Here is a 144,179-nt window from a genome sequence, read left to right as displayed (position 1 = left end):
CTAGTCTTTCCTTTTTAAGCTAAAAAAATGGGAGTCAAGTTTAATGTCAAGACTTTTAGCTGATGCTAAGTACATAAATGAAATTAACAGAAGTACTATGTTTATCTGATAGATTCTTTCTTATTATGTTTTGCTGTCGGTGGTATCAGTTTTCCAGTATTAACAGTGGTAGGAATTTGATTGTTTATTTCTATATCAAAAGATCACCAAGTTTAAGGAGAAATTCAGAAGAACCAATGAAAGACTCAGACATGAAAACTATAATGCAGTTTGTATCAGCATTTGGGACACCTTCATCAGAAGTATACAGTTAAAAATAGACAGTGATTTGTGCCTGTAATCTCAGCATTTGGAAGGCCGAGACAGGTGGACTGCTGTGAGTTGAAGCTTGCCAGGGCTCATCCTCATATACAGAATACTTAATATTTACCATTTTATTTGGGGTGAGTGAAATCACAGTAGCTGATATATATATATATATATATTAATGAGAAGGTCTCAAGAGAGCTTTCTCTCACTCTACAGATGGGCTTCAGAGAGTCCTCATTATCTGAAATCACCTGCAAGTATCTGAATCTGATTTTTTCCCCTGGAAAGAGAGCAGTTGTTTGTGTCTTTGATTTTTTTATTTTATTTTTTGAAATTTTGCTTTTTGATTCTTAAGGATCATTGAGTAAAAGAGAAAAAGAAAGGTAGAATTGAATGGAGAAGATGGCTTAGAGACAATAGCCAATGAGGCATGGAAAAGCATCTCTTCAAGTGTAGAAAGTGGGTCAGGATGGTACCGTTTCAGCTGGAGAGGGAAGAGATGAATCTCAGAGCCCATGGGAGAAACCGCCAAGGGTTACCATTCTTAACCATCGTTAAGCAGTCCAAGGAGACAAGGTTTCGTGGGGTGGTGGGAGTGTAAGCCAGACGGTGGTGGGAAAGAAATTAATAGCGAGGAGATGGTGAGACAAGTGTGAATTAATTTCCCTCATCCAAAGCTGGCTGACAAAGAGAAGACTGGCTAGGATTGTAGCTGAAGGACTCAGTATCTTGGGAAGCTTCTCTGCTTGTCTGAGTGGTTTAAATGTGGGCTTAAATCCCATGTTAATAATACACTTACATGATGGAATCTCTTAATAATAAAGAGGCTAGATCCCATGTTGATAATACACTTACATGATGGGATCTCTTAATAATAAAGAGGTTAGATTCCATGTTACTGAATAGCAAAGAGGTTAACATTTGGGAGGGTGAAGCAAAGCTATTCTAGGACTCAGAACACAGAGGGAGGGGAGCTAGACCTTAGTCTTTAGGGGAAGGAGAATAGCTTAGCAGATGAACCGACAGGAGTTGGAAGTGGTGAGGGAGATGGATGCCTGAGGGCCTCTCAGTCTCCTAAATTCAGAGTACAGTAGAATCCTGCTGAGGGTGAAGGAGACCCGGGCAAAGCAGCTGCTTTCTCAGCCAACCAAATCTCTATGGAGCCCACAGGCCGCTGGCCAGCTGCTAAGCAGCACTGGGGAGAGCCAACCAAGGGTGAGAAAAACCTTGAGGAGAAGGGCTTAGGGAGGAACGACTTTAGAAGTGGAGACTTTGTGGAGCCTCGATCCCAGTAATTTATACAAATGACCCATGCAGCCGTGAGCTTGGGCATGTAGCATGCTGGCCCACGCACAGGTCCATGCCTGAAGGTTTCTAGAATGTGCCTTTCTCATTGTTCCTAGCCATGGTAGCTCCAATGCCCGAAATGCTACCCATACTACTTGCTAAAGGAATCTGCTCTCCAATTGTCTTTCTCATTATTTTTTTTTTGAAAGTCAATTTTTCTCCTGTTGTAGTTTAATTTTGGCATTAACGGCTCCCATTTTAAAAACCAAACCTCCATGGCTCCCTCCAGCTACCTTTAATCTTCCTTTTGAAAACGCCTCAAAGATTTGTGCTATATATAGTATTCACTTTTCACCACCACATCTTTTCTTTCCTCTTATTATTTTAAATGACATGCTTCAAAATTATGCATAAAATTTTATTTAGGGTTTTGAATAGGTAACCGTGTGCCTATAATTCAAAGGCATTAAGTGTTGCTTGGGGGCAGAATGGTTGCCTAGCAAGTACAAGACCCTGGACAGGTTCACTCCCCGGAACTGAAAATAAAACAAAACAGAAGAAAACAAAGGCCCCTTTTCCCAGAGTCTCATATTCATTATGCTGTATCCCGAACTTTCTCTCCCTACAAGCAACTGCTGCTGCCTCTTGATTTTTAGACAAGTTTTCACACATAACCTTATTTTTCTTTGTTAATCAGTAATAAGCCATCAAGCCTGATTCTTTTTTTGTTCATGTTGAATGTACTTGGAAGATCTTTTCCTTATAATACATGGAAAGCTGCCTTAATAATTTTAACGGTTGGAATATTTTTCACTGAATGGATATTCATAGCTTATTTTGCTTTTTAAATGTATAGATATTTATGTTTTTCAGTTGTTTGCTTAACTTTGAACATATATTCATTTACCTAAATATAACTGTGTGCCAAAGAAAAGTTCCAGGAATTAGAACCACTGGGTTTACAATTTTTTTGTTCACTGTTATGAATCAATATTTAATCATCATTATCATTTTGACTGAAATGACTCATATGAACATTGCTGTAAGGGCTGCAAGGGGAAGGGGGAGAGAGAGGGATGGAAATGATGTAAACACGGTATTCATATATGAAATTCTAAAATTTTAAGTAAAATAAAGAGTGCCAGAGTATGAGAATTTTTTCAAGCCTAGTCTCTCTATGGGTTAGGCTTGACCCCAAAGCAATCCTGTCTCAGCTGAGATACAGTTTTGATCTAGAATGTCCCCCGAGGCCTTATCTGTGTGTTGAGGGCTATTAAGAGGTGACATAACCTTGAGGAGGTGGGCAGAGTGGTAATTAGGTCATTAACTGTGTGCTCTTCCTTGAATGGGATACATCTTTCCCTCTCTACTCCTGTCCTCAGTGACACACTGAGCCATCACAGGCCCAAAGCAACAGGGCCCAGTTATCATGGGCGGAAACCTCTGACATTTGATGTTCTTAGGAATTTTGGTACAGTCATAGAAAGTTGACTAGCCTGCAGACCATTTAAACTCTAAAATACTTCTTTGTCCTCACATCACTGAAGGCTTCAGCAGCATGGACTTAGTTAATTAGACCTTCTTCTTACTTACAGCATTTTTTTTCTTTTGATGTCTCTGGTCTCACACATTTCTGCAAGTCTCCTGACTCCTCTGATTCCTACGCCTTAACTTCCTTTTCTTGCTCCTACCGTCTTCAATATTTGTGATCTGGACTGTTCTAGATTGTTTGATTCTCCGAATGTATTGACTTCTGTTTTTATTTTCTCCATAAAATCCTATTGTTTGGAATGTCATTTATGAACAGATGACTCACACTTTCACCTCCAACTCTCCTCCCCTGAGTTCTGACCCAACAACCCCAATGAAACCTCTGTGCAGATGTCTAATAAGCTGCATGGAACCTACTTGTCCCTGGCAGTCAGTCTCCCATGCTGCTCAGGGACAACTGAAGTCTCCCAGATGCTCCACTCATAAATCTAGGCATGAACTAACTGTGGCTCTTCTTCCTCCATCACCAACCACATCTACCCATCAAGTCTTGCCTCTCTTATCCCCAAATATATTCCACACCTCATGTCTCACCACTTTCTGTTGTCATCTTCTGTTGAAGATGATGATAAACAACTCTACTGCTTCTAACAACCTCCTCGCAGGTTCTATCTTCCAACAGATGAGCTTAGTGTCATGGCAAGGGTATCATGGTAAACCATTTCTTGATGTAAGAAATGTTATTTCTTCCCACATTCACTGAAACAAAAAGAAATTCCACACTGTGCATAAATAGGCCACAAATAAGAGCTGACAGAAGAAAAGATCATCAAGGAGCTGGGGGAGGTTGTTGGATTCATACAGTCTCCACTCTCAAATACTCAGGTGTACTTGTTGGTGTCATTTTGTCCTCTCTTGGCTCTGAAACATTTCTTGTTACGATTTCAAGTGGATGGATCATTTCTGTTAGAGCACAAGGACTAAGGTTCTATGTGGGTCTGTTGGATGACTACAGATACTTCCTTAGGGATCACAAGATCTGGTAGTATCACATTTTCTTTGCTCAAAAGGCACCCCTCCTACTTACAAAATTAGTGATGAATAAAAGAATACTGCCATGGATTTAAAAACAGTATATTCAGGGACTGGAGAGATGGCTCAGCAGTTAAGAGCACTAGCTGCTCTTCCAGAAGATTTAAGGTTCAATTCCGAACACCTACATGGCAGCTCACAATCGTGTGTCAATCCAGTCCCAGGGAATCCAATGCTCTCTTCTGGTTTCTGTGGGTACTGCATGCACATTATGAACTATAGATACCCATGTACATAAAATAAATGAAAAAAAAATCATGTCCACATTGTTTTACATTGCCTATTTAGTAATAATATACTAGAAAATGTCCTTCAAACATCCTTGAAACTGTTTCAGTAGTAGCTCATCATTTCAAAGGGGACCACCTTTACTAGAAGAGAACTTTGGATGTCTTCTTACTTTTAATGAAGATGTTATGATTTTAGAAGCCTATGAAAAACTACATGTGCCAAACTTCAAATGAAAGCAAAACATTTCCTTACAGAAATGTGCTGTTATAACCAGCAGTTCTGTAATAGTATTTATAAGAGCAATGCATTCAAGAACTTTAAGTAAAGCAGATGAGTGTTTTTATTTATTTGAACGAATTGAAAGAGCCTTTTCAATGTGCCCCACAGAGGCTGCCCCAGGAGGCAAGGGGCAAACACTGCATTGTTCCTTGCATCTTCAGCCTCATAAGCAAAGCCCTTGGTTTATTGTCGGAGTGGAACACTTTTTTAGTAGAACACAACCATTAGCTCTGCAATAAGCCCAAGTGGATGAAGCTTGAACAAATGTCACATATTGATCAAGGACTGCATGGGAAAATTTCCTAAAATTTCTTGGATAAAAATGAGGACGTTACTTTGTGCATATGGAAACTCCTGACTAATACCAAACAGATACAACATTTGTCCTGCAACATCTCAGTTCTTTGAGGAACACCTTACACAAAGATGGGTAGACCACTTTTGAGTGAACTCAGTGAATAGCAATTTTCCTTACAGAACTGACCTTGAACAGGTTTGACTGGGATGAACAGAGGTAACAGCGATTTCATCTTATGAGAAAACTGAAAGTGGTGATATTAGAATTTGCTTTTAAGTTTACAGAGTGCGGAGAGAGAAGAGGAGGAGTAATTGTGAGCCATAGATAAGGGCTATTTCCTCTGTCTCCTTCGGCTGTGTGGGACTGTCATTCCTTCAGTGGAAGACAGCCAAGTTCAGTCTGTCTCCTCATAAACAGACATATAGAGCAAATAAAATGTAAATATTCCTACATTGTTGATCAACAAGTCTAAGTTCACAGATGTATATGTAAATGGAATAGAAACAAAAATCATTTGAAGGAATATTATTATTGTTGTTGTTGTTGTTATTTTTGTTCTGGGGACTGGTAGCATCTATAATGCTGTTAAATGACAATTACATTGGTACTCCAGAAAAACAGAGTGCTGGGAAGGCTACCTGCTTAGGTCATCTTAAATGGTCACATGTCATTTTGTATTTCCATCAGTAAGGTGCTTAGGAGCTACTTAGCTACAGGGCAAAAAACGAAGTCTCTATCTCACTGTTTTCCTCAAGTGCGTGGCAGTACATGTCTGTCGTGTACCCAGTGAACAAACCAAATTCGGTACTGAAGGCAGCCCAAACGCCAACCTCTGTGCCCAGGCATGCTCCGCATCATCCCTCCATTTCGTTCCTTAACTTTTGGCACGCAGCTACGGTTCTTTCATCCCCTTTAGGGTGTGAGCACCCGAAACATGAGCATGGCCCTTCCTTCTGCCCCCCCCCCCCCCCTTTTCTTTGCCTATTGGTCTCTGTAAAGACGAAGAGGCCAAACAAGCCTTCCTTGGACAAGCCCCTACAGCAGCTGGGGACTCTGTGGAGGCGAGGTGAGAGGGTCTGTTTGGCACTTTACCTCATCGATCCCGACCCACGGAAAGTCAAGTTGGAAAACTACCCCTGATTTCTGGTCCATACCCTTCCGAACTCCTACACAGATCCTATCGTTTTCTGATTGTCTCCAGATACGACCAAGTGATGGATTCGATGACACCCCTGACCTCTAGTTGGATTTCAGTACACTCTAGCCTCTATCCTTGGCCGGCTCACCCGGTGCCCGCACCCTAAGGGGTGTTGGCATCACCCTTTGGAATCCACACCTCTCTCCAGGGTCTGGGACCAGATCCCTCCACGCACCGGAGGAGACCACCTGCTCCACCCAGGACCGTGCCTGCTCCTGAAAGTTAGCCCTAGGGAAGCAGAGGCTGAGGGGAGACGGGAAAGGGCGAGCTTCAGTTCCGCGCGGTTCCATCCAAGTAGCCCGGGGAAGGAATTGTCACCATCACCACCACCCCTGTCCCCCAGCTCCTACCCTAGAGCTTGCCAGGCTGGGGCCGCGTCACCCTTCCCACCCGCGTGCTGCCAGCAGTCCGCCGCCCGCTGCGCGCTCTCTGGTGCCCGGGGCAGCTCTTCGTACTCACCTTAGCGAAGCTCTGGGGGCTCTGGTCCCCAGCCCGCCGCGATCGTGCCCGGGGGGACAGCGGCGCGTCCCGGCTGCTCCTGGGCGGCGAGCTGACTGCGCGCTGCAGCTTGGGGCGCAGCTCCGGGGCGGGTTCCAGACGCCAGCTCGCCCGAGGGCCGACGCCCGGGGGCTCCCCTCAGCACCCGGCTCTTCCAGCTTCTTCCACTTTTCCACCTCCCAGTCTCTTCTTTTCGTCCCCTCCCCTTCCCTTGGACTGACGCTTGGGGAAGGGAAGGGGGAGGGATAAAGTCCCGTGCCTTTTAACTCCCCTGATACCTTGGAGATTATCTGTTCGTGGAATCTGGAAATGACGCGAACCACCTTTCTGTGAACAGCTTAAAGCAAACGATCTTGTTTCCCTTAACTTTTCATCGTTGGACGGACTCCTTAAAACCTCTTTGGAAGACTAGAAATAAAGTGAGGCTCAGGCGAGGGGGCTACATATAGGCGTTTGAGGTCACAGTCATGGAGAGTGCCTTTATAGTCCTTATAGTGGGTAGCTCCGGACATCTGTTTACCCACAATGTCACAAAGTAGGCATTTCTCGAGAAAGAACTGGAGTTGGGGGCAAAGGAAGGAGGAAGGGAGGAGAGGCACTGAATTCAAGGTTTATTCAGCTTCTTCCTACTCAGGTGGCTTATGCCAGAGGTGTCTTGGAATACGGCTCTACTGCTTTTGCTGGGATGCGACCTTGAGAGGATATTTGACCTTTGCTGTTGCTGTTCTGTTTGGTTTTTCCTTCCAGACCTGCGTTTCATGATGCCTGTAAACAGGGGCTTCATCAGCCTACCTGGAATTACCAAAATCTGTTTTGACTGACCTTGGAATGTGACTGTTTCCTGGAAGGCAGGCATTTTGTGAGATTTAAGCAGGTCTCCACTGATAGCAGAGGAGGGACGGACTTTTCCTGGGCAGAGATACACCTACTGTCTATTTGGTGGACCCAACCAGGACAGAGCTGCACCCTGAGGCTGACTGTAGATTTCCCTTTCTGGGAAAAGCCTGTCATGTAGATATCCTTTCTGCTCTCTCACATGCCAGTACCTCCTATGATCCATCCAAAGCGAAGTTTTAGAAATCTGCCTTATAATCCGAGCCTGTGTTTTCGAGCCCATGGTCCTCCTGTTGTGACGCCATCCTTGTTCTCTTGCATCCTATATTTAAACGAGATGCTGTCTTCAGACATAATGCCTGGCACTTGGTACTCAGTAAATGTTAGCTGAGTTGTGGTCACTGCAGATGGACGTCAGCATTTATTTCACATTCTTATTCCCTCATATATTTCTTAACTCACGTCCCTGTGTTGTGAATTTCACAGTTCTAGCCCCTGTTGCTTATAAATATGTGTCAGTGTAAATATATGGGGCTTATTTAGGAAATAAAGTGGAAAGAATTCCAGAGGAAGTCAAGATTTATAGGAGCAGAAAGCAGTTATTTCCCTCGCTATTGTATTGACCATTTTGGTTTTACCTCCAGCATACTGTACAACAAATCTCGTCAGTGACAGCTATAAAGTCCAAGGTTATGTACCACCTCCACAGGTCGATTAAGAACATCTCCAACTTCAGGCATTTCTGGAGTGACATTGCCCTCCAGAGATACAAAGATATTCTGAAAATGTAGAAATCAAATAGGTTTTGTCCTTCCATTTAAGAAGGACAATAGGAGCCAGCTTGAAATGGGAATCTGAAGACCTCAGGTTTTAGAATACTTTCGGATGGCACACTTGGACTTGCGCAACTGGAAACAGCAATTCGATAATGAATCGAGGGGAACAGAGTGTATTAAGTGCAGGTGTAGAAGAGATTACACTTGTAAAGCAAAAGGGATCTAAGTTTCCAGATGCCCGCTGCTGCTCCCGCAGGAAATGAATGTGCTTAGGCTGGGTGATGAAAAATACACCTTGCATGCTGCAGTAGGACCTTCTGCCCTAGAGGAGTTCCATTGTTATTCAGTGCACAGATACTTAAGCCAGCAGTCAGGACATCATCCCAGCCCTCAGCAACTTTTCTCTGGGTGACTGGAAGATAATGCAGAAGGAGCTCCTTACATCTCTTCCATAGACATTGAACTACACTGGAGAGTCCCAGGTTTTGGTGAAAATCTCATCAGAACCAGTTTTTAAGTTCCAGACTGATTAAAGCATTCCAAACAAGGTATTTTCTTTTTATTAGTCCTTTTTAAAATAAATGCGTTTATTAGTGTACTCTAATTGTACAAAAGAATGGGCTTTATTATACATTTCATGCACGTCTATAAAATGCTCTGATTGTACCCATATCTATTATTACCCTCTACCTTGTCCCTCTCATGAATCCTCATTCTTTTCCAAGTAGTATCCTTTCTACTTTCCAGACTTTTGTCTTTTTAATTCACAGAGCAAACATGTGATGTCTTTCTGAGTCTCCCGCATTTCACATAACACGATGACCTCCCAGCCACCACTTCTGGAAGGGAGTTCTATTTGAAAGTTTTTGTAAGAAATCAAAGACTAACAAGGCATCTCAGTGGCAGAATGCTTGCCGGGCACACCTGGGGACCTAGGTTCTTCATCTCCTACTAGAAGAAATCAAGGACTAAGTTCCCACAAGTACAACTTACCAGGCTATGTCGATCCATGCCTATAAGCCAAGCACTCCAGAGTTGAAGACAAGTAGTAGATGTGTTTGAGGCTAACCCAAGTGACATAGTAAGACTGTGTGTCAAAAATCAAACCAAATCATATTCCCACAGAAAGCATCACTACTCATTTATTTTTAATCGTAAACATTTGTAGCAAGGGATCTATCTATCTATCTATCTATCTATCTATCTATCTATCTATCTATCTATCTATAGATATCTATATCTATATCTATATCTATATCTATATCTATATCTATATCTATATCTATATCTATATCTATATCTATATCTATCTTACTGAGTAATACGCTATTTCTTGATCTTTTGCCAGAGGGTGATTTTCACCAAGGTCAAATTGCACCCTTTCAGTAATATTGATCTCAATTAAAAGCTAAGTTGAAGCGCTGTCATTCCTTTCAATTAAGCTGACTGCAACCGTGAGATAATTGTATAATCCAGGCACAATTAGAACAGACAGTGCAGGCATAGGTGACGGAACATTTTCAGAAATGGGTAATGTTTTCCTGAGTTATTTGCCTAAGCATAGAAGATTTACCCAACTTCTGTGCCTCCTAAGTAAGATAAATGGACTAATTTCACAATATCACAAGGCCGATTTATGGAGGATTACTTTAAATACCATTTTCTGTTTTGGAAAAAAAGCAGAGTGAAATGAAAACTCGTCATAAAAGGAAAAGCAATCAATACACATCTCTTCCCCAAGTTTATGAGAAAAACAATTTGTATAATGGTTTCATGCCATTAAATCTTTGGGTGGTCACTTCCTTCATTCTTGTAGAAGTAACTAAAAGAACAGATACAAACCAACAATTCTATAGCAAAGAGAAGTCTAGATTGAAAATAATCTTTATGATAAGATGTTTATTTTTGCAGAGATAAAAAATGTTTTGAAGCTTTTTTTTTTTTTTTTTTTTTTTTAGATATTATCTGTTAAGAACTGACTCAAACTTCAGGCTCATGAACTTGACTGGTTTTTTGGCATAAATCATTACAATTTCCATGGCAGATAAATGCATGCCATCTACTAGGCATGAACAATGTGATGTAAGGGAAAGATGTGTAAAGAAAATGCTTCGTATCTGCCATTGTGGTCAATTAAGCCACAGGTAGCTCACCTCTGATTCGAGAAGACCAGTAATGAACAAAATGAGTGGAGACATCAGCACAATTTCTTATTTATTGCCACAGTTACACCACAACATTCTTTAAAAACATAGTTTTTCTTTTTTCTTTTATCTATCTATTTATTTTATATCCCGGCCACAGCCCACCCCCATTTTCTCCTCCCAGTCCCTCTCTCCCATTTCCACTCTCCAATCCTCCCAAACCTTTCCCCTTTCATCTCCATCCAGGAAAGTGCAGGTCTCCTATGAGTATCGATAAAACATGGCATATCAAGTTGCAGTGAGACTAAGCACCTCCCCTTGTATTAAGGCTGGGCAATTATGAGAAGTAGGATTCGAAAAGCCAATAAAAGTCAGAGACAGCCCCTGTCCCCAGTGTTAGGAGTCTCATAAGAGGACCAAGCTACACAACTGTAACATATATGCAGAGGGGTCTAGGTCAGTCTCCCTGGTTATCGGTTCAATCTCTGTGAGCCCCTATAAGCCCAGATTAGTTGATTGTGTGAGCCTTCCCACGGTGTCCTTGACCCCTCTGGCTCCTACACTCCTTTCTCCTCCTCTGCAGGATTCCTATTGTTTGGCTGTGGGTCTCTGCATCTGCCTCCATCAGTTGCTAGATGATGCCTCTCTGATGACAATTGAGCCAGGCACCAATCTGGTCACAGGAGAGGGCCAGTTCAGGCTTCTTATCCACTGTTGCTAGTAGTCTAAGCTGGGGTCCTCCACATAGACTCCTGGGAGATTCCCCTGTACCAGGCTTCTGCCTGACCTGAAATGCGCCTCTCCAGAAGTCCGCCCCAGCACTCAAGTTGGAAGGGCCATACCCAGCCTCCCAACCTGATGCTCATGGTTCCGTCCTCACCTGCCCTCAGCCCACTCACAAAATCTGTTCTATTTCCTCTTCCCAGGGAGACCTAGGTGTCTCCCCAATGAACGCTTCTTGTTACCTAGTCTCTCTGGGTCTGTGGATTGTAGCATGGCTATCCTTTACTGTATAGCTAATATCCACTTGTGAGTAAGTACATATCATGTTTGTCTTTAGTGGTCTGGGTTACCTCACTTAGGTTGATGTTTTTCTAGTTCCATTTTCCTGTAAATTTCATGATGTCATTGTTTTTAGCAGCTGAGTAATATATTGTGTACATCTATCACATTTTCTTTATCCATTCTTCAGTAGAGGGACATCTAGGTTGTTTCCAGGTTTTAGCTATTACCAATAAAGCTGCTATGAACATAGTTGAGCATGTGTCCTTGTGGTATGACTAAGCATCCTTTGGGTATATGCCCAAGAGTGGTATAGCTGAGTCTTTTTTTATTTTTGTTTTTTTGAGACAGGATTTCTCTGTGTACCTTTGGTGCCTATCCTAGATCTGGCTCTGTAGACCAGGCTAGCCTCAAACTCACAGAGATCTCCTTGGCTTTGCCTCCTGAGTGCTGGGATTAAAGGCATGTACCACCACCACCCGGCAGATTTTTTTATTTTTTAAAATGTTTTTAGTTCTTTGAGAATTGTATGTAATGTGCTTTGGTTACACTCACTGTTCACTTCCCTGATCTACCCCCATCTTCTCTACCCACCTAACCTTTGTGTCCTCCTTCTTTCCTTCCTTCCTTCCTTCCTTCCTTCCTTCCTTCCTTCCTTCCTTCCTTCCTTCCTTCCTTCCTTCCTTCCTTCTCTCCCTCCCTCCCTCTTTCTTTCTTTCTTTCTTTCTTTCTTTCTTTCTTTCTTTCTTTCTTTCTTTCTTTCTTTCTCTCTCTCTCTCTCTCTCTCTCTCTCTCTCTCTCTTTCTTCTTTCTTGCTCGTTAAGACCAGTTTCTGACACCCACATAGTCTTAAAATTGTGATCGTCCTTTGGAGCACGGTTGGTTTACCAGAGGCCTCACTCTCAGAACTGATGTTCTCTCCCCTAGCAGCTAACAATCGCCAACAGCACCACGGCTAAGGGTAGGATTTCATGCTCCGATCCCACCTTCATGTTGGGATTGGGTCTGATGTGGGCTTGCACAGATTTCCTGTGTTTTGTCACAGCCACTGTGAGTTCATAGGCGCAACTGTATTGCTTTGTCCAGAATACATACTTTCATTTTAATCACCCACCGCCTCTGGCTCTTACATCTTTTCTGCCCCTTCTTCTGCAATGATCTCGGAGCCTCGAGAGGAAGAGCTGTGGTGCATATTTTCCATTGAGGGTTGAGAATTCTGCAATTTCTTATTCTCTGCACGTTGGCCAGGAATGGATCCCGTTATTAATCATCATGCACTGCAAACAAAAGCCTCTCAGGTGAGGGTTGAGGAATACATTGATTTATAGGTATAACAATAAGTCCCGAGGAGTTGGTTTAATACTATATATATTTAGCAAAAATAATAGCATTAGGGTTCTTCCTTTAGGGCCCATGGCCTGTATATTCCTTGGTCTGATAATGGTGTCAGGTATGGGTTTCATTGTACTTAAATCTAATCAGAAAGTGGTTGGTTATTCCCACTTTTGTGTTTTTTGTGTCGCTATAGCATCGGTGGATATGTCTTTCCAGGCCAGTGGCTACTGTAGCTTTCAAGGTTCACCGCTGGGTATGATTGATGATCACTTTTCTCTTTTGGTAGTGTGTGCAGCAGCTTCTAGCACTACAAAAAGTAGCCAGTAGGGATAAAGCTTCCAACTGAGTACCAGCTTCATATCTCCATGTTTTATGACTCCAGTGTGTGGTACCCTCAGCATGGGTCAGTTTTGGGGACGGGGGATCACCAAGAGCAATGGCAATAGCCATGTCTCTTTCTCTGTCCTGCCAGCCAGCTCCAAATAATGACATGGAGACTTATTATTAATTATGACAGCTTAGCCTTAGCTTAGGGTTGAGTTTAATGATCTCTTATAGCTTAAATTAACCCATTTTTATTAATCTATGTTCTGTCAAGAGCCATCTATCCTGCTTCTTCTGTGTTTCCTGGCATCTCTCTTTCTCTTCCAGATGCCCTCTGATGCTCTATGATTATTTTCTGTCAACTAGTTGCTAACTCAGCCTCCTGACCCAATGTTAATTTTATTTAATTAATGCAAATGAAAACTCGGAGTTCACAGTGTGATCGAATATTGCCCAACAGCCATTTTGGGGTCTATGAACCTCACTGAGTAACAATTTCAAAACAAGTAAGCCATTCCTGGCACTGGGCCTTTTCTTAGTTAGCATTGGTTGTCTAACAGGGGTGTTGTTGCCCTGTTATAGGGTAAATCTGTTTTAACTCTTTGTGTGTGAGTGCGTTTGTGTGTGTGTGTGTGTGTGTGTGTGTGTGTGTAATTTAGGGAGGCTTTTCACAGGTTTCCGTATGACTTTAAAAATATCTTTAAACTCCTCACACTTTCTCCTGTACTCCTTCTTTGTTGATAGTTTGTCATTTGCCTACAGGAAGGCCACTGACTATTGGATGTTAATTTTATATCCTGCTCCTATGCCAAACTTTGCTAAAAGTATTTATCATCTGTAGAGGGAATCTTTAGGGTCCTTTATATATAGTAAGTATCACATTATCTGCAAATAAAGATACTTGATTTTTCCTTCCAATTTGTATCTCCTTTATACTCATTATTTGTCTTATTGCTCTAGCTAAGTCCTTAAGTACTATGTTTAACAGGAGCTGAGAGGGCAGACATCCTTGTCTTACTCAGATTTTATTAGAAATGCATTGTATTTTTTCCATTTAGTTTGACGTGGTAGGTGGGCTCCCTGTAAACTGCCTTTATTATGTTGTATCTTAATTTTTTTTTTCTGAGACAGGCTTTCTCTGCGTAGCCTGGGCCATCCTGGAACTCACTCTGTAGACCAGGCTGACCTCAAACTCAGAGATCTGACTGCCTCTGCCTCCCAAGTGCTGGGATTAAAGGAGTACTCCTCTACCACCACCTGGCTTATCTTGATATTCTTAAGAAAGTTAAGCATAAAAACCTTGAAGGAACTTGCATTGAAATGGAATTAACTATTCATAACTAGCCAGATGTAGTGATGTATGCCTGCATTCTAAATATGTGTAAGATTGAGGCAGAGGATCAAGAATTTTAGGTTTGTCCTCGTTATATTTTAAATGCCAACCCAATGTAGGCAATTTACCCCAGACTTTGTGTCAAAAAGAAACAAACAAAAGAAATGGCAGAAAAAAAGACTTGATTTTGGCTCTTAATTTCATCTATTCACTAATCTGTGTGATAATTTAAAGAAGGAAATTAACATCTTCCAATTTCAATCACCAAAATTTAGCATCATAAGAAGTCAGGTATGTCTATCTCCAGAAATTACTTTGAGTATGGGGAATATAGTTTATAGAGTTATATACAGAATAAGGTAGTGCACTATATTAAATCAACTATTTTGTGAAAATAGAATAAAGTCAGAAGATTTTAACACTTAATGAAGTATTTTTTTTTAAATTAGTATCACCATAAAAAGCTAATTTGAAACTGAAAGTGTTTTGTCTGGTGCAACCAAAGGCAGGACTCTGCGTCTATCTGGATCTAATGCCTCTTTCTGTACCAGCAGGTACTTGACCAAGTAGAATATGATAAAAAAATCAAAATGATAAATAACAATAACGAAAAACAGTGTATGCATAGCATGAACAGATTTTTTTCTCCTTGTCTTCCTCATAAGCTTTTACTTACTATACAGATGTGGTAAGACGAGGCCAATGAAAACAAATGTGGTTTTAAAAGCCAAGGTAAAGGAGACACTAGGTGCTGGCTCACTGCCAACTCATGGCAACATCTGTAAAACAGGCTTGAGCGCTGTGGGTGTCTCGTCATGGAATTTTACTGGGATGAAAATAGTTTAAAATGAGGTTCTGAATATTTAATATGGCACACATTTGTCTAGAATATTTAATATTTAAGAGACTAATATATGTCCTTGATGGAAAATAACCTGTGATTATTTAAATAAAATAATGTTCATTATAGCTTCATACAGATGCTGAGTCTCATGAATGTGAAATGAGACAAATTAACAGCTTCCTAAAGCTGTTGATGTATTGCTATTGCTTAATTAAGTGCAATTCTTGTCTTTCTTTCTTTTTTTTTTTTTTTAAATTGAGACAGGGTTTCTCTGTGTAACAGCTCTGGCTGTCCTAGAACTCACTGTGTAGACGAGGCTGCTCTCAACTCACAGAGATCTACCTGCCTCTGCCTTCTGAGTGCTGGGATTAGAAACATGTGCCACCACTACCTGGCTTCTATGTTAACTCTTTAACCACTCCAAGTGCCTTCCTACTAACAGCCCCAGGTTGAGAACAGAATTCACCGTGGATGTAGGCCATGGAATACACTCCACTGGTACAAGTAGAGTCCTACTATGGATGCTTGATGGGTAGTATTTGAAACAGGGTTCACATATAAGTTTTTTTTTTTAAGAAAATTTCTCAATTGTTTTTAATTACAAAATTTCTCCTGTCTTACTTTAAAAAGTATACGTGTGCATGTGGAACTGTATTAGTGACTTTGTTTAAAAGATGTTGATACTGCTTTGGGAACTAGACATTTAACCTTTTCTTAAATAGTGCTCAGCTTTTATACAATTCATTACTTGGTGATTTATCATATCATTGTAATTAGGGTGTGTGTGGGGAGAGAGAACTGTGCATTCATTGCTTCTCCTATAGACTCTGAGCTGCTTTAGGGAGCCATTTTAGTTACCATTAGTAATTTGCCTAATTAGAAAATATGAAATAATTGTTGAGATGCATGCATAAGTAAAATATACATACATTTAAACTGCAAATGCAATGAAATCCATCATCTATAATTTTCCCAAAATTGACATTTATCTCATGGTAAAAGTTGCTCAATGTCTTTTGCTTCAATTTAATGGTCCTGAGTAAAATAGCCACCTCTTCTCCTCGCTTGCCACTGAGGTTTTCTGCTTTAATCCTTAAAGATGTCTTCCAACACCTGGTGTTCCTGGATGCCCATTAGTCTCCAGAAAGGGGGTGCAGAAGCCCTGTTTTTTAAGATCCTACAAGTGGTTTCTTCCTACAAGCTTTGCTAAAACACTGCTCCATGACTTGGGTATTCTATGGCAAGAAAGAATGTCCACTCTGGGGCTTTCAATTATGAACCAATTACAGTGATTTTTCAGTTCCTTTCATGGAAGCCTTTTGAAGATAGTCAGGAGTAAGAAAACTGCCTATGCTAGTCTTCTTCATTATGTAGATTAAAAAAAATACATAATCCTGTTATTTTGTGGCTGCTCCTGGAAGTTCTACTGGGGTAAGGGTAGGGAAGTTACTGCCTGCCTACGAGAAAGGTGAATGGACCCAGCCACCCTCTTCCATTACTCATAGAAGAATTACTGGTAACACACTTTTGATCATACATTGTATCTGACTGTTAACATGCCTTGTACCTCATGGGCCAAGCATCGCATGGGCACCAAGGGCCAGTCTACCACTCATTTATCTCCTTTCTTTCATTGCATACATTCCCCACGCTCCAGAAAATATAGGTATGTTATGTCTGCTACTAGTTTATTCCTTTTAGCTCAATGTCATTTTATTTCTTGACTGCCATTTTTGCAGGAATGTTCTGGACAAATGCACAGAAATGTAATATTTGATTAACCTGTCGAAGTCAAAGGAAGAACTCTCTGTAAAATAAGGAAATGTTTGGTCATAGTTACTATGTGTTATTGTGTACTATAATGTGCTATGATATGGTATTACCACATGCACATTTTATATGACAGTTTTGTGTTTTTAGTGTCCATCTTAAAAACGGACAGAACAAAAAATTAATTTCTCTCAAGTGCATATTTTCTTGATTTCCCCCCTCACCTTTTCTTCTATTAGCCTTGAATTTTCTATACATCTGGTTCTGGTTTTGGCTTTCCTTGCTCTGGAATTTTCTTTTCTTAATAGAGAAACTACCACTGTAACTGTCATCATTGTGAAACTTGATAGATTCACTTAAGATCAGATATTTATGTTCCTTTTTCTGTATTTTCATATACAACGAGAATTTTTTGCTGCTTGGTAAATATTTCATATAAAGCAGAAAGGGTGAGCACTTATGCTGGTTACATCTGATAGAGTTAGAAACAGTACTCTATTAAGTAGTCAAATTTGGATTATGTTACTGTAGAACTTTCAGTAGAAAACCGTGAACAGAAATCATCATAGTGAAAAACACTGATGCTCTTGTCTCTGCTTCTCCAGTGCTGGGATCGCAGCCTCCACCCCTGCCTGGCTTTTATGTGGATGGTGGGGATGGTGGAGATGGTGGGGATGCTAGAGATTCTGGGGATGCTGGAGATGCTGCGGGTGCTGGGGCTGCTGGGGGTGCTGGGGATACTGTGGATGTTCAGGATGCTGGGGATGCTAGGGATTCTGGGGATGCTGGGGGTGCTGGGGATTCTGGGGGATGTTAGGGATTCTGGGGATCCTGGAGATTCTGGGGCTGTTGGGGCTGCTGGGGTTGCTGGGGTTGCTGGGGTTGCTGGGGATACTGGGGATGTTCAGGGTTCTGCGGATCCAGCTCAGGTCCTTTTGCTTTCATGGCAAGTAGTTTTCCGGCTGCATCATCTCCCATGCCTCTGCTATTACTAAAAGTCTTGGAGACTAGTTACTCGGTACTGTGTTATAAGTACTTTTATTTTTTTGCCACTTTATTGCATTTTTTCAGTACCAGGAGTTGAACTCAGATCCTCATGAATGCCAGACAAGCATTCTACTGTTGAGCTACATCCTCACCCAGCATTAAAGTTTCTGTGTTAGTATTTATACAATTTCCAAAACAATCTTACTAGCTAAAATTCTGTGTTGCTCAGCCTCATCCCCAATTGTGCTGTTTTTCTTCATGAATTTCCTGTTGCTTTGCTGGTTGACTGATATAATACACTCATATCTCAGGTATAGTCTCTTTTGTTTAACAGATACATTGGGCCATAATTCATATACTATAAAACTTACCCATTTAAAATTTACAGCTTAATGGATTTTAGTATATTCAGAGTTATACAACCATCATCACAATCAGTCTTATAACATTTATCATTCCTGAAAGAAATCCCCTATCCATTAACAGTCACTGCCTGTCCTGCCTGCTTTATTCTGTTGTATCAGAGAACCATGAATCTATTTCTTATCTCTGTAGATTTGGCCATGATATTCAGTTTGTGTAGCTGGAACCAAATCATCTTCAGCATTTTGTTAATGGCTTCTTTGGTTTAGTGCATTTCAAGGTTTATCCACTTTGAGGCATGTCTCTGTTCCTTTTTATTGCATAATTTTGTTTATTCTACTCTGTGGTTATACCTAACATTACTCAGCCTTTTATCAAGTCGAGGACATAGAAACATTTCTAGCTTTTTACTTCTATTAAAAATTGTGTAATAAGGCCGGGCGGTGGTGGCACACGCCTTTAATCCCAGCACTCGGGAGGCAGAGCCAGGCGGATCTCTGTGAGTTCGAGGCCAGCCTGGGCTACCAAGTGAGTTCCAGGAAAGGCGCAAAGCTACACAGAGAAACCCTGTCTCGAAAAACCAAAAAAAAAAAAATTGTGTAATAAAAACTTGCATACAATTTTTGCATAATCAAGTCTTCTTGTTTATAACTGTACCTTGAAATTACTGTTCACATTGTAACTAGGCATTTATCCTGTTCAGGAACCATCAGAGGTTTGTTAAATCATTTGTACAATTTTGCATTTAATATAAAGGTTACCATTTCTATATATCCTTGTAAACCCTCTTATCTGTTTCTTTTTTCCTTTTCTTTTTTTTCCCTGAAACACAGTCTCTCTACATAGCCTTGGCTATCCCTGAACTCACTCTGTAGACCAGGCTGACCCCAAACTCACAGAGATTCTCCTGCCTCTGCCACCCAAATCCTGTGATTAAAGGTATGTGTCATCATAACTGGCTCTCTTGTCTGTATTTTGATTATCTATCTTAGTAGGTGCTTCATCAGTGTTTTAGTTTGTGTTTCTCTGATGACATGTGACTCTGAGTATATTTTGTTTCTTGGACATCCACATCTCAGACAAGAGCATATGTGCTTCTCGGACATCCATACCATTGGAAAAACGTCTGCTCAGATCCTTAGCTCATTTTCAATTGTGTTATTTCTTCTGTTGTTACTGAATTTCAACAGATTGTTTTTTTATAGTCTATATATAAGTTTTTCATTGACTATGTAATTTGCAAAGATTTTCTCCAATGCTATGGTCTGTCTTTTACAAAACATGTTTATTTTCAATTGAAGAATCATAATTGAGTATGTTTATGATAAAAAGTGATATTATAGTTCATGAATTTTGTGTAGTATTAAATCAAGGTAATTAACATATTCATCATGTTGAATGCTTTTCTTTTTGTGATGACAATTTTAGAAATTTACTTTTGGCAATTTGGAAATACATCATGCAATATTGCTAACTATATTCATCACACTGCAAACTTTGCAAGAGGCTTTTAAAAAACCCTTAAATCTTATTTCTTCTGTCAAATTGATGCTTTATACTGTTTAGCAATCATCTCCCCATCTCTGAGTTTGAGCCTCTCTAACTGATAATGTCTGTTCTCTCTCTGCCAAAACAAACAGTTCAATTTTGTTCAGTGCCACATACATGCAAGAACACTGATGCTTGTCTTTTGTGCAAGCTTATTTTACTTAGAAGAATATTCTCCAATTTCTTCCATGTTGTCCATGACAGGTGTTTTATTTATGTATTTACATATTTATTTATGCATTTTTTTAATTTTTACATATATGTGGGTGATGTGAAGGTATATGTATGACATGCTTGCATTTGTATGTGTGATTGTTAACACAACACATATGTGGAGGTCAGAAGACAATGTCAAATTTTTGTCCACCTTTTCTACCTTGTTTGAGACAATGTCTCTTTGTTGTTGGTTGCTATGTACAGTGATGCTCCTGTCTTCACTTCCCATGTCCTCAGAGACACGGGCTACAGACACTGTGCTACATGTCTGGCTGTTTACATGGGTTTTGGGGATTTGAACTCAGGGCATCATGCTTGCCTACAAACCACTTTATCCACTGAACTGTCTTCTTCACCCATAAAATATTGTCACTGCAAATAGTTTAAAAATACTATTGTATTTGTTGGTTTAAGGTATATTTTATCTGATATTGGTGTATCCACTCTGGCATTTGGTTTGTTGGTGTGCTATATCTGTTTTCATAATTTCACTTTCAAATTATTTTTGTTTGGGATCTAAAGCATAACTCCCATATGCAACATAAATTTAGATATTATTTTTATTAAATTGGTTAATTTTTGCCCTTGAGTAGATTTTAATTCTTGAATTACATGTGCTATGAATGAACATGATTTTTCAAATATCATGTAATGAGAAATATCAATATTTAACAGATAGGCATAGCCCAGTAAGCTGAGGTATTGCAAAGACGTGTTGAACAGTTTTTTGACAACTGGACACAAGCTACATCCATCTAGGAAGAGGTATTGCTTCCATAAGATTGGCCTGTCAGAGAGTCAGTAGGGAATTTTCTTGACTAATGACTGATGTATAAAGGACAAGCCCACTGTGTGCAGTGCCATCCATGGGCCAAAGTGATCAAAGTATGGAAAGCAAGCCAGTAAGCAACTTTCCTCCATGATTGGTGTCCCGGTTCCTGCTTGGGTTCCTGCACTGACTTACCTCAATGATGAGACATCTAAGGCAAACCCTTTCCTCCACAAGTTGCTTTTGGTCATGTTGTTTATCACAGGAACAGAAATCAGACTGGGGTAAAAGGTATATAAAGGTATGTGTGAATAAAATGTTCATTCAAAGTGTAAGGCAGGCTTGTACATTTTGATGCATTAGAGATTGTTAAGTTTATTGATGTGTTTTCTGGCTCAACAACTTATCTTTAAGAAACTATCTCATGTTGGATATTGAGATATTTATAAAGGCTATTTATAATGATCTCTAGAGCTATCAAACATTCTTCCTTTTCAACCACTCGCTTATGTAAGACGTTTCTCCATAGAGTTAAACCAAGAAAATATCACAATATACAGAATGAAGAAGCACATGTGAGAATTTACTTACAGGAAAAAAAAATCTCTCCTGAGCCTCTAGCCTGCTTTTATATGTTCACAAAACTAATTATATTTTTTCGAATTTTAAAAGAGCTGTAATTAAGACAAAGCAAGCCAATACCAACACTAAGAGAAGACAACATAAAAGAAAAGAAGACAGTAAAAGGCCATGGATGACTGCAATGTCTTCCACACCTATTATCTAAGATCTTTATAGAAAGGTTTGCCAACATCTTCAATTCTTTTCACAATATTTCTTCTATCAGCTTATTTTGTTTATAATTTTTGCTTCTATTGAACTTAATTTCTTAATATTTTTATTCTTTAAGTTCTTTGCTACTTTTAATAAAGAATATTCTGAATAAAATCCATTCTTTTCTTGGTTGTTGTTTTAAATTTGAGGTATTTTTGGCTTCTCCATTCTTGGGGAAAGGAGACAGGTACCACTAAGATGTAGCTGGGATTCTAGTGGCTCTGCTTTGCGCAGATCCGCCTCATGTTAAGACAAATGGTGCCATACTTTTGACTTTTTAAACCTCCTCCAGACATCTATTAATTTGAGCACGTATTTTAGTGAGCATGAAGTTAAGTTTACTTATTAAACAAACTTTTGTTTACAGACACTGTACACTGAATTACTTGGAAATGCGTTATTATATTCATGTGGATACTGTTCTCTTATTTATTATTTATTCAACCATTTAACATATTCATTGATTATAAATTATGAGTTGTTTGAAGTTCTGGAAATGCATGTATAGAGGCAAAGACAACTTGTCTTACTGGGGAAAATGTATAATCAGGAGCAGTATAGTTTCAATTATGCAGAGGTAATAAACAACACAATAAAAGCTTACTTCTTACCCGGGGACACAACACATAGTAATGGGTTTTAAAGTTGATGATTTTCACAAGTGACTCTAGTCAATAGAAACTCTTTCGGTCAATAATTATACCTCCCAGAATATGTAGCCTTTTTCTTGAGCATATTAGCAATGCCAGAGACTCTGCTAAAGTTTTATGATTTATAGTTTAGCCAGAATGTGGGACATGGAGTTTGACTAACAGGACAAATTACGTGTTTTGAAGACAGTGTAACCAAACTGGCCTCACCCAACTTCAAATTATATGAAAAACAAGGGGGCAGCACACAAATACATGTTGGGTAAAAATATCTCACTCATACAGAAAATAAGTTACACAGTCAGAAACATTTCACTTGCTATGGAGAAGACAACAAAAAGATGGGTTGACTAGGTAGTGCGATGGGAAGAGTTGGACTTTTATTTATTTATTTATTTATTTATTTATTTATTTATTTATTTATTTAAAAGATTTGTTTATATTATGTATACAGTATTCTGCCTGCATGTATCCCCGCAGGCCCAAAGAGGGAACCAGATCTCATTACAGATGGTTTTCAGCCACCATGTGGTTGCTGGGGATTGGACTCAGGACCTTTGGAAGAACAGCCCATGCTCTTAATCTCTGAGCCATCTCTCCAGCCCCGAGTTGGACTTTTAAATGTGAGGTAAGACCTCACTAGAAAGGTAACATCAGCAAAGCTTCGAATAAGGCAAGAGTAGGTGATGTGTCTACCTGGGGAAAGTGCAGTGCCGTTCAGGAGTGTATCATTCAACCTCTCATTGCCATGTATTTGTGTAATTTTTCTCACTATTGATTTCTAGCTCTCTTCCATTGTAATCTGACAACATAAAGAAATCATTTTCACTCACTTGGTATTTGTTCCTACTGGCCTTGGGACTAAAATAATTTATTTTATGCAACATCCCATGAGCTACAAAGAAGAGTGTGGGGTCTGCAGCTGCTGGATGGAATATTCTGTAGGAGTCTGATATGACCCTGTAATCTATGGTGATGTTTAAAGATTCTTTATTGATTTTTTTTGTCTAGATAATCTACCTGTTGAAGATAGAAGTCACTATTTATTTGATTTTAGCCTGCCTGACTCTTCATTTTTAGTATTTTTGAAAAATCTTATTGGGTACAACAATGTTCAGTACACATCTATTTACAGTTGTTTTTATCTTCATGATTATTTTTGTAGTAATATGTAGTAACCTTTCTCTTTTTTGACTACTTTTGGTCTGAAGTCTACTTTACCCAAAAACCTGCTTGGTTTTTGTTTCCATTTTCTTGATACATTGATTCCCCCGGCCCTCCCATCTGTGTGTGTCTTTGACATTGAGAATTTTTTTCTTTTTTTTGTAAACAGTCCAATCAGGCAGGGAGAATTAAGACTATTTACATACAGAATTTTTATTGAGAGGAGTTTTCTGGCTCCTGTCATTTTGTTATTTGTTTTCTGGCTTGCTGTAGTTTGAGTGATAAGTGTTTTCCTTTGGATCATGTGTTTGAATACTTGCTTCCCAGGTGATGATGTGCTTTGAGAGTGCTGTGGAACCTTTGGGAGGCAGCACCTTGCGGGGGAAGTTACTGGATGTTATTGGAAGCTGGCTTTGCAGTTTTATAGACTAGTCCCTACTTCTTTTCTGTCTCTGCTTCCTGTCTGTAGAGAACATGTGGTCAGTCTGCATCTTGACTGCCATGCTGGTCTCAGGTTCCTGCTTCCATGATTTCCTGCTATGATAGACAGTGTCTCCCATGGAAATGTCAATCAAAGTACCGCCCCCCCCTTTTTTTTGTCTAACTTGTCTTTTATCAGGGCATACTGTCTCAGCCAGCAGAAGAACAACCACTGTGATTTGTTTTATTGTTGTTTATTCCTGGTTAGACTAGGGATTTTCTGGCTTACAGACTCTATTGGGCTCTATTTATTGGGCTCTATTGATTCTTTCTTAGCACTGTTCCTGGCATGAAATTTATTCTTTCCCATGCTCTTATGATTGAAAATGCCTCTTTCTCTTCTTTATGTAGGATTTATTTATTTTCTGTAGTGCTGGCTTGATGGTCGTGAATTGCACTAGTCTGTGCCTATTTTGAAATGTGTTCTCCATTGATTTGAAAGATAACTTAGCTAGGTATAGTAAACTTGGTCAGCAGTTACTTATTTTCAGGGCTTGAGAACCTGGGTTTTAGAGTTTCTGCTAAGAGGCCTGAAGTTAGTTACTTTCATGAGTTACCATTATTAGTGAACTGATATCTTTCTCTCTGAGTTTTTAATATCATTTCTTTGTTTTGCGGTTTTGGCATAGTGAGTGTAATACTTCATGGAGAAGTTTTTCTCTGAAGATGTCTATTTGCGACTCTAAATATCTCTTGGACTTGGATGTCCATATATTTCCCTAGACTTGGGAAATTTTCTGCTGTAATTTCATTAAATAGATTTTCTATGACTTAAAAAAAAATCTCAGTTCCATCTTCTACACCATAGAATCTCAAGGTTTATACTTACAATATTGCCCCATGGTTCTTAGAATTGGAGTCTTTCTTGTTAATTTTTTTCTTTATTGATTTCTAAATGTAGTCTTTCCTCAATCTTAACTTCAATCTCCAGTATTTTGTTTCTACCTGTCTGTCTACCGGAGATACTTTCCAATATGTTTTTATTTGATTAGCTGAGCTTTGAGTCCTAACATTTCTCTTTGAATTTTTAAAAATCATAATCACTTTTCTTTTTCTGAATTTCTTAATCTTGTTCTTGAGTTTCTCCTCTGCATTTGCACTTTCTTCTCTATGTCCCAGGTTTATGTGTGTGTGTGTGTGTGTGTGTGTGTGTGTGTGTGTGTATGTGTGTTTTTAGTTCATTCATCTGCTTGTTTGCTTTCTCTTAAATCATTGCTTATTTTTAGAAGTAGACTTTGGATTTAGTAATTGAGCAAGATTTCTTGTAGATGTCATGTTGCCTTTAATTTCATCTTTCTTGTTTTCCTGTGTTATACTCTGTGCATCTGTTGTTTTGGATACCTTTTCCTATTTTATTTGGGGCTATTCCTAGTGTACATACTACTCTTGTTGGCTCATTCATGAAAGAAAAAGCACAAGTAGCCAAGAAAAAGATGAAGTGTAGGAGCAGCTTGTTTCTGGGTTATCTAAAATTGGAGTCTGCCAGGTGGAGGTGGGGGAAGGCAAGTTGAAACTGGTGGCCTGTGTTTCAATATAGGCTGTTGCTGGAGCAGGGCCAGTGAAGGGCCAGATGTTCCTTGGAGCTTTCTTGCTTCTAGAAGCTGTCTTCTTATTGTTTCAAGATACTTTGCTGGCTACACTTGAGCTTACAGTCTGTGGATTGGGTTGACTCTCTTATACACTCAAGACTTCTCAGCTTGTATACTCTGGGGTGGCTAATGTTGTAGTCTGGGGTCTCTCCTGAGTATATTTGGAATAGGAGAAGCAAGTGCAATATTGAGATTTATATAGGCTATCTCATGACCTAATTAACATAAAATGCTAATTGCTGTCGGAATGAGACTGTGGAAGACAATTCTACTGGAGAAGAATCCACTTTTCTGTTTTCCAGGATTTTTTCCCTTTAATTCTTCATAAGTAATCCTTTATGATTCTTATTTTAGATCGTCTTAGTACCTGGAAATGTGACTAGTCTGCACACAAGTGACTAATTTGATTTATTTATTTATTAGATTTAGAACAAGAGTCATTTTAGCCAAGGGACTGTAAAATACTACAATTACCTCAGCTCCTTTGTAAATTTGGATTTTAAAATAGTCTTCAGCATTCATCTTGTAACTTGATTTGGTCTATTTATTCAACTATTTTTGTGTCCTGATGCTTGAATCTGTTCAATTAAAGTAGCATTCTTTTCATTGCATGGACTTAATGAAGCTAAATAATTAATAAATGGTAAGTAAATTAATTCATATAAAGAACCGAGGACAGTGTATAGTATGTAGAAAACTCTCATTAGATATTATTATTATTATTATTACTGTTATTTTAAATACATTGGGTCCCCGAAAACTGCTTGTTCATTGTTTCATTAAAAACCACATTCCTTTTCTAATCAAAAGGATTATTTGTGCAATCAAATGTCATTTTCTAGGGTTCTTCACTTTTTCTTGTTGTTATAACCCTTACTAGAGGTCCACGTCAACAAATCGTGCAATGTAACGTTCAATCAACTCATAAATTGTCCTTTCAAAAGTTGTGGGAACATAAAATCTAGGCCAGTGTTTCTTAAACTTTAAAATACATAAGGATCATCTGAAAATCTTTTTAAAAGGTAGATCTCTTTTGTTAAGAAAGGAAAGACTTTGGCTTTCAGTTTGGAAATTTCAGTATACAATTCTCAATTCTGTTATTATTGGACTTGTCACGAGCCTGAGCATCATGAAGGAAGTGAGGGAGCCATGGAGGCAGAGAGAGAGCTGAGGAGGCTTCTCTTCCTGGTCACCTGCTACTTCCTCTTACTCAGGCCCTGCCACAATAATTTCGAAGTATTATGACTTTGTTTAAGGACTAACGCTTTGCTTAAGCCTTAGCCTTCAGAATCCAATGACTTCACGGAGGCCCACCAGCTTAGGTTTTAAGTCTTCAGGGAACATCTCAGGTTAAATCATAACAGCTGATTTAGAATGAAGCCTGGGAGTGAATTGCTAGCAAGCATCAAGATGGCCACAGCACTGCAGGTATTAGAACTCCATCCTGTGTAACATGGCTCTGGCCTTTCTCCCTGTGACTAATAAAAACTCACTCCTTTTCCCAAACATTCATACACAACGTATTTATGAAGAACAGCTCGTCACCAGCTATGGCTCCACTGGTGAGCAAAATCCAAGGAAAATGGTATTAATGAAATGATCATAAAAATGCGAAGACATTTTAGTTCTAAGATTTCAGGGTGCCTAGAGGACGTTCATCATATTCACTTCTCTACCCTTGCGTCCTTCCCTTCACACTGCTGAAATCTGTGTGCCTTTCTCAGGAGCTCACTTGCTCTGGGGAGGTTAGGTGGCATGCTCCTTTCTAAGGGTCTTTGCTGTTTTTCCTATGCTCTCACTTTCCTTCTTACGATGCAGTGTGTCTTCCTCCTGATGACAATGTCTAGACCTGCTCCGTGCTCCTCTAGGATGTGCCTTTGTGTCATCACACGGGACCACCTTGCCTGTCTTACTCTTTGTATAAAGGAGGCAACTGGATAGAGAATGTGTGTTTCTGTCTCCTCATTAAAATTAGTGTTTAAACTACTTTTTTTTTTTGAAGGAGAAAAAAGCTTTAAAAGAAGTAAATTATTGTTTTGATAGTATATAAGAAAATTTAGAATGGTATATATGATAATGTAAAAATATCTCATGCTGAATTTTTAAAAAAGTATGATGTGACTTCACAAATGTAGCAGCTCTGATTTCATAGCAATATCCTATCCCAGACTAGCTTTTGTGTGTCCAAAATGATAGCAGTCAGTTAATTTTGTAAATAAAACATTTAGAAACAAAGAATAATGGCAAAATAACTTCTACCTAATTTGTAGTAAATTGTCAATCACTAATTATATAGACACACGCTAGCTATCTCTATTGTGCCACTGTTTATATAATTTAGAGAAGGTTTGATGCACAATTATGGAAGTTGGCATGATGGAACAATGTTTGTAATTACCATATACCATTTCAGATGATTAGCACATAACATTTCAATGGGAATATTAACTTTTTAACCTAGTCGGTGGCAACCACGTAAGCCATTTGGACCAGTTTTGAATGGTGGTGAAACTATAGCAATCTTCGGTTTCAGATGAAAGTTATTTGCAATTAATGTGAAAGCAAAGCGGTGTGTCTTTGATAGTCACCAGCTGCAGCTTAACTTCAACAGACTTGACTGCGGGTTTAATGTCTACATTATGCATATTGTAATTTAGTAGGCAAGTATGTACATAAACTATCGTACATTAATTTTTTATGCAAACGGTAATTTATGCATAATAAACCCCACAAACTCTGGCTTAATGTGGGCATTTTTTTAAATTCATAAAACTGTTAGCCACTAGGCAAGTTAAGGTAATTGCAAATCAGTCAAACTTAAATTTTTTATATAAATATTTGTTCATATAACTAATGATCATTATGTTAAACTCAGCTAAGAGAGATATATATTTTCTAAAAATGTACAGCAAAAATAAAGTGCACCATCACATACCACTGGGTACCTTGGTTTATTCTGACTTTGCCACCTAGGGATATAGTTTTATTTATTGGCTTACTACTCATTCAAATGAGAAGTAGAGTTAGTGTTCTCTCAGATCCAGTCTTCCTTTAAATTTTTATAATTCTATTGAATTTCTTATTGCTTTAATGGTCTGTATTTGCAAAAAACACATGTTATTTATGAGACTATTTGTTGTCTCCTGTTTATCTTGTAATCACACTAGGAGGGCATAGACTCGTCAGTTTACCAAGTCTCTTCATGTATGCTTAAAATTAAGATAGGATGTGAGAAACTTTTTCAACTTGTTTTTCATGTAAAAATGAAAATCTCTAACAAAAAAAAAAAAAACTCCCCCAAAGTCTAACTCCTTATGTGCACAGTCTACAAGGTTGTGTAGGCAAATTGTTCTCTTGAAGAAAGCATTCTCATTAGCATGTCAGAAGCTCATACAGAGTCCCCAAATGGGGAAATCTTCCCCTATCGTTCCTGCTGAGAATCTTTTGTTTTGGTGCTTTGTAGTCTCAGAGCCTCTTCTCAGTCTAACCAGCAATTACCTTTTTAGGTTTTTAATTTTAACTTTTTTTTCAGAAGGTGAAGCAATGAGAGAGTTGGACAAAAAAAAAATAAAATAAAAAAAGAAAGAAAAGGATTAATAGGGAAAAGAGACTATTGGCCTGCTTCATGCGAGTTAATACCATTAAAAAGGTGTTCTCTAATTTAAGCGTTGTGCTTCTGTGTAATTAAGAGCCTCTCCTTAGACGTTGTTGTCTGAATACTTGCCAGCAGGTTCTGCTTGTAGATTATAGAACACACAGTTCAGCAAACCCATGTGGTTTTTTTTTTTCCCCTTTAGGAATTTCGATGATACTTATTCCTCTTTCAGGCTTTCATCTGACACCCCAAAGTTAGCAGTTCTTTGATAGTTTGCTTCTTGTTTTTGTCTTTTCTACCTTCCTCTTCTTTGTTTTATTGTTGTGATTCGTTTTTTGTTTGTTGGTTGGTTTTTTGCTTTTCTTTGTTTTGAGACAGTGTCTCATGTAGCTCAGGCTAGCCTTGAACTTACTGCGTAGTGTTGGGGATAAATCTGGACTCTTCCTCCTCCTTAGTCTGCCTCTCCAGTGCTGGGGTTATAGGTTTTCATCATTGTGCTCAATTTGTGTTTCGTTTTTATGAACTGTAAAATGTTAATCATTTTAGCTGGCATATTAAAACAACAGACTTCCTTATAATTATACTTTGCTCATATTTTCTCTCTCACTAACCTACCCCTATGCTGATCCTTTTCTTCAAGTATTTTTCATGTTGGCCACGTATGCACCATTTGTGTTCAGATCTGCATGGAGAGGAAACATGATTTATTTTGTTTTCTTAGTCCCCATTATCTTCTCATATTGGCTTTTTTTTAGACCATTTCCCCTCTGTCTTCTATTTTCCATATGTGTGTGTGCATTTTATATATATATATATATATATATATATATATATATATATATATATATATAAAACAATACAGAGTCTAGGAGAGAGTGTTGGATACACTGGTGACACTGGGGCTGGAGTTATGGGCAGCTGTGAGCTGCCTGATAGAGGTACTGGGATCTGAACTTGGGTCCTCTGCAAAAACAGTCCATGTTTTTCACACTGAGTCACCCTCTAGTCTTGCTCACTTTATGTAACGTGATGATCTCCTGTGGCATACATTTCTTTCAAGCACATAAATACTTCTTTATTACTAGATAAAACACCACTGTGTATATATACCACACACTCATTATCCATTCACTTGTTCATGGCATCTAGGCTGGTTCTGTATCTAGGCTGTTATGAAGAGCGCTAAAAATAAGCACGAATGTGTAAATAACTCCATGATACTCCTTTTGAGAGAAAAGCCTAACTTCTGATTTCATAGATTTTGCAAAGACTTAAAAGCACAGGAGGATCTCTGCTCCAGAGTGTATTATAAACTATCACCTGCTAGTCAATATGGTTAACAGTGGAGAATGCTATGGCACTCACATTTTTTAAAGTCAGTAACTTACACATAAATTCACTCAACTTTTCAGTTATTGAACTCTCAACCACTATTATCTGGTAGTGCTTACAGTTGAACAGTCATCTGTTTTAACAAAATATAAAAGAATCATAGTCCTTCATTTTGAGTTTATAGTAGCGCTTCTACTTCTTAAACTTTTTAACCAGAAAAGTAAACTTTTAGTCTCAAAAACATGATAGAGAATGCTTTGTTAACTATTGTGCCAATATTGTTGCTCACTCAAAAATCTATATCCTTTCTTTTCTTTTTATTCTTATTTTGTTTATAACAAAAATGGGCACAGATCCTGCCAATAATAATGTGTGGCTTAATCAGTACTAGATTTCTGTTCTTTATTCTCCTAGTCTTTCTTGTTGCTAATGATGACCAGTAAGATCTAAAGAGGATCACATATTCAGGAGTTTTATTTCTTAACTAGGGGCAAGTGGTGGCCAGTATCCTGTCTTCTCATCTAAAGCAGACAGAATACCTGCAGACAAATTGTTATCTTAACTTAGTATTTATATGGTAAATTAATAGGCTAAAGATGGCATTGTGAAAAGACAGGAAGCAATTTTATTTCAGCTGAGTGAACTACAGCTATTTCCCGGTGTACAGTTAGCATGTGAGAAAATAGGCCTTGCTTACTGTACATCATTACAAATTGGATTTCTGATTCTTATTGTGGAGTCTGCTTCTAATAGATACATGTACACTAGAAAACCAATGGAGGATACAGCACGACAGCATAAATTAAAAAGATTTCTAGAGTGCATTTTATATTCGTAACAACCACAAAGGCTAAGTGGGAGATTTACCATGAAAACTTCCGGTTGTAATTAGATCTGAAATGTCTTACAAAATATCAATAGTTTATTGGGAGTAGGGATAGGAGGGCAGGGTAGAGGAGGTTATATGGGAAGGGCTCAAAAACACTAAAGACTTTTCAAAAAGTCATATGGGAACCTGCTACTGTAGAAACTTCCATATATGTGCACATACACATATACATATGCACAAACAGACATGGGTATTAAAAGAGTTAAAATGGAGTTAACCTATAATGGGGCAACAATGAATGTCCACACTAGATACTACAGATCAACAAATAAAAAGCCCTTTTCAAGGTATGGGTCTCCTCCTTTGGAATTAGGTCCCCAAATCCCTAAATTTATAGGTTATTGACAATGTTCTTGGTCACCCTCCAGAACTGATAGTAAGATCCTATTACTGAGGACAACACCCACGTGAGACATAAAACATGGAGAAATTAAGCTGGTACTAACCTGGCTAGCTTTCAGTTTTGGAAGTTGCTTTGCATGCTACTGGAGGAGAAAAGCAAGCATCCATCTTATCACCATTTGTGAACCTCCGGAGCTACAGAAATGATTGGCTTGGCAAGCCATGCACATCAGTGCTACAGTGACATGAACGTCATGAGGGAGTAAACAATCACTTTTCTGAGTGGATTTAAGTTCCACTCCACAAGATGACACCCATACCTGGCACCATTATCTGCCTGAGCATAGTTTGTTTTCAATAGTGTAATCACTTCAGTGGTAGCTTTATTTATATTTCTCCTAAAAAAATAAATCATACCAATCAATTAAGAATGAGGAAAGTTGAGTAACTTGAACCTCGAAAGTATTCAAGGTCTCTCTGGCATAACATTTTATAAAATGAGGCATTTTATCACTCTTCATTGAATCATGAGCTGTGATTTTTTTGCATATATGATTATGGGACATTTTAGAAGAAAAAGACAAAGGGTGAGAATCGTGATTGCAACAATTTACTTATATAAAAGCAAAAGCAACTTATATTTCAATCCCATTTCTTTGTAAAACATTGATGAACTGAGTCACTTAAGAAGCTTTGCTTGACGGAAAGGTTGTTCTGATTTTATAAATAGATAGGAGTCCATGTGATTTCCAAATAGTTATTTATATTTTGAGGAGAATGAGATTGTACAGAATTTATCTGGTTGTGTTAATCATGAGGTCTTGTAGCATACTTTGTAAATTTAAAAGATTTAACTGTAAGTAAGTTTCTTCTTGGAGGACCTTTATTCAATGAGAGCAGATGGTGATTGTCAGTGCAAAGTGAAAACATACGGAGATGCCTAGATGTGTTATTTACAGCTATTATGGAAAGCGAAACCAATAGAGCTGCAAGGAACCTCATGATAGCTCAAAATGCTATATTTTATTTATGGCACAGAACTATTGGCACCTATGGAAATAAGCTGAGAACTAACTGAATTATTTGGGAGCCCTATATCTTTGAGAATGAGGTAAGGCAAGTCAGGAATGCTTGCTTCTGCGAGGAATTTTGTTATTAGTATGTAATTGTTAAATTAGGATATGCTGCAGGTATTTCTCTTACTATCTAAAAGAGCACAGGCTCTGTCCCATTACTAACTGTTTAGAGTTTACAAGTTTGCTTTGCTCATTCTTGTTTTCAAAGCTTCCTTTATTTTGCATTTTACAAAATTTAGTGTGAGGTGGAAGGGACACATGTATACATGTACCACAGCACACATGTGACAGTTAGGGGACAATGTACAAGAATCTGTTCTCCCTTCCTACCATGTGGTTTCTGGGGATTGAACTCAGGTCTGCAGGCTTGGGAATAAGCCACCTTACCCACCGAGCCATCTTGCAGGGCCATCATTCTTATCTTCAAAATATAAACATCTTGGGAAAGGCCTCTCTGGAACTACTTGCTCTTTGTTCAGTCTTGGGATTTTGAAATTCTTTCTATTCTTATAGCTTGGATAGCTTTCTAAAACTCAAAATTGATATTATCACATCTTTCCCTGAAACTTTCAAATGGCTTGTATGAGGCACGATGTCTTCTCAGGATTTGATGAGAATTGTTTCTGAATTGATCATATCATCTTACCAAAATATTTATTAATGGTTCTCCCTAATTTTTTAATATAATCCTTTCTGTTCCATCAACTTGGATGACAAAGGCCAACTCTGCTCAAGCTGTGATAACTTCTTTTATACAGGAGAAGCAGTTAGATCAATGAACATGTCACATTAAAAAAAAGAATAATAGCTTCATACTGACTGAAACTTCTTCAGACAAACCACCTTGGGTAGAGAACTGCAGCCTCTCAATTCATTGGCCAGAGAGGGTTACCATATCTCACTGAAGGAGGAAGCAGAATGGGAATTCATCAATGGTTGAGGCTCATTGTGGCTTGTGCCTGCTTGTCCAGTAGATTAAGTTCCACTTGAAATACAGGCTTGACCCATGGTGGAGGTGAGTGGATGGAGGAGGCTAGGAATGCGTGATGCCATGAGTTCTTCCGTGACGTAAATACTGCAGGCTAGCCACTCACCCTCCTTTAAATATGACACAAGGTCTTATGTCGCACAGGTTGGCTTTGAATTTGCTGTTAACCAAGAATGTCCTTGAATTCCTGTTTCTTCTGCCTCTACCATCTAAGTGCTGAGATTACAGGCATGCATTACAGACTGCACTGGCTTGCTCACCTGTTTTTATCATATGCAGGATATTTGTCTATACTGTTTTTGTTTTTGTTTTTTGGTTTTTCAAGACAAGGTTTCTCTGTGTAACAGCCCTGGCTGTCCTGGAACTTGCTTTGTAGATCAGGCTGGCCTTGAACTCACAGAGATCTGCCTGCCTCTGCCTCCTGAGTGCTGGGATTACAGACATGCATCACCACCACCCAGCCTATACTGTTGTTTGATTCACATTGATTTATTTGACATTTGCTGGGTATATAATCCATTTGCATTTTTAATAGGCTCACATGCAAACTTCTATGTCTTAATTAAAAGTAGGTAGTGCCTACACTAAATGGAGTCAGTGCCTCCTGTAGGTAGAATTTGCTAATTTAGCATGACTTATTGTCCCCCCTCCTCCTTTGGACTTGTACCTGTCATATTGGATACCATTTATTAATTTATACTGTGCATGTTTAAAATCTGAACCCCTTTGGGGGCAGGTATTTTTCTCAATTGCTTTAGTTGAGAAATAGCTAATTCATCAATTCCATATAACTGTGACAAAGTACCCACTTGACTTAAGGAGTAAAGAGAACTTTTGAAACAGGGATTTGGAAATTCAAATCTGAGGTTAGGTAGCACTATGGCTTGGTGTCTCTGGTTAAAGTGGTAACAATATAAGCTGGAGCAAGTGTGAAGACAGAGAGAGAGATAGAAAGGGGGGTGGTGGGTGGAGAGGGATAGGGAGAGAGAGGGAGAGGGACATGTAGAAGGTCAAAGAGTTGGAGAGGGAACATGAATAGGACCTTATGGTGATATTTTATTTGTATTAAAATGTTATTTGTATGTTAATAAATAAAGTTGCCAAGAGGTCAGAGCTAAGAGCTAAAACCTTACCCTTCCTCCTGCAGTGGTCCTACCTCTCTGAAAGAGAGCTACTTCCTGTGTTAAAGTCTTTATATAGACTTTCTGTTCTGCCTTCTCATTGGTTGTAAACCCAACCACATGGCTGCCTCATCACTGCCTGTCTGTATAGACTTCCAGGTCTTCTATGGTTGGTATTGAGATTGGTATCCAAAGCTGGCTGTATCCCTGAACACGCAGAGACTTACCTAGCTCTGCCTACCAAATGCTGGGATTACAAGCATACACCACCACCGCCCGGCTTTCCTATGGCTTGCTAATAGCTCTGACCCTGGGCAACTTTATTTATTAACATACAAATAACATTTTAATACAAATAAAATATCACCATATTTCCCCTTTTCTATTTTAATAAAAAGAAAAAAGGAAAAAGCTTATAACTAACATAAGAAAAACTATATACAAAAGTACAATAACTATATACAATATATACAAGTAATAAATACCTAAACAATGTCTAGTTCATTTGTATTTGACAAATTCAGAGAAAATATTTCCATTATCTATCCTATTGTATCTAATTCACTTTCTATCCTAATTAATCTTCAACTATAACTAACTAATCTTCAACTCCCTCAGAGACCCAAGAAGGAAATAATATTAGTTAACAAAAATAAAAACAGAAAGTATGTGCAAGCAACTTCCAAAAAATTGTGAGTTGACAGAAACAGCCAGCTGCTTGGACAATCATCTGAGGTTTCTCCACAGTGTTGGGGCATCATCTTCAGCCTATAGGCTTAGCATATCTGACAGACTCATTTGTGAAGTAGGATGTACACAAAGTCAACAGTTCAACCTCACATTGGGTGAGAACAGTCTATATACCAGAAATACCTGAATTCCACTAGTGTCCTGTCATGATTCAGGATTTTAAATTCTGGAAATTGTTGATGTTTTTTGAATTCAGCTGTCCATTCTTCTTGGCTATGTGTGTATGTTGCTTCATCTCATCATCCCGTTCTTCTCCACATCCCTCTATTAAATGCCATTATACTATTGAGAGGTATGAGCTTAATTACTCTTCAAGAATAACTGTTTCAGCTGCTGTTCCATTGCACATCAGAAGCCATCAGCCCACTGCCTGTTCAGCTGCTTTTGAAGAAGAGGGCACTGTACCTTTTCCGGATTGTGAAGGCCACTTCAGGGATGGTGTCATATTGTCCTGGCCGCAGAAGATGCCTTTTGATAAAGCCATAACCATACTTGTTTTGGCTAACTTTTGCCACAATGAAAGTTAACTCCAATTGCAGTTTTTTTCAATGCCCATATTTTCTCTGAAGTAGATTGGTACTGCCAGGAGCCGACATGTCTCATAGTCATAACAAAAAAGAAAAAATTTCTAAGTTATTAAAACATTTTAAATGCCATATTCTGTAGATCTCTGAAGGGTTTGAAGATGACCTGTCTATCTAAAATATATCTGCTCAATCTTGAAAACATACCTAATATGACTACAAGTTCTATTATAATGTCTAACTACTAACTTTCATTTCTTTATATCCTAATAGTTGGTAATAACAACATTCAAGGATCAGAAAATTGCACTACATTGTTAAATGAATGGTATAAGTACAATTAGAAATATACATATAGCATTTTCTAACAATATCAATTTCAATATATATAATTTGTACACAATATAAAACAATCCAATCCAATGTAAAGTATTTACATTTTTCTTTTCTTTTCTTTTTTTTTAAAACAAGATCTTTAAATCTAATCTCCTTTGCTTAGCCCTTTTTTTAACCCTTGACAACAACTTGTAACCAACCCCCCTAATCAATGAAAACTATCTGATACCCAAAACCCATTAAAAGACCAAAAAAAACCACCCACCCCACACCACCTCTTTGGGAATGTGGGCGTTGTATTCTTGAAATTGCTTCCTGCTGGGTATGGGCGAAGGTATCTTTATCCTGAAAAGAAAAATTTTAGGTTAATTGTCAAATTCTAGGAAAGGTAACTATATCCTTCGTTATCTAGTCTGTGTATAATGCCAAAGTTCAGGGTTTATCTCAAATCCTTATTCAAGTAGTCTTTGAGACTGGATCATCTCAGCTAGCCCTCTCAAAATTGCTCTGAGGCACTTTGTAGTTCAAAGCTGATCTGTAGATGATGTTTGTCATCTTAGTGATGTTATTATTGTCCACGTGGAATTGTTATTGTTGTGGGGCCCCATCTTCTTCCTGGAGACTTCAGTTGATGTTAGGCCTGGCCATGATTTCCTACAGAAAACTGATAAGAGACTCTAACACAAAGACATATATATGCAGCTAATTGAAGCCTTTTTTCTTTCTAGAATTAGTACTCTATATGACCATTCATATCTTAACAAAGTTTAAAATGTATATCTATCTATCTATATATATTAATCTTGTAAATTTTGATATAAAATTCATACTTTAAGAAAAGTTTAAAGAATCAGAATAGAATCAAAGAGATTAGTAATAGAATAGTCCCTTAATTAATTTGGCTTTTCTCCTGTCCCATAGCAGAAGATGGCTCTTTTCCTCTGGCATGATACAGGGAGTTTACATTTTCCTTTTAACAACATGCTTGAGTTTAAAGAAGGAGAGAGCCATTCTCCAACTCCAAAGTCAGCTTTAAATTTTAATTGAACTGGGACTATTAGAAGACCAATAGTGTTAAATCTTTATAGAAAAGCAGAAACAAACATTTAGTAAGACATAAAATTTTTTAGATGATATACCCATACGCCATTTCACTCTGTTTCCTGGGATAGATGAATTGTCCCTTTTCTTCAGTTGTCTCATTTGTCCAGTGTTCTTCAGATTTCTTAACCTTCATTCTCCTAAAAGACAAAAAACAAAAACCTTTCCCCAAGGTTTTTTGGGGATGTTCCTTTTTGGCAAGTTATTATCTGATTAAATGAAAAGGTATGTGTTACTGGTATAAGTTAGTTTAAATTGGATGTTCATGCTAGTTGATGAACTATCACCTCCTCTAATTAAGAGATCTCTCTTGTTCAAATTGAACCTTTATCAATTTTGATGGTACCCACAGTTTATCTTCTCCTGTAGAAACAAAAGCAAAACCTCGTCCCCAATGTAACACATATCCTGGTTTCCATTCTGAGATCAGCACATCCTTAAAGTATATAGGCTGATTTAATTCTGTAGTTTTTTTCTGTTATTCAGTGTCTCTCTGCAGCTGTTGTTCCTTTCTCATTGGCATTGAGAAAATTCAAAGTTAATAGAGCATTATGTAGTCTATTTCTGGGGGTTTTTGTTACCCCTTTCTGTTTATTTAGCATATCCTTAAGAGTTCTGTTTGATCTTTCTATAACTGCTTGACCTGTATGATTATGTGGTATAACTATAATATGTTTTATATTGTAATAAGCAAAAAACTGTTTCATTTTAACAGAGATATATGACGGAGCATTGTCAGTTTTAATTTGTGCAAGTATACTCATAATGGCCATAACTTCTAGCAAATGAGTGATTACAGAATCAGCTTTTTCAGAACTCAAAGCAGTTGCCCATTGAAATCCTGAATAAGTATCAATGGTGTGGTGTACATATTTCAATTTTCCAAATTCTGAAAAGTGAAACACGTCCATCTGCCAGATTTCATTCCTCTGAGTACCCTTTGGGTTACATCCTGCTGGTAATGACGTTTGATTGTAGAAGGAACAAGTAGGACATTTCTTTACTATTTCTTTGGCTTGTTGCCAGGTTATGGAAAAATCCTTTTTCAAACCTTTACTATTGACATGATGTTTTTTATGAAATTCTGAGACCTCCAGCACATTTCCTATCAATAATTTATCAATCTCATCATTGCCTTGTGCTAGAGGGCCTGGCAGACCAGTATGGGATCGGATGTGAGTTATATATAAAGGATGGCTCCTTTTCTTATTCTGTGTTTCTTATTTAATAAGATGGTTGGTTACATCTACAGGACCTGGGGTCTCTTTGGAGGCATATATCAGGGACTTTAACCCTTAGCATCTCATACTAGGTCTCACCTTTGAAAGATCTACAGCACCTTCCCATGTGCCACAACTATACGCACTATCCTTTGGAGGCCACTCATCCAACTGACGGTACTTAGCACCAGACTGGCATCAAACCAGACCAGGGATTATTAGAGTCAAGGGCAAGAATAAGTATTTTCTGTAATAGGTGTGTTTAAGCTTTTGACTTTGTGACACTGTATTGCCATTAGTATTGTTAACAGTATCTTATAGTTTTTGTTCGTTTGCTTTGTTTGTTGTTGTGTGTGTGTGTGTTTGTGTGTGTGTGTGTGTGTGTGTGTGTGTGTGTGTGTGTGTAGGCCAGAGGACTTATTCAGTTGTTCTATATTTCATTTCATTTATCTGTCTGTCTATCTGTCTATCTATCTGTCTGTGTATCTATCTATCTATCTATCTATCTGTCTGTCTGTCTGTGTATCTAACTATCATCTATCTATCAATCTATCAATCTATCAATCAATCAATCAATCTATCTCTGTCTGTCTATCTATCATCTATCTATCAATCAATCTATCATCTATCTATCTATCTATCTATGTATCTATATATCATCTATTTATCTATCTATCATCTATCTATCTATCTATCTATCTATCTATCTATCTATCTATCTGCAGGTTCACTTACTGGACTGGAACTCATCAAATAGGCAAGGCTGGGTGGCAAGTGAGATCCAGAATCCACCTGTCTCTGTTCCCCATTGCTGGGATTATAGGCACATATTGTGTTTGGCTTAAAAAAGTGGCGTCTGGGGATCAAAATGACATCCTCCTATTTACAAGGTAGGAAAGCACTGAGCTATCTCCCCAGCCCTCATAATGTTCAAGGTAACATTATGGTTTTGTTTTGGGCCCCATTCATAGCTACCCTGCAATGTATGTGACCCACAGGATGTAAGTTGGATCAGCATCACTTTAAGCATAGAAACAGAAAAATAATACGTTTTCCAGTGAAACTATTTCAATTCTAGTTTTAAATACATGATCAATATCTGGCAGAAAAGACCTTTTAGAATGAGGCAGAACAGAGATGAAAATCTAGACTATTTGGGCCAATAAAGTACAAAAAAAAACCCCAAAACAAACAAACAAACAAACAAACAAACAAACAAACAAAAAACACCTTTTAAACAAAGAGACAGTTTGAAAGGATGGTTTGGAAAATTCTGATTTAGCTCTTGCTGTTTCTCTGGTGTTTGGTGTAAGTGGGAGCAGACTGGATAAGTGTCCCGAAACCTAGGCTGTCAGCAAACCTGTCGATGAAGAAGCTGTGCCACAAATGACTCACACTAGCAAAAATGAAAACCCCACTGAGACTTCCACCAGTCAGCATGCCTTCAGATTCTAGCTTTCTACACACTCTCTTGCCTCAGGTATCAAAGATGTCATTGGGTTCTACTGACTCTTAGAGATGCCGCTCATGTTTATGTGCTTGACACACAAAATCCCGTGAAGGGATAGTGAGAGCAGCATGGAGTCTTTCTCAGGAAATGATGAAACGGCAGAAAGTCTAGGAATAGTTTAAGTGGAGTCAGGAGGCAGGATGTTAGGGTGGTCGATTTAAAGGAGGGAATGGAATAAATGATTTATTGGTAGTTTTGTCTTTTTACCAGAACTTCCTGCTACTATATTAAGAGGCTGACCCCTTACTTTTTTTTTTTTCCCCAGAGACAATACTAAAACTGTGTTCCAGGTGTTTGGAGATTGTGTTAGAAAGGCCTGAGCATTTTCTTCAAGTTCTTATCAATGGTTTCTTTGATTTTATGCAGATGAGCAAAATCATTACTCCAATGCAACTAACTGGTGTCTAGTCACAACTCAAAGGTTTAAAAAGATTTTTTTTTATTTTTCAATTAATAGGACCAAAACTATGACTGTAGTTGTTTGCTTTTTACTCTTATTCTTTTGGCTCTCTGAGGGGGGGGGGCTGCCACCCAGCTCCCAAGTAAATCACATGGAGGCTTATTCTTACTTATGAATGCCCAGCCTTAGCTTGGCTTCTTTCTAGCCAGCTTTCCTTAACTTAAATTAGCCCATCTATCTTTTGTCTCTGGGGTTTTACCTTTCTCTATTTCTGTATATCTTTTCTTTACTTCTTATTTCATGGCTGGCTGTGTAGCTGTGTAGCTGGCCCCTGGTGTCCTCTCTCCTTTTCTCTCATACCCTAAATCTTTTCTTTTCAGATTTCTCCTTCTATTTATTCTCTCTACTGCCAGTCCCATCTATCCTTTCTTCAGCCTTGCTATTGGCCATTCAGCTCTTTATTAGACCAATCAGGTGTTTAGACAGGCAAAGTAACACAGCTTCACAGAGTTAAACAAATGCAGCACATCATTGCATCATTAAAGAAACATTCTACAACGTAAACGAATGTAAGACATCTTCAACTAATATTCCACAACACATGACAGAAATGGATGGTTCTTTCACTAACTGTACCTACCTAATTCTGTGGAGACAGGCACAAAGGACACCTTGTATTCCATGAAAGGACACTCTGTAAATACAGATTAGTAAGTGCCTGTCTTACTTCACATGTTTATTAAAATACTATTTTTTACTACTATCAACACTGAAATTTTCTATCTGAAAATTTCTTTCTTGAGCTGATCAGACAAATCAAAGGACTGTGTCTCAGTATTTCCAAAGCTTTCCAATGATAAGCTGTCTTAGTGTTTCTATCTTTATGAATAGATGCCATGACCATGGCAACTCTTATAAGGATACATTTAATTTAGGGCTGGCTTACAGAGGTTTAATCTATTATCCATCATTTCTGGTGGTAGAAAGCATGGCAGCATGCAGGCAGACACGGTGCAAGAGAGGTAACTGAGATCTGGAACATCCAGATTCGCAGGCAGCAGGAAGGAACAGTGAACCATCAGGCCTAGCTTGAGCTTCTAAAATCCACCTCCAGTGGCACACTTCCTTTAACAAGGCCACATATCCAGCAAGGCCATATTTCCTAATAGCACCTCTCCCTATGGGACCATATAGGACATATTTATTAAAACTACCATGTTCCACTTCCTGGCAACTATAGGCTTGTAGCCATATCATAATGCAAAATATGTGTAGTCCAACTTCAAAAGTCCCCATAGTCTGTAACAGTCTCAAACTTGCTGAAAAGTCCAAAGTCTCTTCTGAGACTCTTGACAATCTCTTAACCGTAACCCCTGTAAAATCAAAATGAAAAATCAGATCACATACTCACAACACATAATGACACAGGATATACAATACTGTCCCAAAAGGGAGGAAAGGGAGGAAAACAAGGAAATACTGGACCAAAGCAAGACCAAAAACCAGCTGGTCAGACTCCAAACTCTGCATGTCCATGTCTGATGCAAAAACACTCTTCAGGTCTCCAACTTCTTTCAGCTTTGTTGACTGCAACACACTTCTTTCTCTGGGGCTGGTTCTACTTCCTGTTAGCAGCTTTCCTTAGCAAGTATCCCACTACTCAGGCATCTCCAACATTCTGAAGTCTCCAAGGCCATCCAGGCTTCGACTTCACAGCTTCCATCCCTGGAACACGCCTGGCCTCAGTGGCCTTCCTTAGTCACAGAGAGAGATTCCATAACCTCCTTCTTTCTATCCTTGATTCTAAAGCCAGATGTATATGGCTGAAGCTGCCAAGTTCTGCTGCTTGCCGGGGCTGGAGCACGGCTCCCTCATTCAATTACATCTTAACCAGCTTTCTGTTTTCAATGATTTCCTTCACTGCCTAAGCTTCGCTGTTCTGAAACTCTATTTGTAGATAAGTCTGGCCTCAAACTCAGAGACGCTTCAGCCTCTGTCTCTGGAGTACTGAATCACTATGCCTGGCCCTAGGATTTTCTTTAATTTCTTTTTGCCTTTCTTTATTTCCTTTTCACAAGTTGGAAGTGAGCTGGGTGGGGTCTTGCCTTGAGGTCACCACTCCCTTTATTCCATTTAGCATCAGCTTTTTCTTTAAACTTTTAATCTACATTTTGTATTTTTCCTTTCTTAGCTTGCTCCTTTTTATTATAGATCTGCATAAGACTGGCCACTATTAACGACACAACATAGTCAATGGTAGGTTGTTTGGGAATCTCTTCTGCCAAAGCTGTTAATCCATAACTCTTCAATTTAGCCTGAGGCAGATTTTTCTGGACAAGGGTAGAAAGCAACCACATTCTTTACCAAAACATAACAAGAATGATATCTAGGTCACATATTAATTAGTTTCCATTTTGTAGGTATTGAAAATAATTGTTTTTGGCAGTCCTAGGAATCAGATCAAAGGCCTTGCTTTTGGTAAGCAAGTGCTATAGGACTGAGCTACATCCAGGATCATTGCATAGCCTTGACTGTTCTGAAACTCACTGTGTGTATCCGGCTGACCTGAAAATCACAGAGGCCTGGCTGCCTCTCCCTCCTAAATGCTGGGATTAAAGGTGTGTACCACCATACCCAGATATTTCTTAAGAAGTTAAAATATTTTTTTTTCTGTGAACTAACTATAGAAAGAAAATTGTTTGTCTAGATCTGGAAGACTCTCCAAATAAGGCACCTTTTTAAAGTCTTTTATTAATTAGCTTTGTGGTATCAGTTAATGTGGGTGAATATAAATCTTTTTTAAAACAAATTTATTTAAAAAAGAAAGCAATATGCTATTATCAGATTCATGAATTATGGGTTGAAAGCATATACACATGCCTGTAAATTATTGTTATGCATGTCTAATAATGATTACTGTAGAATTCCATGTTTATTCCCTATGAAATGAACATTGACATCAATCAGAAGGATGCATTTCCTAATGCTATAGACCTTTCTCCAGTTCTGACTTGTTGGGCATTGTAATACCCAATATAAAGTTCAAAGTACCGTTAAAAAGCACTGTGGAAGCCTGTTTCCTTTTTCAAGGAGATATACTGGCAGCGTCTGTTTGTTCTCAGCTAAATCTTTAACATCTTAATTAGTTTAGGAAAGTGTGGGCTAGGTGGAATCTGGCTGCAAGTCCTTTTCTTCTATTTCTTTTCTTTTCTTTTCTTTTTTTTTTTTTTTTTTTTTGGTTTTTCGAGACAGGGTTTCTCTGTGTAGCTTTGCGCCTTTTCCTGGAACTCACTTGGTAGCCCAGGCTGGCCTCAAACTCACAGAGCTCTGCCTGGCTCTGCCTCCCGAGTGCTGGGATTAAAGGCGTGTGCCACCACCGCCCGGCCCCTTTTCCTCTATTTCTATGATGTGAAAACAAAGATTCTTTTATTTTTGCATATTCTGTATTTTCTTTTGATGCAGAGTAATTGTAAGTTTGAAACAGGCAATTACAGATTCTAAGTCTTCTTGTAAAATGTGGAGACTTTAAACTTTATGTTAGCTACTACTCAAAATAATTTATCAGGAATGTAAGAAAACTTGATTTGAAGGTATTTTGAAGAAGTGTTAAGGAAATTATGATTAAATAAATACTTTGCTAGATTTCATATATATTAACATCATCACACTATCTGATTTTTTTCTGAATAAGCAAACATAACAAAAAGGTTCAGCGAAAAGAAAGAAGCCAGTTGGGCTTGTCTTCTGAGGGTAAGCAAAGAGAATCTGACTCTCACATGAAAGGAGAAGGTTTTGCAATATCATCAAAGCTGCCTACCTCACCTGGGTAAGTTTCCTGGGGTGCTCATAAACTTGCTTGCTAAAAGATAACTATTTTCTCCTTCATATTTCAAGAGGGTGGAAACTTGAAATCAAGGTGTCAGTGGAGTTGGTTTGTCTGAAGGCTTTTCTGAGAAGAAGAAATTTCACTCACATCTCCCACCTAGCATTAGGTGGCTACAGACAATCTTTGTTTATTATGATTTAATTTTATTTTTTGGTTTATACATGATTTTAATGTATACTTCTTTGTTCATATGGAGTTCTCTCTTTTTGTGTCTCCACATCTAAACATCCCATTTCCTTTAATGAAAAAGAATTTGCTATGGGCTTAGGGCTCATCTTAAGAAAGTGTGACGTCATCTTAGCTTGATTACATCCACATAACTCTATTTCCAAGTAAGGCCATATTTGCTTGTTCTAAGTGCACATAAATCTGGGGTAGGGAAGACATTATTCATCCCAGTAAATTTCTAGTTTAGGCTGATTCAGCAAAGCTGTATAATTTGGATGACACACACAGAAATTTATTTCGTACTATTCTTTATTATGGGAATTCTAACATGAGGGTACTGGGAAATTCCATCTGGTTATGCACCCTTCCTAGCTCACATACGGTACATCTCACTGAGTTCTTACATGATGGAAGAGATGGGGCAACTGTTTTGAGCTGTTCTAAGAGGGCTGCAATATCAGTTATGAAGCTCTACTCTTACAATCTGTGTACCTTCCCAGGGGCCCCACATCTTAATGTGATAACTTTGATGTTAAAATCCAGCATATAAAATTTTGTGGAAAAATGTTAAAATCACAGGATCTGTTAAGTCATAAGTCAGCCCCAAAATGGCAATGCTGATAGCAATATTTTAGGGTAACAGCTCAACTGCCACCTGAGTTTGGCTTTTCCAGAAAACAGAAACCCAAAGCATTTCTCAGAAGTTCTTAAAGGCTGGATAAATGCTGCTAAATGCAACCTCACCCATTTAAAGTAGTCCTCTCTCTAACAACCTGGCTGTTCCAGCATTTGAGCAGCCTCCCTGTATATGTTTCCATATAGAACCTAACAAGCTTTGTAGCTGTTGCCATCTTCTACTGTCCTAGGGTTCCAGACAGTGTTGTGGAATATTATTTTAAGATGTGTTACATTTGTTTATGCTGTGGGACATGTGTTTTAATGATGCAAAGATGTGTTGTATTCTTTAATGTTGCATTTGTTTAACCCTGTGAAACTGTGTTACTTTGCCTGTCTAAAACAGCTGATTGGACTAGTAAAAAGCTGAGCGGCCAATAGCAAGGCAAGAGAAAGAATAGGCAGGGCTGGCAGGCAGAGAGAATAAATAGAAGAGAAAAGGAGAGAAAAGGGATCAAGGAATGAGAAAAGAAGGAGGAGGACACCAGGGGCTAGCCTCCTAGCTACACAGCAAGCCCTGGAGTAAGAAGTAATGAAAAGTATTCAGAAATAGAGAAAAGCGAAAGCCCAGAGGCAAAAGGTAGATAGGTTAATTTAAGTTAGGACTAGCTGGCTAGAAACAAGCCAACCTAAGGCCAGGCATTTATAAGAAAGAATAAGCTACCATGTGTGATTTATTTGGGAGCTGGGTGGTGGGTTCCCCAAAAGAGCAAAGAGTAAAACAACCAACAGATTTTCTAAAAATTTAATTGTTCTTCTTTCCAAAATGTGACTGTATTTGGGGCTTCTTACTGTGCCTAATACAGCAACTTCCCATTTTAATGGTAAGTGTAGCAATACAATACGTATAGTAATACAATTCTTTAGGAAAGCCACTGTTAAAGCAACAGCATGCTGTTGCATAGTTAATGACAGCTTTTGGGCTGTGCTTTGGTCTGTATTTTCTTCATTATCTCTTTATAGCACAAAAGCAAATCATTTCACATCCATTTCAGTAAGTAATGGAAGAAGTCAAATTAAATAGAAAACATGTTGTTTTCACGCACTCACTGTACTGATGGAGCATCTCTCTTAATCCAGATGCAAATTCCTCCAGTTTAGAAGGACATATTTCAATCTTCATTACTGCTTAAAACCTCACTGGGCAACTTTGTCAGTGCTAAGTTTATAAGTCTCAGGCTCCTAACTTGCTGGGATTGTCATGTTGAGAGACTCTACATGTGGCATTTACTCTAAATCACATGTTACTATATCTGCTTCAAGATACAATTTAAAACTATTTGAATACACTCACTACACTTGTGCATTGACTATTTTCCCCCTTTCCTGTTAGAAAAGGGAAGTGTTTCACTTTGAGGATGATTTGTACTTTTGAGAATATTCAAAGATAACATTCTTCCTTGAAAGTATCTTTTATCTATTACTCTTTGGGGGAAAACTCAATGTGAGAGGTGTTCATTATTAGTGATAAAATACCTTTGAGGAACTGTCATGGGAGGCTGGAGAGGTAGGTGGCTCAGCAGTTAAGAATGTTTACTGCTCTTCCATAGGACCTGAGTTCCCTTTGTAGCCCCTATGTCAGGCGACTCATAACTGCTTGTAACCCTAACTCTAAGGAATCTGACACCTTCTTCTGCACTCTGCAAGCACCCAAACACATGTGGCATACAATCACAGATACACACATTCATATAAACAAAAATAAATTTGGACAAAACCCAAGAATTATCATGGCCTTACCCAAACTGACTTGGTAATATAACTATAATATCCCAGGCCTGTCTAATTCCAATAAGAAATATCACTGTTGCATGAAATTATTTGCATAAAATTGTTCTGAAAGGGTAAAGCAATTAGAGAAATACTCTGAAACCAATAACAGAAAAGACTATGAAAAATGCACCAGAATTATGTACATTCTACACAAGCATCTCTGACTTCAATGAGCTAGAATTTTAAGACATTTAGAAAATTAAAAGCTAATAATGTTTAAGGCAATAGATATGTATATATACCACGTGTACATGTACATTTAGTACTGTGTTTTCCTCTGTACAGTACTGTACTTCATATACACACACACCATACACTTTCTTCCCTTGAAATATGTTTTGAGGCAAAACAAGTCCCATGTCTTTGGGAAAGGATAATTTTCCATTTTTATTATGGAAAATTAAATACTATTTTTTATTGAGATGGGTCTTAAAACCCAAACACATGTGTACCAGTCAAGTGTCATTGATATGGACTTATATAGTGGGACTAACACAACATGACCAAGAAGCAAAGCTTCTAATTGGAATGGATTCAGACAGGAATATAGGTGTCTTTAACTAAAATTAATAAAATATGAACTACCTCATCAGTCTATTTTTTTTTTGGTCTGAGGCAAATATTTAATATGAAAATTATGCAACCTATTAAAATTCCTAAATAAGGGGTAAAGTTCTAAAAATGGTTAGCTTCTCACTGAGAAAACTTACATAGTAGCTAGAAACCAGCAGCTACACTCCTAACAATTGCATCACTCATACCCTCTGTACCATCATACAGCTTTAACATCCTTTCCAATGTTATTGTTTAGTACTGTTTCAGAAGATGCATATTTTGTGATGGCGTTAGCAGATCCTGAGTCAACCCTGAACCTGTGATAACTCCAGGACGATTGCTCCTTCTTCTGAAGTTGCCTACCCTAGGAGATAACCTTGGACAAAGCCAATGATCTGGGTGTATAGTGCAGCTGTGTGAACCCTAGTACAATTCTTGTCCTTTCTGAGACTACTTTTCTACAAACCCAGAGCATAATAAGGCAGCTGTATAGTCTACCTGTTCCCAGCCTGACTCATCCTGTTCAGGGTCCTTGCAGCATGTGGTAAGGGCAAAGAAGCCAATGTGCAAGTGCTTGTCTAGAATTACATTATAGTGTTTCTTTACATTATAGTTATAATAAAAATTATAATTAAAATTTCTGATATATTTTGAAAAACTCCTTTCCCTTATTAACCAGCAATTTAACTTCTCAAATACCTGAAAATAAATTATTTCTGAGTCTCTGATAAAATATTTGTCCACACTAACTAGATACAAGTTATCTTCCCACTTCATTTGTAATTTTACTGTTGAGAGTTTATTCTTGGCCGTGACACTTGAGGACATAAAAAACACAACTTTTACTTTAAAGGGAGTAAGAGATAGTTTACTCTGGGGCAAAGCCTGAGTGACCAATGGTTGGGAACACAGATTTAGATTATCATGAATTTCATGTAGTTTTTATAGTAACAGAACAAAGAAAGTCATACATCGGGATACTTCAGATATGTCAGTGGGAAATCAGATATGCAAGTCACAGCAAAATGTAAAAAAACTGCTATTGGTTTCAGGTGTTGTCTGATGACATTCTTTGCTTTTGCGTTGGTGGAAGCTGGGTTCTGTCTAAATATTCCAAAAAGATTTATTTAATAGTAACAAGGACATTAGGACTCACAAGAGCAGACAATAAATGGTTATTGGGGCATTAAAATAGACAAAGATATTTTCCCCCGGAACCTACAATATTCCAAATCTCCACCATTATTACATTCTAATCTATTAATCAGCCTTGTAGAATGTTTAATGTTTGTGTGTGTTGTTTTTTATTTTTGTTGTTGTTGTTTTTTCCTTCTGGGAACTTAACTGACTCATTCTATGGACGTGGTGATTTGAATGATTATGACCCCCACAGACTTATATATTTGAATGCTTGGTCTGCAGTTGGAACTGTCTGGGAAGGATCAGGAGGTAGGTGTGGTCTTTTTTGAGGAGATGTGTCACTGGGGATAGGCTTTGAGGTTTCAAAAGCCCACACCCTTCCAAATTAGCTCTCATTCTCATGCCTGTGGCATGGGATGTAAACACTCAGCTACCTCTCCAGTGTCATGCCTACCAGTTTGTTGCCACACTCCCAGCCATGATGGTCATGGACCCCAATGTTCTGGAACTGTGAACCTTCAATTAAGTTATTCTTCTATAAGTTGCCTCGGTCATGGTGTCTCTTCACAGCAACAGAAAACAACTAATGATAAGTTTTAGGCCTCCTGAAGGCCTCTCTGCTGATGCAGCAAACCGAGTCATACTGAATTGGAAAGTCCAAGTTTAATGGGTAAAGCACTCCCGTGCCATTCCCTGGCCCTCAGAGAGGAAATGGGCACATGAGACTCCGGAAGAACCATGTATATAAGGTGCGGCTTATATACCCTGTGGAAGTGGTCTTGAACCTGTCTGGGGGAGGAGCTGTGTGGCAGTTTTTGAAGGGGCAGGTTTGTGGAGGAGCTGTGTTTGGCGGGCTTTGAAGGGGTGGGTTTTGGGGAGAGGGCTTTGAAGGGGTGGGTTTAGTGAAAGAGATGGGGAGGGGAGTTGAGGTGGGTCTTTCACCAGACTCCTTCCAAACAACTAAGACAGTGGATATTATGTATTAATACTGTTCTCTATTAACTAAGAGCTAAAATTTGAATTTTAGCTCATATTGAAGTTTTATTGGAGCCGTACCTTGTTTGGAGGTATCTAATTAGCATAAATGATGTAGGTATACCTGTAACATTGTGTTGTTGTTTGTTTTTTCTCTTTTTGGGGGGCCTGCCACCCAGCTCCCAAATAAATCATACACAGAGATTTATTCTTTTTTTAATTTATTTTATAATTTAATTTAATTTTACATGTCAGCCATGGATTCCCCTGTCCTCCCCCGACCCCCCTTCCTCCAAGCCCACCCCCCATTCTCATCTCCTCCAGGGCAAAGACTCCCCTGGGGATTCAGTTCAACCTGGTAGACTCAGTCCAGGCAGGTCCAGTCCCCTCCTCCCAGGCTGAGCCAAGCGTCCCTGCATAAGCCCCAGGTTCCAAACAGCCAGCTCATGCACTAAGGACGAGTCCCGGTCCCAGTGCCTGGATGCCTCCCAAACAGTTCAAACTAATCAACTGTCTCACTTATCCAGAGGGCCTGATCCAGTTGGGGGCTCCTCAGCTATTGGTTCATAGTTCATGTGTTTCCACTCGTTTGGCTATTTGTCCCTGTGCTTTTTCCATTCTTGGTCTCAACAACTCCTGGAGCTCCACCTGGGGCCTGGCCATGGATCTCTGCATCTGCTTCCCTCAGTCATTGGATGAGATTTCTAGCACGACAGTTAGGGTGTAAGAGACCATGATAAATGAAGACCACATGGGAATAGGAAGAAGCAAAGTGCTAGAGAGGTCCACAGAAATCCACAAAGATAGCCCCACAACAGACTACTGGCAATGGTCGAGAGAAAACTCAAACTGACCTACTCTGGTGATAGGATGGCCATAGATTTATTCTTAATTATAAACACCTGGCCTTAGTTTTGCTTATTTTTAGCCCGCTTTCCTTAACTTAAAAAACATCCATCTACTTTTTGCCTCTGGGCTTTTCCTTTTCTATTCCTGTATATCTTTCTTTGTTTCTTACTCTGTGGCTGGCTGTGTAGCTGGGTGGCTGGCCCCTGATGTCCTCCTCCTTCTCTGACTACTTCTTTTTCATTCCCCCCCCCCCAGATTTCTTCTGTTAGTTCTCTCAGCCTGCCAGCCCCGCCTATCCTTTCTCCTGCCTTGTTATTGGCCGTTCAGCTCTTTATTAGACCATCAGGTGTTTTAGATAGTCATGGCAACACAGCTTCATAGAGTTAAACAAATGCAACATAAACAAAAGTAACACCCCTTAAAATCATAGTCTACAATGATATTGCATATGTTTCTGATGTTTGATGCAAGTGTTTCAGTCCCTGTGAGGAAGGAGAATGTTCTTGTTTTCCTATCATTGAGTTATTCTTAATGTTCACTGGCTTGGAGTTGGATGAAAGTTATTTATGAATATTATAGTCTCCAGGAGGAAAATCAAAACATTCAAAAGGTAGATAGTAATTTTTGAACCTCATACTGTGCTTTTACTGAACATCTTCTTTATTTCTAAGTGTATTTATACAATATACACATCTTCAGTATTATTACTGCACATGGCAATGCTGTATTCATACTATTTATACACAGTATATGTTATCATTACAAATTTTTATCTGTATTTTTGATTCTGAAATATTTTTCTAGAAATGATATTTTTATTCATGGTAATACATTTTTTCTATTCTTATTAACATTTCTTGCATACACTATATTTTGATTAGGATTTTCCCCTCCCCTAACTTCTCTCAGATCCTCCCACTTCCCTACCTACCCAACTTCATAAGGAAAATCAGTTTTCTCCAACAGAGTGTCACTGGGTAGAGTATGATAATATTTACTTGTATTTTATTTATTTGTGTTCATTACTTTCATTTCCAACCTTTTGTTACTGTTTAATATAACTTGCTTATAAACAAGCATAAGTAAAGTTCACTTTTTTCTTTATTTTTTGAGATTATAATTTAATTACACATTTCTCCCTTCCCTTTACTCCTTTTAAACCCTCCCACACACCCCTCTCCACTCTCCTTTAAAATTTATGGCTCTTTTTTTTACATTAATTGTGATTGAATGCATATGTACTTACGTATACATATATGTTCTCAGATATAATCTGTTGAGTCCGCATAATATTATTTGTACATGGTTTCAGGGCTGACCGTTTGGCTGGCACTGGAGTTCACCTTTTTTCTTTCTTCCTTTTTTTTTTTTTAACTCAGTCTCTCTGTAGTCCTGGCTGTTCTCGGACTCATTGCGTAGAAGAGGCTGGCCTCAAACTCACAAAGATCCACCTGCCTTTGCCTCCTGAATGCTGAGATTAAAGGTGTGTACAACCACTCCTGGCTGGATTCACCTTTTAAACTCAACCCATAGTCTGATTTTTATAGCCTAACTCTGGGTCTTTGTTTTTGTTTTTGTTATTTCTTCATCGTAGATCTAACTGGTATGATTAATTTTTTTTAGTGATTGCTTTTATGCTTATAATTTTTTTCGATTATATTGTTTTAATTCAAATAGCTTAAAAGGTTTCTTTTGAGAATTTCATACATGAGTTTTGCACCATGTAATTTACATCACGGGCCACCCTTCACCTCCCTGCAACTCTTCCCACATCTCTCCAGGGCCCTCTCAAGCTCAAGACCTCTTCTTGAGTGATTGTTATGTGGATTCACATGGGTGAATACCCACATCCTGCTGTTATTTTCGCTTCCCTGCCTCCCTTGCTGCAGAGATATCCAATGCTGTGGGTCCCTAGGATGGGAGATTCTGCGGCAGAAATTAAACTGTATTCATTTTCTTAACTTGATAAGTAGATATTTTGTTCTCTCAGATAATCCATGCCCACAACCTGGTGTTGTTTGTTTGTTCATTGTTGTTCTTTGCTGTGTCCTTTGCTGTTCCCTGTGCTCATTAGGTTATGTCGTAAATCCTCTACTTGTAGATTCATTGAACTTCAGGGGAAAATGGCATTGTATGTGTATTTGGTACAGAAATTCAGAGTTTGATGTAAATGCCAGTGTCTTATCAAAGGAGATCTGGAGGAGATTTGTTGTCCCCCAGTCAGCTCAGCACAGGACTGCACATTCAGACTTGAATCAGCTCTGTGTTTCCTAAGAACACTCTCTCTTTGGTTTTTTTATCTCAGTGCCTTGCAGCCCCTGGTCACTGCCACGTACTTGTACTCAGCCCTTGCCTTGGCGTTAGGCAAGACTTTGTTCTACTCCCTGGAGGAAAGAGGTCCTCAGTTCATCTCTGCGGGAAGAGGAATTCATATTTTTTTTTGAGTCAGTATATGACTAACACCATTTTTCCTCTGTAAGCCTTTAAGATGAATTTTCTGACTACGTTAGTGTGTGATGTTCCTCATCAATCATTTCATGAGCAAAGTAATAATAGTTGTGAAACTTAGAACAGATGAATTGGAGCATTAGAACTCCAGGTTTGAGTGCTAGGAACAGTGAGATAAAGTTCATGTCAGTGTCTTTTAAATCAAGATAAGGCAGCTGACTTTTCATGAGAAGGCCTGCCTGTTTGCCCAGGTTTGCTGGTGTTAGATTTCCTTTCTGTGTGTATCAGTGGGTCCCATGGTCCCATTCTTCTTCCCTCCCTCTCTTCCTCTTCTCTTCCCTTCCCCCTTCTGCTTCTCTCTCCGTCTCTCTCTATCAAGAACATTGTATATATTTACATAAAACATGTCTGTTCAATTAGAAGTAGTAAAGAGAAGTATGGTAAGTTTAAACACACATCTGAGTAGATAATTAAACAGACACCGTGTCCGTGATTCGGGTTTGTCTTCTGACTTACATCCAGATGAGTCCGGCAATGAGTGGAGGAGATGCAACCAGCACTCTAAGGCTGCATGCCATAGCATTGGAGTTCTGAGATTATCACAGGGGATGGGAAAAGCAGGTAAAGAAGAGGTCTCGGGATCTGCCGCCACGTTTCCCGGCATACAAAGAGCCTCCACTCATGCATGGTGAGCCACACCAGACACAAGCGGGGTGTCCCTGCTGAAGCACACACTGATTGTGACAGATGTTCTGCTCACCACATTTACAAAATGAAGGCACGAAAGGAACAAATTTGGAGTCCAGGAAGCCTGTGTTTCTAATGTCATCTCTGGAACATGTTGTCTATAGAAATTTTGGTGCAATAACACGGATCAATTTTTTTTTTTAGTACAAAGAATTGGTTATATTTTCACTTTGCTAAGATACAGAGCACCTCATTTTTAAAATATATGTATCCACCACAGTGAAATTCTGTCTACTATTTGTCTGTGACCAATTTTTTCAAACGTATTTTCTCTTTTTGCACACTGCTAGATCCACCGGGTGTCCTCCAGCTTAGATTCTTGTGCCTTAGTTTATGATGACAAATCTCATCCTAAGAAATCCTTCCCTAAAAACTTCCAGGGATCTATAGTCTATCCACAGTTTTGTCTTTTGCCCAAACTTCACTTTAATCTTTATCTAGAAATATTGTCCCTGCACTGTGAATAGCTATAAGATTTATTCAGATACTGATTCTGTTCATTTTAGTTTTTGCTCTCTCTCTCTCTCTCTCTCTCTCTCTCTCTCTCTCTCTCTCTCTCTCTCTGTGTGTGTGTGTGTGTGTGTGTGTGTGTGTGTGTGTGTGTAGGTGCATGTGTGCATACGTGTGAGATCCAGAACTCAAATTCTGGCATTGTTCTTCAGAAGATGCCCTTCTTGTTTTTTGAGACACGATCTCACAGTGGCCTGGACCTCCCTGATTCAGCTAGACTGGCTGGCAAGTAAGCTGGAATGATCCAGCTGTCTCCAACTCCTTGAGACTGGGAGTGCTTGCCATCATGGATGATGATTTTTTACTTGTATGGAGTGCGTGCGTGCGTGCGTGCGTGTGTGCATGTGTGTGTGTGTGTGTGTGTGTGTGTGTGTGTGTGTGTTTCTGGTGGTTGAACTGACAATCTTCTGCCTACGTGAGCAAATATCTTCAGTGACTGAGCCATCTTCTCTGCCTTTGTAATTGTTTCTTGATCATTTATTATATTACAAATATTAGCATAATTATTGTAGCTGGCTATCAGTGTTTGAGTTTCTAAGGAAAAATAATATCATATCCACAGTTTTGATATTCTGAGCATCTAGTAATGTCCAACATCTTCAGAGCAGTAGTTCTGAAATGTACAAGCTGTGAACTAATAGCATCACCAAGTCTTGAGTACCTGTCAAAACATTCAGCATCAGGAGGTTTGAGAAATGGGGCCCAGCAGTCCTTAGCTCAATAAGCCCTTCAGTTACTTCTGACAGGAGCTAAAATTTAGGAAAAGCTCTTATAAGCATGTGGAAAATATCTGTTGAATGAATAAAGGCACAATAAAAAGATGAATACATTTGATTTTAAGTAAAACATGATGACGTAATTATCTTTGCTGCTGAAGCAATGGTGATGAGATTTGGACATTATGAAACACTCGAATTAGCATGAGAACAAATATGATATCCTCACTTCCGAGCTGTACTTCTAGACTGTTGCCTTTCAGAAACACTTAGAAGTGAATGATGAAACTCTTCATGCATTTTACAAATAAATAACATAGAGAGGAGAGAGTCACAGTGTTCATTTGTTCTTTATTTCCGGTTTAAAAGAAATCTGAATTGAACATACATGTAATTCGTGAATCATTTTAGAATGCTGAGTTGATTGACATGCCAATGAGTGTAACTGATGTTTTCTCCAGTCCTGCCCAGCCTCATGAACCCCACAACTGCTTATAAAATAATCACTCAGAAGCTTATATTAATTAAAATTGCTCAGCCATTAGCTCAGGCCTACCACTGACTAGCTCTTACATTTATACTCAGCCCATTTCTGTTAATCTATATGTTGCCATGTGTTCCGTGGCTTTACCTGTGTGCAGTTACATGGTGCTCCCTGGATGGCGAGATGGCGTCTACTGACTCAGCCTTCCACTTCCCAGAATTCTCCTTGTCGGTTTATCCCACCTATATTTCATGCCTGCCTACTGGCCAATCAGCGTTTTATTTACCAACCAACCAGAGCAACACATTCACAGCATATAGAACATCCCACAGCAAATAAGGGTGTTTGTATTCTGCATTTCTAAAAAGCTCTTGATGGATGTCACCATTGCTGGCACTGGGGTTACTTTACTAGGCAAAGGATTGTAACATAATGTGGGTTTGAATTTAACAGGTTCACTCAAACCACTATGCAAATGTGGACGGGACTTGGACATCTAGGGATTTATTTTCCTCCTGTGAGTTTTCCAACTTCTCCTGTGTACTATAAATGAGGTAGAAACATCTACATATGTGCCTGACAGTAAAATATTGCTTACTAGTCAAATAAAAATTAACGACACACATTAAAAGAAGTGCCTGAGTATTCATGTTCCTCCTGTCTCTACGGACTGGGATCCAAGTGGTTAACCCTTCTCTCATGTATTCACTTGGACTGTGAAAGCAATAAAATTGAGTTCTGCTGTCAACAGCTTCTGTAATTTTAGCTGCGGTGTCTGCCACTGACCTGCAGCAGCTGAAATCACAGGTGCAACTTTTTGAAAATTGAGCCCAATCTTCTGGCACCACCCTGATTATCAGTTACCCCTGACAGAAAGGAAGAAAGCTGCAACCCACGGGCTGGACACATTTTGTTTCCGATATTATATGTTAAGGAATCCTGGCCCACAGAGCCGTCTATCTTACTGCATTTGGATCTCAGCATCAAATAGTTAAATAACTCATTATTGTTCAGGGGTATGTTATGGGTATCATGCATTAGCTGAAGTGTTTGGTCTGCTTATCACATGCTACTTAACATCTATGGAAAATTAGACATCTAAATTACTTAACAAAACAGGACAGACTTTCTTTTCTATTCATCAGTCAGAAGCCACCCAATAAACTATTTTTTATTGTTTGCCAAATGAGAGTCAGTGCTCATAGAGATGCATTCTGAGTGGCAGTCAGATCACATTCTGAGGAGTTCTTTGGGAATTTCTCACATTTCAATATAACAACTAAATACTTAAATTAAAATATAATGATTCCCTTGAAAAATGTGTGCTTCAAATCCAAAGAATCACAGATTTATCCCTAGAGATTATTTTGAATGACAATAGATTAAACATAGGGGAAGATATGTGGGTAATATGAAATTGTATTTTTTTTATGAAATTGAGAAAGAACAGAGAAGTAAGTGCAATTTTCTAGATCTTAGGTGCTGACAGAGTTTGGGAACACAGAAAATACAAAGTATTTTAAAATGATTTTGTGTTTAAGATCCATAGTTGACAGTCGAATTATTCTTGAATGTGGTAAGTATATGCTAGAATGTTCCATAGCTTTTTATTATAAAAGTTTGAATTTGTTTTTTCTATTAAATATTATTAGAAATTAACTCCAAAAGCCAGGTTTAATTAAAGTTGGCTCTGATAATCGTTGGTCTATGTTAAGTAATGCTTATGTAAGAAGTCAATGTGCAATATCTATACTAGATAGCTATATTAATAATTAATTTATTATGCTTTTAGGGAGGAATGTATGAGAGTAGCTCAATATAAATATTCCTGTATATTTGTGGAGAATTAGCATTCATGTTATTTATATAATTAAATTTCAAATTTATATAATTTGAAAATAAGTAAAGCATAAGGTAGTCATGTTATTTTGTTTGAGTTTTTAAAATATATTAATTTCTTTCTTTTTTATTTTTTGAGATAAGCTCTTACTCTGAAGCCCAAGATGGCTTAAAACTCACTATGTAGCACTGGTTGGCCTTGACCTCATAGCAGCAGTTCTCCTGCCTCAGTCTTTGAGCAATGGATTGCCCATGTGAGCCACTTTGAAGGGATGTGAATGTATTGTTAATGTCCTTTAGAAGATGTTTTCTCCTATGAATGAATGTTTTATTGATATTGTATTCTTAAATATGTTGTTTACCATACTTTGATTTGTTATCCTGAAGTATACAAACAACATTATGTTTAGTTCCTTTCGTTTAATAAACATTTCCAAAGTTTTTCTCATTGTTACACCCAAACTGAATTAATGCCTTGTTCTCCAACTGTTTCCCAATAGCATAATTATGATTTCCTTATTTGTAGGTATTCCTTTTTTGGTCAAATTTGATTAGACTATTTTATATTTATTATCAGAAAGACTACTATTGATATTATGTTTGTATTTATTTTCTACTTACTGTTTTTATTTATTTCATCTTGAGACAAGGTCTTAGCCTTGGTTGCTTTCAAACTCTCCCTATAGCCCACAATGGCCTTTAACCCCCAATCTTCCTGTCTCCACTTTCCAAGTGTGTATCATCACACGTGGCTCTTTCTACTCTCTTAACTTGGACACATGTGATGTGACACTATGCTGTTGCTTATGTTTACATGTTATCCTTTCCTCTTGTATTATATTAATTGGATGTTTGCTTTGTACATTTTAAGTTATTGCCATGTTATTATTTGTCTCATTATACATCCTTAAATAGCAGCATATTTAAATTTAGAAATGTAATTTTCACACTCTAGCTTATAGACCTAATAAGTATTTTAGGGGGCTAAGTGACTGGCTATTTAAAATTAAATGAAAGAAACATTATATGTTCATGCTCTTGATGTAATTATTTTGTATTTTGTAAACTTAGTGTTCAAATTTTACATGGTGTGCTTTTTCTTTAGCTGTTAATTAATTGGGCATCATCACGTGTTTCCTTCTGTTGGTAAATGTTTGGCTAATAAAATCTATTTCCTCCAATAGCTGTTAACCTTTTTTGCAAAGAGAAACATGTTTGCTACTTCCTCTTCTTCTTTACATGCATAAAGTCTGGCATCTAGAGCATTAAAATGTCTTTTGAATCTAATTTTCATAGAAAATACATTTACTATATGAATAAGCCATATTGTATAGCCAGCTATTTCCAGTTACAGCTGTAAAAGACCTCACCGAGGTCTCTTCTATCAAGATTTGCTCCCCTAGGTTTTATTTTCACAAAGAGTGAGTCAGGAAGGAGGTAAAAAGCACTCAATCTGACTTCAAGGCCACTGTGTGGACACTCCAATGAGGCAGACAGTGAAACATGAGCTCCTAGAGTCTTTTCCCTGTATAGTCTGCCAACTTCTCTTTGTATAATAGTGACATGCTGAGAAATAGAAATGTTTCTCCGTGAGCAACATGGTCTATTTGCTGTGTGAAGAGGCTGCCACTTCTATGCCAGTGGTTGAATATTCTGTACCAGTGGTTTTCAACCTGTGGGTCATGACCCCTTTGGCAAACCTTTATCTCAAAAAATATTCACATTATAATTCATAACAGCAGCAAAATTACAGTTATGAAGTAGCAACAAAATAATATTATGGTTGGGGGAATCACCACAATGTGAGGTACTGTGTTCAAGGGTCACAGCATAGGAAGGTTGAGAACCACTGGGATAGGGAAGGAGAGAAAGATGTAATTATAGCATATCATCAAAAACTTAAACAAGATTAAACAGGACCTGTGCAGTCTGTTCCAATTCTGTCCAGGTTTCCCATGATAAAGAGGAATAGACCTTTCTCAATATGTACTATGAGAATGAAAACATCCTGAACTTTATATCACGAGTCATTTCAAAATAAAGAAGACCTCAGAATGTGAAATAACTATACAGATAGCTTTGTCCTCCAAACTGTTTACAGGACAGTGACCATTCTGTGGACATACATCCCTGTTGTGCTTGAAGTATTTTTATTGGAAGAAAGAGACAGTTGGAATTTCCAGTAGCTGCAGGGTACCGCAGGAGAGAATGTGTGCATTGTCATTTCCTGGGTTTAACTGATAACAACAGGGCTAAGGAATTCATTGGTATATTAACACAGCCATTTATAATCTAAGACATATAATAGGAACATAAGAATGTAAAAAATAAAAATATTAAAAGCTGACGTCCACAATAAGTGAATACAATTTTATTTCACCCAGCGTCTATTTAAGGCAGCATTTTTAAAGAATCCAGTGAAATCAGAGTTTTGTTACTTATTTTTATGAAACTGCCTAAAATTAGGTTACATAGACTATGAATCAAATATAACAGCAAAATGTATAGGAAAGTTTGTTGCAGAACAAGAGCTAAACACTAAATCCCAAGAAGGCAAATCCTGCTCATGGCCACAATTCAGAGCATAAACTTAGGGCAGGCTGTTGGCATATGCCTGTCACAACCGTCAGCTGTCCATTGCCCCAGTGTCTGTGGAAATACCACTATTAAGAATTATTATCCACCCAAAGAGATGGTAGCCCCATTAGCATGATGAGAGGGCATATTTTAGAATGTCTTACCATCCTGACTCTCCTTTTGCCTCAGTGATTGGCACTGCGGTGGGGACTGTGTCTAAACCCTTAAATGTGCGGCTCTTAATACCCTTTTTAGTCATTGCATAAATTTATTAATTATTTCTGAAAATATTAACATCAAGTCCAAAGGTGGAGTACTATTCTAAGGATTAAACAGAAAGCAATAATTACTGTAGAAGAGATATGATTTGATTATGCCTTTTTACATGTTTATGGTAAGAGTTAACATAAGTGACCACCACTATGTTTTAAAATTATAAATACATATAACTTATGACATCCTGAGTCTATTTATTGTTACATGATATTTGGATCTGTGTTCATGACGGACAGGATGCCAATAGGAAATAATTTCATGTCCCTATAAGATCAGTCTCATCTTAACAGTTGAAAAACAAGACACCTAATACCTTTTTTGTTACTTGCTCGGAGCCTATACGTAGGAATACAGCTTGCCATTTCCTATTATCATGTTCAATGTGAAACCCGAACATTGTTCCAGATACCCACACTCAAGTCTCAGCATTAGCCTCTGACTGCTTATCCCGTAATAAACTAACTTTGGGTGCCAACTAACAAAATAAATCTTGGAAAATTATAGGCAGAATTTGGAGAAGGAACAGAAAATTTCAGAATTACTTCCAAACTATGTCAGCCTATGTTAAAAACTCAAAGTATTTCTTTAACTTGGGGTTCTCTGCCCCAGGAATGAGGGTCCCACATATAAAACCAATCTCAGAACCATTCCAGCTCATTTCTAAGTAGTTATTGAAGTACATATTCTTGTGCAACTGTTATTTCTTATTTCTGGGACAATCAATCTATGCAGATCAAAAATAAATCTTACTCATTTTAGGTATATAATATAGAACTTTTAGTTCATGTGTGAAAAACATTAAGGTTTTATCAATTGATTTGAATTTTAGTGTTAGAACACTCTCTGTGCTAAAATTAAATGGTTCTTATACTTTAGTGCCAAAATTATTTTTATAAAGGAATTTAAAGTGATAGTAATGTTCAGTTGGTAAAAATACAATTGCATCATCCAATCATCCAATACTTTTAGCATTGGTTAAATTAGAATTATTCCTGAGACAAAAGGAATGTAGTAGCGAAGATGTTAGGCATTGATTTCTTCCTTCATGAAGTTTAATTATGAAGTTAGAAGCATTCATCAAATCATATCTCATTCATGCACGGACCGGGTCACACTATGCTAAATGACCGGGTCACACTATGCTAAATGCCATCAGGGGAAAAAAAAATTAGATTGTGCAATTACAGCATTTAGTGATGGCAGCCGTGTAGTCTGGACACTAATCAGGTGGTGTCTCAACAGAGCTGCCACTTTTGCTGAAAGTGAAATATTTAAACAAGATTTAGGGCGAATGTGTTAGAAATAAGAACATAAAAGAAGCAAGAAGGCCACTTTTGTGGGAAGGTCTCAATACACACGCAGAGCAAAACTGTAAGCAGGTAAAAAGGGGCTGTGTTTGGAGATGTTTTGGGAGGCAGCTGAAATGCCAGAGCATTCGGGGCCATGTTAAGTAAAGCTTTAAACAGAAGAGTCAAGTGACCCATTTGAATTCTCAGGAACAAAATATCAGGCTGTCGAGATGCTCAGTGGGTAAAAAATGTGCTGAGCAAGCCCAATGACCTGAATTCAATCCCCTGAACTCCCATAAAAAAGCCACATGCTGTGGCTTACATTTGAATTTCAGTACCCCTGCGGTGAGATGAGGGGCTGGGAAGAATCACCTAGAAGCCAAGGCCAACTGATCTGGAATATTCTGTGAAGAAACAAGGGATGTTCTATATTAACAACATGGAAAGAGAGAACTGACTCTCAGAAGTTGTCTTCTGACTTCCACCAGGGCACTATGGTATATGTATGTGCAGGAGCATGCACGCACGCGCGCGCTCGCGTGCGCGCGCGCACACACACACACACACACACATGCACACACACACACACACAAACACACACAACAATATGCAAAATTTAAAAAAGCAAACCAGAGACCATGCTGAGGTTCAGGGCACATGCTGTCAACAGAAATCTTGTGGAAGTACATGACCTATCCTCCTGCTGACTGTAATGGGCAATGAAACTACTCTTGCAGTGATAATGATTCACAGTTGAAAAAAAGGACACAGAAGGCCTCTGTGACAAACCCTAACCCCACCCAACTCCTCCACCCCATAGAGCATAAAAAGTAACAGCCTAGACAGGAAGCCATTGAAGTGAACTCTTAAAGATTGTGGTAACGATGCTGAAGTGTAGCTCTCCACAGTTGATGGCATCTGGTAGGGGTATGGGGTGGGGAAGGACTCAGGTTTCTTTAAGGGGCTGGCCACTGGGAGTTAACCATGAACATAAGTTGAATTTTTTTTTTTTTTTTTTTTTTTTTGGGAGGAGTCACAAAGGTGGGGGGCAACCCTAGAAGGATTGGGAAGTGAGTGTGATCAGGGTGCATAATGTGAAATTTCCAAATATTCAATATGTTGGGCAAAAAAAGAGCTTAACCCCCTCCCCCCCAAAAAAAAAATAAAAGCAAAAAAACCTCACAAAAAACATATCTTGGCAAAATGAAAAGTTGACAAATTCTATGCTTCATCTTCAGGTTTTCTAATGCTAGTAATTTTATTTCAAGTCTGTGCAGTATAAAGTCCTGGAAGTAAACACTTATGCCATAAGGAGATTGGAAGTTTTGATTCAGTTACCAAGAGTGGCCCATTTCTAACACCCTGTGGCATGTATACGTATTTAGTATGATAGAAATATCTTAATAGGGGTTTATTGTTCTCTATAAGCCACTGAGATCAGAAAGAGCAAGTGTTATTCTTATTCATCAATTATCATCTGGGTGGTCAAAGTGGTAGTGCTGTGCTTTACAGTGCATGCATGGTTCCTGGGTTATAAGCAATAAAGGATGGAGAGGATTTGTTTGACCTTGATGCTGGGCAAATGATTACCCATTAAGTGGCCAGTTCTGATCACTCTGGCAACTGGAGAACACCAGTGGGATAGAAATTGAATTAATATGAGGTAGACCAGAAGATGTTGCTAGCTGCCTTGAGTAGAAAAGAAGGATTCCTTTTTTGGGCCAGAGGAAGGCCATCAGTAGGTGTCATAGGATAATCTTTTTGTACAGTGAAAATGTGTCTCTGCCAAGGCACCTTCTGATTGGTTCAATAAAGAGCTGAATGGTCAATAGCTAAGCAGGAGAGGATAGTGACTTCAGGCAGAGATAGTAACTTTGGGTTAGAATCTGGCATTTGGGATTTACCAATGAGATGCAGAGTAAGTTGAACATATGGTACTGAGAAGAGATAACGAGCCACATGGCAGAACATAGATTAATATAAATGGGTTAATTTAAGTTATAAGAGTTAGTTGGGAATAAGTCTAAGCTAAGGCCAAGCTTTCATAATTACTAAGGAGTCTCCATGTCATTATTTGGGAGCTGACAGTTTTGACATTAAAACATCGGGCACATATATTCAAATATAGAGCAACTGGCATGCTACTGGGCACAAAACTAGGTATAAACTCCTGCCACAGTGTGGGCTCAACAACTTCCCAGAGCTGAGGTAGGTAAGCATGGATTGTAGCTGGTACCCATAGACATGAGGCTCAGCTCTAACAAAAAGTCAAACTGCAGCTGAAGCCCAGAACCAGTGGGGTAGCCTGCTGGACCAACCCTAGGGAGGGTGGAGCTAGTTTCCAGCATCATGTGTTAAGCAGAGCCAGGCAGTAGGTGGCCTGGCCATCTAAGGTTTGGCTCATGTGGTCAGAGAGGCTGCAGGCATGCAAAAAGCCAGGTCCAGACTGAGAAAACCTCTGAACAGGTACAGCATGCTTGAAAATGTGCTTAAGTGCTGAAGAAAGAAAAGAAAATGGGTATAGACAGTTATATAAAAAATAAATAGTTTAAAAATAATAAAATCTTTAAAGAAAAAATAAAGTAACACACACACACACACACACACACACACGCCATGTAAGGATGGGAAATATTATGACACAAGATATCTGGATTCTATATAGTGCTATATTAATTTTAATTTTTTTTCAGTGCTAATGAACAAAAAACCAACTGCTGAAAGACATTGGATTATGAAAACTACTAAATTAAAGCATCTTATATATTTTAAAGATGTCTTGACTTCAGAATGGAAGTCAGGAAATGTGTTACATTGGGGGAGAGGTTATGCTTTTGTTTCCACAGGAAATAAAAAGCTATGGATTTCTTCAAAATCAATAAAGATTAGATTTGAACAGGGGAGACCTCTTGAAAATCATGTTTATATATGTGAAGGAAGAAACGAAAAAAAACTACAATACAGGTGATGTATATGCTGATCCTTCTCTTATGGAAACAGCTCTGAGACTGGATGAGACATGATAAATCTTGTTGGTTACAGTGTCCTCATGACATTATTATATGCCATCCTTTCATATGGCATGGATGGAGATTTATACTACAGTGTGATTATACAGTCCAAACGGATTTATAAAGTTGACAGATGACTTTTTTCTGCTCAAACATAGAATACAAAATCATCTCTAGCTGATTTATGCATACCGCACATTTCATAGCTAAGTTAATGAAGGTATGTTACCTTTAAAAGTTTTTGCATTTTTCTGACATAGATTAATATAACCAGGTTAACTTAAGTTAGGAGAGCTAGTTGGAAATAAGCCTAAGCTAAGCCCAAGCTTCACAACTAATAAAAAGTCTCTGTGTAGATCTTCTGCAAGTAGGTCCTCTAGCACCTATGACCTGGTCTGCACGTAGGGCACAAGGGTCTTTTGAGCAAAAGTGTCCTCCTTTGTGTACCAAAATACAGTTCTTCCACAAAGAATGTCTCTATCTATTTTGCTCCAATTCCTCTTGTTATTTTTCTTTTGTCATTTTCTTTTCTTTCTCTCTTTATTTAAATTAGACATAATATTCTTCAACATAATTTTCTTCTCTCTCTTCCAAGTGAACTATGATAAAAAAAAACCCCACCTTTTCTTACCTGGTCATGATGTATAACAGAGGTGAGTGAGTTAAAATTTCTTGTATTTTAGTAATACTTTATAATTTATCTGAAATACTACTACCCCACAATACTTATGAATTATAAATGGTTCTACTTCGGCAAAATCTGTCTTCTAAGTAATTAGCTCTTGATACAAAAAAAGAAAAGTCCTTTTCCCCAAGAAGTATAAAATTTTGTTTAAATCTTTGTATCAGGAGAGAAAGCTTGATTAACAATCTTTCTTATTTAGAGGGAGTCCTTTAAATCCTCATGTAAAGAGTAGGTGAAATATACTATTAAATGATGAAACTTTGGAGGATAAAGTTGACAGAGGGTTGTTGGGAAATTTCAGTAAAGATGTTAAAAAATTTATGCTGTAAAAGGTTTAACATTTTCTATTGATTATCTTAATATGTATTATCAATGACCTCCTAAGGAAAGAACCAGTGTATTATAAATTCTCACATTATAAAATGGAAACTTTAAAAGTTCCAATCAAGCAAGATCATGGACAGATAAATGGAGGGCTAGGATTCAAAGTCAAGGGTCTTACTTTAGTTTAGGGCAAGAGCCAAACTTCTAGGTAACCCTGGCTCAACTCCTTCATCTTATTTCAACAATGCTGGACCAACACTGTAACGTACTGCACTGGAAACAAGTTAATGGCAGTTGAGGGCTACTGGAAGGGTGAAAGTCTTCTTTGTGTAGCTCCTTGCCACGAACTGGGTCTCAGTAGGGCCACCAGACCGAGGGAGAACGGGGTGAAGGTGCTCAGGATAATTGGGATTCGGTGATGACAGACAGACACAGACACCAGAGTATGCTGTGAAACTGCTGCAAATTTACTGAACATCAGGCTGAGATTTTGTACAATCTTAACAAGGAACTAAGTCCAGGGGCAAAAGGAAAACAATAGACGCAATCTTTTGTGATCACACAATGTGGTTTTTAGAATGATTAATCCTTTCAGGCACAGACATGCTGTGGCCTGAACCCTAAGAGCCAAATGACACACTCATTAACTAGTAATCCATTTCTAGTAATTTATTAAAGACAGTAACAAAGTCCTCTCCAAGAGCCTTAGCCCACCTCTTTAGCACAGGTGCTATACCCCTCAATATAGCTGACCTTGTCTGCCTATCATATGTACACCATACCTTTCTGCTTCTAATCAGCCTTTCCATTAAAAGGCAATTGATTCCACAACATTCTTTCCCCCCATGATTTAACCAACTGATTCCCTTCATAGTCATAAGCCCCTGTAAAAGGAGGTGGATCTAAGTAATTTCTACTTCTGAGATTTCAACGAGGGGGTGTCCACTATTTTCCATTAATACGGTATTGAATGTACTTTCCAACCATTCTTGTGGGAGTTGCCAGTTTCCTAAGTTCTCTTTCTTGTGAGTTTGCATGAGCTAAGTGAGGGTTACCTAACAATCTTTTTACTTTTACATTTTCTTCCTTAGAATCTGTGGGAACCTGAATCATTAGCTCTTTCTTTTCTAATCCATCCATGAGTGCCCCCACTGAAGTAGGTTTTTTTTGTGCTATCTGCCCAAGGGCTTGAATCACTGGGGGCAGTGCCGGTGTAACAGTTGAGGAGTTATCAGGTACATCAAGCGAGCGTCTACGGGAGTCCAGGCACAGGGAGGTTGTTATTGTCAGGAAAGAAGAAAGAAGCAGAAGTCTTGCCAACCATCCACGGAAGGCTGGTCTTTAGGGAACAATGTATCCAGGAACCATTGCTCGGGCTGATTGCCAGGGGACTACCGGGGACCTAGCCTCAGGAGACACGTGCCCCACTTCCTCGTGAGACCACCAGATCGGCATTTGTCACACGGGTGACACCGTCGCGGGTGTGACAGCCCCTAGTGATATTCTTGTGCTTTAAAACATAGCTTTCCGGCCGGGCGGTGGTGGCGCACGCCTTTAATCCCAGCACTCGGGAGGCAGAGCCAGGCGGATCTCTATGAGTTCGAGGCCAGCCTGGGCTACCAAGTGAGTCCCAGGAAAGGCGCAAAGCTACACAGAGAAACCCTGTCTCGAAAAACCAAAAAAAAAAAAAAAAAAAAAAAAAAAAAAAAAAAAAAAAAACAAAAAAAAAAACATAGCTTTCCAACCCATACCAATCCATGTGGAACTGGCTAACCTCAGTGGGTCACAAAGGAACCAATGCACATGAAAGTATTGTGGGGACTTGACGGGGTTGGTGAGGGTAGAAGAAGGATAGAGAGGATGGAGGGATGCATTGCTCAGAATATATTATATGTATGCATGAAATTGCCAAAGAATGAATTAATGAAGATAAAAATTCCTAACCTATGAATTATGTATTTTTTTGGATAATTATAAGATTAATTACTAAGTAATGTTTCTCTACTTAAGTTAATTTTAATTTTCTTATCAACAAATATCTTCGTACATGATCTAACACGTCTCAATTATTTATGTGGTCACTACTATTTTAATTAAAAATATTTAGGGGGGCTGGAGAGATGGCTCAGTGGTTAAGAGCACTGACTGCTCTTCCAGAGGTCCTGAGTTCAATTCCCAGCAACCACATGGTGGTTTACAACCACCTGTATTCCCAGCAACCACATGGTGGCTTACAACCACCTGTAATGAGACCTGGTGCCCTCTTCTGGCCTGCAAGGACACATGCAGACAGAACACTGTATGTATAACAAATAAATAAATCTTAAAAAAAATATTTAGGAATAAAAGCTGACAGCAAAGAATAATTCAAGATTTTTATATCTTCACATCTTTGAAAATTTCCAAAATATACACAGTGATTGTAAATGAGTTTTGCATGTATTTATAATAAGGATAACGTATTTGCAAAAAATAGAGCTTACCTTTGGCAGTATGCTTCCACGTTATGCTTTATTCTCTTGCATTTAGAATAAGGATGAGCTGTTATTTTGCATGGCAGATAATTTCTCAGGAATCACTCAGAACACTTGCAAATTCAATGACCTGGTAATCTCTAAAACCTTTCCAACTTTAAGTGTTGGATCCAGCCCAGTGTCCTGCAAAGGCTGAATCAGAGTAACCATTAGAGTTGAAAAGGAACATAGGGTTCCTTTTAGTACCTTTTAGTCTAAAAAAAGAAAGAAAGATAGCCAGGCAATGGTGGTACACGCCCCAGCATCGGGAGGCAGAGGCAGGTGGATCTCTGTGAGTTAGAGGCCAGCCTGGTCTACAGAGCGAGTTCCAGGACAGTTTCCAAAGCTACACAGGGAAATTCTGTCTCAAAAAAACAACAAAAAAAGAAAGATAAAGAAGAAAAAAATGGCAGTGATCTCTTGCTCCTATGTAGCAGGTAGGCTGACACAGGAGCACCCACCACTTTGGACAAAGGTCATCTTTCACTTGCTGATTCTGTTTTGAGTTCCTTCACCTGTCTATGTAATTCTTATTCTGTGAACTTCCACATACCCACCAGAATGTGAAAAATCATTTAACCAGAAGAAACAATATTTAGATTCTGTTCCACTTCAGGAGCTTACTAACATCAGTTAGCTAGTCCTATAATCACAAATTCTCAGTTGCACATCTGCGAAATAAGATTTGTAGGTAAGGCATGAGAAAAAAAAATGAAGAAAAACATGACATATTGTGAATTCTTCTCCTCTAAAATGCCAATGGATAGTTACCTGATTGAGATACAATGATTCCGTGAACAAATCATCAAAGAAAATATTTCGTAATGTACTGTTACACTTTAGATGCCAATTTGGGTGAGCTGAGTGACATGTGTGTAGCCGGCAAGGCATTATTTCTGGGTATGTCTCTGGAAGGGATCCCGGAGGAGATTGGCTTTGGAAGTGATAGAAAGAGTCAGTAAGAAACACTCTCCACATGGGCAGGTACCATCTAATTAGCTGAGGACCAAGACGGAACAAAAGATGGAGGAGATAGGAGGTTTTATTTTCTTTTGGAGCAGTGACATCCTATTTCTCCTGTCTTGGTGACAAGAATTTCAGGATCTCTAGCCGTTGGATTCCAGGACCTTTATCAGATATTCTCTAGGTTTTGAGGTCTTTTACTTTAGACTAAGGAAGAGCTAATCATGTGCTAAGAGCTTACAGAGGCTTACCGACTTGGCCTGATTTATTTCTCCAGCATTCCTACTCTCAAAGCTGCAGGTGGCGTATTCTGAGACATCTAGGTCTCCATATACATGCGATCCAGTAAGTCCTCTAACAAATTCCTTCTTTGTCTGTTTGCTTTATACTGCTTTTTTCTTGTTTGAGAACACTGATACATTCAAAGTTTGTCATTGGAAAGGGGGTGGGGTGGTTATGGAATTAAAAAAAAGAAATACATCACAAAGACACTCTTAGAAAGCTGTGCACTGTAGCAGGCAAGTGAGAGAAGTTTAAAGTAGATTATTTCCTATTATTATTAGAACAGTCAATATGATCTTGAAATAGAGAATTGGCCTTTGTCTAGCTTGAGAGCCCCTTCGGATATTGGTTGGTTACTCCCACAAGTTTTGTGCCACCATTGCCTTAACACATGCAGGCAGGTCGCCATTGTAGATCAAAGATTTTGTGATTGGGTTGGTGTTTATGTGTCTCATTTGGCAGCATGCGGAGTGCCTTCCTGTATCAGACCCTAGCACATAGGGGTGAGGGCTCTACGTAGGCACCAGATCAACTTATCCATGTACAATGAGTTGTGTAGGTGTTGTCTTCAGCAATGGGGACTTGTCATCAGTTTGTGGAGAGCAGCCTGTTGTTTTGGAAATAGGTCAGGTTGTTTGGGGGAGGGGGTCCTATGGGACCTCTTTGGCCAATAGGATACTCAATAATACTCAGATGTAACCACGTTTCTGGTAATGGAAGCTTCATTTGGTGACAAGGCATGGCCACTTGAGGCTCCACCTCCCTTGTTGATGGCCACTTGAGGCTCCGCCTCCCTTGTTGATGGCCACTTGAGGCTCTGCCTCCCCTCTTGTTTTCACTTCTATTTAAATCCCCTTCATACATGTACATATTTTATGATGCTTCTACTGTGTCAGGTTTTCATACTACTCTTCAAATGGCCTTTCATTTTAGCTGTCTTTCCCTGTATCTCTTCCTCTCCCTCTCTTCTTCCCCTACCCATTTGATCCTCCCATTACAGCTCCCCAGCCATCCATAATTATCTGTTCCATTTCCCTTTCCTAGGGATATCTCTCTGCCCTTGACCTTAATTTATACCTAACCTCTGTGGTTCTATAGATTATAGCTTGGTTATCACGGACTTAACAGCTAATATCCACATATAAGCCAATACATACCGTATTTGTCTTTCTGGATCTGGGTTACCTCACTCAGGATGATTTTTCCTAGTTCTATCTATACCACCTAGCTGCAAATTTCATGATTTCATTTTTTAGAGACTGATAATATTCCATTGTGTAAATGTAGCACATATACTTTACCCATTCATCAACAGTAGGTAGTTTTATAGTTCAGACTAGGCATAACATTTTCTGGATGTCTAGGTTTACTTTAACTTGATTTTCTTTATGTGAAGTAAAAGTGGATTTTTCATTCTGAATTTTCCTGTATGTATTTTTTCTAATACATACACAAGACTTTGATAGGGTAAGCCCGAAAGTTCAGGTTTATATTGCTGCCCCCAAAAAAACAATAAAATCTAAACAGTCTCCCGAAGGGCCTGCCACAGATAAAAGAATTATAGAAAACAAAAGTTTTTTAAGACCTTAGAGAGGTCCTCAAGACTGGTGTGATTTTTTAAAAAATGTTTTCTTTGTAATTGACTTTTCTTTATGCCAAGTGGGGCAGTCTTGAGTCAGAGATGTGGTTAGTGGAGGAGACAGGATACTGTCATTATGCTGAATAAATTCTCAGGTACTGTTTTTACAACTTTACCAAATCTAACAATAAATCTGTTATTGTCCTCATCTTAGAAATAAGGAATGTCGGGCAGTGGTGGCGCACACCTTTAATCCCAGCACTCAGGAGGCAGAGCCAGGCGGATCTCTGTGAGTTCGAGGCCAGCCTGGACTGCAGAGTGAGTTCCAGGAAAGGCACAAAGCTACACAGAGAAACCCTGCCTTGAAAAACCAAAAAAAAAAAAAAAAAAAAAAAAAAAAAGAGAGAGATAAGGAATGAGTGAAAGTCAAGGTGCCCACACTGAAAGAAATTCTGGGACTCAAGTGTGGCTAATCAGGTCACAGAGATGTTAAGTTGGACACTGGTCTCCTGCCCATGGGTATAAACCTAGAAAAAGAGAGAGACTGTGTTTTTGGTGATGTTTTATGAAAGTCTTCCAATTTTTATTCTAATTTTGGGATGCTTTACTGAATCAGTGCCCTGGTATGATGCAAATGGTTCCTAAATCCAGTGTCTCTGAGGCCCTGTTTTACCTTATTTTAGTAACTCATCTGGAGCCAAGTTCTAGGAACCTGTATATATCTTTTGTATTCCAGATATTACATCTTCACAGAATAAGGATGATTTCCATAATCAACTTTCCTTTGGAATCTGAGACATCACACTCATAAGTTCCCTGCTCTTTTCTGCCATGATGCTTTGTTCTAGTTTATATTCTTGCTACGAGACGCCCTTGAAGTATCACTGGCATTAGACTTTGGCTGAATTCTGTGGGCACTGCCATGCCTGTCTGCTTCTGCTTCTGCTGTCAGTGTGGAGCAAATGTGAGGAGGAATCGTCATGCACCGAATGTCTTGACTCTGTTCCTAACTTGAATAACTAATGCACTCAGAGGTATGATAGCCCCCTCTCTCATTGTTTTGGTTTCAGAAAACATAAAATGTTCTCAGTAAGCTGGATGACAGAGTGTGTGCTAAAAAGGAACCGATGTGTTCTTTAAAGAGATGAGATGCAGTACTGCGCAGTCAGATGTAACATTTGAAATCCAAGTTCACATTAGCACAGTTAGGAAAGCCACAAGCTACAGTTGATTCTCTGATGCCAGGTCCACTCACCGTTTAGAAAGACAAGGAGATGAAGAATTTCAGATGTTCTAGCAATACCTACATTTGCCGAATGCACTGTCTCAAAGATAATTTTTTAAAGTTTTTGCACCTAGAATTAAATTCAAGGTTGAGGAACTAACAGGTGACACTCACTTCCCAGGTTCCTTTTCTAGTTGATCTGAAAAGCAATAATTTTATAAAAAGATCTTCAAGCAATTGCCTATAAAGTAGAGCAGAGAACTTATAGAGAGCCCTAGGCAGAATGGTTGGAAAAGCCTGGCATGGTTTTTTTTTTTTTTTTTTTTTTTTTTTTTTTAATCACACATTTTCCCTTTAAGCGTTCTTCTTCAATTTCCTTTTGACAGTTATCCCTCTGGAGCCTAAGAGTTAAAGGTCCCTAGACCTCAGGACACTTTCTGCATAATGCCTATTTTCAACCTGGGATATGATGAACTTGACTCTCTACAAAAAATCGTAGACCTCTATGAAGTGAATTGGCAATTAGTAGTTAACATAATCACCAGTTTTATAGACTATTTCTCTCTCCATCCCAAATGAAAGTATTCATTTCCTGGAAATGAATAGATTTGGAGGAAAGAGTGATTATTTGTGAATCTGAATCAAGGCTGGCTTCTGTCTTTTCCAAAATTGACTCTAGGTGCTGGAAATAGATTGGATTATTCTCTCCAGAGGGCACAGTTACTTCTACTGCTATTAATATCTGTGGAAAGTTGGTTATATTGCCACTGCGGTGGAAGCTTCTGTGATTGCATTTATCAGGAACAAACATAAGCACAGCAGACGGGGCAATGAATCAATCTAACTGTGTTTTGGAAAAACACCGAACAGAAACACGCGGATCCTGCATGTAAATTCTTCCCTTTGTTAAAGAAAGCCGGAAAAATCTTTGCAACTTTTAGGGAATTTGATGGTTTCTTTGAAGTTTGTGCCTCCAAATGGAAGGCTTAACATTCTGAGACCTCATGGATTTATAATCTATGCATTTCTGGTGACCTATTAGGGCTATCTTGGTATTCATTCAGTAGAGGATCCATACTAAGAACCAGAACTGTCGAAACATCTATGGAAATATAAAATCTGAGGGAGTATTGATTCCTTGTTTGCTTTCAAGTAAATAAGCTTACTTTCAACAAAGCCGTGGTGGTCATGAGAGGGTCAGCCCTAGACGTGTGTGTGTGTGTGTGTGTGTGTGTGTGTGTGTGTGCGCGCGCGCGCGCGCGCGTGCGCACGTGTGAGCACATGCACGCGTATGTGTATGGTTGTATGAAAATATCTATTTTAAGGTATCACCTGTTCCTACATTTCTCTCAAGGATAAACTTAACAGCGAATTTTGAGAGAAAATATAAATAGGTATTTAATTTCAAAAGTTAAAATAACTACTAAGAATAGTTGCTGTATGAAAGAAATAGAAATACTTTGAAACTTGCTAGAAATACAAAGACTGAGAAACCTAAAGGTTTATCATGAGCTTGCTGTAAGACATTTAGCAGAATACTTCTCAGTAGTTTTTTTAAAGGCTTTGGGAGAAATCATCTGCTAGAAATGTTAAAGGTTCCTTAAGATGCTCAAACGTGTAAATGTTTTGAGGAATTATAAGAGATTCTTTTGAAACCAAGATCATAAGACTGAAAAACATATTATATTTAGAAAGATGTAGCATTTAATATAAGCAACAGTTTAGGATCATATGCCTTAATAACTTTTTATAATTTAACAAAACTAAAACATACACACATTATTTCTATTCAAGATTACAAAAAAATAGAAAAATAAAATAAATATAGACACAAGAAATTCATCTGAGGGGCTGGAGAGATGGCTCAGTAGTTAAGAAGATGTACTGCTTTCCCAGAGGATCTGAGTTCAGGTCCCAGGTCCCAGGAAAGGCAATTTATAACTAACTGCTTGGGACTCCAGTGGCAGGGGATCTGATACCCTCTTTAGGCCTCTGGGGGCAACTGCATTCATGTGCACATACTTCCACAGACACACATGCATGCAGAAGTTGGAAAAAAAATCTTATAAAAAGAAAATCTGAAAGCAGAACTGATGAACTATGATTATTAAGATCCCAAACATTAAGAAAAAGCTACTTTGCTGGTGAAAGGTATGAATTTATATAGTTTCTTTTAGGGGCATAAACAGAAAACCCTCTGAGAATATTGATAAAAGGAATTTTAAGAAAAATTGTGAAATGAAGGATTTTGTGTAAGGAGGAAAATAAAACCCGAAAAGCATGAAATGAAATAAACAGGTATCATGCAAGTAATAGCAGAACCAGCAAGGGCGACCCAAGGACTAGGAGGACTTACACCAAGCAGAAAACCAGTAATTCTGAGACCTGAGTCTAGCCTCATCCTGAAGCTAAGAGGAAACCAGCAATTTTAAGGATAAAGAAGATGGTGTATCATAGAAAATATATTAAATAATTGAACACACACACACACACACACACACACACACACACACACACACACCCATTCCATAAGTGGACTTAGACAATTTCTAGGATGATATATGATGTAAATGAGTGAAGACCATGATGAGAAAATAACTAAATTCAAGTAAAAGAACTGAAATTGTATTCTTCACGTTCCATTTCAACTAGGGTTAGGAGGACTCTATCTCATGAAAAGAATTACTAAAAGAGAAAACATAAACAAAATTAAACTGCAATTAGTTTCTCTCCTAGTTTTAGTATAATTAACCCTACATCTGATTTAGTGTGGGCAAATACCACACCATTAATCAATTTGCCTTTCTATATTATTAAGGCAATATCTTAAGTTCCATGCAGATCCTCACAGGAGCTACTGGAAGAAGTTTGGATCTCAGAATACCAAAAGTATCTTTAATATATCTCATAGGAATATTAAGAATATTTGTATTTGTTTATAATAGTGACCAAATATTTTCTTTAAACAAGCCTAATATCAAATATTGTTTACAATTTAAAAAAATCTAAATCTTTATTGCACACATTACATCAAGAAAAGCAAAGACTATCATTCAAAATTTAAGATGAAAGAAAACTGGAATTTTCAGTTCCAAAATTAAATAGTAGTAAAAAAGTAGACACTTTGCATTTTCCAATTTTTAATTTTTTTGAACTTATTCATTTTATTGTGTGTGAGGGTTTTGCCTACATGGATGCATGTGAACCCCATGTTTGCCTGGTAGAGGCACCAGGGGATCAGAAGAGGATCCTGGATCCTCTGGAACTGGAGTTATGATAGTTGTGGACCATTGTGTGAGTGGTGGGTCTGAACCCAGGTCCTCAGGAACATGGTCTCTGAACCATGGAGCCATCCCTCCAGACTCTTATTTTATGGCCTAAATGTGTATTTATAATTATTCAAAAATAATCTTCAGTATGTTCAAGTTAAAATAGTGATTTTCTTTGAAGAGACCAAGGAGACTTTTTTTTTTTTGAGACAGGATTTCTGTACATAGCCCTGGCTGTTCTGTAACTGATGATGTAGAACAGGCTAGCCTCGAACTCACAGCAATTCTCTTTCTTCTGTTTCCTGCCTCCTGGGGGATGAAAGGTGTGCAGGCCTGGCCTAAGGATGCTTCTTATGGGACTATAATGTTGTCCCATAATAACTGTCTTGATTGAGCCAAGGTGTGTTTTTGCAGTTTTCTAAATATGTCTTATTAGATTTTTTCTGGAAGAGATTAACATTTGGATCAGGAAACCAAGCAAACAGAATTCACTTGCAAGCATGGGTTGAGATCACCCAACCCACAGAGGTCCCATGTCAAAGGGAGTGCCTGGTCTATCTTCCTCAGCTGGAACATTCTTTTTAGGCCACAGATTCTGCTGGCTCAAAGGTCTGAAGACTAGGATTGGAAATCACACCATGGGCTCGTTGCCTTTGAAGATCTCCAGGCTTTAGGAAGTTATACTTCTTCCTTATCTGGATCTTCAGGTTTCAAACAGATGATTGAATAACTTCTCAAGCTACTTAATCATATGAGCTAGTCTTTCATAAGAAGTATCTGTATTTCGTCTCTCTCTACATCAACTCATTGGTTGTTTCCTTGTTTGTTTGTGTTTTGGATAAGCTGATTTTAGTCAATGTCACCTGTCACTGTGTCCAACCATTAAAAATTTTGGCAAGCCATCCAAAGAAACTGTCCTCAGTCACGGAGTAATACAGAGGACAGTTTCAATGATAAAATTATGTAAGAAAGTCAAGAAAACGATAGCAAAACATTTGAATGAGCATGGAGCTCTTTGGTGTCTGACATCCTATGCGAGCGCACAGGTATAGGAGAGGATGTTGGCCTGGAATATCAGTCACGAGATTAAACTTGTTTCAAAGGCTAATCCAGCCTGAATTTGAAATCACATAGAAATTAGTCTCAAATGAAGTAAGTGGTTCTGTACGTGACAAGCAAAGTGCAGCATTGTTTTTACTTTACTTTTTTGTAGGCTTACTATCAAGCTCTGGGCTTCAAGGGTACCAAGCAAGTACTTTTACTACATGATGTCACCAGCCCCGAACCCAACATTGTTTGGAGGGAATCAGTTAAAACACAAAATTAATAACAATCAACATACAAGAAATATATAGATGTGGGAAAAATAGGAAAACATAGCCAGTGACTGTGAAAAACATTAGTTAATAGAGTAAATAATAGTGGAAATAGTGAACAAGAATATGTGAAAAGTGTTCAACATTACAAATATGGTAAATTAGGAATCAGTAGGAACAGAAAAGAACTCCTAAGAAAATGTAACCTGGAGAATGACTGGAGAAGACCCCTGAGGCTGACATCTGGCCTTCATGTGCACACTCATACCTGTGCACATACATATACTTGAACAAGTACACAAAAAAAGAACATACACCTATGTATTTATTGAACAATTATCTTTTTGTAGCCATCTATCTGAGAGAAATAGGTACATGTGTCAATAAAAGAAGAGATGCTCAGGCATGTTCCTAGAAATTTCATACGCATACCTAAAGCCAATTACCCAAAATACCAGTCACCAAAGGAAAATTGATATATTCTCCTGAATATATGGAACAGGATAGTAGTCAGCAACAATATGGAAAAGACAAAAGACAAAAGACAAAAGAACAAATACTGAGTAATTCCATTTATTTGAAGTTCCCAAATGAATGATAATAACGTAGTTTGAAACACTTTTGTTTTCTTCCCAAGACAGAGTTTCTCTGTGTAACCCTGTCTGACTCGGAACCCGCTCTGTAGACCAGGCTGGCGTTGAAATCAGAAACCCGCCTCCCTCTGTCTTCTGAGCGCTGGGATTAAAGGCATGTGCCACCAATGCCCAGCTGTTTGAAAGAGTTTAAGAGTAGTTGTTTTTTACGATTTGATCACGTGTGAGTAACCTCAAGGGGACATTGTAGGAAGAAAGAAATGAGACAGAGTGGTCCTCCTGAAGGGACATCTGTTTATCAAATAATGCACATAAGATGTGTGCAGGCTGTGTGTATTTAAAGAGTCCTGCTGCCATCATGACCACCATTATCATCATTATTGCCCTGTTAAGGAATGGTGGTGAGATGAAAGAAAGTCAGATAAACATCATTTAAGCAATTAGTGGAAGGATGAACAGAAATTTGTGATTTTTAAAATTTATTGTAGATATGTTTTAAGTTTTTGCAATAAAATATAAAATGACAAACTAAACATTTTAATATCCTTAAAAGAGGGCAGGAGAGACTTGGAGTCAACCTCAACTGTGGAAGAAAGTATGCCTGCAGACGTAGTAGAGAAACACCAGTGCCAACATTGATCTGAGAAATCACTTGTGTGTCTTCTTTTAGCCTACTTCAATCTGTGAGATTGAATCAGTATGCTACCCCTGTAGCATATGATGTTTCTTAGTATCAGTGTTTATTTTAAAACAAGTTTTGTTTCCTAAGTATTGAGCAAAAAATGGTATTATCCATTGTTAAAAATATGGAGAAAGCTTGGAAGTTGAATCTTCCCCAAATACATATTCCTGTTTCACAGAAGAAAGTGTTGTTTGTACTAAACACAAATTCTCATATTTCTCTTGTTAGATAATATAAATTACAGCAGTAAGACAAACATACATATCTAATATTATTTGAAAAAAACACCCCATTTTGTATATTCTTTTGTTTGCCAGTGTCAAATTATGAAATCCAAAGGATCAAAGTTACAAAAATGTTCCGGACACAGTAGAAAACCACGAATGCTTTTTGAAGGAATGTTCTGGAACATCATCACAGTTTCATCTAGCTGGAATTAACGGTCACATTGAGAAGCTGAACTGTGCACATTTTATGACATCAGCTAGCAGTAGTTTCAATGTGAAAGCAATAAAATAAAATTAAATGCATCTCATGGCTTTTTTTTTTAAGACATTATCTCCAAATGGCCACGACAGTAAAATAATGTGTAACAGGGATGATGAGAAACATGGCTTGTTGCTCTGTGCAGTTTTTCTTTTTGAGGAGACAGAAGTATTGAACAAGGCTGGTAGATCTATATTTTTACAATAGAATTTACTGAAAATAATAGGACATTACTTTGAAGTTTGTCTAGCTATAGAAAAAAATGGAAAAATTGTGGGGTAGCTTTAGACTCCTGTTGCAATAAAAAAGAACTAATAGAAATCCTTATGTTATTCAGAAAACTTGAAGAAAAGGAATTTTTCCCCACCCACCTGTGAACAAACATTGCTGCTTTAAAAGCCAGACAGTTAGACAGAGTGAAGGAAACCATAAGCCTCATCACAATGGCTTAGAGTAAAACTACCTAAATTTATTAATTAAACTGATTTCCAATTAGTTAAATCTATAATGGGAAGTAAGATTGTCCTTATGAGACATATTTCTGTAGAGTCTCAAACACAGTCAATCATGGGTCAGGCATGGGCTCATAAGGCCCTACAACCTCTAGGCTGAACTACTGGCTATTAATGGATTATGAGCCAAGACCAAATGTTGGCTTTGGTTTTGTATGTAAAAGTGATCCCACAGTTTTTAATATGATGTTTTAATTTACTCTTTGAGAATATTATACATGTACACAATGTTCACTGTTTCTGTATTCACCGTATCTGGGAGATGGAAACTACCTAGATGTCCATCAATTGATAAAGAGATAGTGAAAATCCCCACACAGGAAAATTTTACTCAGTAGAAAGTAAAGCTGAAATCAAGAAATTTTCAGGTAAATTGATGAACGAGAAGAAATCAGCCTAGCCTGGAAGAAAGTGGGGTTCTCTATCATCTGTGGATCATAGCTTCTACTATTGACATCAGTGTATTTGCTTCAAAGTCCCTGGAGAAGCCAAAATGGGGGCCACTGCGAGGTGGGCCAGAGAAGAATGCAGATGACATGAAGGGGGAAGGGAAACAATGGGAATCATTACGTGGAGAAGGGCTGATGGAGGGAGGCTTGGGAGGAGAGATAGCTAGCAGGAAAGATGTTTGGAGAAGGCAATATGAAAACCTACCATTTTATAAGCATTCAAAAATATCCTTATGTAAATGCATTTCTACTGAAATAATTTCTCTTGATTTTATTCCAAGACATACCACTTATATTCCAATAATTACAGTTTTCACACATGTCAATTACATTCTGTTAACTTTAATACCAACTACCATAATTCTAGATAGTTCCCAGACAACTTCCTGAAGTACATGTATTATGTCAAAATTCCTCTTAAATTATTAGAGACAAAATGTCAACATTTTGTTAAAACATATTCTAAATAAAGGAAGTTCAAACATTATGAAAGAATCCTATATGATAGAATTGTTATTCTCACTGAAAGTATGGTAAATCCTTAGTTTATCTAAGTGACTATCACTTATAAATTCACTTGTCTTTTAAATAATCTCTAGTTCAATATGGAAGTATATAGAACATACTTCACACATACTATGTGTAGACATTTATATTACATTTAAAAATATTATTATTATTATTATTTTTACTTATTTTTGTGTGTGTGTCTCCATGTGTGTATGTACATGTGTGTTCTGTTGCCTGGGGAGGCCAGAGCAAGGTATGGGATTCCCTATAGTTTGGGACAGAGATGCTTGTGAGCAGCCTAATGTGGGTGCTAAGAGCTGAACTCCAATATTAAAGAGCAGCAAGTATTCTTAACCACCGAACCACCTCTCTAGCCTCATATTAAAGTATTTTTAAAGAAGAGTGTAAATTGCTTGGCATCAAAATTTGCTATTTATTTCTCTGTGTGAATACTTTGCTAAACCTTAAAAGTGACCAATGAAAAGGTGGAGACAATGAACTGGCATTTTGGAGCCCATTCCCTATGGTGGGATACCTTGCTTAGCCTTGATGCAGTGGGAAGGAGCTTGGGCCTGCCTCAACTTGATGTGCCAGACTTTCTTGACTCCCCATGAGAAACCTTACCTTCTTTGAGGAGTGGATAAGGCAGGAGAGGGGGAGAAGGAGGAGGTGAGGGAGGGGGAACTGTGGTTGGTATGTAAAATGAAGAAAAGATTTAAAATAAAATAAAAAAGAAAAGAAAAGGTGGAGACAAATTGGCATTGGCAAGTTGGAATGATGGGTAAGTAGTTTTTTAGAGAGAAAGGACATATTGCAATCCTGCTAAAGGGAAAGATTTGAAAAATCAGTTTATTGACTTTTTGTTAAACCGGGAGTCTTCTGTAGTTTAACACTGTACCTAGGTTCTGAAGTAGTGCCTCTCAGATGTTAACAGCAGCAAAACCTGAAAGCTACAATTGCACTGACTGCAGCCATATTTTGCTTAATGAGCTGGAGTCAAGAGATGCTGAGAACCATTTCTCTGATGAGCAGTGAGCCCATAAGAACATGTTCAAGACTATGATGAATTCTGGTCTAGCATGGAGACCAAAATTAAGATGTAGAGGGACTCACATGCTCTTTAATAATTTTTGGTGAATTTTGATATTTGATATTCCTAAAATATGACCCAAAGAACTTAGGCCTTTTTACCACTCCTAAGAGTTAGCCTCTTCAAAATATCTTGACATTCAATTAGCGATACCTAGGAAAGAGCTGGCCGAGCATATAGGTCAGTAACTCAGGAAAATTAGAAGTTGTTCATGTTCCAAGGTTACTGGGCAAAATAAATTCCCAAGCCAGCCAACTGTTTGAAATTCTCATTACCACACTCAGTGACCAGAGTCTCTTATAGAGAAGTGTAAGTTGATTGACTTTCAGAGTTTAACATGAAGGCTGTGTTTTGTTCCAGCTGACATGTTTTTCTCTGTCAGTACAAACATTACCATCTTGCAGAAGAAAGTATCGAATGTTAAAAGGGGAGGTAGTATAAAACAAAAAAAAAACTAATTTATTTTGGGATATTGGGAAAGCTCTTCTCAAAAAGTAGTGTAGAAACTGACACTTGAAGAATAGAAATTATCAAAGTAAAAGAAAAAAAGGCAGTAGATGTTATTGAAATGCCATGAAATTAGTTATTCAAGGAATTGGAAAATGGTGTAATGGCTAGAATAATATGTAGACATCAGATGGATTATTTTGTGAGGTATGATAGGATTTTGGAAATATTTTAGAACAATAAGAAGTCATTGAAACCTCTGAGGAAATAAAGTGACTGGGATTAAGCTAAAAGAAACATTACCCTGGCTTTTGCATTGAAGCAAAAATAAAAGTAGAAAACTCCCTGAATGCAATCAGATGGTACTAAAGTAGAGAGAATAATGAGGTTTGGTTGAAGATGGTGACAGGGAAAACAGAGAAATCATCTAGGAAGTAGAATTAAGAAGACATGATCTCATTGTTCAGTTGAGTTGTTGAGTTGTTGAGGTGGCATCTGGTTTGCTAACTCAAGCTAATGTGTGGGGAGTCATCATTCATTGAGGACAGTATCCTGCAGGAGAAGGAAGGTATTGGTTAGCACATGTTTGTGTGATTTGGATGACTTCTGTGATATCAAAGTGGAGGTGTTAGCCAGTAAGTGTATGTGCTCTTAAGGACAGAAGCAATGACAAAAGTTTTACATGTCCTTGCCAACTGAACATGATTTGGATGAGAGAGACATGCAGTATGACATCCAGCTAATAGTTAACACTCTATTATACAAATGGCCTGCTTCACTGTACAGTTGCCGAAGTGTTCAAATGCCTTCACAGTTCACCCCATTCTCACATCCCTAGGTATGGTCAACACACATACATTAAAAAAGATTTTATATATTTACTTCTATGTGTATGAATTTTTGCCTGCATGTATGTACGGGCATCACATGTGTGAAGTACCAATGGAGATTAGAAAAGTTCATAAGATCCTTTGGATCAGAAGTTACACACAGTTGTGAGCCCTCATGTGATGCTGGGAACCAAACTCAGGTCCTCTGCCAGAGCAGTAAATGCTCTTAACTGACAAGCTCTCTCTCCAGCCCCCAGCACAATGTCTTATTTTTCAGTAGTAGACATAAATAAATGTCATATTACAGTGATACCTAGACCCCTTTTACAAACACATTTAGTAGTCTAACCTATTCATTTGTCTCTACTTGGTTCCCACTTGCTCCTGATGAATACACTGTATATTAAAAAATAATAAAAATAAGCCTACTAGAATTAAAATTGCTTAATTTGAATTTTCTAGAAAATCAATGTGATTTAATATTTTATTGACTTGAAAAGTATGTTAAAATTATGCTTTACTTGAGTGAATAAGATAGAAGCACAATACAATATGCATGTAAAGCAATTAGAGGACAAATTTATCACTCAAAGTGAAATAATTTATTAAGTATCTTTTTTTCCCTAATATGATTATCTTGGAAAGTTCTTTTTGTTATTTTTCTCTATCAAAAGGCAATAATCTCACATCTAAAAAAGAGGGGAAAATTACATTGTTGTAAGACTCAATGCTGTTATTATCTATTTAAAATTTCTAGCCAAACCATCTGAAAGATATTAAAAATAAATTACCAGCATGTACTTATCATAGGTAGATATTGTGCTATCACCAAAAGATAATGGATGAAGGACAGATGAAACACACAGTTGATGAGGTGTTATTCTAGGTCCAGAGCATGCTTCCTGGTAAATCATAAACTAGCTAACACAACAGAAATACTCAGTGGCAGTAGGTTTGTCTCCCATCTGTCACCCAAGGTTGGGCATTATCTGGTTTATCAAGGTCTTACTAAGTAATTCAACTATTTCAGTTTTCAGTAGCCTCACCTTTAGATAAGGCAATGGAGTACTTGATGTGCTTCTGGATGCGAAGGCAGCTGTAGGGCTGTGTGCAGTAGGTGTTTCTTGAGACGTTAGGCTTTTACCAGCCCAATTGCTCTGAAATTCCCTACACCTCTTCTCTTACCTTCTTAGTCACATTCATCAGATCCTTTGTTAGACAGTAGTCATGCTTCTCTGGAGGAGTAGTCTTAGAATAAATTTTACTAACTCGAATTCTGATATTAAATTATATTAGATAAAGAAAAAGTTCAGTTTTTAGTAAGCATTTAAAACTTGTGGGTTTTTGTTCATTAGAAATTTGGTAATCAATAATATTCCTCTTTGTAAGGGTTTGCTGATAAGTGGTGAGTGTGTGTGAGAGAGATGGGGAGATAAGAGGGAGAGGAAGAGGGAGAGAGAGAATTAAAAATATTAATAAGGAGGGCAACAAAATGATGGGTGAGAAGTGAAAAGGGTTTATTTAGATGATCATAAGATGTGTGGTCATGATTTTAGGGAGAAAGCAGCCATCCCTGGGAAGCTTTACCAGAAGCATACTTCAAGCAAGGGAAATACAATGACCTGGGAGCACAAGACTGCAGTGAGGTGACGTTTGGGTAGTTCCATAGACTTTCTGGCTAGATGTGAGTATGTGGTGCCATGATGGAGCTGAAGATAGATCATAAAAGCATCATTATTAGTACCCATACTCTGAGTACACAGAATGCAAAAAACTCAACATTGCATGTGCTCTTTGAGCAATATGGAAAATAAGGGTTTTGAAGGAGATATTTAAGGGAGCTCTGATGAGGTGTTGTCTATACATAAAAACCAATAGATTTTTGGTTTTCCTTGTCAGCTTGTTTTTGTAAATGTCTATGGTAAAAAGTGTACAAGTACATGCAATTACTGAGGGTAGAAAATCTAAGGAAATGTCTGAGTGCATGCTCATGCAATTGGGGATTTTCACGATATATACTCATGCAATTGAGGATTTTCACTATACTGTGATATGGTTAACACAGCAGTCCTGATTTTATACCTAGGGAATACTGTAAATGGTTGTTTGTTTGTTTCCGTTTTTACTCTGCTAATCCTAACTCAACTCTGTAAATTTAAAAAGGCTATTATATCTTGCTTTATTGCTTAGGAAAGTAAGTCAGAGAAGTAAGTTACCCAGTGACCACAAGTAATAATATTCACGGGGTATACCGTGTCAATATATTTAACTAGTACCTTACTTACTTCCCCATGTAAAGGCCCACGAACCTTCATACTGAAGAATTCAAAATGATTATGAAAGACCTAGTTTTAGAACATTAGTTTGAGACATCACACTGTGAGACTTTTGTGAGCCGAAACAAGGGAATCTGAAAAGGGAGGAACCTGAGAGATGTGTAAGAAAAGGCAGGTACCATATGCAATAGCAGCCTGTCTAAAGATGAGTAACAGGAATTTTACAAAGAGAAAAGAGGATAGGAAATTATCAAAGTAGTAACTCAGGAGATTTCCGTGAGGGAGGAAACATTTTCTTTATAGAAAATATTTGTTTATATGTACATGTGTGTCTGTGTGCATATTTGTGCATGTGTGTTTCGGTGCCCACAGAAGCTGGAAGAAAGGTCAGATTTTTGGAGCTGGAGCTACACACAGTTGAGAACAGCTTGGCATGAGTTCTGGGAACCGAGTGTGGTTCCTCCGGAAGAACAGCAAGGGCTCTTAACTTCTGCATCATCTCTCCAGACCCAGATGAAAAGTTTTCTAATTAAATAGACCCAATAAACATTTACAACGTGGTGTATGGAGAAAGCTTGTAATGTGTAAGTCTATAAACTTCCTGGTTTCACTTTTCTCACAGATGCCAATTTGAGTTTGGTCTTTCTGTTTACAATTTTTATTTTTACGTTTCCTTTTTTTTTTCTCTCTCTCCCGTTCTTCTTCCCTCCCTCTCTTCTTTGTGAGGTGATTTTGCACACTATTACTCAGGGTGGCTTTCAATTCTGGAATTAAATGATTTCCCAGTAGTCTCGCAAAGTAGCTGGGACTGCAGGCAGATGCCACAGCACCCCGCTTCCTGTTCTTTCATCTAAGAAGTAACTCCAACAAATGCCCATGCCAAGTACTTGAATCCTAAAAACTTCCAAGCAAAAAAAAAAAAAAAAAAAAAAAAAAAAATACTTGACTACAAAGGAACCAGAACTTGATAGTTCATTGGCAAGTTTGGGCTCTAGGTTTTGACAAGATATACCTCAGAATCATCAGAGAATACACCTCAAATTTTGAATTCCATATTCAATCCATCATTTATTAGGGCGATCTGTGCCAATTGCCCACAGTGAGAACATTACTCAAATATCTGCTGTCGGCAGATGCTGCCGTAAACCAAGAAAAAAGGCGTGAGTTTCCAGAAACATCAGGACTAATATGGACGTGAGCAGCACCAGTGCATGTTGAGCGCAATCAGCACAGGCTTGATGGGAGGAAACAAAGTTCTGGAAATGGCATCTAAATGAGAAGTATCCAGGGTAAAGGAAACTTGGTAATATAACAAAGTGATGAAAAACTTAAAAAATACTGTAGTATTAGTTTGCTAAATAGACATTATAACTGCCCTCTAAATTAATTTCTCTATACCCAAAGATTACTGCATCTCTCAGACTTTATCAGAGGAGTTTCTGTGTCCAGTGAACTATAATTAACATAGAAACTCACACTTGTTACAGTTGCTAAGAGTAAGTGTCTGTGGAATGCTCAGTCACAAATAGGACTTCAATATTACACTCTCTCACGCCGAGTCTTAGGGAATATCACAAAAGAGATGGTTGGAGTGTAAGAGCCAGAGGTCAGGAAGAACTAGAGCAAAACAGTATCATCTAAACAAGACCGGAGTGACACACTCAGGAATTCACAGTAGCTATGGCTGCCTGCACAGGACTTGCACAAGGTCTAGCCAGTTAACATTCAAGCACCACTAGCTGAGAAGCAATGGATAGTTGATGGTTCTTGTGGAGACAGAGCCAGTTCTCTGTAAGCCTGTGGCCCTTTGTAGGTCAACCATGCTCCAGATCAACCACAATCCATATTCATGGCAATGAATATGATCAAAATACATTATATGCATATATAAAATTCTCAGTAAAAGTATTGGATTTTAAAAACATTAAATCATACAGTATAGACATTGCTTACTGACAATTGACTTTTAAAAACCAATCAATTGATTAGAATTATGTGATTCACATTTTGATTGTGAAAGTGTTTAGAGGTTGAAGGAAGGAATCCAAGAGCAAGGGATTCGCTCTGTTACATAAAATGGCCTGGTATCATGCTGATGTAAAATCATATAAAGGTAATGGAGAGCATATTATTTAGATAAAAACAGGATATTATAGATATCCGTATCTATAATAATGATAAAGCAGGTATTAATGTAAAAATTAATTCAGCAATAAGCAAGAAAGTAGATGGCCTAGAGAATAGATGTATTGATGAGCTCAAAAACAGAAACAAAATCATTAAACTGTTTCTCTATGTATTGTAAGATGGTAGGCTGGGAAGCTGAGGGATTTTCCAAGATTATAAATCCTTGTATTATTTGAGATGTGTGCTTTGAAAGTTAAACATATAAAATATACTTAGTAAAACCATGTATAGCTTATGCAAACAAAAACAAAATTTCTAGTCTTACTTAATACAAAAGTAAAAGGATTCCTTGGTGGTTTGAACATGATTGTAGTTCACTTTTTTTCCCTGTGTTTTTCTTATTAAGTCTTCTAAGCATAATATTGCTTAATAAAATAGTTTTCTTCTCTCTATTCGAAGCTGGGTCTCCATAAGCAATTACCATGTACTCCAGTCATACTAGTGTTTAGCCTGCAGGTCCCAGTGCCTTTTTTTGCTTTAATTGGAGTCACTGGTAGCATTTCTCAGTACACTTGCCCCAGAGTGTTGACTCAGTTGGAATTATTGTGCTCCAAGAACTCTTCCCTTTATACCTATTTCCTTCTGAACGTAAGCTGTTTTCAAGAAAAGGTTTGGCAATGGCATTGTTTTTTTTTTTTTTTATTTTATATTGTTGGCACACCGAAGGGTCCTGCACCGTGTGTCCATCTCCCTGCTACACTGTGGTCTTGTAGTTACACTCTTTGGTGATAGCAGGCCGTTCAGTTTTAGGATTTACAATGTCTATGCCTTTACTAGGTTGATGGTCCAAGTTAACGGAACAAAACAACTCTCGATCGTTAGTGTTTCCCTTTCTCAATTAATTAAGAGCCTTACGTTTTGTTCAAAGATCTGGTTTTTTCCTCTTAATTATAAAAATTTATTTTAAAGTGATATAATAGTTTATGGTAATTAAATGCACCCCTCCAAAACACACAAATATATGCACAAACATATCACAAAATACGGAAATCCAGTGAGGCCAACATATTTCATCTCAGTGAATGCACCTGATAAGTACTTTGTTCCGCGTTAATATGATGACCCTAAAATGACCTCAAAATCCTACAGGGCTATTATTAATAAGACTGTTTCATCTTCAGTCTTGAGTCATAACTGTTTAGGGTATAAACACCCATTTTAGATTTAATAAAACTGCTCTGTAATTTTCCAGTATTTATGTTCCCTCTACAAAGCTTAGAGTTGGCCCTTCGTTTGAACTCTAGCAAGAGTACCACTTACATATAATGTTAGAAAGTTTCCCGTTCATTTAATTGATTCATTCCATAGACATGATGTAATGTGCCTTCTGACTGTGAGCATCTTGCCAAGTCCTAGACATATGAAGAAATGAAAGTCCCAACTCTTGGAGTAAGGCAAGGTCTTGGGCACATAGAATATAGGATATTTGTGTATTACTTAGGAAATTAATATGATCTACGCAGGTGGTCATTGATTTCTCCATTTGGCATTTTTTGGTATTCTAAGAAATAAGATTACACGCCTATGAGTTACAGATTCAGATGCTTCGAAAGGCCCAGGTGATGACAGATAGTGGTTATTGTTATTCAGATTAAAACTTAGCTGGAGAAATCGTGCATTTTTACATGCTTAGTGCAATTTCCAGTTCAACTCCAAAGGGCACATCTCGCCAAGGAGAAGGCATTTTGTTGTTCCTGTGTAAGGCCACCAATGTAGTTCACTTTATTTTGATGACAAAGCAAGTGGGTTCCGACTACTGAAATGCTAAATTTGCCTCTGCCATTTTCACTCCCTCTGCAATTTGGAAATTATGAATAATAGCCAGAGCAAAGTTTCACTGGCCTTGGAAGGACCCAGATGTGCTCTTTGGTTAAAAAAAACACTGGAGATAAAGTTCCACTCTGGTTGAAGAACACATTGTAGTGATTTCTGATTTTAAATACTTTACTTTGGAGGAATAATACAAGTTACAACAAAGTACTCCCTTTTCCTCTATGATGATATATATTTATTAGAAACTCTCCAGGAACACACATGCATGTGCACACGCATGCACACACACATACACACAAACACACACATACACACACACACACACACACACACACACACACACACACTGTTATATAGATCCAAATAAACTATACTATTGACTGTACCTGCTCATACTGTGACTTGAATGAAAAAGTATTCAAGGTAGATGTTTCTTTCAGAGGCAAACTTGTCAGGTTCCTTGATCTTCCACACTTTTTACTTTTTAATGTTTTCTTCTTAGACCCATTTTTTGCTCTTTCTTTACTGTTAACGAGTAAGGCATCCCAGAAATCATGGGGCTGTAGTATCCCAGGCTGGCCTCAAACTCCTGAATATTCCCCTGCCTTTACCTCCTGAGTACTGGGGTTACAGGCACTAGTTCATGCTCAAACTGGAGTTATCAGTTTTGTAAGGATCAGGAATTTGTGCCTTGTAGACAAAGTAGAGATGGTTTCATAAATTCAGAAGTTGAGTCTCTTTAGGAAATGTTAATTGTATTAACCAACAGTAGTTTCAAAATTCAGCAGATAGTTATGTAAATATGTTCACAGAGCTATAGAAGCACGCATGCATGCACACACAATTTATAAACATTAAATATATAATTTGCCATTCTTTGTAGCCCCCAAATAATTTTCTTACATTTATAAATATATTAAATGTATGTTGTTTCTTTGAAATTGTGCAGGGTTTACAGAGAAAATCAGCTCTGACACTGAGCTCAAGCTGCTGTTTTTAGATTATATGAATATAGATAGCTTCTGTATTATTATTTTTTCATTTAGGTGACCACATAAATAAAAAGAGCAGTTGTATTTCTTTTAAATGAAAAACAGAAAAATAGAAGACTTCTAGGATCCCATACAATTTAGATTCCTTTGGCTTCTCACTTAAACTCAAAGTTAGAGAATGAAGTGTTTTCATGAAATGTTTCCAGCGGGAGAACTCAGTACACTTTGCAGTGTTTTCTCTGTGTGCAAACTGCTGGGCATTACTCAGCAGCTGTTCCCCTTTGTCTTCCAAAGGAAGCACGAACTTGGCCAGGGCTTTGAGAAAGGTAGAGGAAAACACTTGATATTGAAAATATTCTTCAACAAGACAATAATATCCACCAGCTAATTTTGTATAAAATGTAACATCAAAACTCACTTCTTTTCTGGTCCTTTGTTTGGGGAGACAGAGGATAAAGTTCATTTTAATCTCTCTGCATTCAGCCTTCAAACTCCTCTTGAATCTTTCTTGTCACATTCTCTTGTGCGGAATCCACAGGCATGCATTTTGGAAACAGGACTGTTTGCAAGTTCCACAGGAGAATATTTTCGTGTTGGATTATTTCTGGCAGACATAACTTGTTTGAAATGTAGGCTTAATACATTCTTTATATTAAGGTTTTTGAAGAACTGATAATAGAACAAGAGTCAATGCCACACACCCCGTGTGTGTGTGTGTGTGTGTGTGTGTGTGTGTGTGTGTGTGTGTGTGCAGAAATCTTTAAGGGAAGCCACTCAGCTGTTTTTGCATAACAAGAAAGCATGCACTTTTACATTCACCAATTTTTGTTTCTAAAATCAACACTCTTAATTTTTCTTGGTTAAAATAAAATAAAATAAAATACAACCTAGGGCTGGGAAAATAGCTCAACTAGTAAAAATGTTCGCCGTGCAAAATGAGCATCTACTTTTCCTTTCCAAAAGCCATGTGTAAACGCTGTGCATGGCAGTGCACTCTGTAATTCCACCGCAGGAGAAGTACCGGTGGGTGAGCAGATCCTGAGATCTGCTGGCCAGCCAGCTTTACCTCATCATCAAGTCCCAGGTCCTGTGGGAGATTCCCCCCCCCCCCGTGAAAAAAATGTAGTAAGACAGATGTCTCATGAGGAAGAGCACCAGGGTTCCCCCATGTATGCACATGCTTCGGCACACACATACACATGAGCACATACCCACAATGCATTCTAAGATAATATTAGAGCTAATTAGAAAACTTTAAATTTTGAAACTCTTTACATTTACTAAGGATTTTAACATACCACACTAAAGCAAATTCTACCATGCCATTCCTAAGACAAAATATCTTCAATGCTTCTCTGTTATTTTCTTACAAAGTGTAACATTTATACAATCCTTTAGAAGGATGAATACATTTATGTTTTGATTAGCTTTCCAAGTTTTTCAAATAAGTGAAAGATAGTATTTGTGGCTAAAAGAGAGGTGTAAACAAAGCTAAAGATAGCCTTGACTTCAGGAATTGCTTTATACCCTCACATCTTGATTATTTCTTACCAATGTGTATGGATCTATCCTATTTGTTTTAAAATCCCACAGGATGAATCTTACCTAACTCTTTAGCCACAGACATCGAACTACTTTTGTTTTCCCTATAGTTTTTAAAGCTATTCCAACAAATACCTTTCTGTGAATAAATACCCTCATGTTCATTTATCTAGTTCTCTTCATTTTGCACTATAATCTTTTTTTGGAGGGTTGGCCTGGTTTCTGAAAGTTTCATATATATATATATATATATAATTGTGATTATAGTGACTTCCTCTTTTGCTTTTTATTCTTCTTCATTCCCTCTGAATCTCCATTTCTCTCCAACTAGCTCTCTAGCAGGTACACAGTTGAAAAGTATGATACCCTTTCCCACAGTGGTTACTATCAATAGCTCCTCAGGAAGGGATGGATGGAACTTATAGGCAATTCCTCTCTCACTGACGGGATGTTGAAGGAGCAATCTTGTACAGGTACCTATTGCCCCATTGCCTGGATTGCAATGGTTATACTGTATCTAGGTAGCAGTGCTTTATGGTACTCCACCCCATACTCTGGCTCTCATATTCTTTACAGACAAAAAGGAACCAACTTGTAAATGAGCAGGAAACTCAACTCCTGTTGCTTAGCATTCACCATACTGGGAGGTGCTATTCAGGGAGCTGTGGGAGAAAAGTTATCAGTCTTACTCAGCTATCGACCATACTTGTTACAATTACAATTGAGATAGGCCCATTGCTACAGTAGTTTCATGACTATATTGGGAATAATAAACTACTTTGTGATTATATTGGAGATGTGCTTCACACAAAGGAAAACATACCTTGTACTATAAACGTAGTTCAAAACCCAGTATAACCTAAACTGATTAATTACTCATTAGTGATACACTGCATGAATTTTACTCAAATTTACTTGACTACTACCACAATTCATAGTCTATTATCTCAATTAATTGCTTGCACCAAATATTCAGTCATCTGGGATTTCACTTCCAGTTGTCTGGAATTGACTCTCGAATGTGAATTTTTAATCTTTATCCAAATCATGTATTTGTAAGGTTCTATTTCCTTTTGGCCCACAATGATTGCTCCTATTCTGTAAAAAAAAGAAAAAATTCATTGTTCAAAACATGGGTCATTACATAACACAAGATGTATTTGTTTATGTGCCTAAAGCTGTCAAGTTCCTTGCTAACTATATCTGATCATCCCGTGAGTTTCTGGACTAACATGACAGTTTCTGCTCATGGGAGTTACTCTACATCACAGAAACTAAAGTGAACGCCAACAGTCAGGTTTCTTCCAAGTCAGCGGTCCCCCAAATTCTCAAAGAGTGATATAATATACAGGCATTGGCAAATCAGAATTGATGCTGGCTTTAGTATTGGGACACATTTCCCAAGTCCCTACAGAATCAGATAATTCTCTTTTAATTGATTGGTTATAAGAAAATCCAAGGCTTTCTAGAAAGGGAGATTTAGGTTAACTTACATCAGGGAACTGATTGAGCAGACTTGTGTTTTGGAAAGTGAATGATAATCAAAGGCAGCCAAGGGCCCCCAAGAGAGCTAGGGACCGAATTATGGTTAGTGTTTGGAGAAACATGATAGGGCAAAGTAGGAAGGAAGATAATGTAGTGGAGCCCACAACGATTTAGAAGGTAAGAGCCACAGGATTTTGTAGGTGACTGGAGGTGGAAGAGATGAAAGAAGATAGTCTGGCAGATTTCCAGTTTACAGTGGATAACAATGTCAATAACAGAGATTGATACGAGAAAAGGAGATTCGAACCCTGAAAGAAATTTGTCATGATCTGACTATAGAAAAAGTTATTATTATACATCAAAGCAGAAAACTCACTGTGTTAGCCTTCACCTTTGGAGTCCTACATGGATTTTAGAGTTTCCCTATTTTAATTTTATCTGCTCATTACCTTTCTTCAGAAATTAATACTCAGATATAATGCAGAAAATACCATCATTTTACTTATTTATTTTTCATTTTGTTTAGCAGTAATTTGATTTATGCAAAGCTTCAACCATATATTTGATTGATAATGTCCATTTCTGACCACCTATGAATATGCTGTTATCTCTGGAACACATCTATAAAGAAGGGTCTTATATTTGAGTTAACAACCTAAGGCAATTTTAGACTGTCTACCTAGAACATAAATGCATATGAAAATGGTCTTTACAATGGATACCTAGAGGAGAAGGCAGGAATCAGAATATTGTACCCTCAAGTCAACGACTATGGACACGCACAGGAAGATGAAAGAAACATTGATTCCCACCACACCCTCCAAAGAAAGCCCAGCCCTCACAGTATCTTATTTTTTTAAACGATTTATTTATTTTTATGTGTATTAGTGTTTTGGTTATATATATGCTTGTGTGAAGGTGCCATGTAACTCCCCTGGAACTGGAGTTACAGACAGTTGTGATCTGTCATGTGGTGCTGGGAATTGAACCCTCGTCCTCTGGAAGAGCAGCCAATGTCCTCAACCACTGAGACATATCTCTAGCCAACAGTATTTCATTTAGAAACTTCTGGTCTCCACAGGATTGGGAAAATAAATTTTTGTTGTTTTAAGCAATCAAGTTGCAGCAACTTATTACAGCATCTATTAGGGAACTAATACACTAAGATTTTTGGGCACTAAATATGTTGTAACTCTAGGGCCAAGGTAAGAAGTCTTATCCCCTGGACAGTAGAAAAACTAGAGTGGCATTTGAATAAACTATTACCCATTTTCATATTACTAAAAGAATTAAGATTACAAATTTGAAATGGTTATTTATTTCACTTTGCTTATGCAGGCTCAAAATAAAATCCACTTCTATTACTTGGGGCTTTCATTTTGTATCCTTCAAAACACAATTCCTTTGATACTGCTGCATGAAGCTGATTGGTGGTGAGGGATTTTTATGACCAGGCATTCTCTAAGTACAAGAAAGCATCATGTTGAAATAGAGTGATTGGCATAACACAGCAAAGCATAATCAGTACACAAAAATAGATTTAAAATGCAAAGCAAATGGAAGCGCATCTTACATGTGGTTTTGTTTTTGTAACCCTGTCTTTGCTAAAGGCTGTGAAGAGGGAAGGGCCTTATGTACCGCATAAGCTGTTGCTGCCTTGTAATACTGATTTTTGAAATATTTTATTTTTCCTTCTGCCTTGTCTTTTGTCCTAGTTGGTTCACTCCAATCTGCAGTCCAGTTTTAGTCTCAGTCTGGGAAGAAAATATTTACTTTCTTCCATCTCTGTCATCATCACAGCTCCATCTGGTCTTCGTGTTAATTCAGGCAGTTCACCATACTGCTGTCCACCCCTACCACTTCTGTTGAGAATAAGTCATCTCTTAAACGTAAAACCATTCATTAAAATGATTGGTTATTGGGTGAAAAGAACGCATATATAGCTTATTTCCTCCAGAATTAACCAGGAAACAGGAAGTGAATAAATTAGCAGTGTAGTTTCAGATAGCAGGAAGAAAGGATGGTTAGAAGAACGTGACCCGAGGTGGGAGAAGAAGGACTGTGTTGAATTGGGATACATGGAAACACATTTCAGTTGAAAACATAAATGACAGGAAACAGCATAGATCAGAATGTTTGAGAGCTGAGCTTTTGGAAAAACAGGAAGCAATCATGAAGCCACAGTGGAGAACCAGCTGGAGAGATGTATGGGTAGAGATGGCTAGTGTATCTGGAACACCTTGGTATTGTGTAGAGGGGCCTTACTGAAGTCAGATGTGAAGGCCTTCAGACTTGCAGGGAAAGTTGGGATGTTCTTTTCTCCTTTTTGGAGGGTTCTCTTGAAAAGCTTAAAACAGAAGTAGGGTCATTAGTTACTTCTTAAATACATATGCCTTAAAAATCCCAGCCTTTTTATAGATATGGGATCAATGAGACAAGAGTAGACATGGGAAGTTAATTCACAGAATTTTCATAAACTCAGGAATGTGCAGATATGTTGAAATAGGGAAGGTGCAATAGAAATGCTTATTCATCATGTTAAAGTTATGCAAACTCAGAGGAAAGCGCTGCTCATATCCAGGAGCATAAAAGTGACTATCATTCCCACAGCAAACTCTCAAGAAACTGAATCACATGTCACTATAATCCTCCGTAGGTAAAAGGCTGAAAATATGCCGAATGTTAGAGGTGATCACTTACATATCAATGCGCCATAATTAAATGACATTTGCTAAATATTGGAGATACAGTTGTGACTAAATATACTTAAACCTATTTTTTAAGATAGGATAAAAAAAAACTTTGTAATAAATGTACACTGTATTAGAATGAATGGACTTTTAGTAATTGTTTTACTTTCCCAAGTAGTAATTTGAACAATATCCATTTAATCCCCAGGTTCAGCCTCAATATACTTAAAATTGCTCAGAATGTGAAGTGTTGATTAGTTTAGAAAAATTTGACCTTTTGAACTGATAGAATTGTGGGTTTCTGAGTAGAATATAAAATTATATGGAAGTTGTATAAGAATGCTTTTTTGATACACAAATATCGATTTCCCTGAAATTCTAGTAGAAGGAATAGTTCTGTGAAGCAACGGGGACACTTAGAGCTGCAACATGTCTAGAAGCCATTCACATGCAGTTTTTAGTTTAGCTGCTAATAAAGACTTTCAAGAAACAATAATTACAAAATGCCTTAATAAGATTCATAATCCATCTCAGTAAAGATATTATAGTTACTTTAAAATAAATTATCATTTGTGTTTCAATTATTGTGATAGCCATTCACTCTAAAATTGAGCGTCTTAAACAATCTCTATGGTCCTCATCCATTCACTCTAAAATTGAGCATCTTAAACAATCTCTATGGTCCTCATCCATTCACTGCTCAGGAAATTGAAGAGGGTACAGCAAGGTGTTTTGTTTTACTGGGACTCGGGAGACTCAAAGTCTGGAAATGAATTCATGGTTTTCTCACTCAGGATTGACACCAGGGTTGGAAGCCCAGCACTGCTCACTAGTCTGCCTATCATTTTCCTATGGCCTGGCTTCATCGTAGCCTGTTCTTGGTACACGTGATTTCCACACAGGGCAAAAACTGATGTAAACCAGCTTTGGAAACCATACAGTCTTCCTTCTACCCAGCTCTGTAGAAGCAATCCAAATCTTTTCATATTCAAGGGGAAGGATATTAGATACTGATCCTTGGTCAGTGGTCAGGAAACAATGCATTGTAGAAGACGTGTGGAAAAGGACACCATAATCACCTGGTAAGTGCAATCTGGTACAGTTTGTAGAGTATCTAGCATGATGTCTATCACATAATAAGGACTTCATTATGTTAACTGAGGATGATGCTAACAGATAATGGTAAGCGGGGCATTTGAGCACATATGTAATATTTTTTTTTTTTTTTTTTTTTTGCAGAGTGATAGTCACATGGTGGTTAAGTTCGGTTGTTGAGCTGCATCCCCAGCCCTGTATACATTTTTATGTTCTGAAAAATCAGAATTCAGAAAGAAACTTGCCCTGTATTATAACACCTAAAGTTTCATTAGAAGCATATTTATGTCTACGGCTGACATTTTTATGGATGTTACAGTATAGTGAAAATAAATTTTATAAACATTTATTAAAATGAACTTTGTGACTGTACAGTAGAAGTATGTTCTTGAGAGCAATGGATTCTAAAGCCTTTACAAAATTAAGAATTTAGTTTATTCATTATATTGTGTTTCTTCAATACAACTAGGAAAGGTCTGAGTGAAGTACTCTGTGACCTTCAATAAAAACCAACAATTTTACTTGAATATGGTGGTGGACAGTCTTGGTGTTCCATCCAGATGCCACTTGGAGGACTCAAGCACCCATCTGCCCACTCTGTGTTGGTCACTAATAACTCACAGCTGCCACCTTCTAGAGAAGATTGCTCTTGACAGTATGGGAGCTTCCTTGTTCAGGACACTGTGTACTCTTCTTGAGAAATCAATGACAGACATGGAGGTACATAAGGCAAGCTCCTAGCTTTAAAGTTGGCCCGATTCTGTGTCAATATTTCTTGAATCGGAGGCCCTATGGAATCAAACTGGCTCCAGTCTGCAGAAGAAAGCCCACCCATGCTCAGCTCTTCCCCTTTCCTTCTCCCCTTGTGCTCTTCCTTCTGGAAACTCTGTCACCATAAATCAGAAGTGTCCCAATTCCTGTCCCCCATTCTGCTTCTAAGAAAGATACCTAGGAGAACTGATTGATACACTCTTTGAAAGAGAAGTCATCAGGAACTGTATATTGACTCAGAAGTAGATTGAGTTGCACCGAGTTCAACGGCTAAGTTTGAAGTATTAGCTTCGGGAATTCATTTGACTTTCACAGATAAAGGAGAGAAAGTAGAAAGCAGTCTTAGGCATGCAGCACTGTAGGTAGAAAAAGACTGACATGAATAGCACTGAGAGTTCTAGGAGAGAGGTTTGGAGAGACGACAGAACCAGCCACAAGGAAAGGAGTGCTAAAGAGGTAAAAATGTGCAATAACTCTAAGAACAAAGATCCTGATGACAGTAGAGGACAAATGACCATGCCTTTTGAAATAGACAGTTAATGTTTTATTAAAGTCATTCTTGTGAAATCCATATCTGTCCTTTAGACTTTGAGCCTTATGTAACTGATCTATGGAGTTGAAAGCCCAGGTACTTACATAAAGACGACTTTGTGAAATAAAATGGAATTTTATCTTTAACATCTAGCAACATGCTGTGGCTTGGCCTTGAACTACTCACGGGACCTTGAAGATATCAGATATCCAGCGTTTTTATTTTAAAACCTTTATGATAAGTTGTTCAATTTGGTTTTTTTTTCTCCCTCTCTCAAATATAGCATCTCTTTGGAGGCTTCACTGAAGTGAGATGTAAGAGTAATACGATGCGGGCTGGTGCCCAGGTATCGTCCACTTACTGAATATGTTCACAGCATGGCCCCTCCACAAGGCAGAGCTCTGACTGCATAGCTCCACCCAGCAAGTGTTCTGTTAGTTCATCAAGGCCTGTCTCAATGTTTCCACAACACTACTTTATAAAAAGAACCCTCTCCCCCTAAAAACCTACTCAGTATATTTTCTTTATGTCTCTTATTACTGAAAATCTTGCTCTTATATTTGTCACTTATTTAACATTATTTAATATTTGTAGTTACATTCAATAATTTGCGTCTCAGACAGCAATAATAGTGCTTGTAGAATATGGCAGGCTAGACTCAATAAGTATAGTTCGCTAGCAAGGAAGGGTCATACCTTGGAGGAAATGATTACTGAATTTCATGTTACTTAATTCAACACAGAGTTCAGTATAATCTGTTCCTTGTTAAGTTATCAGGTAGCATGTAATGGTAAGTCCAAAAGCCTCAGTGTCAGAATCCTGTTACCTTTCTCTGCATTGCTTACCAGAATTTCAATAAATACATGCATCAATGAATAATTAGTCATTATAGTTAAGAGTTGAGACGAACATTTTGAGTTATGGAAGATTTGAAAATCCACAGCCTTTTATGTTTTCTATATACTTTGTTGATTCTTATGGTTTATTAAACAGGCACACAAAGCAAGCTTCTTACCAAAGCCCTTAGATAATCAGTTTACATGAACTTCTGTTTTCCCTATAGCGTGGCACAGAAACTGGGGCACAGTGGGTAGAGGAGCAAGTAGACTGGGAAATATGTAATAAAGTCATGGAGGTGGAGCCAAAAGGAAATGTGGTATAATGGAATGTATAAATTTTAGTTTTTTATTAATATATTATTTCAGTTTACACGAACCAGCAAAATGGCAAGCAAAACTTGTCAGCTTGGGACGAAATATATTCTAAACGCATAGCCTATGTGCCTTCATAAATCTCATCTGCTCTGGCAGAAACAGGACTGGACAGAGGAAAAAAAAATGCTCAGTGCAGTTCCTGCAAGCTCACTTGGCCATTGGCTTATTTGCCCAAGCTCAGTGGGTAAATATATCAACATGTTGGCCCTGCCAACTCTTTTCCATTGAGAGATATTTGCCTTTTATTGTGCAGCTCTGATTTCTCTGACCAAAGAGAATTTGCAGTACACAAGTAAAGGCTTTTACAAAGGAAGATTTATGTGCATAAAGGAATATTTTCTTCTCCATTAATGTTAACACACATGCCATTTGCTGAAGCAGAGAACACAAGCAAACATTTGATTGGGTTGTGAATGCAACACATCTGCTGTTATGCAGTATTTATGAGTATATAAAATTTTTACTTATTTATTATCTGAAACATGGAGGTCATTAATTTGTTTAAGCAGTGTCAACAGCATACCTCCTGAAATAATTATAATTTTCTGCCCAGCACATTTTGAACTCAAGTGAAGAGCATGTAGGTGAACTCAGACATACACTCCAGTTTTCTAATATGCATATATTAAGCACTGTTTAGTAAAATTTCCTTTGAGGAACACATAATTTGTATTTATTTGTGTTTTGATGTTCAAAGTTTGACTCATACAAATGAAAAACATTACACAAATGTGGCATACAGTCAAATCATTCTGCAACGAATTTTGCATTAATGGCAAATTATGCAATCTAAAAGCCACATTTTTGAGATGGCTGTGTGTATTACAGTAATGACAAGGCAGGGGTAAATGTTTGAACAGTCTTTTTCTTGGTAAACCTGGCAACATAAATAGAACAGAAACCAGAGATTTTCTACATTGTAGAAACAGTTATAAAGTTTTAAACATAGTGTTTTTTTCTAGTTTTGTAATTAAACAAAACAAACAGTAACATCAATATTATTGGATAATAGGAAGATTTCTTTCTCTCTTTAAAAGATATAAGAATAGATATAAGAAAACTGATATCTACTCTTAAATGTAACTGTCTTGTCCTTAGGCAACTCACAATATTTCTGAATTGTAGCTTTAATATTCATAAAATAGAGATGAGCTAGCTCAGATCTGGATATTTTCAGCTTTAAAATTGAGTGAGTTTACCTTGTAGACAAGCAGTTTCTGGTAAGATAATTTTTTTTCTGACTTAATTTTTTTCGATCATAAGATCTATGACAGGCATTTGATGAGCATGTATGCATCTGTTGAAGTTAAGAGAAGCATAGTCTGCAATCTCTAACATTGAAAAGATAATTGAATCAGTTTTTAATTCCTTCTAGAAACTGGCTCTCATAAGTGATTGGTGCTTCAACATTATTTATTGAATAACATTTAATTATATTTATTACTTACAGGATAAGAACTTGTATGCCATTATTGCCAGGGAGTAAGGCACTGTTTTATTGAATATCTGTGCCTATTATTTTCAACATATGACTTTGAGTGGGACTTTTTCACTCTAAGTACTACTTTATTTGAATAAGAATTGTATCCAAAAGAAATATTCTATATATAACAAAATCAAATCTTTTTGGTTTCTGCTTATAAGTAGAATGTGTTTCTGAACTTGAACACTGAGGAATTGTCTGATATTTCTTGTAATATTATAATTCTAGTTTTCAATTCTAAGGAAGGAAAGGATAAAAAAGTTGTTGACATGACAGTATTTTTATTAGATAGCACCTTTAATATGTTAAAATATTTTATTAAATATGACACCTAGCCACTGAGTCTTGAAGTGACACCAGATGACAGCAACAGACTAAAGACTAAAGCTTAACTGAAGTTGTAGTTGGGAATGGCAGACTTTTTACTCAGGAAAACCTAAGAGTAATTTAGGAAAAGAGACATATGTGAGGAAGGAGAAGCCACTTCTTCTGATTCTCAGCTTAGTCCTTAAAAGCTTGCCTGGTTTGGTGAACCAAACCAAACCAAACCAAACCAAATCAAAAACCAAACCAGCAACAACAAAAATCTCTTTCAGGATGGAGCTTTTAATAACATCTCATTCCTTCAAGACTGATTGGCCCATCTGGAGGCCACAGCTAAGGCTTCTTCTGTGCCGTGCAATGAGGTCAAGACCAGTAAGGCCTGCTCTTTCAAGAATTGCAGGCATCAAGAAAGAACTTTTTACCATGTGTATTTATGGCTTTGATACAAATGGAAGTTCGTCAGTGACCATAAAATCAACATGAATTGTTTTTGTCTGCTTAGAAAATGTGGTTTACTAAAAGAACTGTAAAAAATGGCTTTGCTCACTACAGATGGCTGAAAGCTGTTTGTGTTGTCTCGGGTGGGATGACCTAGAGTTAGGACTTCACTAATTAGACCAGGAAGTGGAATCTAAGCAAAATGGAGTTAAATGACTCATTGAAGTTTTTCAAAGACAAAATTACAAGTTAAGTAAATTCAATGCATTTGTGGTGTTTTTTTTTTTTTGTTTTTTGTTTTATCTTTGATTAGATAAAATACCCACAATTCCTAAATTTAAGAAAACTTGTCAATTGATAGTACTTTTATAGGAAACAAAGCTTAACTTTGATGTAGCAAAATTTCAAGTCAAATTTTACTGACAAGCCTTTTCTATGCTAATATGAGGTATTACTCAAGTTCAACAAATGTAGCTGGAGAATTTTTCTCCAGCTCCCACCGCCAAGTCCCGCCAGTCCCAGAGCCCACTTATAAAATAAACACACAGACTCTTACATTATTTAAACTGCTTGGCCATTAGCTCAGGCCTATCATTGTCTAGCTCTCACTCTTATATTCAGCCCATTTCTATTAAACTTTACTTTGCCACGTGGCTCGTGGCTTACCGGTACTTTACATCTTCCTTGTCTTGGCGGTGGCTCCAGCCGGCCTCCCTTTCCTTCCTCCTTCCTCAATTCTCCTCTCTCCTTTTCCCACCTATACTTCCTGCCTGGTCCCTGGCCAATCAGTGCTTTATTTATATAGAGCAATATCCACAGCAAACAAATGAGAATGTGAAAGCTTTTTCTTCAAAATGAAAGGCAATTGTGTACACCAGTAAGAGAGACTTACTGTGATAATTTATTTTGATACACCATGCTAAACACATACTTGATAAGACACTGTGTGATTGCACCTTCAGTTTCAAAACTTCCAAGGGACAACTACACACCTGGGCCTGGGAAATAAATGCCCTTCACCTGAAATTTTGTATTTAATTAGAAAATTATATTTAAAAGAAAAATACTAGAATGCTTTGGCTGGTTCGTAGGACTCTATTCCTCGTGCTGGATTGCCTTGCCCAGCCTAAATACCAGGGGAGGTATTTAGTCTTACCACAACTTGATATGCCATGCTTTGTCAACCCATGGGAGACCTGCTCCTTTCTGAAGAGAAGCAGAGGAGGAGTGGATTAAGGGAGGGCAGAGGAGAGGGATGGACGGGGAGGAAGTGGGAGGGGAAACTTCTGTCAGGATGTAAAATAAATAAATAAAATAAAAAAAGAAGAAAGAAAAAGACTGGAGTTTTTTTCTGATACTTTTAAAGATAAATATGTACCACATATAAAATAGAATTTATTATGGATAAAATATAAGGGGAATGATAGATGATCTTAGGCAGGAGAAGCTCTTGAAATTTCTAAACTCAAAAAGAGTAAAAAGCACACAGGTTTTACAAGAACACAGTTATGTACCTCAGTTAGTCATGGTGTCCTAACTTACATATTTTCTCATGAAAGTGAATGCAATGACGTTATCAGGGAACCAGTGATTCTCTTAGTCATTTCCCTGCTTCCTAGTGATTTTGTGATTCTTTGTATTTTTTCAAGTTACTGTCACTGGGGCTCCAGTATTTTTGTTGGGAATTGCTCCATTTTACTGGAGAACAAGAGCGTGTTTTACAATTATTTGTTCTCAAGGGATCTAGTGAGAAAAATCTTACTCCCTTCAGCACTCTCTTCCTTTCAATGTAGATGAATAACACACAGGAAACAACTGTTAAAGAATGCTGAAGGACAGTGGGTTGAAGGCCTGTCCTTTGGCCTTTCTTTTCCTTTGAATCCTTTCCCAGCCTCTATCTAGTTCTTACAGTAAAAGGGAGCTCCCAGCAGTTCCTGCAGATTCTAGTTAGTCTGAACCTGGGCTGTTCCAGTTCTGGGTTTGTAATTTACCAATGCATTCTTTTATGGAACTAAAGAAATTAACAGTTTAATATTTTCTCCTTTGTGAGGTAATGTTTCCAAAGTTATTGGTTGCTTAGATTACTATGACTATTTGTATTTTCCCGTTACAATGAACAACTATACAGATCCTGTAATTTGCAAAGTTTGTAGCAAAAAATTAAAATGAACAATTAGGATAATATTAATGAGAATATTTTTGAAGCAATTCTTACCATTCTTACCACTGTGTATGTAGGTGCATGCACAAGCAGTGTGATGTAGTTTGGGAGGTATGTATGCACTTTGCTCTGGTAAATTCTGTCTCCATCTTTATCTAATCTGAGTATATACAACAGGTTGGAGAGCTTTCTTCCTACTGTCATAGCATCTTGAATTCCATTCACTGCACCCATCAATTTGGACTGAGATTGTTGTCTTCTACTTTGGACCATGAGACTTGTAAGAATCACTGCTTATTCATCTTAAATCCCTGGTGGTCTGTACCACACAGGAGGCAGAGTAGAAGGTTCTGTAGAGTTGGATGGAACAGAAGATTCCATTCATGCTAACTGCACATGCCTATTGTCCAGTTCTACAGCTTTCCAATAGGAACTACAATTCCAATGCCTCCTCAGGAAAACTCTCATGCCAAGTCACTGTGTACCGCCCAGACAAAATTCACTCTTGTAACTTAGAAATAATTCATATTGTACAATCAACATGGAATTTTATCCTTGTGTTTCTCAGAGAATATAAATATGTATGCCATTACCCACAAATACATATTTTATAAGCTATTAGTGATAGTTAAAGTTTACTTAGGCTAGATGTTCCTTTGAATGCCATGGTTTAAATATACCTCTTTATTATATTAAGAATCAAAGCTTAAGTGAATAATTGGGATTATTAAATAAATTAAATACATAAATGAACAATTTATGCTTTATAATAAGAAAAAACTGATGCAGTGAAATCAAAATGGCTTTATATTACTTACTGCTAGTTTTAAATAGAAAGATCAGTATAATTTTCCAGGACTTACATTTTCCTCTAGAAAGAGCCTCTATTAGTTTTATAATTCTATATTAAGCAGAGAGGATAAAATATGTCTTATTTACATAGCCTGTGATATGAAAGCAAGGAACATTTGCTTAGTAAACAAAACCAATTTTCCAAGCATGAAAGCTTGATTCAAAGGAACTTTTCAATTTCCTTTTTAAAGAGCTCTGTCAACCTCCAATCCAGACAAAGAATTATATGCTGACTATGACCAAGGGATTAGAATATAGAAACATAAACTAATTAGTTATTGGTAGAAGGGGTCAGAGTAAGCAAACATTTGAAGTAAAAAGAAATGTCCATAGTTCCCTCTATTTTCATATATCTTTTTCTCCTATGAAGCTTGTATTTTTTTTATGTTGATACCTACCTCTTCTCAAGATTTATGTATATTTATGTTTATCTTGAGGGCATTAATGTTTTTTCCCTTGTTTTGAGGTATTTCACCAGCAAAGGTGTACCTGAATAAACTTCTGAGAGTGAAGGCATGAGACGTCTCACTCTATGGAAATAATGGGGTGATTCATGCCAAGAGAAAAGAAGAGAGGCCTGAAATTAACAAGTTTTCACAGGAAAGGAAAAGAAGTTGAAGGGAGAAGCCAAACCACCTTGTCCTCAGTACTGCCATTTTGACTTCAGACTCCATTTTACCTGTAGGGTGAAGCGAAACCCTAGAGGAGATGAGAGCATTGCAATAGCTGACCAACCTCCTCCTCAGACAATAGAAATAGTCTCCTGTGCCCCTTGGTTCTCTGAAATATTATGGCTGTTCCTAACAAGAGAAAGAACAAATAAATCCATTTGGTTAAACAATCTGTACTGGTTGACAATGATGGAACACACAGGGAAAGCCCTTAACCCTGAATCCTGATTGGTGAAAAAGGTAACTGTAACTTGGCACAGGTATGTTTATGGTTTTGTGCCTATAAAGCCCGCTTCTGCCTCTGCTCAGGGCTGTCAGGTAAAGCAAGGCTCCTGAGTCCTTGTCCTGATCATGGACTCCACTTACATGGTGATTTATCAGTCTTTGGAACCCATCAGTGTTGTCTTTCTCCTTCCCCATAGCACACAACAGAGTGTCACTTAAGGAGGTGCTTAACGAGATCCCTAGGGATGCAGCAAGACCACAGAAGACAGTGGAGGAGACAAACCTGTACATGACCCATAACGTATTTTCAAATTTGATGGGGAGTCAGCAAGATTTGATTGATACTTGAATTGTTTCTTTTCCTTCAAAAATACAATGATGAAGAGATGGTTATATATTCTCACCCGTCTCTTTGAAGTGTTGCCCATATTTCTGCAAAGCAATTTGGGCAAATATTTAGGTTTTTTGGAATTTCATTTTGTCCATCAATAGAATGGCATCATTATGTAGCTATATTTTGAGGAGGAACTGAGAGAATTTATGTACAATTGATCATGTAGTATGTATTATGTGACAGTGAGTCCCTAAGATTTTATTTATAGCTATAAAGTTTCTATGAGGATCTTCTTTTGTTGAGTCTTAGCAGAGATCTAGCCCTGATGACCAAGTCTTCTTAAGGCATCACATTATGTAATGCTACTGAATTAGTCTTCGTATTTACTGTGCTCAGAGACCAAAGCTTATACAGGATTCAGCTAAAACATTCTTCTCCAGATTCCCAGCTTGGGCTCAAGGCATCTTCACACATGATTTCTATTGTCTTATACCTGCTATTACCAAAATTAAAAAACAAAGCAAAACAAACAAACAAAACTCTCCACACAGTTTTGTTAGGATTTGTATTTTTTGTTAAAAATCAATTAACTTCAATATTATAATGATTGCTTACATGAAAGTTTAAATCTAACATGCTATTTTATTCCCTAGCTCTGTGACATAAATAGCAACCTTAGAAAATGCTGTGGAATAATCTTCCTGTACACTATTTGAATATATGTTGCTGTGATTGCTTTAATAAACAAGCTGACTAGCCAATAACAGAACAGGATAAAATTAGGCAGGAAAGTCAAACTAAGAATGATGGATGAGGAAGGGTGGAGTCAGAGAGACACCAGCCAGCTTCCAATGAAGCAAAACATGTAGAAAATGAGGTAACAAGCTATAATCCATGTGGCAGAGTGTAAATCAGAAAAGTGGGTTAATTTAAGTGGAGGAGTTATCTAGTAACAAGCCTGAGCTATTGGCCAAGAATTTATAATTAATATTAAGCCTCAGTGTGTTTATTTGGGAGCTGCTGGCAGGACAGAGATTTCTGCCTTCAAGAAAGACAAAGTATTTACACCATTAAATTAATTATAATAATGTGGATATATAAAAGCTTTTGTATATGTATGGGTAAAGTACAAAAAAATAATTTTAGAAGTCATTGAAGTATGATGTTTAGAGATATATGCACACAAAAAACCAATACAGAAGCAAATTACACGAAGTTTAAGTTCCTTATGATCATAAATAGTGTAACATGAATGTTAAAACATTTTGTAATAAAAAACCCAGAGCCACATATTAGGGTGAAAGCTGAAAGAAGCAGAACAAGACAGCCATAAGTTCTTACCTCTACCAAATCCAGAGTCTAAAGAGAGTGAGGTCCTGTTTCCTCACTCTTTATATACATTCCTGTATATAGTCTTATATATCAGAAGTGTCCTGCCATATTACTTCCTGGGATTAAAGGTGTGTGTCACCACTGCCTGGCTCTGTTTCTCTCATGTAGCCCTGTGTGGCCTTGAACTCACAGAGATCCAGACAGATCTCTGCCTCCCAAGTGATAGGATTAAATGTGTGTGCCACAACTGCCTAACTTCTATGTCTAATTTAGTGGCTGGCTTTTTCCTCTGATCCCCAGGTAAGCTTTATTGAGGTATGCAGTATATCACCACAAAATAGTGTTCACATTATTGAAGAAAGAATTTCACTGACAAGTGAACCACTGGACATATACTCTAGAGAGGGTTTTTACTTCCTTTTAGATAAACTTTCATCTGTTGTAAACAAATAATTCAAAGAAGAAACACAATATCTCTAAAATGATGTAAAAAGGGTTTTCATATGACACACGCACTCACAAACACTCACAAACACACATGTGCACACAACACTAAGACTGTGAAGACAACTAACACTAACATGTGCACACTAACACTCTAAGACTGTGAAGACAACCTCAGATCTAAAAACTGGTTCCCAAAATTTTGGAAGAAGGCAAAAATCCAGGTTTATACAACAAATAAACACAATTAACATTTAATGCCATAATTGTATAGGATAATATCAGGCAAGCAGTCAAAATAAACACTTCCATTCAAACAGGAAAGTGGATATTCCACAGATTCGGGGTATAAGGAGGCCTGGATAAACAGCTCAGTGGGTACGTGCACAAGGACTGAACTCAAACCCTCAGAAACTCACATAAAAATCTGGACAGAATTGCTGTTGCTGTCTTTGCACTGCAATGGAGGGAGGAGAAAGATGGACCCCAAGAGCTCAGATTCTGTGACAGACCCTGCTTCAAGGCAATACATGGAGAGCAATAGAGGGAGACACTGGTTGTCGTCCTCTGGCCTTCACATGTAGGTCACACACGCATCCGCCTCTCCTCTCACATGCACCTCAGGAAAAATAGTGTGAGGACAGCCTGATGTGGTGGATTTTCTCTGATTAGCTCAGTCTTCTCCCTGAGAATAACTACCCTTCTCTTCCCTTATCTCCCACACTTTTTAGGTCTACTCTGAGGAGGACTCTTTTCCCCTCCTCTCTCCTGATTCCAGATGATGCAGATTTTGGAGAAGAAAACATTCTTGGGAAGAGTAATCAGATTTCCCAGCACTATGTCTGCCTTAGACAGCTGGGAACCCAAAGATCATCTCAGAGTCTAACAATAAGTACTTTTGCCTCAGGGATGATGGCACCTTAGACAACGCAAATCTCTTAAAATTAAAATATCATTTCCATCCTTTCCTCCCTCTAATCCTTTCCACGTACCTCCTAACTCCCTGCTCCCTCTTGAAATTATAGCCTTTATACATAAAACACACACACACACACACACACACACACACACACACACACACGCATGCACATGTGTATGCACTTACATGCACCCTTAAACATATACAAACAACTTACTCAGTTCATCTAGTGTTTCTTGTATCAATATAATTTCAGGGCTGACTACTTCGTATTGGATAACCAACTAAGGGCTGATATTCAGGAAAGACTATTTCTTCCACTCAGCATTTCTTAGTTGCCTGTAGACTTTTATCTATGGGAGGGTCCTAGTGAGAGGTCCATGTTAGCTTATCTGTTGATGTTCAAGACTTTGTTTAAGTCTTGTTTAGGGTGCCATATTGTTACCATATCATTGCTTAAGCTTTCCTGTCATATCTAGAACACAAAATCTCACAGTAGATTTCCTGGCTCTTATAGTCTGCTATTGGGAGCCATGCAGCCTAGTCTCCGATCAGCATGACTGCCTGTCCAACCGGTTTCCTTAGGGCAAGACACTTGTGGAAATGGACTCTCACTTGGAAAGTCTATGGAAAAGCATGGGAATTTGCAAAATTAGTGTGGCTTGCAGACTATTTCCTCTCTCATATTGTTTATTCTTTTGGTGGTTTTAGTTTTACTTTGTCAGTCACACATGCAATAGCTATAATTTTCCCTGAGTTTTCTGCTCTTTCTTGAATATAATCCCCTAAGATTCAACAGAGGGTGAAATCTTCTCAAACCTCTTATCTGATTATTAACTACATCTCCAAATCCTGGGAACTTTTCTGACTCAGTAGAGACAGGTGCATATGAGAAAACAACGCTTGGAATATTAACAATGTCTAACAGTTCTGGAAAGGAGAGCAAGGTATGCATACACAGAATAGGGGAAAAGCCTCAGGAATACACATAGTGCCATCTGTTGAGAATAAGTTCCCTGGACACTAAGCATAGAATCATTGGTAAGATCTGATATGCTCCAAGAGGAAAAAATACAATGCAAAATGTGGGATGGATAGATCCATCTTTACCATAAATAGGAGCTTATATTAGTGGAAGAAGTATGGTACAGTGAAATGAGAAAAGAGTGCTTTGTCAAGGTCTTCCTTTTACAGAGAGATTGAAACATGAGACCCTCTTGTAAAAAAAAGGAATTGTATAAAAGCATATCTTGCAGACATGAAAGAATTGTCTGGGTTTGAAAATTGTTGTCTTTAGAGCATTGTGCTCATGTTTATTATTTTTTAACTTTGTAACCACAAGTAGCTGCCAGCTGACATAAGTGCTGTGAGAGCAGGATGTTTCTGGCTCAATATTTAGTTTAGCCTACAAAAATGCTGAACTCTATTCTAGAATAAGGTCATGCAGGGGGGTAGAAAGGTGTATTTGGGGAAGCATAAAGGGGAACAATGGGGGTTTTCATAATGATCACAATGTATTCCTTAAACTGTGATGTATTTCATAAAGTAAAAAAATAGAAGCCAATAATAAAGCTGTTCATGTAACCCTGGTAAGAAAACCTCTGTTTAAGTATAAATAAACACTGCTCAAGCTATTTGGGGTCACTTTGGTGCAATCCACTTGGTGGTCAGAAGTCTTGCTTGCACAGACACCCCTTCCCTGCTGTGGGATGGTTTGTATGTCAAGTGTGTTGCTGATTGGTCAGTAAATAAATCACTGATTGGCCATTGGCTAGGCAGGAAGTGTAGGCGGGACAAGGAGAAGAATTCTGGGAAGTGGAAGGCTGAGAGAGAGACACTGCCAGCCGCCACCATGACAAGCCGCATGGGAAGATCCCGGTAAGCCATGAGCCATGTGGCAAGGTATAGATTAATGGAAATGGATTAATTTAAGATATAAGAACAGTTAGCAAGAAGCCTGCCACGGCCATATAGTTTGTAACCAATATAAGTCTCTGTGTTTACTTGGTTGGGTCTGAGCGGCTGTGGGACTGGCGGGTGACAGAGATTTGTCCTGAGGTGGGCCAGGCAGGAAAACTCTAGCTACACTTCCCCATCTCAGGACCTGAACCCGAGCCAAGGCTGGACCCCAGCATTCTTCCCCCCTCTTCTGTGTTGTTTCCTGAGCCTTAGGTGCTAGAATTGAGCTCTAGATGTATTCACTGGGACTGACCACCTCATAGTCACTTGTTCTCCGCATTTTGATTGATTGTGATTTCTACAAGTGTCTCCATCTGTTGCAAATAGAAGTTTCTTTGATGGGGAATGAGAGCTACCTTAATTTGTGGTTACAAGGATAAATATTTTGAATGCAGTTAGTAATATACTAGTTTATGAAAGTGGCAGTACACTTTCAAAACCTCAAGGAGGTGGGAGGTAGGTCCCTATTGTTGAAGATACCATGCACTTCAGACACAAGACCCACAGGACACAATTGGATATGACATGAAACATTCCTTCTTGAAGGATAACTTTCATGGTGCCAGAAGCTGCTGTGCAAGTTTCCAAGGGAGGAAAGCAACCAACAATCCTACCTAGTTATGGACAATGATGACCAGCATGAGGCTGCATTTATGGGTGCGATAGTGATGCTCATATCTTAGAGGTAACCAATAGCTCTCTAATGGGACATGAGGTCTACTCAACAAGAGGGAAATCACATCTGGTACTAGAAATCTAGCCAACTCCCTAGGGCTAGTGGAGTTATGAATCTCAGAGGACAATGCAAATCTTTTGAACAAAGGTGTCAAAGAATGCTCTGATTTCACCAAGGACCATGGATCAATAACCATACTCATATCTCCACTTTAAATATATACATACATGCATCTTAAAATAATCAGAGGATTCTGTAAGAGAGATTTTTCCTGAACATTGGTCTTATCTAGCATGAGTCCCAATCAGCTATAGTCACATAAAGCATTTCTCTTTTTATATATTTTTTATTCGTGGTAGATGAAAAGCCCTTCTATTTTCAAACTCTACTATTCTCAGAGTGTCTGTGATTTTTTTATGTCTACTTTCAAATGGAGTGATTCTAAGTTTATCCAATGAAGAAAATAAATCAAGCCATGTCATGATATTCATCTTCAAAGTCTCAAGTTCATTACATGTATTCTCTGTGTTCCAGGTCACCATAGTGTGTGGATTATTGACATTTTTAGGCTCTAAATATAGCTTTTGGTCCAGTACCAGTTTGTTGAACAGCAAAATTCCAGTGTTAGGCATCACTTTATTCTGTTAGTTTTGCTGTGATAGCAAGCCAACTTCCAAATCCAAATGGCTTACAAGAACAAACATGTATTTGTTCTGTCCCAATGTCTTCTTTATATTTTGCTGACTGCAGTCAGCTCCACTTCTATCCTTACTCAACAACCTAAGCTGAAGCAACAACTCCTATTTGGGGTGAGTTGCTTCCATAGAAGAAGGAAGAGATAATAAAGAGGCTGAGTTGAATCATGGAGTTATATTTAAAACTTCTCTTTGGAAAGATGTAGCATACTCTGCTTACATTTCATTCACTTATTCGTCAGTGCATTTGTAGTCAAGACAAGATGTAAATATTTTCAAATTATAATATAATCTTATAATCTCGCTCTGTTATGTTAACATCCTTTATCATAGGAAATCTTTGGTATCATAAGAAATGTTTTGCAGAATTCTAGAAAGGCTATGAAAGTGGGACAATCAGACCTATAAGGTCTAACTTGGAATATTTTATATGTCAGTATCTACTGCTAACTGCTCTGTATGGTTAGTGCCTTCCACATGCTCATTTGCTCGTCTATCATGTTGCTAAGATTGAGCAGAAAAAAAGTCATTGTGGTTGCCTTCCAAACCTTGGTCCATGAAAGATGGAGGTCTATAAAATTTATTTATTTATTATTCCTTATGAGTTGAAAGTATTCAGAACAGGAAAAGGATGGGGAAAAAATCTCAGCTATCCTAGTGCAATGTTTTTACACACAAAGTCGAGAGAATAAGAGACTAGACCATTGCAGTAATTTCAAGGTGTTTGTGAATACACTAAAGTAATTCCTTACATTGTACCAATAGCCACATGCGTGTCATGAGGCACAACGCTAACTTTACAACAAGAAACGAAAACAAAAAATAAAACAAAACAAAACAAAAATCGTGACTTTTCTTTTAAGGGAAGTGAAGAAATTCACAGATTGCTTCCCTGGGATTAGATGCGGGGTTGGAGAGGACTGAAACTCTCACTTCTGCCCCCATTTCCAAGTAGGTGGAGTGCCCATTCTATGAGAAGAATGGTATTCTCTCTGATTTTAGGTGATTATTTAATGCTCAACATTTTAAATGTAAGTATCATTTCTATTCTGAAGGGAAATTAAGAAGTGAGTAAATAAAATCAACAAATTAAATGATATTAAATTCATTTTTGTTGGAAAAATGAATTGTTACCCATTTAATGACTTGATAAAAAAAAACCATTCTGCTCCCCAATACTTCTTTTGGACTAGATTAACTGACCTATTTTGTTTGTCGTCAAGCTCCTTTGTATATTACTTATCCTTACTCTGCCTTTTTCCCTCTTCGTCTTAGCAGTCATTTTTTAAGGAGTTGTTTACTCCACTAGAGAAAACTACAAGAATGAATGGAAATATTTCATGAACTCATTTTGACTAAGCTTTCATTTTAAATTCTTCTTGTTTCTTTTTCTCTTCTTTACCTCGTCTTCAAATTAAGAAAACAAGAATTGATATGGTTCCACAGTTCATGACTTCCCATAGGCAAGACAGTTGTCTAGCTTGAACTGTTTAAGGGTTGCCCTGGCAGTGGGATTAGGATCCATCCCTGGTGCATGAGTGGGCTTTTTGAAGCCCAGTGCCTATGGTGGGAATTTACACAGCCTTGGTGTAGGGGGAGGGGCTTAGATCTGCCTCAAAGGGATGTACCAGGCTCCCTATGGGAGGTCTTGCCTTAGAGGATGTGGGAATGGGGGTGGGAGGGTTGGGAGGGTTGGGAGGCAAGACTGGAGGGCAGGAGGAGGACCTACGGATGGTATGTAAAATGAATAGAAAATATCTCAATAATAAAAAAAAGAAAGAATTGATATGCTTTGAAATTGTGTGTTCTTCTTTCTTCTTTTTTTTTTTCTTTTTTAGATAGGCTGAAAGCTATAACATCATGATTCTACCTGGATCTTCTTTCAAAGCTAATTGCTTTGTTGGCTTTGGAATGTATGGATAAAGGTCACACTGTAATTCATTCAGTCCTAAGGAAAACTGACCTGACCACTGTAAGTCAGGGACTGAATCACCGACTCCAATAATGTTTGAATAACCTTTAGTTTTCTTAAATAATAAAGTATAAATGAAGTATGAACTTAAATATAATAAACTTTAAAATACTATCATTAAAATACATATTATTTCTAGTATATGTATAATTTATTTCTGAAGATAAAGTTGTTTCTTAGGGGCAAATGAAAGTTATGACATGACAGTTATGATGAGAGTTTCACAGCCAGTAAGGATGGAAGATTTCTAAAATAAAGGGCAAGAAGATATTAAGCCAAATGCAACTATGAGTTTAGATCTCAAATTAGATCTCAGGAAATACAATCATTCTTTAATTAGCCAGACTGTCAAACCATGGTGCTCCATAAATAGGGGACTTATTAGTCAACTGCCACAATTCTTTCAAGCTTCTGAGGGCTCATTTTGAAACTCCTGAGTTGGATTCAATTTAGAAAACAACAGCATTAAGAATCTGGGGCACCTGTTATGCAGTGTGAGAATGCCCTTTTCAGTTTCGCCTCTTAGAATGCCAGAGGGAACTCTAAATGTAATTCTGTCTCCATGACTGACCAACTCCATAATTTATGTGGAACCAAGCTAGAGTTCTATATTTAACTTACACCGACTTTATAGAAAAGTGCTTTGAAAACACTGTCTTCAGAATGTCACAATAATAGTCTTCTGACATCAATTGCATGACACATATATAATATATAATGCATATAATTATCCCACGCTAATTGTATTTCCATGTATGTAACTCTGCACGAGGAGCCACGTGAACAGAAGGAACTGTTTATTGTCATTAGGGCTTATGTATATAAGCATTGCCTTTTACCAACCCTGTTTCAGATTTTCAGAAAACTACAAGGCAGAAGCCCAGCTGAAATGTCTTGGATGAGAGTAGGAGGAGGGGTCTACCCAGAGCAGCTAAGACTTCAGCATCGTCAGACTTGATCTGATTAGAACTCAGATTTTCAAGTGGAGTACCTTGTCACCTCATACAATTGATTATAATTTTTATGACTTTGCTGTTTAAGTTATGGTCCCTACCTAAACAATGCTGATGAAACAGCTCTAAGCAAGTTGAGTGCTTCCAAACACTTCTTACCTAGCAGATGTTGGGACAGAGGTTCAGGGAGGTCAGTGTTCAAGATCCCACAAATGGTCAGTCTGGTAATGTGGTTGGGAATTGGCATCTCCATTTATGATTTGTCATTTGATTTGGCCAGATTTGCCCAATTTGGGATCCTGATGTATTATTGCTCATGATTTTCAAAATCACATGCTTGTCAAATCACTAACTCTACCCATGCCATTCTGCTTCTGTCCTCTAACCACTTCTGATCTACTTACCACCTTGCCTTTTCCTGTAGGGAAAATGCCCCTGCTATCCATCTTGAAGCATTTATTATTTTGAGGCAACTCTAGAATCAGAGTACAAAGAATAATTTGACAAATCTCTCACCTGGTAGCCATAGACCGCCAGGAACATTAGTAGCTTGCTCTCTGACTCAGTTTTGAAAAGGAACTTGTCAATAATTTTCCTATGCTAACTATGTGAAGATAATTGGAACAATAAAAGTAAAACATTTATAGAGCACTTAAGATAAAATATAAACTTGTAGTAATCTGAGGACGTATTATTATTACAATACACCACTGAATCTTGGCTTTAGTGCCTTTCTATTAGGAAGCATCTGATGAACATCATTAGTTTCCCCAGCTGTTACTCCAGCATGCATCTTCACAGTGTTTTAATGTCTATAACTAGTTTCACTCATTTATTGGTGCCTAAATTTCAATATATCCATCATACAATTAGACATAGTCTTAAAATTAAGTTGGATTATGTGTTTCTTGTAATATCTAGTCTTAAAAGTATAATATACTGTTATAGCCTCTATATATTTATCCTAAGGAAATTCATTATTCATTTTAAATATTCAAGATTTTTTGTTAACTCTAAACTAGTAATATGGGGAATACATTATTCATTTTAAGTATTCAAGGGTTTTTATCAACTCTGAGCTAGTGGTATTTATGATTCTAAAATAGGAATTAACATCTTATAATATTAAAGTAAACAATTTGTAGAATCTCTCAGTTAATTTATTATCTATCTTTTAGTAGTAATATTGAGTTTCTAGTTATTTTTATGATGCAAACAATAAATGACTAATAATATTCTTCTTGTAAATGTAGAATAAGATTTCTTTAATACTCTCAGAATTTTACCTGGAAATTGTTAAAATGTAGATTCTGATTCAATATTTCTTTGATGAGTAGATTAAGAAACTGATTTCTAAAAAATCCTAGGTGATCCTCATGCTTCTAGCCCAAAGAATACATGGCAAATAACAAGTCCTTAAATTTACCCTAGTGAAACATTTTCTTAAGTGATCCATATTGCACATTGCCTTTTCTTTTCTCTTCTTGGAATAGAGTAGAGCTTGGCTTGAGTTTATTTGTCTCTCCAGTAAAGAGTAAATGAATAATTCAGTATGCTCCTGTCTTAGATGAGTTCCTTTTGCTGTGATAAAACACCATGACCAAAACCAACATTGGGAGGACATACTGGATTTCATCTTACACTCCTAGGTAACAATCCACCACTGAGGGAAGTGAGGAACCCAGAGGCAGAAATGGAAGTGAAAGCCTTGGAGGAATGCTGCTTACTGGCTTGATCCCCATGGTTTGCTCAGTCTGCTTTCTGATAGCACCCAAAACAACCTTCCCAGGGGTGGCCACACCCTTTTAGGATGGGCCTTTCCACGTCAATCAAATCATAGACTTGTTCACAGGCCAATCTTATGGGGGCATTTCCTCAAATATAAGTTCTCAATTCTCCAAAAACTCTAGCTTGTGTCAAATTGATACAAACTAGCCATGACAGCTACTGTAGCCAAATGAGCTGTGCAGAAATGAGACCTCTAGGATTGCTGAAATTAATAACAGGCATATAACAGCAGTTCACAACCTTCTTAACACTGCAACCCAACCTCTTAATACAATTTGTCATGTGGTGACCCCCAACCATAACATTATTTTTGTTGCTATTTCATAACTGTAATTTTGCTACTGTTATGAATCATAATATAAATATCTGATATGCAGATGGTCTTAGGCAGCCCCATGAAAGGATTGCTTGACCCCAAAGGGGTCGTGATCTACAGGTTACGAACTGCTGGCATGCAGTCTCCTATAAAAAGTCTCTCTGCTGTAAACTTTATGTTATCAATAATGCTCACACTAAGGACTTCAATGAGGACGGCTTATTTGGAGAGTCCCACAATGTTCATCTCCTTCCTTGGGATCTTGTAGCTCAGCTTCCCAGAATTTATAACATTCTGATTGTACAAGAATTCCTACTTTACAGTCACATAAGCTAGTGATATTTCAGTACCTGGGATCGGGCAGGGTACAGATCATTATACTGCACAGTTCTATCTCTGTTTTTGATTTATCTTGACATTTAAGAAGCATAAGAATACGAGTAAGACATAGAATTACATGACATGATCATACCAGATTTTATGAGTCAACTTACATCTCATATATTTTGGCTGCAGGAGTTCAGTAATTTTATTTAATAATTTATATAAGTGTAGGTAGAACAATATATAACAAATACAAAGATGTGTCAAACTTACGAGAAAAGTCAGTTTGTTCTCACAGTTATATTTTGATATGTTTCACTGTCACAATCCTACTCCATTAATTCTTTCCCAGTTTTCCCCATTCCTTACCAATGTTATTAGATGCATCAGATTTTGTCCTCTCCTTCTCACATAAAGGCTCACCAAAGACTTTCTACATAATCCCTGATTATATTGGTAAATATCTTTTTTTTATGTCCTTCTTTGCCTTTGAGAAGTGACTGATTCCTCTGCATATGCCAGTTTTAGAGCATCTTCCATTTCATAATTAAGTAAAAAAAAATTATACTGTTGTCAGTTTTGAGTTGCTTTTGGCAACTACCTCCTGTGACTCATGCTAAGTAAGAAGCATCATGACCATGAAATATGCATGGTTCCATCATTAAAATGCAGAATAAGAAACTTAAAACGCTGTGTGGGGATGCATAGGAATGATGATGATAGGAGTGATAGTCTGAGTTACCATGGTGGGTCTCCTTGTAGGGTCATGTCATTTACTATTTCAGGAGATAGAGGAATATAGATGATCTACCTTGTATTGTAGATACATGAGTAGATAAAATAGAAAGTTCACTATTTATTTATTCCTTCCTCTTTTCTTTCTAAGTTCCTACAAAGTTCAGTTACTTTTTGTTTTCTCTTTAACAATTTTCCTTCTGGGGACTTTCATAAAACCTCATCTTTTAAAATCATCATGAACTTTTAGGCATAAGAGCACATCACTGTTTTATAGTCTCTCATATTTTTCTAATGTCCTTAGAAAAGTTGGATTTAGTCATAGTAAAGCAACATTTATTATAATTTACCTAAAGGCTTTTAAAAGGCGTTTAAGTCAAGCCTGCAAATGAACATAAACAAGAATATACCTCTGTGCTCAAGCACGTCATTAAGGTGGGAAATGTTTATTATATTAGGAGGGCACCAGTAGAGGAATGGGGTATCATGGGAAATTTCTGGAGCCAGGGCTTACTTGCCATATACTATCAGGAGAAAATTTTTTCTCTACCAGTTTGTTTTACAGGAAAAAGCATTTTCCTAAATGTTCCATTTTTTTGCTTATTCAACAGAGAGGAAAGAGAGGTTTCCAGGACAGCAAGCCGTCAGCCATCTATGCTTTTCAGTGTGTGGTTGTCACTAAAGTCTGTGAACATGGGATGCCTTGTCATTTCACTTTGCTTCCATATATGCAGCAGTATTGTGTAAGCATCTTACTATGCGGAGACAAAAATTCTTTTAATATCGCTGTTTGATCAGTTTTTGGTAGCATACCATATAAAATGGTATCTTAATTTCTTCTCTTTTGTCTCTATGGATGCTCAACTCAAGGTAGACATTAGGGTTTACTTACTATAACCCTTCAAACATCAACATATAGTATACTTTGATGATTTTCCAGTATAACTACATCTTTGAGGCTATATTATATATTAGTCTCATTTTACATGTTTTTGAACATAGAAAATTATGCTCAAATATATGTGCATATATATGTATATACACACAGAGTGCATTCAGTGTATATATAATATGTTCTTACTGGAAAGGCTAAATTTGAAGTTCCTATGTGACAAACAGTTTCTGAGATTGAGTAGGGGTTGAACTCTAGGTGTGAGTACTATGTAATAGCATACTTAGAGACATGGTAGACTTGGGCATTAGTAACTATACACTAAGCAACTAATGTATGTTGATTTTGATTGGGAATGTATGATGGGAATATGAGTTGAAATTCCTTGTTAATTGTATTATGGCAAGTTTATTCAACTGGCATCTCATTAGGTTCTTTGCTTCTCCTGGAGTATGGATTCCCTATTTATCATTTTATATGCCTCTGTTCTCACAGCATCACCAAAAGACTGTTAATTACCTCACTGTGATAGTTAATTTTGTGAATCAGTTGGAATTGGCTAAGGCATACCTACAGAGTTATTATAATATTCTTTCTAGGTGACTCTGTGACAACCATCCAGGAAAGGATGCTATACATCAAGTTACTATACATCCTCATGTAAATAAGAAAGTTTTCTACCATTTCAAACTCTCTAAAAAGTATTTAGAAGGCATCAATATTTCTGTTAATTAGAGACATGTTAAAACTGATAAAACTATATATTTCCTTACTTGATTAGTAGCTACTGTAGTGGGTAGCTGTCCCACCTTTGACCTTGAAACACTGTCTCTAGAGTGACAGCAGGTAACTGCCACACCTGCCTATGACCTGCCCCTGGGGTGACCTGCCCTTGGGGCGTGGCTGAGAGGGAGCCCCTTAAGACTCGAGGTGCGGACGTGTTTGGACCTTCTGGATACCTCATGGTCCTGAAACCTGGATGGGAGACCAAGCCAGAGTTCTCTGCTGGATGGTACCTCATCTCTCCTGGATCCTGTAACCATCCCCTATTGGCTGTAAGTTATCCCAAAAATAAACCTCTCTTGATTACCAGATAAATTACCTGAAATTGCCTCATTAATTACAGTAATAGGTTACATTCGTTTCATAGTTCTTGAGTTTTTTACATTCTCCATAATTTTCTGAACCTATTCTGCTGATTTTTGTCTTGAGGGAAAAATTATCATTGGATCAAGATTTTAAATCCCATTGTGCATCATTTACCTACATATACTCAAGTATTCTCTTTCCTTCCTAGGTCTCCTGGTTGGTCAGATGCTGCAAATACTGTGTGTCTTACACACATTTTAAAAGATACAAATTCGTGTGTGTGTGTGTGTGTGTGTGTGTGTGTGTGTGTGAAGGAGGGCTGTAAGTGTATGTATTTGAGTGGATATGTACACATGTGAGTGAGAAGTGTAAACACTCATATATACATAAACATGTGGAGATCAGAGGTAAAAAAATAAGGTGTCTTTATCTATTAGTATTCACCCAATTGTTTGAGACAGGGTCTCTCACTGGACCTGGAATCATCCATTCAGCTAAGCTGCCAACTAATGAGCTCTGAGAATCCACCTGTCATCCATTACCATCTACCCCTAGTGCTGGGGTATGGTGTGCCTGCTGAGGTTTTTCACATGGCTTCTGGGAATTTCAACTCAGGTCCTCATACTTGCAGACAGGCCCATTGATCCTTGAACTGCCAGCTCAATACCCAGATACTTTAAAATCACTATTACATTAAATTCTTTTGCTTCTCTTTAATTCTTTTTTTTTTTTTTTTTTTTTTTTTTTTTTTTTTTGAGACAAAGTTTCTCTGTGTAACCCTAGCTGTCCTGGAATTTACTCTGTAGATCAAGAGGCTAGGCTTGAACTCAGAGATCTACCTGCCTCTGCCTCCCAAGTGCTGAGATTAAAGGTGTGCACCACCACCACCACCCAGCTTATTTCTCTTTAATCCTTTCATGCTATTTTCACGTATTTCTTTGACGGCTTTCTTTAACATAGTGAAATCTTGTTTTTTCATAATGTCTGAAATAAATGTATTAATTTAAAAAATCCTTATTCTCATGTAAATGCACTTTGCACAACCATTCTTCTTCTCCTGTTTTTTTTTTTTTTTTGCAACATCCTCTTACAATATATCTTATGGTTGGCTGATTTATAGACATTATATTATCACTGATTTATAGACAGTAGCTGTAGTCATTTGTTTGGCTGGCATAATCAATTACCATACACCAGGTGATATAAAACCTGGGAATCATCTTGTATATCTAGAGCACCAGTTCTCAACCTTCCTAATGCTGTGACCCTTTAATACAGTTAGTCATGTTGTGGTAACCCCTAACCATGAAATTATTTTTGCTGCCACTTCATGATTGTAATTTTGCTCCTCCTATGAATCATAATGTAAATTTTCATGTTTTCTGATGGTCTTAGGTGACTCTTGTGAAAGAGTAGTTCGACACCAAAGGATTCTCTACCCCACAGGTTGGGAACCACTGTTCTAGAGGCTGAACATTCACACTTCAAGTAATCTGAGGACTACAGGGGAAAGTCTATCAGGCTCCTCACAGCCTTCAGATGGCTATTGAGATAACTATTTCTTCATCGGTTATAATAATTTTACATTCTAATCAGTTATTTCAAGGTATCAATGTACAAGTTTTGGGGGCACAACTCAACTTACAACAAATGTTATTCACAAGACTATTTAGGAGAACATTCTTCAACTTCCAGCAGGAAAGAAAAATTTACATCTTTGATTAATTCAGCTTTTTGGTCAAGAAGTGGATACTTTCGTGCTTTTGTAACTATGGACAGAAAGCCCGGAGAGTTGGTATAAATATCAACTGGAAACTAAGGATGCTTGAGCACAGCTGTATTATCAATGGAGAGATGTACAGACAGATCTTTGAGGAATTTATAGTTCAATGGGATCTAGTTCTCTGATCCCTGGACACAACATTCATGTTCCCGAGGCTTAAAGACCTCTGGAAAAGAAGCACACTTTCCCCTCTTTCAGGGAGTGAGGGGGCAGCATGTGTGTGAATCCTCAATTCATGATTTCAGTTCAAGAGAGTCACTTCTGAATGTTTGCGGGTCCTGTTTGGCCTCCAGTCCTTTCAGTCCAGAAAATGGGAGGATGAATGCATGAGAATTTGGATTCAAGTTGTTGTTGGTGTCATAAGTAAGTAGGCAATTTACCTTGATCCCTGAACTTCACACTGGTGTTCAGGATGCTGTGATTAAATCATTGTTTTCAAAATTTATCAGTGATAGACAAAAAGTAGTATTTTATAAATTCACATGTATCAAGAGGCTTCTTGGAAAAATATAATAGACTTTTGGATATTCAAAAGTCAAAATGGTGTTTTCTAGGTAGAATTCTAGACGTCCCAAATGTCTCTCTTAATAGTTGCATATACTCTCCTAGCGAGAAGTTCTCTGCTGATATATTTTATTGAATTTCATTTTTTCCATTTCAGCCCTCTGCTCCCAATCCACATCTATTTTGTGCCAACTGTCAAAAGCAAGCATATAAATATTGACTGCTTTAGATTCTAGTTTGACAGAGAGATCTAAATCTTTTTTTCTCATGTGATTTTCTTTTATATTCAAAAGGCTGTAGTACTACAGAAGAGGAACAGGTATTTCAACAAATCCTTTCCATAACAGTCCAGGGTTGCAAACTGTTTTAGAGTGCAAACAATTATGAGAGTTTAGCATGGCTCTTAGGAAAAAAAGAGGTATGAAGAAGAAAGAAAAAAAAAAACAACAACAGACACAAAACCAAAAAACCTCCAAGAGCCTGGACTTAATGTGATGCACTTGGAGGGTATGAGATGATCCCTTTCTTCTTGGGTATTTGAAAAAATAAAAATCACCTGTGAAAAAAAGATTGAAGACATTTGGAATGTTGTACTTTTGCTACAACAAAGTGGCTCACTGGAGGCTTGCGATCCCGTTGTCTATAATAGCAGTTGAAAGCATCAAATCGAAGTGCTAGCCATACATTGTGTCATGTGACAAACACTGAGGAGGTGTGCTTGGAGGCCCAGATCCTGTGAACTCCAAGCACTACTGATGAAACATTTCCTCCACAATGTGAAACTGAGAGCAGGGAGTCATAGAGACTAAAATGCTGAGTTGGACGCCAGGAAGATTTATAATTTATAATATATATAAAATATAAATGCTTCCCTATTGTGTACCCTAATAAACTTATCTGGGGTCAGAGAACAGAAAAGCCACTAGATACTTAGGCTAGAAAATGTTGGCACTCACGCCTTTAATCCTAGCATTCCAGAGGCAGAAATCCATCTGGGATCTCTGTGAGTTCAAGGCTGCACTGGAAACAGCCAGGCATGGTGACACACGCCTTTAATCCCAGGGAGTGATGGTAGAAGGCAGAAAGACATATAAGGCGCGAGGACCAGGAACTAGAAGCATTTGGCCTGGTTAAGCATTTGGCCTGGCTATGAGGACTCAGAGGCCTCCAGTCTGAGGAAACAAGACCAGCTGAGGATCCAACGAGGTGAGGTAGCTGTAGCTTGTTCTGGTTCTCTGATCTTCCAGGTTACCCCAATACCTGCCTCAGGTTTGATTTTATTAATAAGAACTTTTAAGATTCCTGCTACACCTCCCTTTAAGGCATTTGCTACGCTTAAATAAGGGAATACATTCAAATTATTTAGCCTAGTGTCTGACGTCAAGTAAGCATGCACTTCGTCAGTGATTACGATTACTGATCCTACACTGAAGAAAAGAAACACCCTAAAAATGGTGGAACCCTTTCTGAGCCTGTAAGTGATCACTAGCGGCCAGAGGCTTCTCTGTCTTCAAAGTGTTCCGTCTTAGGCGATGTGGAGATATGGCATATGGGGAAAGAAACAGCAAAAATATAAGCCACCGTGAAACAAAGGACAATGATTTGCATTATGAAAAGCCCACTAGTGTGTAAAGAAGCAGGGAGGAAGTAGGTGAGTTGAAGATGACAAGGAGAAAGAAGGGTGGAGACGGAGTGGGAAATAAAAAGCACTCGTTATCTCCAAGAAACAGAAAGAAGAATGTAGCCTGCCTCTCAGTTCTGCTCAAAGTGTGTGTATACGTTCAGGGAAGTGTGCCCGTGAAAGGTAGATAGTAACAGTTCCGCAGAAATATAAAGAATTTCGGAGACTGCAGTAAGGAATCTGGTCTTGCTTTGCAACAGGAAATCTCTGCTTGCAGGTTTTGAGCAAAGATGTTCTAAGATCTGGTTAGCATTTGGGAAAGCTCCTGGAGGACACTCTGCAGGGAATGGCTTTAGGGAAAGAAGGCTTAAAATTGGCAAAGCAATCAGAAAGTTATTGATGCCATCATGGTGGGTGGTGATACTGACGTGAACGAGGATGAGCGTATTGGAAACTCCTGGATCTGGAATTTATTTTCAGTTAGAAGCCATCGGGTGAATCAGAGGAGAGGTGTGATCATATGAGAAACAGCAATGACCCTCGAGCTATGCTGGGCCTGTTCAAGCAAACTAAGTGATAGACCGTTGTTTTCTTTCTTCGTTTTTGATTTTTTGAGACAGGGTTTCTCTCCGTGTAGTTTTGGTGCCTGTCCTGGATCTCCCTCTCTAGACCAGGCTGGCCTCAAGCTCACAGAGATCCTCCTGGCTCTGGCTCCCGAGTGCTGGGATTAAGGGCGTGCGCCACGGCTGGCCAGCTGTTTTTTTTTTTTTTTTTCTTAAGTGAATAGGCTACGCTTCAGATTAAAGCTATAGTAATAAGCAGACAAAAACAAATCCACCAAATAAAACCCTCTCAAACAAAACAAGAAGGAATCAGGTTATCAAATTAACACTGTAGCAAAAATTTTGCAATCTAAAAACTGCCTAAAATGAGTTATTTTCTTCTTATTTCAATAGTTTCCTCAAGAAATCATCTCTGTTTATTGACATTACAGCATCATGGTCACTCCTTGAAAAATGAGTAAGATTAAAGAGATTTTTTTGATTGATCCACAGTTCTCAAGAAATGTTTGACTTAGTTATATGTGCTACATGAGTTAAATATTCCTTAAAAGATAGCATAAGGTTCTGAATATACATTAAAGCAAAATTATAACTAAATGTTCATTATTTTAAATTTCAGAATATTATTATGAAATCTGTTATCCAATGATAATGTTTTATTATCTTAGCATAATTATTAAAAAGGATCTCTCTTCCCACTTAAAGCAAAGTAAGAGAATAGTAGGAAAATCTTCTAGGTATGAAAATAAAACAAATCAAGGATGAAGCAGAAACTATAGGTGTGAAATTTACTTTGGTAGCTGGAGAAAAGGTATTTTAACATGTATATGGAACACGCTATGTTTTCCAAGATGCTCATGTCCCAACACTGGTATAAGTGATTATGTTGTTTCATTTAGAAAAAAAGACTTTGAAGGTGTAATTAAATTATTGATTACAAAATTGAAACATGACTCTAGTCTACCTTCATGGCCTGAATCTAACCACATGACCCTTTAAAAGCAGAACTCCTTATCTGCTGGAGACACGGACCTTCCGGAGTAAAATTCAAAGATATGAATTACTACAGAGATTTCAAGAGCTGTGACTACATGGAACACACATGAAATGTAGGCAAATTCTAGGAACAAAGAATGTCCTCTCGTTTACTCTGTCAGCCACTCGACCATATAAAGCAGAACCTAGACAAAACCTGATGGATCTTGGAGGATGACATATCCCTAGACTGAATCCTCCAGCAAGAAAAACAGATTTGCTGTTACCTTGGTCTTGGCACTGTGAGACTCTAAACAGAGCTGCAGAGGAATTATGCTGTCTGGATTTCTAACTATTAATTGCTATTCATTTAAACTGCTAAATATGTGGGTCATTTGTTATGGTAGCAAGAGGGAATTAATGTAACTGATGAGCAGAGAAAGTAATCAATAAAAATCAATAAGGGTAAAAACCAAGAAGAATAATAATCCTTTCCTAAATATTTTTATATAAAGTTAATATCAATAATGCACATTACTGACTATGTGAGATACTTTTAGGGAGAAGTTTGAGATGAAACAACAAAAAGGTTATTTGTGGGAGAAGATATTGCTGTACTTCAAGATAGATTAGTTTTTGTCTTGAGTAATTTTTCACTTAGAAGATTTAATTATTTTTGTCTATGTATTAAATAAATTACACTGAATACCCATACAACTAAAAGATTTACTCATTAATAAGAAGCCACAAAACATTATAATTTGTTTTATTTAACTTTAAAGTTTATGTGATTTTTTTAACCTGAATATGTAGAAGAGACTTGTGTAATATTTAAACATTAATTTTTATATGCCCTAGGCAAGTTGGTTAGTATCTCTGAAAGGCATATTTCTCGCCTTGAGCAGGAATATTAATAGAACCTACCTCCAAAGTTTTTGATGAGTGTAAAATGAGGAGAAGAGTTAGAATTATGTGCTCAAAGGATCAACATTTCATGATGTATTGCATGTTTTGTTTTGTTTTGTTTGTATGTATTAGACAGCAAACAATAGGTACATAAGAATGTGCCCAAATTCTACGTGGCTTGATGGTACTCCCATGTTTGGTTGTATGTTTCTTTCTGTCTTGCCTATCTTACTTAATGATATCATAATTCAGTATATTTTAGACAATCTTGTTGTCTTTTTTTCTTATTGCTGGTACCTTAAAGTTCATAATCAAAGCTAGTGCATTTCAATACAATCAACAGAGTACCGTAAATAAAATCGTTATATGCCATTGTGTTGTAGGGAAGATGTCTCATAGAAATAAATTGTCTTGCAAACTGAGGTATAACCTTGGTGTTGTACTTGCCTTGATGTTAATAGCAGTTCCTGGTATGTACAAGGAATGTAAGAAATGCTCAATAAACAAATAATGATGGGCCTCTTGAGTTCAAAACCCACTGCTATCCACAACATTTAACAACCTTTTCTCCTACTTTCAGATTTTTTTCCACTTCTCCTTCATAAATGTAACTCTAGGTATTGCTTATTGGCTAATCTTTTTTCTTCTCTCATTGTCCATTAAATCCCATTGGTTTGTTTTGTAAGAAGTTACTCATGCTTTCCTTGCACTTTTTAAAGCATTGCCTTTAACCCCGAAATACTGAACATTTTTGTCTTTGATCTTTTCATCCTTCATTCTCTCTCTATTTCCTCAGGTAGTTCATAATTTGCTTAGACTTCAACTCTCTGCTGTGAAGCTATCAGATCTGTTTGCCTTGTATGGACCTTCCACCTAGTAGTGAAGAAAAAATCTGACTAATTCCTTCTCTTGTTCCATAAGTGAATTTACTGGAAGAGAGAATGCGAAGTCAAGAAAGCTGTTGTAAGCATCACTGTCTAGTTGAAGCAAAGACGTAGCAAAATGTCTCCTAATATGGGATTCAAAGGCCAAGAGCTAGTTAGGAAGTTCTTTATAACTCTAAGTGCGTATTAAGTGCTAACTGACAAATGGGTAATAGCAACACTTGACTTCAGTACACCAGACAACTACCATTCCTGCCTCTTCTTCAGTGTTTTGTTTGAGTGTTGAAGGGAGAGCTGAATTGCTAGGTTTATGCTGCTGCTCTTCTTACTGCATTCACAGTGAGGTAATATACAGCCTCAATTACTGCAAATAGTATTCCACATCTGTAAAGAGCACTGGACAGCTGCCCAAGACATCCTGCTTAAATTACAGTTAGAGTTCACTAAGGTGGACGCTGCCACTCATCGAGGTCAATGCAACAGTGCCAACGGATGCCATGGATAGGACATGCATTTTCTTGTTGCTCTTTTTTAGAAACTTTTTTTTTGTGTGTGAGAGAATTGAGCAAAGTTATTCTTAAAATGTAGCACTGAGTTTCTCAAGCAGCAGGAACTAGGCCAACAGTCACTAAAGTAGTGTCGCTAGGTTCTTTACATTAAATGCTTTACAGCTTTCAGGAACTTGTCATTGCCATTCAATGACTGACGGCACTGTTGACCTGTGCTTCCAGTTTCTTTTCCAAGAAGAAACAGCAAGTCATGGTGTCTCAGTAAGATAGAGATTAAAAAAAAAAATTCTGCCCTCACAACCTAATTTCTATCTTTCTATATGGTTAGAAGCACACCGGTCCTAGCCAGAGCACATGTTGGATGGGTGGCTTCATATCCTACTGTGTATGCTCTTGGACCCACTCACAGTTCAGTGGGTTGAGCCAATAGAATATGAATAGAGCTAGAGCAGTAGCTTCAGTACCGGCCTTAAAATACCCAGCACCTGTACTTGAATTTCCCGTTTTGCTTTCTACCAGCCAGAATAAAGTTGAGACAGCATGGAGGCATCAAGAAAGACTGTGCCCTCATTGACAAGTGACAGTATGTAGGCGCTTGTGTTTCTGAACAGCATGGCTTTCCTTGCATCTTGTGCTTTTTCACAGACTTGTGGGGTCACCCTTAAGGCCCTGACAAGCCAGGTCCAGCTGCCCATCTTCACTAAGCCAATTAAAAGAGTCAAATTAACAGTGAAAAGCAGGAAACGGAGATTTATTCCATGTAGCAGTACTGGGAAGAGTAAAGAAGAGATCAAGTAACTCTTTGTCTCTCATGTCCATCTCTGGGATCCAGACATCGGGGTGGATTTAAATGGAAAGAGAGATGCATAACTAAGCAGTCAGGCCAAGATGTGGTCCCTTCCCTACCATTCTCTCAGCTCCAAGTCTCTCCTGAAAGTTCATCTGACAAGTTGGAAATCCTTCTTTGAGAGACAAGTCCCTCCTCTGGATACCTCCAGGACCCAACCTTTTCTTTTCCCAGAAGGAGATCCCTGGGGAAATTTTAATTTCTTGGGGTCTACTCTTTCAGCAATCTGATAGCCAGAGAAGGGATAACAAGTGTCTCTTCAGAATATAGCCATTCCTGCTGGGCTGCCAGTTACATTTGGACCCCTAAGACTCTATGATAGATAAATAAATTGATTTTCATTAGAATTAATTCATGGTTTTGTAGTATCCTCATTATGGAAACTTAATTGTCTCTTCTCCTGTGTGGTCTGCTGCTCAGTTGTTAGCTGAATGAAAACTCTGGTGTGAAGAGAGCATACAGTAGGGAATTAACCTGTCATTGGACTGAAACATATAAAACCAGGATTAAGAAACAGGAGACTCATCAGTTAAGCTCTGCCAAATAGTCAACCAGTGCTAATTAGCTAGCTTACTCATCAGTATCAAGTAATACCCTGTTTATTTGTTTATAGTATGTTGCTTGGATATAAACTGTCCAAATACAAGTAGTTTACTTTTTCAACCGAAACACTATTTGTGTATATACAATAGGACTTAACATACAGTTCACATGAAATAAATTTTGGTTGTGTTATCAATTAAAATTTTCTGTTCTTCATGTCAGATATAAAAATTGACTAAATTGTTCTGAAAAACTTCTCAATTATAACATTCTATAACAGTGAGTTCTAAAGAAATCTAAAATTCTTCCAAATAATCATGATTTTATTAGTGTAAAAGTTAATTGCAAATTTACTTTGACACTAAGTAAATAACTGATGAGTAACAGTCAACAACCAAATCATGCAAGCATGGGATTAAAAAATTCCTGGGCTATAGGGCTGTTAAAGGGAAGGGTTGGAGAGAGGCAGGAGTAGAGAGAAACTGTAAAAGCATTTTTTGCTGTCACTTGAATACAAGGACAGCATCATTTATTGAAGACATATAAAAAGTGCTTTGTAAAGACAAAGTAAGACTATAGCTCTTCTCTTGAATGTTATAGTTAGTAGTAATAAGGAAAATAAGAAATCTTTATCCATCCTAGGTTGTGGAGACAGACTTCCTAGAGAAAGATATTGAGAAAGGCATTTCAGAGAGAGACCAATATGAATCGAGCATACTTGAGGGAGAACAAGCAGGTAGTTTGGCAAGAGCACAGGGTGAAGAGAGTGCTGTGGTGGCCTGTTTCTTAATCCTGGTGTTACATATTACAGTCCAGTGTCAGGTTGTTTGTCTGCCATTCTCTGTCTTTGCACTGGAATTTTTGTTCAACCAGCAACTGAGCAGCAGACTGCACAAGAAAAGGAAACATGTTAGGTTCCATAACAAAGACGACAGAAAAACAGATGGAGATGAGGGGCAGGCTTTGATAACAAAGGTGTCTGAATTAATCTTGTGCAAACCCATTTTCTTCTCACCTCCTCCGCCACCCCAAGCCAACAGCCACAATAACACTCAGAAAATTTGCAGCCTGGTTCTGTACATGGAAAAGGCAATGCAGGAAGAACAACACGCAGGCTTTTGGCATAGCAAGAATGCTGTCGGGATGCAGGCAGTTGGTCACCAAACAGCAAATGATCACACATTTACAGATGGTTAGAAACAGATTCTTCTTGGAAACTGTCTACAGGACACTTCTCAAACTGTACAGAGTCATCATGGAGTACCTGACTTACCAAAACACATTATATGAATTTGCTCTGGTGCTGGTATTTAACACATGCAAGGAGTATATGTTAAGATAACTACTTATTTATGTCTAAAGTACGTTGTATATAGTACCATAGTGGTTCCTTTTCAATATGATGTCATAGAATCTTCTTTTTGAGATTCCATAACACTATAGTATCTTCAAATTTAATGACTGCACTTGCCTATCACTTCTATTGATTTATATATTTGAAATCTTGTATTGGAAATGCAATCTGTTCAGCAACACATTCATGTGCATTAAAATTATCCTCAACTAAAGTCTCTATACAAATTAGGATAGTTTATTTATCTTAACCATTGGAATGGGAAAAAGAAAAGTTTTACTTAAGTGTTTTTCTTTTGTGTGCCTACAATTTCCCCCAACCTATTTAGGCTTTTCTCATAAAGGGAAACTTGCCCCAGTAACTTTTTAACTAATCCAATGTATCTAAAATGTCAACTACCAAAAAAAAAAGGTGGATTTTAAAGAAAGTTGGATGAGAAGGGATCATTTCAATTTCTTTTGATCTTTTCCCTAGAGGTTGGCATAGCAACATTCTACCCAAGGGATGGCTGCAGTGAAATGTCTACCCAGGGAAGGAAAAATAATAAAGCAACTGTGCATGAGAAACCAGAAACCAAGAACAAATCTAGACATTTCTAAAATAAGAATGAAGAATACAAGTTAGGGCTGATATTTCTTTGACTAATATTGTGCATAATTTTAGTTTTTCCTGCTCTAGAGGATTAGAGCACATTGGAAGAGACTTCAATTGTCTGTAGTTTAAATCTTTAAATCTAGTGAAGTTTAGAAAAATCTAATAGTTCTCATTGTCTGTTTTATGAAATGTGCTGTTGTATACTGTTTCACCTTATCAAACTGATTATTTGGGGCTTATTATCTTAGTTAAGATTTCTTTTGCTGTGAAGAGACACCATGACCACAGCAACTATTATAAAGGAAACATTTAATTGGGGTGGATTACATTTTCAGAGTCCATTATCATCATGGTGTAACATTGTGGAGTGTAGACAGATAAGATGCTGGAGAAGTAGCCGAGTGTCCTACATCTTGACTTACAGACAACAGGAAGTGGTCTGAAATACTGGGCATGGCTTGAGCACATATGAGACCTCAAAACTGGCCTCCACAGTAGGTACACTTCCTCCAACAAAGTCATACCTACTTCAACAAAGCCACACCTCCCAATAGTGCCATCTCTTTGGGGCCATTTTCTTTCAAACCAACATACTTAACGAAGTTAAGTTCATTGCCTTTAAAATGAGTTAATTGTATTCACTCATCTATTTATTTATTGCAGCTAGGGACCAATTGTTTGGGCTGGTGAGTTGATAGATGGGTAAGGGTTCTTGCTACCAAGCCTGTTAACCCTGAGTGTGAGCCCCAGAACATACATGGTACAAGGAGAGAACCAACTTCTATAAATTGACTTCTACATGTATTCTCTGGTGTACATGTGTATGTAGACACATGCACACATGAAATAAATAAAAGGATGTAATCTAAAATTGAAAAAGAACCAGTTGTATTAGTAACATGGTATTTTCTACTGATAGAAAATTTGGAATTAAAAATTTCCCTTTTTATCAAAAGCAAAAATCACTTAGTTAATAATAATTTAAGAAACAATTAGCCAAAATTATTGAGAGCAAACATATTAATATTATACAGAAAGTTAAGCTTTTACATTTTCAGCATTTGATAGTTTGGTACTGCAGAGCTCTATAGCAGGATAGCAGTTGATTTTTTTTTTTTTTTTGTCTAATTAGTTCCGGAATGTAATTGGTATTTCATCAGACAACACAATCGTTAAAATACCACATTTTCTTTTCATGGCTCCCTTATCAACTACCATTCAGGCTTCACATAAATAACCCAGTACTCAAGGTCCCAGCAAAGTTCCTGCAGGACCTTAGAAGGTTCCCTTTACTTCAGCTCTCGCTATACCTCCTGGTAATTACCTGCAGAGCTGTGTATAGCATTTTGATCATACAATGTAATTTTATTTGCTGTTTCCTTTCAACTGTTGTACACATGGTATCTTGCTTATTTCCTGAAGGATATACTTTGGTCATTATTGTGCAGTACAATATAGTGTTTACTCACTCAATGAAACATTTTTTCAGTACTTAACAAGACTAGGGAGGACTTTATAAGTAGTGGATGAATATTCAGAACGATTATCTGCTCCATGCTGGATGTTCTTTGAAAAAAAAAACAAAACAAAACTGAATTTGCGTTCATAGGGGTTATATATTCCCTCCAACCCAAATGTGATCAATTTTCTTATTAGTGTCTATAAACCATACACTTCTGATAATCATATGGTTATTTGTGGAACCTGAAAGTAAGACGTTGCCCCTCTATCATATTTCATCTTATTAAGTTTGTGTCTTCAAATATTCCTGAATTTATGTAGAAAGATGTATATTCAAAGGTCAAGATGAACTACATCATTTTACTAATTGTAGCCATTTGAAGCTGAAGGTAAGAGAAATAACTGAAGGTCACTTGAGAATAATTCTACTGGGGTTTCAAATTGGGGAGAAATGGCAAATGATTTGGAAGCACTTTTAAAAGAAAATCTCTAGTAATGCTTCTTGTAGCCTCACTAAATTGTGAAGATCATCTGCTGTGCTAATAATAGTGGTAAATACAGTGTGTGGGTGGTTAATGTTAGATCACTCAAACACCCTTTAGAAAGCTTCAGAAAAGAAAAGCCTAGAAGACTTGGATGAAAAGGAACGCTGTGCAATTGCTGTTAGGCTAATGGAGACGCTAGTTTGGATCTATACTCTTGGAAACTAAATAACTATCATAGAAGCAATTACACTTTGTGCCATCATGGTGCTCATTTTTTTCTTCCTGAAATAATTGCATCCATTGCATGGCTAGTATTGGGGTGATAGCCCAGTTTCACACACAGCCTGTGTTGCTTTGGACACACTTGAAAACCTCAAAGATGTTTGAATCACAGAACTAAAAGTACCTGCTAGTTCATCAGGAAGCCAATGAGTATGCAAGCTTATTTAGATATATATGAATGTATATGAACTTTAAAGTGTTGTACAGGTACCAAATATATCACAAAAGGCAACAAAAAGCACTAAATATTATAAATTTAAATCACTTTTATCATATGTTGTGAATGAGCATAACCCAGAGATTCATTCATTGTATTAACTGTGGGAATTGATTTGCACTGGGTTCACCTGACTAATCAAGTATCAATGCCCAGGCTCCCCTGAGACCCACTCAATAATATTATTCAGGGCAATGAGTACTACCACCGCTAATGGGTCTCATTTCTAAATATCCCAATACAAAGGCCATATCTCAATTAAACCATGGGAATTAAATCAGAATTAGCAGCAGACGAATTCTGTGCAATATATATATATATATATATATATATTACATATATATATAATTTCTTTTATTTAGTCTAAATATTTGTGCATATGTGTGTACAGAATCATAATATGATACTAGAGATCACTAATTAGATATTGTTCATTTAAGTTTGACAGATTGTTTTAATATAGAGGCAAGTTTGAAAATCAAGTATATGAATAGGTTCTAGACACTGGCCTCTTTAAAATGCTCTCTAGGATATTCTAACTGAATTCATGCTGTTGAGTCACTGGTGCAGTTATTGTGACCACCCTAATTGAGCAAAGTCTGTCTTCAGTTAACTGGACAGCCTTAAGCAGGACCAGTAACTCAATGTTCTTCTCTCTTAGATGTCTTGTCTCAGTTTCTAAGTTTCACTTTCAACTTCAAATTCTGGCACCCATTTCAGTATTTTACCATAGACTATCAATAGGCTTCTGGTTCCTCCAACCTAAAACACAGCAAAATGAAGATCAGTCTCAGGAGGAAGCATTGAGTGATGGTGTAGACTCACAAGAACATCAAGAGGAAGTGTGACTGGGCCTTTCTCTTATGTCAGCTTAGTGGTGTGTAAATAGTTGGACAAGTGGTCTTGATATAATCTAGTTAGATTAGTGTGGGAAACCTCAAATGACTGTCTGAAAAGACAGATTAACAATATTTTCTAGCTAGACATGATTAAATACACTATAATCTCAGGCCCGAGGAGGCTGAGACAGAAAGTCACAATTTTGAGGCAATCTGAGCTACATCATGAGACTAGCTTGAACTGCAAAACAAGATGCTGTATCAGAAGATTTCTTAACTAACAAAAAACAAAAGAGGAGATACACCTTCTTTGCTGGTGTGTTCTTTTGTATTGAGATGGTGTATTCTCTGTATTGAGATGATATACTCATTTTCCAGGGCTCCACTACCTAGTACCACACGCTGTGTGGCTTAAGCAGACAGGTCTACAAGTCTGAAGTCAGGTATTCTTGGGGTGGGTCTCTTCTGTGAGCTCTTCCCTTGATTTGTAGATGGCCATCTTCTAGTTTCTTCATCATCTGTCTGTCATTGCCCTAATTTCTCCCTTTTATAAAAGCCCAAATCAGATTAAATTAGGACTATACTATCAAGTTCATTTGAACTTACTGCCTTTCTGAAGATCCCATAGCAAAAACAGTCACATTCTGAGCTATTGGAAGTGAGGGATTGAACACAAGAATTTGGAATGGGGGACACAATCCAGCCGATAACAGGTGAGAGAGAAGAATACTTTTGGGTATACACAAATGTTTGTTATTTGAAAACGTATGCAGCAGTAGAAATACTTTTCCCACCTAGGGCGCATATTTTCATGAGAAAAGATCACCAGAAATCATTCAAGTTTACAGATATTATCAATGATATGACAAAATTGACATCTTTCTAAATGAAAACCTGCTCACATAAATATGCATTAAATGTTTTTCAATGTTTTCTGTCTTATCTTCCTTGCCTAGACCAGATGGTTGTCTGTAAATGCACTGAATTCTGACACTTGAAGGCTCTTTTGATGTTTGTTTCTGATTGTATCAGAGTCTGTTGTGGTATTCAAAAGATCAATGAGGATAACTAAGATAAAATAAGAGCAAGGCATAGTGCTTTGCTCTGTCATAACAAACTATTAACTCGTGCTAATAGTTTGATTAACATGAGTCAGATGCGCTTGTAATAAACACACAAGCTTTTTTAACATTACAGAGTTAAAAATGATGGGAAAAATAGATACTCAAAAGAAATTGGTTTTCAGAACTGAGATAAATAAAACTCACCGTGTAATTTTTATAAACTAGAGGCATAGCATGCCTCCTGCTATTTGAAAACTACAGCATATGGCAAAACCCATAAGCTATATGCATGTTTAAACCTTTAAATATAACACATCACCAGTGCTGCCCATCAGAAAATAATTTACCATCTTTTAAATGTATTCTTTAATAAATTTTACATCACAGTTTTCATTTTTTTTAGAAAATAAAGAGTAGTTTATCTTTAACCAAAAATACCAACCATAATTACATAGTTACAATACAGAGTAATAATGATTCTATAAAAATCTCAATGTTTTATTCAACATTTCTTTTCAACAAATCCCAGTCTGTCTGCAAATTATAATACTACCCCTACTTTTGAGACATGGTCTCCCTACATTGCTCAAATTCCTGGACTCCAGCGATCCACCTGTCTCAGCCTCTCTAGTAGCTGGAATGTATGCATACCTAGTCCCACACCCACCTTATGGCAACACACTTTCTGCATTCTATATCATCTTAGGTCAACACTATTTTTCTGATTGCCTTACCTATGTACATGTCAAACCTCTTTCCCCAGTTTGCTCTGAGATTTTCATGACTTCTTCTCCATCCTGCATTGCCAACAATCAACTGAACACTGCATCATATCTTTCTGCTGCCCAGAGCTGGCACCCCACACCCACGCTCTAGCCAATTCCACTTGTAGTAATAATTTCAGTTTCCATCAACAGAGAGAGTTTTGCTTACCCTTTAAAGCTCTCTGCAACCAATTGTACAGTATGAGTGCTTCTGTGGCTCTGTGACTTCTTTGTTTAGCATACTGTCTGGAATATTCATCCAGCTTATTAAGAATCCACTCTTCTTTTATTGAAGTATAATTTCCATTGTAGAATCTTGGTTGTTTATTCTTCCTGTTCAGCTAAATTCTAGTTTTGGGCAATGATGACAATAGCTTTTAGGAACAATTTTTGAAATTTCTTTTAAAAAGAAATGTAGAAGTAGGTTATCTGGGTCCTAAGCTAAGCTTGTATTTGGTTTGCACAGGTCCTTGCAGGTAGCTTTCTAAATGGCAGAACCTATTTCCACTCCCCGAAGCAATGTACAGGCATTAGAGTTTATTCTCATCTAGATGCCCACAGAGCCACAGGAGCCCACCCCTGAGTTCACACCATCATGTATGTGATACTTAAATTCATGCAGGATTTGGCACATGAAGGGCTAATCAAGTCTTTTCCATGCACAATGACAGTGAATGCACTCCAGGTGTTCTGTCTTATTCCAGTAAGCCGCTTGTTTGCTTTTGTGTCTTCATAAACACTGAGTTTGTGGTGAGACATATGGCAAGAAGTTTTCAAAAATATGGCAAAGCACTGAAGCATGAGTGTTGTCTTTGTGCAGATGCCAAATGGAGCCTTTTTAACTGAACAACTGTTAAGATTCACATTAACTAAAGCCCTTCATCTTTTTTTTTTTAAAAAAAAGAAAACATATCCCTTAGCAATATCACACATGTATTTAACACTTCCTGGTTACATTTATCCGCCATCCCTCTTCTTGTCCCTCTTCTGCTCCCATCAACTATTCCTTCCACACCAAGTCCCCATCTTATTTGCTCACTTTTGTATGTTGTCTTTGTTTTTGCCTTGTGGGCCACTAGATTTAACCAGGGCCAGTGCCAGGGGAGTGGGTGGGGAACTGTCTACTGGAGCATGAGTAACTTCTCATTGTCTCTATCATTGAAGACTGTTGGCTTTTTTCTACGGCAGTAGCCCAGGATGGCCATTACTCCTTCATGGTAGAGGACAATAGACCCTCCCCTATCTATGACTGAATGCTAATGTGTTCAATCCGGTTCAGGTTCTATTCAAGTAACTTTTAAGTGTTCTGAGTTCATGAGTGCTATGGACGTATCATGCCTCTAAGACTGTGTTTCTTGGCCCTACCTCCCATAATCTTTCTCTTAGATTCCTCTACTCCCTCTTTTGTGACACTCTCTGAGACTTGGAGAGAGGGATGTGAACGTGAACGGCTGTTTCATACTGAACACCTGTTCTCAGCATCTTAACCAGCTTTGAGCCTCTGCATTAATTGCTGTTCTCTACAAACAAAAGCTCCCTTTTAGGCTGAAGAAAGCACTAATATTTGGATATAAACGCAATTATTTAAAAGGCAGTCTGATTACACGTCTACTTATGGAAAACAATAGTCGTAGGTTCATCCCTATGTCCTTTCAGCTATGGGCCTTTGACCAGCTACACAGTGCAGGCATCAACTCCCTCATACAGCTGAAGCCTCAGATTCAACCAAAAATGTTTTGACTATACCAATCAAAGTCATGAGCAAACTAGCAATGTCTATGAAAAGAAGCTATTCTTTCAAACATCTTTATACACAAATTTTATTTAAACTTATTAATACTCCTAAAAGTCTTATTCCTTTTTTTCCTTCTATTTTTTTGGTTAGTTTGTTTATTTTGGGTTTTTGTTTGTTTGTTTGTTCATTCTAAGAGAGGGTCTCAATCTGTAGCCGTGGTTAGCCTGGAACTTGCTATATGGACCACGCTGTCTGTAATTCACTAAGATCCACCTGCTTCTCTGCCTTCCCAGTGCTGGGATTAAAGGTGTGTGCCACCACTTTCCATTTTTTTTTTTTTGTTAAAAGTAAAAATGGAGAAACAAGACTTTACTACCATGGGAGGGGGTCTAGCTAGAGTCAACGGCAAGTTAATGAAATGTAGAGGATTTAGAACCAGCTCTACTTGCTAGCAACAAGTTGTAAGTTCAAGTCTTTCCATGTGCGTCTATGTAAACAGCAACAGTACTTAAACCACAGACTTAATTGTTTTCAAAGTTAAATATCTGAATTGGAATAATTTAAATAAAATATTTATGACAGCACATTAAATATTTAAATACATTATGGAATATAACTTTACTTATAAAATAAGATACATGTGTAAATTTGTTCTAAAAATCAAGTGAAGTATAATGTGCTTATTTAATGCTATGCTATTATCTGATTATGTAATTTAAAAAGTTTTTTTTGATAGCTTAAGAAGTGGCAGGTTTTACAAATATTTTATTATACTTTGCTAATTAATAAAATCTATTGCAAACATCAGACTATTCTTTCTATTGTCTGTGTTGTGGAGGGCTCTGTGGTTTCAGGAATATTCTTTAGTACCTTTTTTAGTGTGACATTTGTAGGTAACTTCTTTTCGTTATTATACAAAATTTGTTTGTCTTGCTGGAATGGAATGCTCATCTGGTCGTCAAAATAGTTCCAGATTAGAAAGTTTACCATTACATTTTTGGCACACCTACACACACCAATACACACCAACACACACACACACACACACACACACACACACACACACACACACACACACTCATCAAAGCAAATTACATTTTTTTCTTTCTTTAGTAGGTATATTTTTAGTTTTAAAGGGATCTTATCAAAATAGAAGTCAGACTATCTGGGTTTCAGACTTATACCTGGAGTTGAAGCACCATCAACAAATTTTATTTCTTCTGCTGTAAAGTAAGTAGTTTCCTTGAATGAAATCCAAAGGCCCTCTAAACTTTAAAAACAATAGTCTTCTCATCTATAGTTTCTTTTGGATTTTTGAAATCGTCTTAACTCTTTAGGCTATGACAATTCCTGCTTGAAAGGGGTTGAATTTTTCCTTTTTAAGTGAGGGAACATACCTGTGGTAAGATTAGGCATGCTCATTTGGAAAAAAGCTGATACCCAGGCTGCCTACGATGTTATTAACACCAGGATCTTTTTGTAGAACCTCTGTACAGGGGCATAATATTGCTTTAGAATAAATGTGATTTTTACAGAAAACTTATCAGAGCTTGCTTGTATCCTTTTGAAGTACAGGATCTTTATAGTTCTCCAGTCTTTTCATTTCCTCCAAATACATTCAATGAGATTTTCAGTTCATATCTCAATGAACTTGTACATCAAGAGAACTTTGCAAGAATGGCCAATATTGAGGCTTTTCTTCAGTATCATTTTGAACCCACCAAATTTCTTGTCATACTTCTGTTTAAAAAACAACCTCTAGTGTGCAGTAGAGATTTAAAATGTTTTTGAGCTGAGTTGATCTCAGTAAACTTACCAAGAACAAGATATTTCAAGCAAGACGTAATTTCTTTTATACTTAATTTTTCATCATTACAAACTCAAATCCTTTCTAACATAATCATTATTTTTAGTTATTTATGTGTTGAAGAGAATTCGTTTACCCACCCTCTTTATCCTACTAACCATCATGCATCACAGTTGCAATAACCCATGTATTGTCCGCACACAGTGAGGCTCCTTAATGGTCCATTCTACCATAGATACATATGAAATCACCCTGTTCCTATTTTGCCAGCATCTCTCTCATGTAAAATTTTCATTCAATCACTTGATCCTTTGAATCACAGACAACTATGATAGATAAATAATTAAAGTAATAAAATACGTTAATTTTTTGTTGTTGGTCATGCAAGCTTGTCACTCCTGATTAAAATGTTTATAAATTGGGGCTTAAGAGATTGCTCAGCAGTTAAAAGCACTTATTATTCTTGCAAGGGACCTAGGTTCTGTTCCTAGCACCCACATGTGGCTCACCAACACCCGTAACTCCAGTTCCAGTAGTTCTGACACCATCTTCTGACCTCTGCAGGCACCAGGTATACTTGTGGTACACACATACATGTACACCAAACACTCAGACACATACATTTAAAAAAGTCTCTAAGACAAAAAGTCTGGTAGAGTGGTCTATACTTGCATGTAATCCAAGCCATGGCTGGAGTAGTTGGAGGACTGGGAAGTAGATGTGGGTTATCTTTGGGGTTTGGTGACTAATGTAGCCAATGATGAGATCAAGGTTCAATAGGAGACCCTACATCAAAATATAAGATTAAGACACCCAACATTGACCTCTGGCTTCTATGCATACATGTACATATACATTAGTACACATGAACATGTATGCACATCTACTCATTAACAAATTTATGCATCTGTTGCCTAGTCCCTCCCCACTTCCAAAGACATAATTTCACAGTTTATTTCAGGCTGTCCTCAAACTCATGATCCTTCTGTTTCAACTCCCCACATGCCTGATTAGAAGTGTGTGCCAACATGCTTGGTGACCTGCTTGACTTTCACCAATTGGCTGGGTTTTTGTTTGTTATTTGTTTTTTCATAGCACTAAGCCCTAATTCTGTGCTTTGTGGTTTACATTGTTTTATCTGTGCATCTGTGGGGCATTTCTATCTTCATTTAAAAATAGTTATTATGGTAATGTAAGTTTAAATAATATACTACTATGCATATTTTGAAGTATTAGTATTGCTTTGTGTCTTATAGATTATAATAATGTGTGTCATGATTCAAATATACACAGAAATGGAGAGGATAGAACTAAAACACTCATGTATTATTCATCTCCGAAATATCTTGCCTATTGTACATAGTCTTCATAGTTTCTTTTGAAAGTAAATATTACAGATACAACGAATTTCTATTCTAATCACTTTTAAAAGAAGTGTTCCTACTGAGATTAATTTCTATTCTTTATCCTGATATATTTTGTTTATACTAAAATATTTATTTATCCACCCATCTAAGTAAGAAACACACACTGATTGCATACTAAAGGCTATTCAGCACAGTGGAAGACATTTTTTTGGAGGAGCGTTGGGTTCATCTACTAATGCTAGCCTTCAAGTGACCATTTGCTGAGCTCAGCATGGGGTTTCGGCCATGCCTGGAGCTGTGGCTTATGGAAAACAAGGCGGAGAACCATTTTCACATAGGAGTGAATTAGGCTATGGAGTATGTTGGAGACTGAAAGAGTTTAGATTTGGGTCACCAGAGATCTCAGGTTCTTTTTGCCTGTGTATTACATGTTTAACTTTTTTTTGCCTCATTTTTCTCTTGTCAGGAAGTTGTACATGATTTAAATTCTTTGTATTTTAAATCCCACAGTTGGTTTTAGCTTACAGAATTTCTGTCTTTTATAATCTAAGTACTCATCTTTCTTCCTTCACAGATATGGTTTATATAATTTAATCTTTTATTGCATTGAAATAAAATAGAACTACTGAATATTTATTTGAAAATATGTCAGGACGGATGCTTAGGATGCTACTGTTTAGAAATCAGTCATGCTCACCTATAAAACAATTATGTTTTGTGATTCCAAATGTATGAGTATAAGTTATACTGTCTGGTCTGATGCCTGTTTTTGGTGTATTTTGTGACTGTGTCGCAATTTATTTTTCACCACAGAATGTGTTTCTGACATAAGAATTGTTGCAGACATGTAGTTATGATTAAGTCAGTTTCACTATATTAATAATTTGACTTGTACTGAATTATCCTGAAGCTAGGGAATAAGTTACATAAAATCCTCCACTTATTTTCTCAACTTAGTACAACAGTTTGTGGGAATTCAATTAGTCCATTCAAGTTTACTTTCTGACAAAAATCTGACTAGAATTCAGGTCCTCTAATTCAGAATACATTGGGGGCTGCTGAGTTTTCTATTAGCGTAACAGAGTATTTTGAAATTTTAGGAATAATAGCTATCTTTTAGACGTTTCTTTTTATTGATGTAAAATAAGAAGATTCCAAAATTATTATCCCTTTGTGGATCTCTCATAGTCCAACTAGAATTTATTAGAATAATTTTTCTCACTTTAGTGTGCTGTGCACTAGGCATGAGTTGACAGTGTGTCTCCATGGCTGGGTCCAGACTCTCTGTTTTGTTCGTCTTATCTTATTTATTGTAGCTGTACCCAAAACTTTGACACCTGGTGGAATAAGACAAATATTTGGAGTATTTATATGCTTTTTTAAAAAAACTTTTTTTGTGTCTGTTACGTTCCTGCCCCTGAAAAAGGGCTTAGGTGTGTTTTCACTGAATAACACAGAAAACATGATGTGGGGAGGGGACAGGGAATTCTTCACAGAGATCATGAACGAGCTTTACAGGGGAAGAAGTTACTTTACTGACTCCATCTGACCCAGCGTAGCACTCAAAGACCCAGAAATGCTACCGACCTATATCCACAAGTTGCTTCCAACATTTATGGGATATTTGTTTTGTTTAAGGTTGATTATAACCTGTCAGCTACTTTCAACAAACGATTGTCATAGCATGTATACACATGCATACATCTGGGTCAAGGCATGGAAGAGTACATAGTTTAAGATTAAAACTGTGCATTTAGCTTAGGTTTTACAAGCTGATTACACAGGGAGTCCAAGGCATAGTAAAGCGGTTACATTGTTTTCTTAAAGGTAACTTGAATAGATTGAATACACAGGACAGTGGGTGGAGTGCATGGTTTTAAATTATCTCAAAGCACATTATTAACTTGGTTGCAATGCCAGGCAGAAGTTCAGTATCCCTGAAGCCAATAAATATTTTTAGAAAATACATTATACAATTACTTTTACATACACACAAAGGTGCATGCATGTACATGCACACTCACACCCCACCCCCTCCACATGACCTTCTGAGTCCGTTGACTATTGGTCATATGGAAATGGTTTTAAGACCAGCCACTTGGTTTTGGGTAACAAATTAGAGGGTTACAGATTCTCCCTCTCTCAGAAGCTACTAATTACCTGTAGCTCTTCATCTGTGGCTAGGTAGGGCCTTTTGAGATTTCCCCTACCAACATTATCGTGTCCACTGGTGCTGCCACAGAACTTACGGTTATTGTTTAGGTGCCCATACTGTTGAGATTTCATGGGTGCAGATTTCCCACCATACTCAGAAGCCACATCTTTCAGCAAATATAAGGGCTCTCTGGTTCTTCCAGTCCTTCCACGCCTTCTTCTGAAATGCTCTCTGAGCCTTAGGTGTGGGGGTTCTGCTGTAAATGGGCCTGTTGTCATCTTGCACCCCGTGGTCAGTGGTTGTCTGCATTTTGACCAGTTGTGGCTTTTTGTAACGGTACTTATCTGTGCCAAAATAAGCATCCTTGCTGAAGGCAAGAGCTGCACTTACCTGTGCCTATAGAGAGAAATATTTTGAATGCTCAAAAACTGGAACCGTTCCTGTAATTTTCATAGACACAAAACCAGTCATAAGATCTGGCACACGGGAACTAAAGAAAAGAATGTCAAGGTCACGGACATGACCCCAAAGTCTTCTGAGTCAATATGCCTTTAGTAAGACAACAGAGAATTAGAAGAGACATTGCTTAGGATTTTTTTTTCTACTTGTAAGCCGCACAAAATGGAAACAAAACTACTGAACACACCATCATGAGAATGAACCGGCTCTTGGGACTGAGAATTGCTGTTCGGGTTACAGCATTTGGGGGCTAAACAAGTGTCGGGTGTAAAGAGGGCGTAGTAGGTCTCCTTGGCTGAGAAATTAATTGTGCTGTGTGGAAGTGGGAAATAGGGATGGAACTCTTGGAAGACAACAGAAAAGGTCTGCCTGCTGACATCCAGAAAAAAAAATTTATAATGTAATATATTTAATATTATATAATATTAATAATATATAATGTAATATTACATATATAATGTAATAAATTTCATTGGCATATTTCTTACTAAATTTACACATTATTCAAATTGTGTATATATTACTGAGCTGTTTTCCACTTTTTCAATGAACATTTTATTTCAAATAGCTACTATTTAAAATCTTTATTAATTTTTTTTCATACCGTGTATTTTGATCATGATTTTTTCCCCTACCCCAACTCCTCCCAGACTATCATCACATCCCTACTCTCTCAATTTCAGGCTCTCTTTTTCTCTCTCTTTCTTTCCCTCCTTACCTTCCAAAAGAAGAAGAAACAAAATTGAAAATGAAAACAAACAGGAAACAAGTAAAACAAACAAAGAAAAAATGCTGATACAGAGCACAAAGCCCACCAAAC

This window comes from Peromyscus eremicus, chromosome 12 (assembly GCF_949786415.1).
Source record: "Peromyscus eremicus chromosome 12, PerEre_H2_v1, whole genome shotgun sequence".
Taxonomy (NCBI): domain Eukaryota; kingdom Metazoa; phylum Chordata; class Mammalia; order Rodentia; family Cricetidae; genus Peromyscus; species Peromyscus eremicus.
The sequence above is the reverse complement of the archived record's forward strand: the minus strand, read 5'-3'. Positions refer to the sequence as shown.